Below are 109,976 nucleotides of genomic sequence, written 5' to 3' on the forward strand. Positions count from 1 at the left end.
CACCCCCTGTATCCACCCCTCCCCCATACACACACTCTCCTCCCACATCCACCCTGCGTACACACCCTGCTCCTACATCCACCCCCTCTTCCCATATCCACCCCCCATGCCCCCTGCATACCACCTGTGTACACAGCCTACTCCCACATCCACCCCAATCCACCTCCCTCCTTGTACTCCCCCCTCCCCCGCATCCACCCAACCTACACCCAGCCTGTACAGCCCCTCACCCCACATTCACTCCTCCCCCATAAAACCCCCCCAAATCCCCCACCAACCCACCCCCTCCCTGTACACACCCTTCCCCCTGCATCCACACCCCCCCATGTACTACACACCCCTCCCCCTATCCTCCCACATCCACCTGTCCTGTACACCCCCCTGCCTGCCTACACACACCTCAACACGGTTCCTGCCCCCCCATACATTCTTTCTGCACCTACATTGCAACATCCCTTGCCCCCCTCCTTCCACCTGCAGGCTCCTCCTCTCTGCCCCCCCCCCCACGCCAGGCTGATGCTGCCAGCTCAGACCCAGCCCAGGGACAGACCCTGACTGGCCCCAGGAGAAGGGTGATGGGAACACACCCTGTGTGGCTGAGAGGGGGTTAAGGGCTGTAGGTGCAGTCGGGTGTGTGGATGGGGTGAGTGTGCAGGGCACCCAAGGGGGCTGGGTGCAAAGGCCAGTGCTGGTGCCCGGGGCCGTGGGCAGAGAGATGTAGCTGCAGCTGGGTGTGTGTGTGCCGGGGGCGGCTGTGTACACAGCTGGATGCAGTGACGCTGTACCACCCTGTCCGGGCACGCAGGCTGCCGGGCCACTTCCCAGCCCTCTGGCCCTGGGGGCAGCCCAGCCCTCGGCCTCAGGCCAAGCCGAGCCCAGCCTGGGGAGCAGCACTAATGCAAGGAGCTTGGCTGGTATCAGAGCAGCTGGGGAACATGCTGTCCCAGCCAAGAGAGCACCCCCATACTAGGACCAGCAGTGACCCAGAGACAAGAGCCCCCCCTGAGCCCATCCCATCCCTCTGAGCTCGTACCCTCTACCCAGCCATTGCTCCTATCAGAGGGCTGCCTGCACCCCAACTCCCGGCTCTGAGCCAGTGTCCTAGTCTCCCTGGCCCCCTTAGACTGTTCAGCCCCAAGGAAGGCCAGCTCAAAGGGGCAGGAAATGGGGCCCAGGGGATGAAATCACAGGCAAATCCCAGCTCATCTCCTCCAGGCCCAGCTCTGGCTGGTGTGTGTGTGTGGGGGGGGAAACAGATGTGCCTGGTTCATCCATCTCTCCCAGCAGGGCCGCTGCCAACAGTGTCTGGGGGGACCAGGGCAAGGTGCCCCCATACCATGTCCCAGGGCTGGCTGCAGCCCCTAATACCAGCTGTCAGAGGGAAGGGATGGGGGTGGCAGGACTCCTGGGTCCCCCCGGGGTAGTCAGAGCTCTGTGGGGCAGGGAGCAGCTTGAGGATGGCGTCTTGGTGAGCAGATGGCACCCCCTGCTGGCACAGCACCAACCTGGCCAGCCACAGCCTGAATGAGGCCTGGGCAGATGGGGTGTGGAGGCTGGACATGCCTGTTGAGTCTCTTCCCCCAGCATCAGGAGGCTGGGTTTAAGGTGGGGGGGGAATAGATGAGCTGTGCCCAGCTCCTGCTATAAGCTATGCTTAATCCCCTGCCCCCACCCCAACACTCCTCAATGCCCCATCCAGCTGCCCCCACCATGCTGGATCCCAGCCCCCTCACCCAAGAACCTGGCAACACTGAGCCAGGACCCTCTGGGACCAGCAATCCCTGCTCCTTCCAGCCTGGGGGCAGCTGTGCTGCAATGAAGGGAGGGAGGCCAGCCAAGAGCCTTCAGGGGGTCTCCCCCGAGCAGAGAATCCCAGGCCCTGCAAGTGGCTCCCCCCCAGAGCAGGCTGACCCTGATGTTCTGGGAGCCTCCCCAGAGCTGGCTGCACACCAAGGAGCAAGCAAGATGCAGCCGACAGCACCACCTAGTGGTGTGAGGTGCCATAGCCTGGGGTCCATCACAGGTTGGACTTATCCACAGGGGACAGCATCAGGGCTTGTTGGGCAACGCTCGGGAGCTGGATGGGGACCCCCCTGCCCCCAGCAGGGTCACCCAGACTCTGCCCAACCCCCACCAAATTAAGGATCAGACACAAACCGGCTCCTTTTCAAACAAACTCTTACTTTAGTCACAAACTTCTTGCATTTCCCCCCCCCCCAAATATCCCCTTCCAATGGGGGGGGGGGGGGGGGCGGCACCTTCACAGTAGACCAGATTCTCCACCAGCTGCCCCGAGCTCAGTGCTGCTTGGCAAAGTATTCCTTGCTGTCCTTCACCGTGGGCTTGATGGTATCGCTCCCGGGTTGCCAGCCTGCTGGGCACACTGGAGACAGCAGAGGAGGGGAGTTAGGAGACCAGAGGAGGGAGCAAGACATCCCTGCTTTGCATTCCCTCCCACCCCACTTAGTTTCCCCATCTGCAAAGTGAGGCAGAGCAAGGAAAACCTTGGTTTGATGCCAAGTCCTAGGCTAGTGGTCTAACCGCTAGGTAGCACTTCCTCTCCAGCTTGGAGGTCTGCCCAGGGGTGCATGGAGGTGCAAGCACCGTAGGTCCATGCATGAGGCTCTTGCCCACCCCTCCTGCCCAGCGTGGGGTGGGGGAGGCATCTCTAACCCTTAGAGAGAAACTCCCCAGTATAAGCAGAGTCTGCAGCCAGCTTGAAACAGCTGGTGTGGAGAGCCCCTCACTTCCTCCCCCCTCCCTGGGGAACAAACTCAGACCTGCTGCCTCACCCCCCCCCAGCTGTGGGGCACTCACCCCATCTAGACACACTGCTGCAGCTGGGCCCTGCACTCCCCTAACCCAGCCTCAGCCTTCACCCCAGGGCCCTGCCTCACCTTCCCCATGCGTGTCTGTGTACTGGAACGCCTGCACCAGACGCAGCACCTCGTCCACCGAGCGCCCCACCGGCAGGTCGTTGACCGTGATCTGCCGCAGGATGCCCTTGTCATCAATGATAAACAGGCCCCTGAAGGGGAAGAGGGATCACACCCCAATTGAAGCCATGGATGGGGGAGCACAAGCCCCCCCACCCACATAACATCTCAGATCTGTCATGGTGGGGATCCAATGAGATCTGGGAGCCTGCAGCCTCCCCCTAATGGATGTGGGGCACCCCCACCTGGCACCTGCATGCTCAGTACTAAGCAACAGCCCCCCAGGAAGCAGGGACACTCCCCCCGCCTCACCAAATCTCTGGGTGCATGTTAGCACCAGAGATGGGAGATCTCTAGCCTCACTCAGAGCGAGACTGGCTCCAGGGTGGTGATACTCAAGTGACCCCCTGCCCCCAGCCTGGCATCCCATGGGGCTCCTTCCATCTCTCCCTGACCCCCTCCCCCCATATACCCACCCTGGTGTTCACTGTTTTCACACACTCCCCCGGCTCCCCGATCAGCGTCCCGCTTGCCGGATGCACCCACCCTTCACTGGCCATGGGGGGTCGTTCGACATTAGTGGCACTGCTGTGAAGTTGGGGAGCAGAACTCCAGTGGGGCCCCGAAACCACCACAGTGAGACCAGAGCAGGGCCTCAGCACAAGAACTGCCTCCCACCCCACCCAGAGCAGACCCCAGCAGCTCACCCCACAAGGGCTACCAGTCACCCCCACACACCTGTAGGTGAGTCCCTCATCCTCCTTCAGCACCCCATAATCGGCGGCCATGCTGTGGGTCAGATCCGACAGCAGAGGGATGTTTATGGTGCCCAGCCCCCCCTCCTTCCGCGGGGTGTTGACCCTACCGGGAGACAAGGGGGTTAGTCCCACACTGTGGTACACCCCCAATCCCAGCCATGGGGACCCCCAAAATCCAGATCTGCCCCCAGCGCTGGCTCCCCACTAGAGGCAGCCACAGGACTGGCCTCAGTGCGTCGGGCACCATTTCCCACTCGGGGCACATGGGGCAGAGCCCAGCCTGCAGCAGGTCGGTGGGCTCCAGCACCACCCCACCCTGTGCCAGACATTGCTGGCTCGCAGCATCAGGGGCTGAGGGGCAGCTGGTCCTGCCAGACTCTTCTCCTCCCAAACTACCAGATGACAGACATCCAGGTTAGATATTAAATCAAAGGATCTGAGACAGTGCTCAGACTGAGGGGGAGGAGGAGGAGCGGCACCAGGGTTTCTGGGGCCCTAGGCAGAATTCGGGGGGCAACATTTTGTGCCCTCCCCACGGGAGCTTCCGGTTCTGCTCCCATCGTGCCGCCGAAGGACCCTCCGCCGAAATGCCGCAGGCGACAGCAGCAGTCATTGAGCTGCTCAGTTGCCTGCTGCTGTTTTCCACAGCACGTTGGCAGAAGGTCCTTCTTCGGCGGCGCAACGGGAGCGAAACCGGAAGCTCCTGTGCACCCCGTGGGGAGCACACAAAATGCCACCCCCTGAATCCTGGCGCCCTAGGCAACCGCCTAGGGTCACCTAATGGAAGTGCTGGCCCTGGGGGGAGGGGTGTGTGTGTGCTGATGAGAGCCCTACTGCCCCATGCAGGGGGGGAGCACCCCCACTCTTGCAGACAAGTGTCAGATTAGCCTGCCACTCCCCACCCCCGTTACAGGCCTGTCTCTGGCTGGCCCTGGCCCCAGTGGCTAGGGGTGATAAGGCTGTTCTCACAGAGGGTGCCCCAGATAAAGCCAGTAGGGGCCCACCCCACCCCGCCCCACCCCTCTGGGCCAGCTGGTAACGTCTGCTGGATTCTAGTCACAGCCAGGAGGGATGGACCCCACCCTGGCCCCCCATCTGACCAGGAAGCATGGGGCTTTTTGATGCTCAGGAGACATCTGAATTGGTCTGTGGGGCGATTTCAACCCCTGGCACCCAGGGGCTCTGACCCCTCTGGCTTTTCCCCATCCCTAGGGGCCCAGTGCCAGCTCCAGCCGGGTTCAGGGACTGGACAGGCAGTTCCCCCCCACACTCCAGCCAGCGGTGCCAGGCACCTGTTGTGCCGGGCTGGTGAGATCTTGACCTTATGCTCATCGTGGGCCAAGAGGAGAGGGGGTGTCTAGGGGGCATTTCGGTCACCAACCTGGGACTCTTTGGAAGGAGACAGAGACCCATAGCACATGACAGAGGGAAACCATGTTTCCTGATGTATTAGCCTGGGTCACGCTCATAGCCAGCCCCTCCAGCCCCATCATGTCTCATTCCCTGCCCCCCCCGTGCCCCCCAGGGCCAGATCAGAGATGGGCCCCCCAACCCTGCCAGTCCCCCAGCCCAGGGAGCGGGGAGACCTTGCCCCACGCACCAGGCCAGGTGGGTGAAGTGCGAGTCCACAGAGGCCCCCAGGACCTCGCAGTGCAGCTTGCGGAAATCCTCGGCGCGCTCGCTGAAGGCGATGATCTCGGTGGGGCAGACGAAGGTGAAATCCAGGGGGTAGAAGAACAGCACCACGTACTTGCCTGGGGTGGGGCAGGGGGACAACAGGTCAGCAGGGGGCGCTGTGACAGGAGGGGCTGTCAGGCAGTGGTGCCATTGGCAGAGACCTCGTGCTTGGCTCCGCCCTCCGCCCCCAGGACCCAATCACATTGCTGGAGACCTTGTTCGCAAGCCAGCTGATCTGGATACAGGTCTCACCCAGAAGGTGCTGGGATTGGTCCCCCTCAAACCCAGGCTCAGCCAATCACAAGCCAGCTGGATTATACACAGGGTCCCCCTCCCTGATTTCTCTTTTAAAGAGACAGCGCTGCACACTTGCCTGCCCAGAGGCAGGATGGCAAAACTGCAAGGTCCCCCCTCTCCACAGGAGGTTCATTCTGCCCCCCACCCCCGCTTAGGGTAGGGGTGGGCAAACTTTGTGGCCTGAGGGCCACATCTGGGTATGGAAATTGTATGGCAAGCCATGAAGGCTGACAAAATTGGGGGTTGCAGGGTGGGAGAGGGTGAGGGCTCTGGAGTGGGGCCAGAAATGAGTTCAGGGTGTGGGAGGGGGCTCCAGACTGGGGGGTGAGGGCTCCAGCTGGGGTGCATACTGTGGGGCTGGGGATAAGGGGTTGGGGTGCAGGACTGTGCTCTGGCTGGGACCAAGGGGCTCAGAGGACAGGAGGGGGATCAGGGCAGGGGGTTGGGAAGCAGGAGGGGGTTAGGGTGCAGGATCTGGGTGGCGCTTACCTCAAGCAGCTCCCAGAAGCTGCAGCGTGCTGCTTGGTCCACAGGTGCCGCCTCTGTGGCTCCCATTGGCTGCAGTTCTGGCCAATGGGTGCTGCAGAGCTGGCGCTTGGGGCGGGGCCAGCATACAGAGCCCCCAGCTGCCCCTATGCATAGGAGCTGGAGGGGGGACATTCCGTTGCTTCTGGGAGTCACGCAGCACCACAGCATGTGCTGAACTGCAGATTAAAATGTCTGAAGGGCCAGATGTGGCCCCCGGGCTGTAGTTTGCCCACCCCTGCCCTAGAGGCGGTGACCTGTTCCCCATCACCATGCAGGCAGGGAGAGTCTGGCAGAATCCCCTGTAGAGTGCCCCAAGATTCATGGATGCACAGAATGTCCTGCTAATACAGTAGCAGCAGGGGGTGCTGTGAGGAGCAGGGCAAGAGCATGGGCTGTTGGAGGGCACTCCCACTCCCAGTGCCTCATCCGGGGAGCTGCAGGGCCCTCCCTGTTAGCAGGGGCTCAGGGCAGAGCCTTCAGCATGCCTCTCTCACCTTTGTAGTCGGAGAGTTTGATCTCTTTGAAGGCTCCATCCACCACGGCCGTGGCGTGGAAGCCTGGGGCTGGTTTGCCAATGTGAGCCTTACCGGAAGCCATAACCTGCAAGAGAAGCCGGGGCTCAGGACGGGTGGCACTGGTTAGTGGGCCTCGCCAGCAACCGTGAGGAGATTCTCCTATTCTCTGCAGCAATGGGGGTAGCCTGGAGATGGACCAGAGGGGCCCTGACTTCCAGGAGGGCTCACAGCACCAGCCCCTGGATTTCTGAGCCAATACCAGCTCCGAGACCAGTCCCAATATCCACTCCCTCTCCCAGTCCACCCCAATCATCTCCCTCCCAGCTCCAATCTGGGTGATCGGACAATCCCAGCTCCAAGCCCCCAGTCACATGAGAGTCACTCACATCCCATGGCTCAGAGCACACCAGCTCTTCTGGGTTGGCACTGAGAATGGTAGACCCAGCAGGCATCTCCCCCACCCTAGCACAGGTATAACCCAGATACTGCCGAGCTCATGTAAGGCAGAGATCTTTTGGAGGAGGGCAGAAGGATAGTGGCATCGCCTCTCCAGGTGCAGACAGGCACAGCTGTGACTGTGTGAACCCACCCAGCCCACCACTATCACAATTAACCAGCTCACCCCTCAGCCTCCTGTATGCAAGCAGCACTTTATACAAACAAAGCACTTTTCACCCCCCAAAGTCGTGCAAATCAATGACACTAATTAGTGATTTGGCAAACTGGGTCAGTACAAAGCTAGGGATAGACAGCCCAGGAGTTCTGACTCCTAGCCCACCAAGCACTAAGCCCCCCTCTCCTACCCTCCCCTAGCTGGGGAATCGAACCCAGGAGTCCTGCCTCCCAGCACTCCACACTGACAGCATCAAAAGCGACAGTCCTGCTCTCAGTCCATTCTCTTTGAGCGGACAGAGAACAGGATGCCCCCAAGCTCCCATTATTTTGAACAGGACCTTGGTTAATTTCAGCTCAGAGACCTGGAAATTTATGGCTTCGCTGCGGGATGAGGCCAGCTAAGCCAGCGGGGAAGAGATACGGGCTGGCAAGAATTTTACTGGGTTTTCCTTCTGTGGCCGTACAGCACCAAGCCCGGGGTGGGGGGGGGGGGAAAGCTTTTCGCTACCGTGAGCGAGCAGATATCACAAGCAAGAGCGCAGAGCCATCACAGGACACATAGCTCTGCTTGGGGGTCTTTTCGGACAAGAGCCGCCCTACTTGAGGTGGACAGAATTCCCCCAAAGGACTCCAAGCAAAAGGGAGTTTTGCCCCAGTGTCACTGAGGGAAAAGCGCTTTCTCCCTCCATTGTTAGCCTCCACCCCAGAGGCAGCTGCATCCCAAGGCAGTTTGCCCAGCACCCAGGATTCGCCATCATGGTGCAAGCTAACAGTTGGCAAGCGAGTCTTCGGAACTGAAAGCAGGTTGGGTTCTAAGGACCTGGGTTCTGTCCCCGGCTGGCCCCCGTGAGGTACCTTTGGCGAGTCACTTTCAGCTTCATGCCTCAGTTCTGGCTCCTGCCCGTTGTCCTGTAAACACCGCAGGGCAGGGACCACGTCTCACTAGGTGTCTGTGGAGCACCTGACACTACAGGGTCTCTGCTTCCAGCATGGGGATCTTACACTCTGCTCAGCTGTGACGAGGCCACCTTGGCAGGAGCGGGGCCACCTCTCAGCAAAGGGGCAAGTAAAGATGCTATGCCTCCAGCTGCAATTTTTTACTAGCCACCTGAAGTCGCTTGGTTTCCCACCCCCTTAAAAGTTGTGCTAAACTGGCTTCTCTCAACAGCACCAAAGCAGGACATGGAGGAAACTCACTGGACAAACCCCCAAGCACAAATTAAGACCCACAAGCCAAATCGCCTCTATGCTACTGTCTGGAAAGTCCTAAACAGGACAAAGCAAATGTAAAATGCTCCCAGCACAGGAAGGCGGCTGTTCACAGCAGGGCACATACCAGGACAGCAAGGAATTAGACAGCAGCTTAAAATTCACCTTGCTAGGGCCTCGCTGATGGCTCAGCCTCTCAATTGTTTCCAGGGGTGCAAGCTGGAGATACTCCCCTCATAACCGTTTTTCCCCCTATCCAGCCACTTGGGAAAGTTACATCCCCCCAGGGCTCAAAGTTAACCCACTGGCACCACCCAGGAAAACCCTGAGGCACCATTACAGGGGCTGGCACCTGCAGGGGCGGCTCCAGGCCCCAGCACACCAAGCGGGAGGTCCACCGGAGCCGCGGGACCGGTGAGCCGCCGAGCGCCCCCCGCGGCATGCCACCGTGCTTGGGGCGGCGAAATGTCTGGAGCCGCCCCTGGGCACCTGCTGGAAAAAGTCAGGCGCTGGCCCAGAAGTTAATGCAAGAGAGAGGCGCCCAGGACGAGTCAGGATCCACCCCCGCCCCCGCCCCGGTGCTTTCCAAACCACAGAGGATGGAGCCGCTAGGAGCAGCGAGGCAGCGAAGCATCGAGGCTGCAGCCTAGCTGGGGGCCCACCAAGAACAGCAGCAGCTTTGAAAGCCAAAATAAGCAGCAGAGACGGGGGGGATGGGCAAAAGGCCCCGTTGGCATTGCCAGGCCCTGGCACGAAACACCCCCCCGCTTGGCTCCTCCTGCAAGGCCCGCGGGGTTTGCAAGAGGGTAAAGCAGCCCCCGCAGGCAGGGCAGCACGTAACCTTCCCCACCCCAGGTCTGCTTCAGAGCAGCCACTTTGCAAGAGAGCAGCTGCAGGCCCGGGGGTGAGAAGCGCCCCCCGGGGCCCTGAGCCCCCCAAGCGGACCCGGCCCTGCAGGGCACGGCCAGGAGCGCGCAGCCCAAACGCACCCACCTTCTCGCTGCACGAACCCACAACAAACCCTGCCTCTCGCTCCGCAACGCGTGCACAGCTCCCCTGCAGCGGGTCTTATAGCCGCCCCCTCCCCCCTGGGCTGGTCCACTTGGAGCAGAGAGAGGGGGGAGGTAAAGACTAGATAAAGCCCAGTATGTGGGGTGGGGACTAGACCTCCAAAGCGAGTGCCTGCATTGCACGTGGGGGGCGAGATTCTGGGGGGGACCCCAGCATTGCACGGGGGGGCAGGGCTACGGGCCCCCCCTTCATTGCACAGAGGGGGGCGGGGTTATGGGCTCTCCTTGCATTGCACAGAGGAGGGACAGTCAGGGCCATGTATGGGGCCCCCTGTGTTGCAGATGGGGGTGGGCTAGGGGCCCTCCAGCATTGCACAGAAGGGGATGGGGCCAACAGTCGCGTGCTACAGTGCAAGCGAGGTGGGGGTTGCAAGGCTGCCCTGGAGGAACCCCACAGCCCATGTCGGGGAGGCTCCCTAGGAGACTGGGGCCAAGCTCTGGCCTGAGCTGGGTTTATTTATCACTCATGACTCTGCTGAGTCAGTTTATGTTTACTCCCTTGCCCTTCGCGGTGGGGAGTTTCACCCCAGCCCCACGTGCCTCAGTTTCCCCACTGGTGCAATGATCCCGGGCCTCTGAGGCTTCCGGAGGGTCGGCTGAGCTGGGAAATTAGGGCTGTTCCTTAGGGTTTGTTTATGGCTTTATGAATGGCCTTGTGAACTGTACTGGATTTTACCCATGGACATGCCCCTGAGCCCACAGAGCCGCCATCAAAGGCCCCCTAACCACCCCAAACAGCCCTCTGCTTCACTCCTAAATGCTACCCTGTGCCATGCACAACCACAGGTGGGGGATGTGGAAATGGGAAGGACATGAGTGGGGCCTTTCCTCTCCAAGGGACATGGGCTCAGATCCAATCCCAGGGCCTTCAGAGCCTGGCTCTTAGACGTTTCTAATCGGATCTGTGGAGCTCGCAGGAGATCAGTGGCTGCTCTTCAAAAGAAGCAATGAATGACTAATTCCAAGGTGATGCAATGAATCTGGTATAAATGGACCCAGGAGTCCTAACACTCACACCCCCCTCCCCACCCTCAGCCAAGGATAGAACCCAGGAGTCCTGCCCCCCAGACCCCCCCCTGCTCTAACCACTAGACCCCACTCCCCTCCCAGAGCTGGGATAGAAGCCAGGAGTTCTGACCTCTGACCTCCAACCCCAGACGTTGGGTTCCCCTCCCTTAGAACTACAACTCCCAGGCGTCAGTGCGAGGCCGGCCCCGCCCCTGGGCAGGGCTCGGGGTCTCCGCGCGCGGAACATGGAGCTGGGGGTGTTCGAGCGGGACAACGGGGGCAGCTGCCGCCTGAGCTCTCCTGTGCCCGAGCTGTGCAGGGCCGGGCCCTGCTGCCTGGGCATCGATGAGGCCGGCAGGGGGCCTGTGCTGGGTACGCGGGGGGACCCCCGCATTGCACGGGGAGGCCCCCAGCATTGCACGGGGGGCTGGGCAGGGGGACCCCCAGCATTGCACGGGGAGGCCCCCAGCATTGCACGGGGGGCTGGGCAGGGGGACCCCCAGCATTGCACGGGGAGAGCCCCCAGCATTGCATGGAGCAGGGACCTCCCAGCGTTGCATAGAGTGGGGATAGGGGACCCCCATTAATGAGTGATAGGGGAGGGGCCCTCCCTCTCTGTGCTTCCGAAGGGGGAGCTCCCGGTACAGTGAGGAGGGGTGCTGGGTGGGGGGGCACAAGGCATCTCACAGAATTCCCCCCCCAACTCCCTGCTGGGGGAATGGGTCCACCTGCCCTGGGGGAGAAGAGCTTGGAGCCCCATAACTGGCAAGGGGGTTAGATGGGCCCTGTACAGTTACCTCTCTGCATAGCGTGGGCAGGGCTGATCCCCCCCCGCCAGTGCTGTGGGTGGGAGTTGCAGAGGAGGAGGCTCTTGCACCAGCTGGATCGGGCTAGGCTGCCCCCCCCATCTGTGCCTCTGTTTCCCCTCCCAGGTCCCATGGTCTATGCTGTTTGCTACTGCTCATTGGCCAAGCAGGAGGAGCTGGGAGCTCTGAAGATGGCGGGTAAGGACAAGGGCATCGTGGGGGTGGGGGGGCTGAATTTGCACCCTGGCCTCCTGTGATTCCCCCCCAGGGGAGGGGCCCAGGGATCTCAGTGGGGGGAGCACTGACAGCGCAAGGGGGGTGTCTGGAGAGCTGAGGCTTGGGGGATGGAGCTGCAATGGGTTGGAGGGGGGCAGGGGGAATATGGATCTGAATGGGGGCAGGGGATGGGGACAGCAGGGGTGTAAAGGCCCCATAGAGAGAATGTTGGATCATGAGGGTCCCCGTCCCCCTCCAAGATCTCATGGAAGCCCGAGGCTTCCTCTAGTAGCTGACCCTAGTGTCCCCCCTCCTTCCCCGCTCCCAGACTCGAAGACACTGACGGAGGCCGAGCGGGAGCAGCTGTTTGGGACGCTGGACCGGGCCAGGGACTTCGTCGGCTGGGCCCTGCACATCCTCTCGCCCAACCTCATCAGCACCAGCATGCAGCAGCGGTGAGAGCCCCGGGTCACTGGTGCCCCCTAGTGGGGAAAGGCCCGTGTCCCATTTCCCCCCTGAGCCAGCCAGGCCCCCCAGCCTGGGGCCGAATCAGCCAGTGCCCCCTAGAGGGGAAAGGCTCTGTGTCCCCCTTCCCCGCTCCTATTAACCTTAGGAGCCGGATCCCTGGGTGGATGAGGCAGCTGGAGAGTCTCGAGGAGGTTGCTCTGTGTCTGTGCAGCGCCTGGCACAGTGGGGCCTGGGTCTCTGGCTGGTAAATACTAAACCCTCTCCTCTCCCGGCCAGGGCAAAATACAACCTCAACGCCCTGTCCCACGACACGGCCATCGGGCTGATACAGCACGTGTTGGATGCGGGAGTGCAGGTGGCAGAGGTGAGTCGGCCGCAGTCTTTTTTTACCCCCCGGCCTCAGTTTCCCCATGGGGCAGATTTCTGTCTGCAGGGTGCCCTGATCACAGGCTCGGTCAGGGTTGGCAAAGGGGACCGTTGTGGGCATAGCGCTGACATGCACCCACCAGCCTCCCCGTGTCTCAGTTTCTTTACAGCAACAGGGCAGCCGCCTACCCACGTGGTGCCCTGATCCCAGCACAAAGTTTAGCAGGTGGGGAGGGAGGGGACCTGACAGCACCGCCCTCACACCTCTTGCGGGGTCTCCCCATCCCTGGCAGGTCTTTGTGGACACCGTGGGGCCGGCGGAGAAGTACCAGGAGAAGCTGAAGCGGCACTTTCCGGAGCTCGAGGTGACCGTGAGGCCGAAGGCTGATTCCCTCTTCCCCATCGTCAGCGCGGCCAGCATCTGTGCCAAGGTGAGGCTTTGGGGTCCCCCCTCTTCATGGGGCCCGGTGGGGGATGGGCTGGATCTTTCTGTGGGCTGAGGAGTCACCAGGCCCCCTGCCCTTCTCGGAGCAGTGGACCTGGGCGGGTCTGCGGAATATGGAGACACCCCAGCTCCACTTACCGGGGTGTTATTGGGATCTGCTGGGCGAATTAATGAGGATGTTCCATTGGGCCTCCCTCAATTGGCTCCACACTGGGGGATTCGTCCTCACTTCCTGTCCCAAATGCTGCAGGGCAGTTCAACAGCCATTGTGCCCCTCCCCAGAGGCAGCTGCACCTCAGCGCCAGGCGACGGATCCCTGCAGAAACAGCCTGGCGCTAGGGGGCGATGTTCCTAGCGGCGCCGCCCTGAGCTGACTCCTGTCTGTGTTGGCAGGTGGCGCGGGATCGTGCTGTGAAGAACTGGACGTTCCCGGAGGATCTGGGGGATGTGAGGATGGAGTATGGGTCTGGGTACCCCAATGGTAAATGACACCCCCCCACACACAGCCCCGTGTGAAATCTCAGGGTCAGTGATAGGTCTGACCACAAGGTGGAGCTATTAGCTTATATAGGAGCGGATGATAAATGGATGCTGCCCCGTGCGCCCATTTAGCCCGGTATCCTGCCCCCTTCTGAGATTACACCAGCGCCTACTGTTGTGTTGTGTTGTGTTGTGTTCACCTCCACTCACCAGAGGGCACGTGTGACCTGGGTTCTGCTCCCGGCTTTCCCTGGATCCTCCCGTCCTGGATCTTGTATTGCCTAGGGGTTGGGGCTGCATGGCTCCGAGCACCCTCCCAGCCCCTTGGGCCTTGGCCTTCCTTTAACCCCCTCGGCTGCATCAGGCTGGATTTCTGATCTGCCTTCCAGAGACCGAGCCAGAAGCTAGGTGACATGCTGAGGTCATGGGGGACGGCAGTGGTGGAACTGAGGGTACAAGCCAGAAGTCCTGGCTCCCAGCCCCCCTGCTCTAACCACTAGACCACTCCCTCCCAGAGCCAGGATAGAACCCAGGAGTCCTGGCTCCCAGCCCCCCTGCTCTAACCATTAGACCCCCCTCCCAGAACCAGGGATAGAACCCAGGAGTCCTGAGTGATTGGAAAGTTGTCAGTAACCCCCATTTGCAGTCAGGGAGGTGGGGTGGGGAGTGTGTCCGTGGCTGGTGCATTTGCCCCCACCCCGACTGTCATCTCCCCCTCCACTCCCCATCCCCCAGATCCCAAGACCAAGGAGTGGCTGGCACAGTGCCTGGACCCTGTGTTCGGGTACCCACAGTTCGTGCGTTTCAGCTGGAGCACGGCCCAGACCATCCTGGAGAGCAAGGCCGTGCCTGTGCGCTGGTAGGTGATGGAGGGGCAGCGGGGGCGGGACTGAGGGTATCAATCAGGGGGGCCTGACCTCGGTCTGATCCCTCCCGGTTGGGTCCCTGCCCGCCACCTGACAGCGATGGGCTCTAATGAGCTCCCGGCCCGCGGGCACCGTCCATAGTGGCTCAGAGGACCTGGCTCCAATGCCAAGTGACAGCCCTGCCATCCCTGATTACACCCCTGCTGCCCCCTGGGCCCTGCCAGCACGCTGCTGTTGGGGGGCTTCCACTGCCCTCGTCCCTGTATGCGTGGAGGGTGCTGGGCGCAGCTCCCTTCCTGCTCTGGGGTCCCCTCACCATCCACCGGCTTGTCCTACATCCATGTGTGGGATAGGGGAACCCCAGGGGACTGCACTGGGGGCAGCCTGGTTCAGTGCCTCCCGTGCCTAGCGCCTCTCCTTCCCAGGCACGACTTCAGCAGCAACCTGGATGCCAGGACAGCTGGGTGTGGATCCCTCCCGAGGAGCGATGGCAGAAGAGATGGGGGTTATGGGACTTTGCACCCCCTCAGACTCAGCGTGGAGGGGACCTGCCCCATACTGTTCATTATCTTCCTGTGCAGGCTCACAGCCCCCACACCCCACCCCAGAGGTGGCTGCATCTCAGCACTGAGCAAGGGATCCCTGTATACACAGGACCAGAGTAGACACCAACTGAGCCCAGCACCCCTGGCCGGCTCTGCCCATCCCTCCCCTCCCAGCCCGGTCTGGCACCTGCCTCCACCCTGGCACGCTGTCTGTGTGTGTGGGAGAGCTGAGCTGCCAGGGCCCCGTTCATTTCTTATTCCCTCCCCAGGGATGACAGTGAGGACGACCCGGCGCAGAAGGGCACCCGCTCCGTCCTGTCCTTCTTTGCCCGCAAAGAGTCTTCCAAACGCCAGCCCCACCGCTTCTTCCATGAGTGCAAGCTGGAGACAGTGACTGGGCTGTAGCGGGCACCAGGGGGTGGAGGGCTGGCCCCATGCCTGCGCCCCCCAGCTGGCCCCGTGCCCACACCTCCCAGCTGGCCCCATGGCCCCCTCAAGTCAGCGAGAACTTTTGACGCGCAGCGTCTGGGATTGTATTTAATTGTGATGCCAGCAGATCTGAGCCACCCTCTCCAGGGGCTGGGAGGAGCTGGGCTGTAAAGGGGGATTTTAGGAACCAGTTCCCCCAGTCTCGCTGGCGCCTCCTTGCTGTGGATTCCCCAATTTTACCCACTTTGTTTTAGTTAATAAAACATTTTGAAAAGTCTCTGAGGTTTGTAACAAGTCTGCCCCCCATGGGGCATGTCCCAGTGTCCCTGAGCCCTGCAGCCACCTCTGGGGTGGGAGCTGATTATACAGGGACTCTTTGTCTGGTGCTGAGATGCAGCTACCTCTGGGGTGGGGCTAAAACAAATCCCGTGGACCAAATTTTAAAGGTTTTTATTTTCGTTTATTTCTTTCCACAATATCATCTGCTTTTTGAACAGCGTTTTTCCCTCGTAATCCCAAATGGGCACGGTAATGGGCGGGATGGCCCTGTGGGAACTGACGCTCAGAGCGAAGGGTTGAGTGCAGGCAGGGGACATTTCAGGGAGCTGCTTTGAGGGCGGCTGGCTTGAAAGACTGGCACGGTCTTCCCCCTACAGCTCTGATTCCCCTTCTCCCCTGGCCAGGGGGGCAGATCCTTGCTCAGAGTCCCAGGGCTCTTGCGGTGTGGAATCGGTGTCCAATGTTCACCCCGTTGATCTGCTTCCTGTGCTGCACAGCGCCCCCTACTGCCTTGCTGGGGCCCAGAGGAGAGCCCCCACCTTGCAGCCCTAGCGCTGGCCTGGGTGGGCATGCCATCACTCTGCACAGCTAAATTCCTGCCCCCCCCCCCGTGCCCGCTGGATGCAGCTGAGCATGGCAGGTTCTGTCTACACTAGCTTGTGAGGGGTTGCAACAAGCTTTAGCATGCAGGCGCCGTGCAAAGGCTGGAGCCTGGCCTGGGTTGAATGGACAGTGTGTCCCCGAGCCCGGCCTTGGGGTCAGCAGTGACCCATGGGGAGAGCACCCCCTGCTGCCCCGGTGGTGTCAGTGGGCTCTTTGTCACCCCCTGCTGGCTGACCCTCGTAGGGCAGTTTAGGAGTTGGCGCAGCATGAAGCAAATGGACATGACTTATCAGCTCCTCCTCTGTGTCAAGGGGTCGATCCCTATCGGTGGAGGGTACCAACCTGGCACCAGTGTGGGGGACCAAGGCTGCGCGGGGGTCAGCTGGCGCAGCATCCTCCCCTGCCCTGAGCCTTTGGCCAGCAGCCACTCGAGGTCCTGGCCTGCAGTGCCTCCAGGTGGCTTAGCCGGTGTCTGCAGGTGGGGCTCTTGCGGGGGCAGTATTGTCTAGTGGTTAGAGCAGGGAGGCAAGCTTCCTGGGTTCTGTCCCAGGCTGTGGGAACAGAGTGGGGTCTGGAGGCAGGACTCCTGGGTTCCATCCCCGGCTAGTAAGGTAAACTAATGGTTAGAGCAGGGGAGGATTTAGAGCCGAGCTACTGTACTACACTAAGCTTCTCTCAGGCAGTTCCTCTCTGTGCCTCAGTTTCCCCCTCTGCAGTATAGCAAGAGGATGACACAGCTGCATCCCTGCAGGCCTATGTGACTGGGGCAGGGGGGGAGCTGGTTGTGAGTGGGAACTCCCTGGGAAGCTGGGTGCTAGGGGAAGCGGAAGCTAACACCCCTTTGAGCTAGGCCTTATGGCTGTGGGAGGAGGAGGGCTGTGTGGGTCCCCTCCTCTGGTAGGTGGCTGGATGGGGTGCAGGAGGGGCCAGAGAAGCAGTCACGGTGTGCGTGGGGGGACGATCACAGGGCTGGGGGGTTTGCATAGATTACAAGCATTTCCCGCCCCCCTCCCCCGGCACCTGGGCGAGCAGTGCGGGAGGGACTCTCCTAGGGAGTGGGGGAGCTGGGGGGAGGGGCCAGCGGGTTTAGACCCCGCTCCCGCTCCCCTCCATGTCCTCCATGAAGACGGAACGCTTCCGCAGGCCGCGCCGGAGGAGGCTGCTGGCCGGACAGGGCCCCCCAGGGCTGCCGGCTTTGGTGGAGTCAGGCTCCTCCGAGCTGTCCCCGTCCTCGGGCAGCGGGTCGGCGTTGGAGCCTGTCAGGCTCAGGCACGGGCAGGGCTCCTGGGCGGCGATGAAGGAGTCGCCCCAGATGTTCTCGCAGAGCTCCCTGCCGTCCCAGTACATCTGGGGGTCAGAGAGAGGGGAGAGGTTAGGGGGTGAGGCCTGGGGCCTTTCCCCTCTAGGGAGTGCCAGCTTGGATGGGAATGGGACATGGGGCCCTTCCCCTCTAGTGGGCGCTGGATCCTATCCAGCCCTGGGGCAGGGGGACCGGCTGGTTTCGGGGTGGGGAGTGAGACTTGGGGCCTTTTCCCCCAGGGGGCGCTGGATCCGGTGGGGAATGGGATATGAGGCCCTTCCCCTCTAGGGGGCACCAGATCCTATCCAGCCCCGGGGCAGGGGGACCGGCTGGCTTGGGGGGTGGGACGTGGGGCCCTTCCCCCCAGGGGGCACTGGATCCTATCCAGCCCTGGGGCAGGGGGACCGGCTGGTTCAGGGGGTGGGGAATGGGACGTGGGGCCTTTCCCCCCAGGGGGCGCTGGATCCTATCCAGCCCCAGGGCAAGGGGACCGGCTGGCTTGGGGGGTGGGACGTGGGGCCCTTCCCCCCAGGGGGCACTGGATCCTATCCAGCCCCGGGGCAGGGGGAGATGACTGGGATATGGGGAGGAGAAGTTGAGTCCCAGCGCGAATCCCTGTGCCAGCCTCGGAGCACAGAGAGGGAGGGAAGCTCACCCTCCCTCCCCACGTACGGGCTGTGGGCCTGATGGGGGCTGCCAGGCAGGGGGCCCTGCCAGCATTTGCAGCTCCGCTGCCCACAGCAGGCACTGTTGGCTCAGTGTCTGGGAGCCGCACGTGGGCCAAGGCAGCAGCCTGGTGGGCTGAGTGCGGGGAGATCTGGCGATGGCTGGGGCAGTGCCAGCTCCCCCCCAGCCCCCTGACCTGGTGCCCAGGAGTGAGGATCTCTATCCCCCTCAATTCACCCAGCCCCCTCTATCCAGCCCGACGGGTTTATCCCTCTGAGCCAGCCAGCCCCCCGCCCTGGGGCTGGATCGGAGCTGGCACCCCCTAGAGCGGAAAGGCCCCGTGTCCCATTCCACCCCCACATGCCACGAGTTGGACAGGTCTCAGCCCAGCTCTGAGGTGCCTGTACCACAGAATCCGCCCATCCGGCTCAGCCGGAGCCTGAGTCCACCACTCCCCCCCCCTTGGCCTCCCCCCGGCAGGGCTGAGCCAACCCCCTCCCCCCGACAGCAGAGCCCCTTCACCTGGCTGTAGGGCACACAGTCCTGGCTGCAGTTGTTCCCCTGAGGACCCCACTGCCAGTCACTCACCCAGTTGCGGGCACAGGTCAGGTCATCCTTGCAGGCTTCATACCTGGGGGAGGGGTGAGAAAGAGGGACAGGCTGGGACTGAGACAGACTATGAGGCTGTTCAGCTGGGGTGTTACAGGGCCAATCTACCCCCATATTGCCCCACATCGGGCCCCTGGGTCCATCCAGCCCAGTAGCCCAGCTTTGCTGCTGCACTCCAGCTCCTTGCAGCAGGGAGTTCCACCAGTCCATCATGCTGCATCCCTGTCAGGTGGGAGAGACCCATCCTGGAGCTTGTCATGGGGACTGGATTCTCTTTCCCCCTTGGCCATTGCTGTCTGAAGTCACGGGTGAACTCGCGTCCTCCTTAGGAATAGCCTGGCTTACAGCACCCCTGCCCCCCTAACCACTAGCCCCTGCTTCCCTCCCAGAGCCAGGGATAGAACCCAGGAGTTCTGACTCCCCCTTCCCCTCTAACCACTGGACCCCACTCCCCTCTCAGAGCCAGGGATAGAACCCAGGAGTCCTGGCTTCCTCCTCCTCTCTAACCACTGGACCCCACTCCCCTCTCGGAGCCAGGGATAGAACCCAGGAGTCCTGACTCCCCCTCCCCTCTAACCACTGGACCCCACTCCCCTCCCAGAGCCAGGGATAGAACCCAGGAGCCCTGGCTCCCCTCTAACCACTGGACCCCACTCCCCTCTCAGAGCCAGGGATAGAACCTAAGAGTCCTGACTCCCCCCTAACCACTGGACCCCACTCCCCTCTCAGAGGCAGGGGTACAACCCAGGAGCCCTGGCTCCCAGCCTGCTGCTCTCACCCAGTCAGGAAGGAGGGGGAAGGCTCACTGACTCACCAGGCCTCACAGAAGCTCAGGCAGAGGGGCACCTCCAGGATGGCTGTGGGGCGCTGGGGGTGGGGCCAGCGGGCAGCACTGGGGGAGCAGCGGTAGAAGCATTCAACCCGCTGCAGGTAGTTCTCACACCTGGGATGGAGAATGGGGAGAGGGAGCATTAGAGTGGGGAGCCCCACAGGCCGCCTCTGGGGCACCGTGGCTGCACCTCGAGCCGTGCACTGGCAGGATGCTGCAGGGAGGGGGCAGGGGCTTAGCAGGGGGCACCATCCCCCAGCAGGCAGTTCTGACCCAAGGGCGGCACTAGGGGGCGCTCTGCTGCTGGTGGTCCCACCTGTTTAGGCTGGGATATAACTTAGGTCTTTGTGTAACCCTCAGCTTCTAAGCTAGAATTTCAAACTGAGAGTGTGACACCATCCACCAGCAGGGCACTGCTTTGGGGAAGCTCACAGCCGGGGTAGCCGGGTGCTAGCAGGGCACTGCTGCGGGGAAGCTCACAGCTGGGGTTTGCTGGGAGCTAGCAGGGCACTGCTGCAGGGAAGCTCACAGCCAGGGGTAGCTGGGTGCTAGCCAGGCACTGCTGCAGGGAAGCTCACAGCCGGGGGTAGCTGGGTGCTAGCCTGGCACTGCTGCAGGGAAGTTCACAGCCAGGGGTAGCTGGGTGCTAGCAGGGCACTGCTGCGGGGAAGCTCACAGCCGGGGGTAGCTGGGTGCTAGCCGGGCACTGCTGCGGGGAAGCTCACAGCCGGGGGTAGCTGGGTGCTAGCCGGGCACTGCTGTGGGGAAGCTCACAGCCAGGGGTAGCTGGGTGCTAGTAAGGCACTGCTGTGTGGAAGCTCACAGCCAGGGGTAGCTAGGTGCTAGCAGGGCACTGCTGCGGGGAAGCTCACAGCCGGGGGTAGCTGGTTGCTAGCAGGGCACTGCTGCAAGGAAGCTCACAGCCGGGGGTAGCTGGGTGCTAGCAGGGCACTGCTGCGGGGAAGCTCACAGCCGGGGGTAGCTAGGTGCTAGCAGGGCACTGCTGCGGGGAAGCTCACAGCCGGGGGTAGCTGGGTGCTAGCAGGGCACTGCTGCAAGGAAGCTCACAGCCGAGGCAGGCGGAGGGAGGGGTACCTGGGACTGAGGCTCCCGCAGCGATTCCAGTAGCTGTTGTTGACCTTGGTGAGTGGGGCGCTGGAGATCTCCTGGGCCACCTTGGGGGAGCAGCAGGCGTCTGGGAAGAATACCCGACCGTCCATCAGCACCACCCTTGACTCCCCACCCAGGGCCGGACCCCCACCACTGACCCCCAGCCTGTGCCCAGGGGCTCCCCGGGGCAGGGCCTGGCGTGTGAGGGGTGTTGGGCCCCTCTCGTTCTCCAAAGCACAGGGCTCCCCAGCAACACAGGGGCAAAGCCACTGCTCACAGGGTCTAGTGGGGGGGGCAGGGGCTGGGGAGTCAGGACTCCTGGGTTCTATCCCCAGCTCTGGGAGGGGAGTGGGGGTCTAGTGATTAGAGCAGGGGGGTGGAACTGGAGAAACCCCTTGAAATCACCTGCTCTGACCTAGTTTCGTCCTCCCGAAACCTCTGATTTTGTGCCTTCCCCGCTGCACGCCCCCCCATGCCCATCACTCACTGGCGGCGTAGAGCTGGCAAATGCCCAGCTGCCCCTCGGGGCTCGGCACCGCCTTGTGCTTTCCTCCAGCCAGGCAGCGGCTGTCCAGGCCCCCAGCGCCTCCACACAGCACGGCCAGCGCCCAGCCGATGGCCAGCGCCCACATGCTGCCCCCGCCACTCATGGCACCTGGGAACAGAACCAAGGGGGGGAGGGTTGGTCAGAAGGGAAAGGTTGAAGGCTCCCCCAGTCACCTGCCCTGGGGGTGGGGATGGGATGGGGAGCGGGGGAGGACAGTATGACTGGCTTTGGGAGTTGGGATGCCCCCACTCTGGGACCAGCTTGTCGTGGGGAAGGGCAGGGCTGATGCTGAGTCCAGGGAGCAGGGGGGCAGTGTATGGTGCCGTCCCTCTACCTCCCCCCCTGAGCTGGGTCTCTCTCTGACAGCCGAAGTCCCCGCTGGCATGGCTCCTTTGGTCATTATTCAGCTCCTGCAGAGCCGAAGATTGGCGCCTGTCAACACTCCTAAGGGAAGGTCGGTGGTTGACCCCCAGCCGCTTTGCCCCTCTGGCGTGGGGCTGGCTGGGAAGTGGCACAGTGGCCTTCCTGATCTCTGCAATGATCGGTGCCCTGGAGCACCACAGTGACTGACTCAGAATTTCCTCAGTAACCACAGACCTGCCCCAAGGCCAGGAAAAGATCCAACCCCTCAGTCCTCACATCCAAGCTCTCACTCGGGACTGGCTGCCCTGGTTCCATCTCCGCTACAATTCGCATCTTTCTGGGGTAGATTTGACTTCCAGCAGTGACTGTGTCAGCAGGGGAGCTGCGAGCCAGGACTCCTGGGTTCTAGCCTCAGAGCCTTCCTTGGTAGAGGGGCTCGTTCCCTGCGAGGAGCTGGGCGGCTCACATGCTGGGGAAGGTGCCTTGGTGGGGGGCTCAGTTCCTCTGATCTGTTCCCCCTAATTGGATTTGAATTAAGGACCTGGCTGTAAGTTGGACTTGGCAGCTTCTGCCCCCGGGGCCCAAGGTGACTCCTGCTTACAGAGCCAGATCTTGCCTTCCCCAGCGAATTAGGCCGATAGGCCGAAATTAGACACGGCAGGTGCATGTGTGTGGGAGGGTACACCTGGCTCTGGCAAAATCCTCCCTCTGGAAGATCAGATTTCCCCCAGTGCTGCTTGCCTAGGAGAAACCCAACTCCCTGCTCTCCTCAAGGGCAGCTGGAAAAAGTGCAGCTAGGGAGCAAACCCAGTCTCCCTCCTGCTCTAACCACTAGACACCACTCCCCTCCCAGAGCAGGGAATGGAAGCCAGGAGCCTGGGTCCCCCTCGCTCTAACCACTAGACACTGCTCCCTTCCTCCCAGAGCTGGGGAAAGAACCCAGGAGTCCTGGCTCTGCGTCACAGCGGAAAGGCCTGGTTCTCCTTCCCAGAAGGACAAATGCTTGCATGGGTGGGGGAGGGGTGCTGTGTTACCAGCCCCAGCAATGAGTCACCCCTGCCCCCCAAAAAAACCCACGAGAAATGTAAATAAAATGACTCCCTGTTTTTTCAGCCTGGGTGTGTGTTTGAGTCTTTAAGGAGTCACATTTTCCTGCTGTCCGTTGGCAGCTGGAGTCTGGCTTTTGGGGAAAACAAATGAACAGAGTCTGTCCCGTCCCATCCCGTGACCCCAGGAGCTGGGGCTTTAAGGAAGAGAACGAGGCTCTGAGTGCTGCTGCCCAATATCCTGGAGTCAGCGTCTCTTTCTGCCCCCATCTTGACTCCCGGAACTGCGGCTAATGGGAATTACTGACACACACATACACCTCGGGCGGCATTTTTTGTTTTGGTTTAACTGAAGCTGCTTTAAAAAAAACCAAACGGGTACAATTTCAGCTTCTCCAATAGGCTGGGTATGACACTGCAACCAAGGTCAGGGGCCCATTGTGGTGTGTGCAATATTAGCAGCATTACGGTAGCACCTGGAGACCGCCCCCCGGCCCCCCCAACCGAGATCAGGGCCCCATTGTGCCCGACGCGGCACAGACACCTCTGAGGCAGTCCCTGCCCCAAGCTGGTCTCATTCTAACTAGACCAAGGAAGGATCATTATCTCCATTGTCAGAGGGGGAAACTGAGGCACGTGGCAATCAAATGGTTGATCCCAGGAGCTGGGACATCTGGGTTCTATCCCCAGTTCTGGGTGGGGAGTGGTGTCTAGGGGTTAGAGCAAGGGGCGGCGGGGCTGTGAGTCAGGACTCCTTAGTTCCATCTCCAGCTCAGAGAGGGACAATAGTCTAGTGGTTACAGCAGGGGGGCTGGGGGCCAGGAGAGCACAGGAGATGTGCAAGAGCCAGCAGGTGCTATTGAGAACTAACAGCCTCCCTCCTTCCTGTCTCCCCAGTTCCTGCGAGGAGCCAGTGGGGGCCAGGTCTGTGTGGAGACAATTTCTTCACCTGGGGCTGGAGGGACCATCCCCCAAGGGCAGGTTACTCCAGGAACATCTACTAGGGCGTTTCTGGCACCTTCTTATGAAGCAGCTGAGTTGGGCCCTGCAGGAGCTAGGATAAAAGGCTGGATGGGCCGAGGGTCTGAGCTGAGGCAGGGATCCCAGGTAAGCCGGGGCTCATCTGAGCCCTCTGGGAGGAACCCCCTGGCCCAGGCTGCGTCATGTTCACACAGCTGCTCTCTCGGCCTCACTCGGCCCCAAGGACCATAGATCAAACCACCCAATCTAGAGCAGTCTTTGGGTAGGCCTCAGCGGCGGCTCGTGCCCCAGCTGCAGCAGGGTGCAAAGAACAGATGCCTGGGTTCTATCCCCATCTCTGTGACGGGAGTGGGGTCTGGTGGTTAGAGCAGGGGGGGCTGGGAGCCAGGACACCTGTGTTCTATCCCTGGCTCTGCAAGGGGAGTGGGCAGGGCCACCCAGAGGGGGGAGCAAGTGGGGCAGTTTGCCCCAGGTCCTGCAGGGGCCCCCAAGAATATAATATTCTATAGTTTTGCAACTATTTTTTATGGAAGGGCCGCCTGAAATTGCTTTTCCCCAGGCCCCCTGAATGCTCTGGGGGCCCTGGGAGTGGAGTCTGGTGGTTAGAGCAGGGGGTGCTGGGAGCCAGGATGCCTGGGTTCTATCCCCGGCTCTGTGAGGGGAGTGGGGTCTGGTGGGTTAGAGCAGGGGGGCTGGAAGCCAGGACGCCTGGGTTCTCTTCCTAGCTGTGCTGCGTGACTTCTGGGGAGTCACTTCCCTACTCTGTGTTCCCCCTTCCCCTTCTACAGCTCTCAAACTGCCCTACGCCAGCAGCCCTCAACCGTTCCAGACCCCCGGATGCCTTTCAGGAGGCTGATTTGTCCTGAGCACCCCCAGGTTTCACTTCACTTCAAAACCACTTGCTTACAGAATCAGACACAAAAATACCAGTGTCACAGCCACAGAAGTACTGAGCAGTGGCTGAATTTCTCCTCTGAACCTTGTTATAAAATCTGTCCACTGGGATGGACTCCTCAGACTTACCTTTCCCTGGATGATCTACAGAGCAGCAGAAACGAGTCGCTGTCTGTCTGAGTGTGAGTGTGCCCTGGCCTGGCAAGTGCTTTTCATGTGGCCTGTTGTAAAACAAGGCAAATCTCTTGGGGGGCTGATGTCCTCCCCGGAGCCCTGGCTGAGAACCGCTGCACTACCGGGGAGCTGAGTGGTGGTGGCGGGGTGTAGAAGAGGGAAACTGAGGCAGAGGGCAATTCAAGCGACTGGTCCGAGCTCCCAGGGGCAGCCGGTGGCAGAACAGGGCTCTGAACCCAGGAGTCCTGGCACCCCAGCCAATCCCTTAACTCCCCCCACCCCCGCAAAAAGTCACAATTTCCATGACCCTGAAATCACGCTTTTCTCCCCCCAGTAAAATCAAATAGCCGCCCCCCCTCCGTGGGGCAGGACCCTCGCCCCTGACCCCCCCCCCGCACTCACCCCAAACTCTCCTCGGCTTTTATTTACCCGGCTGCTCTTCTGCCAGGGCCGAGGTTTTCCTTCTCTTGCTCTGGACTCTCTGACTTTGACCCGGGTGCAGAGGGAGCCAGGCTGCGGGGGGCGGGGGGGGGAGGAGTGAATGGGGGGGCGGGCTGACTAGTTCTTCGGGTGATTTCAAACTAGCGCCCGACAAGAGGGACACAGTCTGGTTCGTTCTCTGTGTCGCTGATTTTCTCCCCCCTTCCCCCCCCAAGCCGTGGGGCCCCCCCAAGTTATAGGGGCGGCCTGCGCTAGCAGGGGGATGAACTCCGTGATCCAGGAGCCCCCCTTCCAGCCCCATGTTCTGATGTTATAACCCCCACCCCTCACAGCAGCCGCTGGGATTTCTATGGGGGGTGGGACGGAACCCCCCATCTCCACTTCCCAGCCCCCGCCCCCATACGGCCACGGGCGACTTTGGGGCAGAACCGAGCCCGCGGGGTTGGGGGCGTCGGGCTCCTCTGGGTGGATGTGTCACCGACAGGAGACGGTGGTGGGGGACCCCCCCGCACCCCCTTTTCCCTAGTGGCTGCCGGAGGGTGGAACTGGGCCGCCAGACACCCCCGCCCCCCCGCCTGCTGTAATTAACCAGGAGGGAAATCGCTCCCCCACGACCCTTATGTCTACCTGCGCAGGCTGCTGGAGGGGGGGTCTTGTCTGGGTGACTGGGGGGCGATCTCTCACCCGGCTGCCGCCGCTGGGCTCGGGAGCGGCACCTCAGTTCGCCTCCTGCTCCGCCTGCTGCAAAGCAAACCCCTCCCCGCCCTTCTCCCAGCCCACCCTGCAGCAGCCACTCGCCAGCCGGAGCGGCGCTGGGGTGAATCCGGAGTGGGCGGTGTCACCACTGGTGGGGGGGGGGCGCTCTGTCTGTCCCCCTCCTCCTCTCTCAGCCGATCCTCTGGGGCCTGATCTGGGCCTGCGTTTGGAGCTGGGACTGTGCATCTTGCATCGGTTCTTGCTGTGGGAGACACTTAAAACCGATGTCTTCTGCCCCCCCCGGTGGGAGACTGAGATGCAGCCACCTCTGGGGTGGGTGCAGGGGGTGTTTATACTGGGATCTGACCTGGCGCTGAGATGCAGCCACTGCTGGGTTAGGGCATGGGGGCTGCTTATATAGGGGTCTCTCAGCCAGTGCTGACATGCAGCTGCCTCTGAGGTGGGGCACAGGAGCAATTTAACAGCCGCATAGCACAACAATTTAATCCAAGGAGTGAAATGGCAGCCTGTGTCCAGCTGAACCAGCGGGCGAGGTGGGGGGGGTTAGGGAGGCATCTTGGAGATAGGCACCCAGGAAGGTAGTAGGGGTCCCTGAGTCACCATCTTCCTCCCCCACACACCGCATGGGGTGATCTCTGAGTTCCTTCTGCCCTTTTAATGGTGATCAACTTCTCCCTTGTCTTTCCAGGTCCCTCGGGGATCACTGGGGCGCTGCATGGAGCTGCCTTCCAGCCATGGGGTCCGATCTGCAAGGGGAATGTGTCTCCGGGGGGGGCGAGTCAGCAGGGATCAGGACAGACAGGGTGGGCCCGGAGCTGTGTAATTGACAAAGCCAGAACCTTCACCCTGCCACATGGGGCCTCCTGGCTCTGGGAGGCGTGTGGGGTCTAGTGGTTAGAGCGGGGTGGGGGGTGCTGGGATGGGAATCAGGACTCCTGGGTCCTGCTCCCAGCTCTGGCAGGGGCGTGGCTAAAGCCCTGTGTGGGGCTCACCTCCGAAAACCCGGTGCCAGAGTCTGAGCCAGCCATGACCCCAGTGGCCTTTCTGGGCGCTGCCTGGCAGTGGGGGGCCCTGGCTGTGGATCGCTGGTGCCACCTAGAGGGCTGCGTGCGCCTGTGGGTGCCAGGCTGTGGGGTGCCCATGGGGAGTGTGTTGTGTCCTACATGTGCCATGGTGGAACATTCCCGGCCTGCACTTCAGGGGTCCCGAGGGCAGCGCTGGGGACAACCAGCAGGAGCTGCATCCCCCCACGTTGTGGGTCGGTTGAATGGCTCTAGTGTTGGGAGTGGGAATGGGGCCCAAGAACACATGGGACTGGGAGACAGGACTGCTGGAGTCTGCTCTAAGTGGGGAGCGGGAGTCAGGTCTCCTGGGTTCAATTATCAGATCAGATAAGGGAAGGGAGTCTATTGGTTAGAGCGGGGGGGCTAGGGGTCAGGACTCCTGGGTTCTGTGCTGAGCTCTGGGAGGGGAGTGGAGTCTAGTGATTAGAGCAGGGAGGGTAGGAGTCAGGACTTCTGGGTTCTGTGCTGAGCTCTGGGAGGGGAGTGGGGTCTAATGGTTAGAGCGGGGGGGTGGGGCTAGGGGTCAGGACTCCCGGGTTCTGTACTGAGCTCTGGGAGGGGAGTGAGGTCTAGTGGTACAGGCAGAGGAACACAAAACCAGGTTTCCAGGTTCTCTTTAAGGCCTGAGTCACAGTAAGGCTGTGTCTCATGCCCTTGCTCCGTACCTCAGTTTCCCCCAATGAGGTCCATAGCTGGGCAGGGCTAGCAAAGTGCATGGTATTACCAGGGCTTTGCCGATGGCTGTTTGGCATCTGGTGGGGGTGGGGGGAATTGTTCCTTCTGTCCCCCTTGCCCGCAGGGTTGGCCCGTGTCTTGGGGACCGGGGCACTGCCTGGCTTAATCCGAACAGGTGTCATCCCTGCTTTGACCTCAGTGCTTCCGGCATGGACGTGGCCTCCGCTAAGCGCCGGATGGGATTAGGGGCCACTGCAAGAAGGGGAATTGGAACAGCTTCTGCCATCTGGCTGGGGCCAGCACCCGTGGGCGCGGGGCCAGCACCCGTGGGCGTGGGCCCAAGGCGAGCGCTGGCCCCGGGTCCTTCATCTGCTCTGGATTGTCGGTGACCAGGCAAAAGCTGGGTTCATGGGTGGCCCAGCCACTCCCCTGCTTCAAGCCACTAGACCCCCCCATCTCCTCCTCCCAGAGCCAGAAATAGAACCTAGGAGTCCGGCCGCCCTCTCCGCCCCCCGCGCTCGCCGTGGGGACTGAACTAAAGCCCTCGAAGGAGGAGGGTCAAAGAGCCCTGGGGCCCCCAGGTTGTAGTACAGGGTCTGGCCACCAGAGAGCGACAGAGCCACGCGGCATTTCTGTGGGGCCCACCAATAGTGCACGTTTCCCCAGCGATGATTCTTAAAGTGCTTTGTCTGGAAGGGGCCCAGCAGGGGCGGGGGGAGGTTCGGGCTCTGAGCGGCTCTGCTGTTCGGACCCTCGAGTGGGGGGTGTTTCCACCCCGGCAGCCCGGGGGAGACGAGAGAACCCAGGAGTCCGGCCCCTGGAGAGCTCCCAGCCTCAATCCTTCAGCTCCAGCACCATGGACAGCGCAGGGTGCAGCGCTCGGCGTGTCCCGCGGCTGTGACCGGCTGCAGCTCTGCGTGTGTGTGTGTGTGGGGGGGGGGGTGTCTTACACGCCTCTCCCTCCTCTGCCTGCCCCAGGCCCTCCCCCTCCATCAGCCCATGGAGACTTCTGGGCTCTGCTCCTGCTCCCAGCCCGCTGGGTGGCGCCCTCCTTCCAAGCGAACCCTGGCACTGCCGGCGTCCGGGTGGGAACATGTATCACCCAGACACGCATGCCAGGCTCACCCACGGTCTGGTCTCTGCCCTATCCTGTAACCAGTCTTCTAGGCATGACCCCATTACTGAGCCGGGCACCGACGACCCAGGTGGTTCCGGGGCCAGGCCCATGGCCTCCAAGACTCTGAGATTGGGCCTTTGGCATGAATGACCACGTCTCTCTCTCTGTGGCTCCTTTTCACTGTACGTTAGCGCACACCCCAGCCACTCACTCATCACACACCAGTGAACACAAACACACAGACACACATCCAGGCACACACTCCCCACCACCAGCCAGACACCTGCCCCTGCAGGCAACCCACACACACGAGCCCTCCCCCTGCACAAACACACCCACAGCTGCCCTCCCCATTCCATTCCACACACACACACATACACACACACACACACACACACACCTTCAGGCCCTGAGTGTCTACTGGGCCCAGTCCTCACCATTGATTTCCTTTAACTGCTCCATTAGGCCGCAGATCGCCCTGGCCGCCCATCAAGCACATTTACAGCGCTGGCCCAACCCATCGACCCGATGCTGCCTGGCCGTCGGCGCTGAGGCTGGCGCAGGACCGGGAAGGGTGCTGGCCGAGGCCACGAACTGCCCTGGAGACCAGACACCACCCGTCACCCCTGACAGCCGCCTGCTCCAGTCACCCCGGAGACCAGCGACACCCCTGTGCTTGTGTCTCCCCAGAACTCAGGCACCCTTGTTCATGGATCTGCTTGGCGATGAGAGTCCCATGGTCTCCAACCCCCCTGGCAGCCACCTTTGCAAATCTCCCTGGCTTACAGACACTACCAGGGGATCATTATGGGCCAGGGCCTCCGCTTCCTTCAGCCCAGCGCCCCCTGCTGAGTCCCCCCTCCCTGCAGCCCAGCGTGCCCTAGAGCCCCCTGGGGCCAGCCCTGCCTGCCAGGGGAGAGCGCCCCCTGCTGAGCCCCCACTCTCTCCCTGCAGCCCAGTGCCCCCTAGCGCCCCCTGGAGCCAGCCCTGCCTGCCAGGGGAGAGCGCCCCCTGCTGAGCCCCCACCCTGCTCCTTGCTCCCCAGCACCCCCTAGCGCCCCCTGGAGCCAGCCCTGCCTGCCAGGGAAGATCGCCCCCTGCTGGCCCCCAGCCCTGCTCCCTGCAGCCCAGCGCCCCCTAGCGCCCCCTGGAGCCAGCCCTGCCTGCCAGGGGAGAGCGCCCCCTGCTGAGCCCCTCCTGAAGCAGCAGCCTCATCCGCAGTGTGCTTAGTAACTTCTGAGCATGGGGCGGGGGCAGAAGGGCAGATCAGAGCCAGACCCCCACTGAGTAGCCCCCCCTCCCCACCCCCGGGCCATGCGCCTCGGCCTCCCGTGGAGCAGCCCCCACCCCACCGCTCCGGCCTTTAATAATCCATCGGCCCCGTGAATATTTCAGCCCCGCTTGTTTCCCTGACGTGGCCGCGGACGCGGCTTCATTAGCTCAGGAGCCGGGATTTTTCTGGGCTGCAGAGGAGGTTTGGGGAGGGAGGGGGAATGGAGAAGGGCAGGGGGGGTTGTGCCCCCCTTCCCCACAGAAACTGACCCCTCTGGGCATCGCCGGAGCCCAAATTCTCCACTGCCAGATACCAAGGACTCGCCCCCCCAGCCCCTTATGCCAGCCCCCAATTGTCCAAGGCCGGGGACCCTCAGCCCCCTAGCCCAGCCCCCCAACTGCCCAATGCTGGGGATCCCCAGCCCCTTAGCCAATCCCCGCAAGTACCCAATGATGCGGAACCCCCAGCACCTTATTCCAGCCCCCAGTTGCCCAAGGCTGGGGATCCCCAGCCCCTTATCCCAGCCCCGCAACTGCCCAATTCTAGGCACCCCTCAGCCCCTTATCTCAGGCCCCCTCGAGCCTTCCCCCAGCTCAGTGGAAATTCCTGGTCGAGCCCCTGTTGCGGGAGTCGGGGGACAGAAGCAATAGCTTGGCAGCTCTTCTAAGAGCAACGACAGCCCCCCCGCCCCGCCCCGCCCGACCCCCCGGGACCAGACACTGCCTGATCAATAATGCATCTCGCTCTTAACATATGTCAGGGCTGGCGGGGGAGGGGAGAGACGGGCAGGCGGAAGGGGAGAGTGGAGGCAAGTGGAGAGGGGGAGAGAGGCCACGGGGGGGAGTGGGGAAGGCTGTAGGAGGGGGGAAGGGGAGGCCTCCTGGGGGAAGGGGGTAGAGGCAGGGGGAGGAGGCCAGAGTGGGGAGGGCTGCAGAGGAAGGGTGGGGGAAAGGTGCCGGGGGAGGGGGTCTGGGAAGCGTTATTGACTCCCTGGCTCTGTCTGCCCCCCTCCCCCTCCAAGTTCCCTGCGCTGTCAGCTGATGAAGCCAGCCCAGCTCAGGCCACCAGATGCTGTGGACTCCGGGAGGGAAAGGGTTAACAATTAATCCTGCCCTTAATCCAAAACCAATTAGCCCTGGGAGGGCCTGGCTCCCCACCCCCAGCCCCCTGGAGCTTCCTGGGGTCCTTTGGGGACCAATCCGGCACCAGGGGAGGAAGGGGCTGGGAGGACAGGACTCCTGGGTTCTATGCAGGGCACCACCACCGACTCCTTGGGTGAGCCTCTCAATCGCTCTGTGCCTCAGTTTCCCTTTCTGTATAGCAGGGATAATAATTCTTGCTTTGCCTACATGGATTATTGAGCTGTTCGAGGGAGGGTCTATCTCTCATGTGGGAGGGGTCTGTGCATTGCCCGGCACCAGAGGGCCCATATAGATTGGAAACTCCACAATACAAGTAACAATAACCTCGGGGTCCTCTAGCCCAGCTGGGCCCTAGCTAACACCCCCGGAGTGCTGTCTACACTAGTGCTTGCAACAGTGTCGAGGGAGGGATCCAGGCTGGTGTGGAGGGACAGGCCGCAGGGTTGCCAGCATGCCGGGAGGGGTGTGTGAAAATTGCATGGCTGCAAGGCCAGAGTTGAGGGGACTCTAGGGACAGGGTGTGAGAGAAGTGGGAGTGGGGGCAGTGGGGGCTATGGGAGGCAAACGGGCAGGGGGCAGTGAGGGCGGATAACAAGGGGGGGCAGTGGATGTGATGGAGGCTCATGGGTTTTGGGGACACCCGCAGAGGGAATGGTGGGACCATATGGGTGTGGGGGCAGTGGGGCATATTGCGGGTGTGGCTTGATGGGGCAATGGATGGCGGGGGGCACACGGGGTGGGGGCAGTGGATGGTGGGGGGCACACGGGGTGGAAGCAGCGGATCTTGGGGGGCACACGGGGTGGGGGCAGTGGGTGATGGGAGCACACAGGGTGGGGGCAGTGGTTCGTGGGGGGCACACGAGGTGGGGCAGTGGATGGTGGGGGGCACACAGGATGGGGGCAGTGGGTGATGGGGCAGCGAGGGCATATTGGGGGCACACGGGGTGAGAGCAGTGGGGGGGCACACAGGGTGGGGCAGTGGGTGATAGGAGCACACGGGGTGGGGGCAGTGGATCGTGGGGGGCACACGGGGTGGGGCAGTGGGTGATAGGAGCACACGGGGCGGGGGCAGTGGATCGTGGGGGGCACACGGGGTGGGGCAGGGGCGGAGCCGGACCCTGGGGTCTGCCGGCTGCGGGGCTGGAAGAGTTAAACCCTCGGCCCCCGGGGGGGGAGCGGTCCCGCGGTTGCCGCAGGAGCGGGGAGCCGGGCGGAGCAGCCCCCCGTCCCCGGGGGCCAGGGGCTGGCGAGGCCTGGCCGCCCAGCCGGGATCTCGCCCCCTCCCCCCAGCCGCGCGGGAGCGGAGCCGGCTACGCGCAGAGGCGGCTGCATCCCCGGAGCCGGGGGGGGGGGCAGGAGGCCCCGGGGCCCCAGGCCCCCCCAGCTGAAGCGGGGCCGGGCGGACGGGAGCAGGTGGCGGCGAGCGAGGATGGAGCCGGGCGCGCCTCTGGGCTGATCCCCGCGGGGGGCTGCGGGGCGTCTCGCGGAGCCTCCGGAGGGGCTGAGACCCCCAGGCGGGGTGGGGGGCGCACACACCTGAGCCGCCCCCAGCGCTGGGCAGCTGGGCCGGGCGCCGCCGCTGCCAGGGGCCTGGTGGCTGCCAAGTTCTGTGGCAGGAGACGCGAGTGAAGGATTCTCGCTCCCCCACCCGCCGCAACCACCCCCCCCCCCCCCGCAGCCACCACCCCTCCCTCGGCTCCATCACCGGCTCCGGGGCGCCCGGGGCCTGCTGGCTGGGGGGAGATGGACGACTCGGGGATTATCCGCAGGCGACGGCTCCAGGTAAAGGAGGTTGGGGGGGAGGGGGCTGAAACCCCGCGCCTGGCGTGGGTGGGGGGCTGTGGGTTTGTGGGTGTCTGGTCCCCCTCCCCTGCCAGCTCACGGACGGGGGAGGAGCCCTGCTGGATCCAGGGTGCCACTCCCTCCCCCCGCAGCACAGGCGTATGGGTCTGTCTGCCCCCCCATAGAGCCCCTCCCCGCCCCCCAGCTAAGATGGGGACATTGAGCCCCTGAACCACGTCTGGTGGGCGTCCTTGGGGGGAGGGGGCCGTTTGGGGGCGCCCCACTGATGCATCCCCTCCTGTGGCGCTGCAGTCACTGGGGCTCCCTCCATCCCGCTTTCCGGGTGTCCCCTGCTTAGAGAGACTCTCCCCCATCCATGGCCATGAACCCCCCTGTCCCCGGGAAGTTTCTAGGGTGCACAGAGGCTGTGGAGTATTGGGCGGGGGGGGCGTTGCGAATGGGGCACTGGGGGGTGGGCGGTGGGGATCCATTCTGCGGCTGGTGTTCTGATGCTGAGTCAGGTGTGTGTGGGGTGTTGGCATAGGACACCCAGATGGCAACATGTGCAAATGGTCTCAGTCTGGCCACTGAGAGGGGAATGGATCCTAGTGGTTAGAGCTAGGGGGTGGGGAGTCAGGACTCCTGAGTTCTATTCCCAGCTCTGCCACTGACACCCTTTCCCCTCCTCCGTGCCTCAGTTTCCCCCTCTGTACAGTGGGGATAATGACCCCTACACCCAGGGGTGAGGGAGAGTTGTGGAGCTGATCTGAGTGATGTCTGTAAAATGCATTGAGCTGGGTGGGGCCAGCGTACCCGCCATCTGTTATTATATATGTGGGGGCCACAGGCCCGTCCCCCTGCCCCCAGGCCCAATGTGCGACATCAGGATTCTTCCCACTCTGCTAGCACCTGTGATGGAAACCTCCCTCCCACCGCGGGGCTTGCAGGGCCCTCGGGACCAGCCTGCTGGCAGCTCCACCAAGGCTGTAAACATGTTTGTTTCATTTCAGTACCTGTGGATCCCGCCCTGGGCCGTGACACACAGCGGGGATCAGAACCACTGGCCCAGTAAAGATCCTCTGCAGTTGGGGGTGTGAGGCTTGAGCCCAATTCCAGAGCGGGGGAGGTCACTTGGGCTCCCCCAAATCCCCACCCCAGTGTGAGCTGGTATTCTTCACTTCCTGTCTAGAACTGTTAAAACAGCCCCCCACCCTGCCCCACTTTAGGCTCCCTCTTTGCATTCCCACAGTCCTGGATCATGTCCCATCCCCTAGTGCAATCCAGAGCAGCCTCAGGGCTGCTCTAATGTCTCCTCCCTGCTGCTGGGAGGCAGAGAAAAGCCAGAGCAGTGTCAGCTGGACTACAGGGCTGCCCGCTGGAGATACCCCCACTGCTTGGGGATGGTCCTTGGGGGGCATTCCCCCCACTTTCAGACTCCTTTGGGCTGCTGGAGCGGCCTAGAAAAGTATAAATGAGAACTGGGCCTGGAGGGGGAGTGAGACCCCACTTGCCTCTGGAATCCTCACACCCCCCAGAATCACCTCCCTGCCCCCTTCCCCCACCAGTGGACAGTGCTGATCCCTCTTGAGATCAGAACCCATAGGACCAACTGCACGGAGCTGAGCCCCAGAGGTGAATGGCAGGGGGTCCAGGACATCCTCGTCCCTCTTTCCCCAGGACTACAATCCCCAGAATGCCTCTGGGCTGAAACTGACCTGTGGGACTCACTGCCACTTGTGCAGCCATGCAAGGAGGAAAATGAAACAACCCCGCGTCTCCCCAACTTGCCATTTCTTCCCTGGTGGATTCAGACCCAGATATTTCCAAAAGCAGCCCCTGGTTTGTGGTTTCAGGGTCCCCCCAAAACAGCCAGCCCTGGAGAGGAGTAGTTGAGCCCAGGAACCCCAGGCCAGGTTAGAGGCTCAGGGTGTGAAGTGCATGGCAAACCAGTGGCAAATGAAACATAGGGCTGCTGGTAGGATCAGAGGAAGGTGTGAGACCCCTGCAGCAAGCGGGGTAATCTGTCCCCATGACCTCTCCTCCTGACCTCTGGTTGCTTTAAGCCCTGCAGCATGATGGTGACCAGCCCTCCTAAAATTGTCGTTACTGCCAATGGTGATCATTTCGCTCCTGTGGGATCATGTGGCCCTGCTGGATTTTTTAAAAAAAATCTCCCTTCGTAACCCATTCCCTCCCCCTCCCCGCCCTCTCCCCATGAGTTCACTTTGCTTTCCTCTGGGCCTCCTTCCAGTTCAACAATACTTGAACAAGGAGCGAGCCGTTAAAAGGGGTTCTGCCTTTTGAGATCAGGGCCCTGCTGTGCTTGGCATAACAATCTGGGGAAACCGAGGCACGGCATGGCAAAGTGCCTTGCCTAAGGCCATCCCAGGAACTGAACCCAGGAGTCCCAGTACTTTGCCTTGAGCACCAACTGATCTTAATGGGCCTCCAGAGTCTCCGAGTGCAAGGTGCAGCTGTGCTGGCCAAACGTGGGATGTTGGAAATTTGGATTCGTATTGTTTTTATGATTGTTAGGTGTATTACGGTAGTGCCGAGGAGCCCAGTCGTGGACCAGAACCACACTGTGCTTGGCCCTGCCCTGGGGAGACAAAGAACAGCAGGTGGATTCAGCCAGACGGGGGAGCCCCTGGGGAAAAGAATTCTCAGTGTTGCACCCGGGTTCCATCTCTGGTGGCAGAGCTCCTGGTGCCGGGCGAGATCCCAGATGCATGGCTGGCACTGTTCCATTTCGAGGGCTGCCTGCCTTCTGCTGGGGCCGGGTTGGGGGCCCGAGATGAGCAGCACCGGAAATGTGCAGCTGTTAATCTGGAGTGACAAGGCTCTGTAGGTCGGTGCCTCTGTCACCTTTTCGGAGCAGGGCTAAGCTGTGGGGGAGGAGGGGTCCTGCGCCAGTTGGCTGTGGACTGCCCTGCCCCATAGGGCAAGCAGGTCCAGGTTTGCAGCCCTGGGCCTGTGCTCTGGGGGGAAGTCTGAGGGGTCACCGCCTAAGCTGGGCCTGGCCCTGTTTGTTTTGTGGATGGGTCACACACACAGACGCACACGCACGCACGCGCTGTGGTTTTGGTGATGTAAATCCCTTGTCATTTTTTGTAAGAGAGCAGGGAGGTGTCAGCTCCAGGGTCCTGGCCAGATTGGAACAGGGCAATTTCTTGTCACGATTCCCCCAGTGGTGTGAAGGGTTTTAATACATTTCCCATGCTGAACGCCTGTCTTGTGAGGCTGTGAAAAAAAATGGCCACACCTCACCTCCAGAGGCGGCTGCATTTCTCCACCGGATGAGGGATCCCTGTATAAACAGCCCCTGCACCCTGCCCTGAAAGTGTCTGCTTCTCAGCACCAGATGATGGATCCCAGAATAAACAACTGCTGTGCCTCACCCCAGAAGTGGCTGCATCTCAGTACGGGGCAAGGGATCCCTGTATAACCAAACCTCAGCCCCTACCCCAGAGGTGGCTGGGTTTCGGTGCTGGGTGAAGGATCCCTATATAAACAGCCCCCGTGCTCCACCCCAGAGGCAACTACCTCTCAGCACTGAATGAGCAATACCTGGGTATGCATATGTATCTAGAGCCTGAGTAATAACACTTAGCTCTTAGCATGCATGGATCGCAACGTGCTCCACAAAGGACAGCTGTGTCATTATTTCCATTTAGTAGATGGGGAAACTGAGGCACAGGGTGGGGTGGGCCCAAGCCTCCCCCACTGCCCAGAGGCAGAGCTGGGGGTCAGTTACATGCCTGGGAAGTTGGAGTGGGGATGAGGGTGGCAGGACACAGAGTGCCTGGAAGAGGGATATGTAGGGGGGTGGGTCCATTGGGACATCAGGAGGTGTGAGCCCCATTGCTGGTGGCTGCGGGGGGGGGGGAACGGCAGCCCCATAAGTGGTGGCTTTGGGGACTGGGAGCCCCAAGGCTGCTGGCTGTTGGTGGCACAAGCCAGTTGTATGTAGTCACGGAGGCTGTGACTTCTGTGTCTCCCACATGTGCCATGGGGCCCCATGGGTCATTGTGCAGGGTATCTGGGGGGGTTGTGGGGGCATTTGTGGGTGCTGTGTGTTGTGTTTGGGAGCTGGGAGGCTGTGCCAGGCATTCTGGGGATGGGGGCAGGTGTGGCTGTGAGAGGGGGTTGTGGGGCATTTGAAGGGGAGTGGGGACTGTGCAGGACATGGGGGCTGTGGGGCATTTGGGGGTGTGTGGGGGGCTGTGCAGGATGTGGGGGGCTGTGGGGCATTTGAGGGGATGTGGGGGGCTGTGCAGGATGTAGGGGAGCTTTGGGACATTTGAGAGGTGTGAGGGGCTGTGAAGGACATGGGGGGCTGTGGGTCATTTGAGAGGGTGTGGGGTGATGTGCAGGACATGGGGGCTGTGGGTCATTTGAGGGGGTGTGTGGTGATGTGCAGGACATGGGGGCTGTGGGTCATTTGAGGGGGTGGGGGGGGCTGTGCAGGACATGGGGGCTGTGGAGCATTTGAGGGGGTTTGGGGGGCTGTGCAGGATGTGGGGGGCTGTAGGGCATTTGAGGAGGTTGTGGGGGTGATGTGAGATGTAGGGGGGCTGAGGGGTACTCGAGGTGTCTGGGGGTGCAGTGCGAGAGGTCTGGGGTGCTGGGCAGGGACATTTGGGGGGCATTATCTCATTGCTGGAGGGTGGGGAATCAGTGCAGCCCTATTCCCCAACCTGTGTCTCCCTCCCTGGGGGGAAGGATCCGGTGGCGGGGGGCTTGGGGGCTAGTTCCCGGCAGAGGGCGCGGTTTGGGGAACTTGTGGGCACAGCAGCTGCTGGTGCTGGAAGGACCCCTCCCTGCCTGACCCCTCCCTGCTCTGGAGTGGCAGGGGAGGGAGAAATCTGTCCCCACCCCTAGGAAGTCCTGGGGCTTCCAGCAGGGGGTGCTGTGAGGAGCAGGGCAGGAGCCCTGGCTGTGGTGGGGGGTGTCTCCTGGCTCCTCCAGTCCTGGCCTCTCCCGGCAGGGGGCGCTGTGGGGGGCTGGATTTAGGGCAGGGGCCCCATATTTTGTATAATGACCAGGTCCCAGCCATGCCCCTCCTCCATCTGTATGGCGGGGGGGGGCGACTGTCCCTTTAAGGCCTGCGTGCTCCACACACTGCGGGGGAGGGGAGCCCACTGGTGCTGCAATGCGACTGGAGGCTCCGGGTGGCAGCGCCGGGGGCCGATCCTGCAGGGGGCTGAGCATCTTCCTGAAGGCCTGGACCCCAGAGGGCGAATGTACCCCTGCAGTGCCACCTCGGGGTGCTGTGGCTGCTGGGCTCCTGGCCAGCCCTGGCCCCTGGGGATCAGCGGGGCGGGGGGTCAGAGACTCGGGTGGGGCATTTGTCTCCCAGCTGGAGTGGGCTGGTGGGAGGGAGCACCCCGAGGTGAGGGAGCGGTGCACACGTGCCTGCGGGTGTTGTACACCCGGAGGGATTTGTTCTACGCACAAACACAGAGAAATGTTACACACACAGAGAATTGTTCTACACACAGATACACTGAAATATCTCACACACCCAGACACGGAATTGTTCCAGGCACACACAGCTGCAGCAGTGGTCATACACACGATGTGCTGTGCTGCACACCCAGGGAAATGTTAAAAACACACACACACACACACACACACACACACACACACACACACACACACACACAATTGTTCTACACACAGATACACTGAAATATCTCACACACCTGGACATGGAATTGTTGCAGGCACACACAGCTGCAGCAGCGGTCACACACACGCTGAGCTGTGCTACACACCCAGGGAAATCTTACACACAAAGGGAAACACTGCACACACACCATCGGAAATATGACCCACCAAGCGTGAGAAAGGAAGGTATATGTGGAATTGTACACAGGACACACGTGCACACACACCAGGGAGTGTGCCCCACAGCCCACATGGGGTTGTGAGACAGATTTCACACTTCCACCTTGCACGTTCTCACGTGTGCACACTGTACACCCCCCGCCTCATACCGGCATATTCTCTCCTGCGCTTCCCCCAGGGGACTTGCACTAACACCACCACTTCCTCTTCTCATGCCCTCTCAGCCACACACCCCTCTCACACACCCGTGCCACTCACACTCTCTTGTGTTTAAACATCCTCACACCCTCATTCTCACACTCACACACATGGCCAAATGCACAACCCACCCTCTTTTTCACACTCACAGACATTATTACACTCACCAAGGCATCCACCCCCACACATGCACACCAACATGTAAACACACACATGAACACACACGTACACAGGCACGCCAACACACAAACCACACATGAACAGATACACATACACATGTGTGCACACACACAAATGCACACATGCACAGATACATGCACACCCACACAGCCACACACACAAACGCACACACGCACACACACAAGCACAAACACACGCACACAGAGTTATTTTCCATCTCCCTGGGGGGCAGAGTACAGGAAAAGGGCCTGGAGTGGGTCCATCCCCTCTGCCCCGCCCCAAGTGTCTCTTGCTGAGATTCCCTTTGGGGTCCCTGGCCCCCCAGCTGGCAGGCAGAGATGCCTCGGCCCTGCCCTTCCCAGAGCCGCACCAATGACAGGGCTTATGGCTGGAATGAGGTGAATGGTTGTGGGGAGGGTGTTACGGAAAGAGCTGTTCTTTCAAGTCTTGGCTTGGGGAGGGGAGTAGGGCCCAATGGTTAGAGTGTGGGGGCTGGGAGCTAGGACGCCTGGGTTCTATCCTCAGCTCTGGGAGGAGAGTGGGTGTAGTGGTTAGAGCAGAGTGCTGTGAGCCAGGACGCCTGGTTCCTACCAGCAGCTCTGGGAAGGGAGTAGGGGCTAGTGGTTAGGGCAGGGAGGGGCTCGGCATCCCGTCGCATCAGCCCCCTGCACATCTCTTGAGCGAGGTGTCCGTCAGCCTCTGATCACACTCTCAATTGAGGCTCTTTGAGAGATTTGATTATTTTTTTCCTGCTGGAGCTGAGTGTGAGACGCTTGGGCCCAGATCCTCCAAGGTGCTGCCCAGGGAGCGAGGTGCCGAGGTAGCTTTGAGGATCTGGGCCTTAACAGGTTTGGGGAGGGGGGCATGCGAAATTTGCATTGGGAGCCGGGGGGCAGGAGAACAGATTCCCAGATTCCTTCCAGGATGGGAGCATCCCAGAACGTGTCTTCTGCTGAGCCCCTGGCATGCCGGCTGCTCGGCTCCCAGGACAGACAGCCCGGGACTCAGACAGCCGGGCAGACAGACTCAGACAGACGGGGAGGGTCGCTGCGGCCTGCTAATGCAATCCGGGCCCTTCGCGGCCAGATGCCCCCCGGCCTGCTGCAGCAGTTGCTGGCCAAGCGGAGCCTGGGCTTGGAGGGGCGAGTCCAAGGGCGCAGGGCGGGAGGCTCAGCGGGGGGGCTCTCCTCTCTCTCCTGAGCTCAGGTTGGTGCTAGGGGAGGGGGCGCTGCAGGGAGCAGGATGTGGGGGTCAGCGGGTGGCACTTTCCCTCGCAGTCTGCCCAGGGCAGCACTAGGGGGCGCTGTGCTGCAGGGAGCTGGCTGGGGGGACTCAGTAGGGGGCACTCTCCCCTGCCGGGCAGTGCTGGCCCCCAGTGCCAGGCTAGGGGGCGCTGGGTGGCTGTGGCCTTGTGGTCCTGGGTTGGTTCTAACTGGGTTCACTCTTGCTTGTGTCCTACCCTGCACCCTGCTGGCACAAGAGGACACAGAGTTTTCTTTGTATAAACAGCCCCCTCGCCCCACCCCAGAGGCAGCTGCATCTCAGTACCAGGCCAAGGGTCCCTGTATAAACAGCCCCTGTACCTCACCCCAGAGGTGTCTGCATCTCAATGCTGGGTGAGGGATCCCTGTATAAACAGCAGCTGGGCCCCACCCCAGAGGTGGCTCCCTGTTGGTGCCAGGCGAGAGATCCCCATGTGTAGGCATTACTATTAATTATTTGTACTGTGGTGGCAGCTAGCAACCCCGGGTGTAGGCCAGGACCCCATTGTGCCTTGTGCTGCACAGATCAAAACACTTCAGGCTGTTCAGCCGAAAGGAGTCATAGAAAAGAGATCAGCCCCGGGACGCAAAATCCCCTCTATCCCCCAGGGGCTAACTTCCCACCCCCCATCTTGTTTTGCAGAAGGACCTGCCGTTGCAGCGGAAAAGCAGCAGGTGAGCCCCTTCCGCTGCGGTGTTTGTGTGTCCCGGGATTGGGGTGGTCACCCCCCTCATGGCCTGCGACAGTCGGTGTCCCGCTACAGACTTCGCATGGGACCGATCCAGGCGATTCCCACGCTGGCTGGCTGGGGCAGAGGGGAGCTACGACCCAGTCTCATGGGGATGCAGCCGGGGGGCAGGGGTTATTCTGCCCCTCCTGGGTCACGTTGCTGCTTTGCCCGGAGTCTGGCCTGGTACATCCTAGGGGCTGTGCTGGCCTCCAGACCCATCAGGCCTCTTCTGGTCTTTCCTCTTCGCCTGGGTTTTGGGGGTGGGGGGTTGGTTTGGGGGTGGGGTGGGTGAGGTCTGGGAATGCACACCAAGCCCTGCACACAACCAACCACACAGCCCCCCATGTGTGCAATCGTCCAAACATGCTGTGTGCACAATTACACCCTACACCCCAAGCTACACGGAGCCCATGTGCACCTCACACATAACCACCCCATGCATGTACCCAGACAAACAGTCCATGCAAAACCACCCCCCACGGACAAACTCAGTCACAGACACAACCCCATGTACCCACCCTCCCCACCCACAGATATAGCCCCATGTATATATACACACATCCCATATATACAACCATGCACCTAGCACCATATATATATATATAAACACACACATCCCATATATACAACCATGCACCCAGCCCCATATATATACACACATCCCATATATACAACCATGCACCCAGCCCCATATATATACACACGTCCCATATATACAACCATGCACCTAGCCCCATATATATATATATATACACATCTCATATATACAACCATGCACCTAGCCCCATATATATATATATACACATCTCATATGTACAACCATGCACCCAGCCCCATATATATATACACACATCCCATATGTACAACTGTGCACCCAGCCCCATATATATACACACATCCCATATATACAACCATGCACCCAGCCCCATATATATATACACACATCCCATATGTACAACTGTGCAGGGCCGGCTCTAGCAATTTCGCCGCCCCAAGCATGGCGGCACGCGTGGGGGTTGCTCTGCCACTCACCAGTCCCGCGGCTCTGCTGGACCTCCCGCAGGCGTGCCTGTGGATGCTCCACCAAAGCCGCGGGACCAGCGGACCCTCGGCGGGCACGCCTGAGGGAGGTCCACCGGAGTCGTCTGCCGCCCTCCTGGCAACCAGCAGAGCGCCCCCCGCGGCGTGCCACCCAAACCACGCGCTTGGCGCGCTGTGGCCTGGAGCCAGCCCTGCAACTGTGCACCCAGCCCCATATATAGACACACATCCCATATATACAGCCATGCACCCAGCCCCATATATATACCCTATATACACAAATATACACTCATACAAAATATGAACAGCACAACACACACATACACTATAGATAAACACTCTATGTTTTGGGGGAGAGGGGCCTATACACACACACACTGCAGTAACACAAAAGGTAACACCCACCAAAGAACATGTACTGTGTAACACACACACACATCATAAACACAGGCACGTCCACCATGTACCCACCCAAACAGAAACACACAGAGATACACTCTAGTGACACCCACACACGATCCAGGTACCACACACACAAATACAGACCCACCCACACCCACGTCCTCTCAGAGATCACAGCTTGGAAATTCATGCCAGCCGCAGATAGCAAAAGCTGTACTGCACCCAGAGGCCCCCTGTCTCCCTACACCCACTGCAGGGGCAGCCGGGGCTGTGTCTGTGTGTGGTGCCTGTGACGTGTGTGTGTCACAGCCTGGAGAATGCATGTGTGTGTGTGTTACTAGGGTGTATCTGTGTGCGTGTCTGTTTGGGGGGATTGCATTGGGTGCATGTGTGTTGTCTGGGGTGGGTATTGCTGGAGTGCTGTGTTCCTGGAGAGGTTGTGTGTATGTGTGTATGTGTGTTATGTGGGGTGTGTGTGTGTCTATCTCTGATCTCCCCCCACCCCAACCCCCCCAATGGTCCCTTTGCCTGAAACAGCATTTCCAGCTGCATCATCCCAGCGGCCCCGAGACCAGAGTCCCCTCCCCCGCCCCTGCCAGACACACACACAGCCCTTCCCGCCTGTTCCCAGGCCCCCCCCCGCGCAGACACCCCCCAGCCCAGCCCAGCCCCTCCCCGCCCCTAGCGCTCCCCACCCGCAGACATTCCCCCATCCCGGCCCCTCCCCGCTCCCAGCCCCCCTCTGCAGACATATCCCCATCCTGGCCCCTCCCCGCTCTCAGCCCCCCCCGTGCAGACATACCCCCATCCCGGCCCCTCCCCGCTCAGAGCCCCCCCCCCTGCAGACATATCCCCATCCCGGTCCCTCCCCGCTCCCAGCCCCCTCCTGCAGACCCAGACCCAGCCCGCCCCCCCGACACACCCCCAGCCCAGCCCCTCCCCGCTCCCAGCGCCGCCCCCCCGCTCCCCGCTCTGGCTTCTCTGCAGCCGCTCGCCGCGCTCCGCGCTGGGCTCGGCCCCATGGCGGCCCCGGGGGGCGATGTCTGAGCCCCGGCGCGCGGCCCCGGCCGAGCTCCCGCGGCCCCGGAGCCTGGACGGCAGCATGTTCCGCCGCACCAAGAGGTACCGGGGCCGGGACACCTCCCCCCATTATCCCTCTCCCCATCCTCAGCCCCCCATCATTCTCCATCCCCTCCTCCCCCTCCCTCCATCCCCCCATCCTCAGCCCCCCATCATTCTCCATCCCCTCCTCCGCCTCCCTCCATCCCCCCATCCTCAGCCCCCCATCATTCTCCATCCCCTCCTCCCCCTCCCTCCATCCCCCCATCCTCAGCCCCCCATCATTCTCCATCCCCTCCTCCTCCTCCCTCCATCCCCCCATCCTCAGCCCCCCATCATTCTCCATCCCCTCCTCCCCCTCCCTCCATCCCCCCATCCTCAGCCCCCCATCATTCTCCATCCCCTCCTCCTCCTCCCTCCATCCCCCATCCTCAGCCCCCCATCATTCTCCATCCCCTCCTCCCCCTCCCTCCACCCCCCCATCATCCCTCCCCCCATCCTCAGCCCCCCATCATTCTCCATCCCCTCCTCCCCCTCCCTCCCTCCCCCCATCCTCAGCCCCCATCATTCTCCATCCCCTCCTCCCCCTCCCTCCATCCCCCCATCCTCAGCCCCCCATCATTCTCCATCCCCTCCTCCCCCTCCCTCCATCCCCCCATCCTCAGCCCCCCATCATTCTCCATCCCCTCCTCCCCCTCCCTCCATCCCCCATCCTCAGCCCCCCATCATTCTCCATCCCCTCCTCCCCCTCCCTCCATCCCCCCATCCTCAGCCCCCCATCATTCTCCATCCCCTCCTCCCCCTCCCTCCATCCCCCCATTATCCCTCCCCCCATCCTCAGCCCCCCATCATTCTCCATCCCCTCCTCCTCCTCCCTCCATCCCCCCATTATCCCTCTCCCCATCCTCAGCCCCTCATCATCCTCCATCCCCTCCTCCCCCTCCCTCCATCCCCCATCCTCAGCCCCCCATCATCCTCCATCCCCTCCTCCCCCTCCCTCCATCCCCCATCCTCAGCCCCCCATCATTCTCCATCCCCTCCTCCTCCTCCCTCCATCCCCCCATTATACCTCTCCCCATCCTCAGCCCCTCATCATCCTCTATCCCCTCCTCCCCCTCCCTCCATCCCCCCATCCTCAGCCCCCCATCATCCTCCATCCCCTCCTCCCCCTCCCTCCATCCCCCCATCCTCAGCCCCCCATCATTCTCCATCCCCTCCTCCCCCTCCCTCCATCCCCCCATTATCCCTCCCCCCATCCTCAGCCCCCCATCATTCTCCATCCCCTCCTCCCCCTCCCTCCATCCCCCCATTATCCCTCCCCCCATCCTCAGCCCCCCATCATTCTCCATCCCCTCCTCCCCCCTCCCTCCATCCCCCCATCCTCAGCCCCCCATCATTCTCCATCCCCTCCTCCTCCTCCCTCCATCCCCCCATCCTCAGCCCCCCATCATTCTCCATCCCCTCCTCCCCCTCCCTCCATCCCCCCATCCTCAGCCCCCCATCATTCTCCATCCCCTCCTCCCCCTCCCTCCATCCCCCCATCCTCAGCCCCCCATCATTCTCCATCCCCTCCTCCCCCTCCCTCCATCCCCCCATCCTCAGCCCCCCATCATTCTCCATCCCCTCCTCCCCCTCCCTCCATCCCCCCATCCTCAGCCCCCCATCATTCTCCATCCCCTCCTCCCCCTCCCTCCATCCCCCCATCCTCAGCCCCCCATCATTCTCCATCCCCTCCTTCCCCTCCCTCCATCCCCCCATCCTCAGCCCCCCATCATTCTCCATCCCCTCCTCCCCCTCCCTCCATCCCCCCATCCTCAGCCCCCCATCATTCTCCATCCCCTCCTCCCCCTCCCTCCATCCCCCCATTATCCCTCCCCCCATCCTCAGCCCCCCATCATTCTCCATCCCCTCCTCCCCCTCCCTCCATCCCCCCATCCTCAGCCCCCCCATCATTCTCCATCCCCTCCTCCCCCTCCCTCCATCCCCCCATCCTCAGCCCCCCATCATTCTCCATCCCCTCCTCCCCCTCCCTCCATCCCCCCATCCTCAGCCCCCATCCTCCCCCCATCCCCCCATTATCCCTCCCCCATCCTCAGCCCCCCTCCCTCCATCCCCCCATCCTCAGCCCCCCATCCTCACTCCATTCCTCCATTATCCCTCCCCCCATCGGCCCCCATCATCCTCCATCCCCTCCTCCCATCCTCAACCCCCCATCATCCCTCCCCTTTCTCCCATCCTCAGCCCCTCATCATCCCTCCCCCTCCCCCCATCCTCAGCCCCCCATCATTCTCCATCCCCTCCTCCCCCTCCCTCCATCCCCCCATTATCCCTCCCCCCATCCTCAGCCCCCCATCATTCTCCATCCCCTCCTCCCCGTCCCTCCATCCCCCCATCCTCAGCCCCCCATCATTCTCCATCCCCTCCTCCCCCTCCCTCCATCCCCCCATTATCCCTCCCCCCATCCTCAGCCCCCCATCATTCTCCATCCCCTCCTCCCCCTCCCTCCATCCCCCCATCCTCAGCCCCCCATCATTCTCCATCCCCTCCTCCCCCTCCCTCCATCCCCCCATCCTCAGCCCCCCATCATTCTTCATCCCCTCCTCCCCCTCCCTCCATCCCCCCATCCTCAGCCCCCCATCATTCTCCATCCCCTCCTCCCCCTCCCTCCATCCCCCCATCCTCAGCCCCCCATCATTCTCCATCCCCTCCTCCCCCTCCCTCCATCCCCCCATCCTCAGCCCCCCATCATTCTCCATCCCCTCCTCCCCCTCCCTCCATCCCCCCATCCTCAGCCCCCCATCATTCTCCATCCCCTCCTCCCCCTCCCTCCATCCCCCCATCCTCAGCCCCCCATCATTCTCCATCCCCTCCTCCCCCTCCCTCCATCCCCCCATCCTCAGCCCCCCATCATTCTCCATCCCCTCCTCCCCCTCCCTCCATCCCCCCATTATCCCTCCCCCCATCCTCAGCCCCCCATCATTCTCCATCCCCTCCTCCCCCTCCCTCCATCCCCCCATTATCCCTCCCCCCCATCCTCAGCCCCCCATCATTCTCCATCCCCTCCTCCCCCTCCCTCCATCCCCCCATCCTCAGCCCCCCATCCTCAGCCCCCCATCATTCTCCATCCCCTCCTCCCCCTCCCTCCATCCCCCCATCCTCAGCCCCCCATCATTCTCCATCCCCTCCTCCCCCTCCCTCCATCCCCCATCCTCAGCCCCCCATCATTCTCCATCCCCTCCTCCCCCTCCCTCCATCCCCCCATCCTCAGCCCCCCATCATTCTCCATCCCCTCCTCCCCCTCCCTCCATCCCCCCATCATCCCTCCCCCATCCTCAGCCCCCCATCATTCTCCATCCCCTCCTCCCCCTCCCTCCATCCCCCCCTTATCCCTCCCCCCATCCTCAGCCCCCCATCATTCTCCATCCCCTCCTCCCCCTCCCTCCATCCCCCCATCCTCAGCCCCCCATCCTCCTCCCATCCCCCCATTATCCCTCCCCCATCCTCAGCCCCCCTCCCGCTATCCCCCCATCCTCAGCCCCCCATCCTCACTCCATCCCCCCATTATCCCTCCCCCCATCCTCAGCCCCCATCATCCTCCATCCCCTCCTCCCATCCTCAACCCCCCATCATCCCTCTCCTTTCTCCCATCCTCAGCCCCTCATCATCCCTCCCCCTCCCCTCCTCCCATCCTCAGCCCCCCATCATCCCTCCCCCTCCCCCTCCTCCCATCCTCAACCCCCCATCATCCCTCCCCCTCCTCCTCCTCCCATCCTCAACCCCCCATCATGCCTCCCCCTCCTCCCATCCTCAGCCCCCCATCATCCCTCCCCCTCCTCCTCCCATCCTCAACCCCCCATCATCCCTCCCCCTCCCCCTCCTCCCATCCTCAGCCCCCCATCATCCCTCCCCCTCCTCCTCCTCCCATCCTCAGCCCTCCTCCATCCCCCATCCTCAGCCCCCCATCCTCCCTCCATCCCCTCATTATCCCTCCCCCCATCCTCAGCCCCCCATCATCCTCCATCCCCTCCTCCCCCTCCCTACATCCCCCCATCCTCAGCCCCCCATCCTCAGCCCCCCATCATTCTCCATCCCCTCCTCCCCCTCCCTCCATCCCCCCATCCTCAGCCCCCCATCATTCTCCATCCCCTCCTCCCCCTCCCTCCATCCCCCATCCTCAGCCCCCCATCATTCTCCATCCCCTCCTCCCCCTCCCTCCATCCCCCCATCCTCAGCCCCCCATCATTCTCCATCCCCTCCTCCCCCTCCCTCCATCCCCCCATCATCCCTCCCCCATCCTCAGCCCCCCATCATTCTCCATCCCCTCCTCCCCCTCCCTCCATCCCCCCATTATCCCTCCCCCCATCCTCAGCCCCCCATCATTCTCCATCCCCTCCTCCCCCTCCCTCCATCCCCCCATCCTCAGCCCCCCATCCTCCTCCCATCCCCCCATTATCCCTCCCCCATCCTCAGCCCCCCTCCCGCTATCCCCCCATCCTCAGCCCCCCATCCTCACTCCATCCCCCCATTATCCCTCCCCCCATCCTCAGCCCCCATCATCCTCCATCCCCTCCTCCCATCCTCAACCCCCCATCATCCCTCTCCTTTCTCCCATCCTCAGCCCCTCATCATCCCTCCCCCTCCCCTCCTCCCATCCTCAGCCCCCCATCATCCCTCCCCCTCCCCCTCCTCCCATCCTCAACCCCCCATCATCCCTCCCCCTCCTCCTCCTCCCATCCTCAACCCCCCATCATGCCTCCCCCTCCTCCCATCCTCAGCCCCCCATCATCCCTCCCCCTCCTCCTCCCATCCTCAACCCCCCATCATCCCTCCCCCTCCCCCTCCTCCCATCCTCAGCCCCCCATCATCCCTCCCCCTCCTCCTCCTCCCATCCTCAGCCCTCCTCCATCCCCCATCCTCAGCCCCCCATCCTCCCTCCATCCCCTCATTATCCCTCCCCCCATCCTCAGCCCCTCATCATCCTCCATTCCCTCCTCCCACTCCCTCCATCCCCCATCATCCCTTCCCCTCCTCCCATCCTCAGCCCTCCTCTGTCCCCCTCCCTCCATCCTCCCTCCATCCCCCCATCATCCCTCTGCCTCCTCTCATCCTCAGCCCCCTCCGTCCCCCTCCCTCCATCCCCCCATTCTCAGCCCCCCATCATCCCTCCCCCTCCCCCATCCTCAGCCCCCTCCATCCCCCCATCCTCCCTCCACCCCCTCCTCCATCCCCCCATCCTTCCTCCTTCCCCCATCATCCTCCATTCCCTCATCCTCCCTCCACCCCTTCCCCCTATCCTCAGCCCCCCATCCCCCCAATATCCTTCCATCCCCTCCCCCTATCCTCAGCCTCCCATCATCCTCCACCCCTCCCCATCCTCCTCCGTCCCCCTCCCCCCTTCCTCAGCCCCCCTCTATCCCCTCATCCCCATCAGTCCCCCTCCACCCCTTTCCCATCTTCCTCCACCCCCTCCCCCTCTTTCCTCAGCCCCCCATCATCCCTCCTTCCCCTCAGTCTTGATCCTTCCATCCCCATCCCCTCCCCCCTCCCCTCCCCTCCCTCCCCAAACTCTCCACCATCCTCCTCCTCCCCCAACATCCCTCCATCCCCATCCCCCCTCCGTTCTCACCTCTCCATCCGTGTCAGCCCCCTTCCTCCAGCCCCTCTGCCCCCCCTTCATCCCTCCACCTCCCTCTTCCTCGCTATCCCTCCATCTGCAGCCTCACTCCCCAATCTCCCTCCCTCCGTCCTGCCCCCTGGCCCTTTCCTCTGTCCCCCCCTGCCTGACTTCTCCACCTCTTTCTCAGTGTCTTGGGGGTATTTTCTTGGGGGGTGCTGGGGTCTCCCCCCAGTGACCAGCACTGATGGGGGGACAATGATGGGTTCAGAGCTGATGTGGGGATGGGGGGGATGTCTTTGGAGTCAGGGGACAGGGGCTGCTAGCTGGGGGGGGCATGTTCAGAGCTGGAGGGGGCAGATTTGCAGTGGGGGATTCAGAGCCCGGGGGGAGGGAGGTTTATGCTGGTGATGGGGGAGGGTCCCCTGACACACCTCTCCAACCCCAGACACACCCCTTCCTCCCCCTCCAACCCGACACACCCTCTCTCCAGCCCCATTCAAACCTCTTTCTCCCCCTCCCTCCCCAGACACAGCCTCCCTCCCCCCTTCATCCCCAGACACTCCCCTTCCTCCCCCTTTAACCCCAGACACACCCTCCCTCCATCCCCATACAAACCCCTCCTTCCCCCTCCCAGATACACCCTCCCTCCCCCTTCAACCCCAGACACACCCTCCCTCCAGCCCCATTCAAACCCCTTTCTCCCCTCCCTCTCAGACACACCCTCCCTCCCCCCTTCAACCCCAGACACTCCCTTCCTCCCCCCTTTAACCTCAGACACACCCTCCCTCCCTCCCCATACAAACCCCTCCCTCCCCCTCCCAGATACACCCTCCCTCCCCGTTCAACCCCAGACACACCCTCCCTCCATCCCCATTCAAACCCCTTCCTCCCCCTCCAACCCCAGATACACCCTCTCTCCCCATACGCATCTATCTATCTATCTATCCACACCCCCCCCTCTATCTATCTATCTATCTATCTATCCCCATACCCCCTATCTATCTATCTATCCCCATCCACCCCCTCTATCTATCTATCTGTCCCCATCCACCCCCTCTATCTATCTATCTATCCCCACACCCCCCTCTATCTATCTATCTATCTATCTATCCCCATACCCCCTATCTATCTATCCCCCTCTATCTATCTATCTATCTATCCCCACACACACCCTCTATCTATCTATCCCCATACCCCCATCTATCTATCTATCTATCTATCTATCTATCTATCTATCTATCTATCTATCTATCCCCATACCCTTCTCTATCTATCTATCTATCTATCCCCACACACACCCTCTATCTATCTATCTATCTATCTATCTATCTATCTATCTATCTATCTATCTATCTATCCCCATACCCTTCTCTATCTATCTATCTATCCCCACACACACCCTCTATCTATCTATCTATCTATCTATCTATCTATCCCCATCCACCCGCTCTATCTATCTATCCCCATCCACCCACTCTGTCTATCTATCTATCTATCTATCTATCTATCTATCTATCTATCTATCTATCTATCTATCTATCTATCTATCTATCTATCCCCACACACCCCCTCTATCTATCTATCTGTCCCCATCCACCCCCTCTATCTATCTATCTATCCATCCCCAGACACCCCCTCTATCTATCTATCTATCTATCTATCTATCTATCTATCTATCTATCTATCTATCTATCTATCTATCCCCATCCACACCCCCTCTAATCTCACATACTCGCCCCTTTCTCACTAGCAGCCCACATCCACCCATCTCCTTGGCCCTCCAAGCTCTGTGTCTCGCTGGGGTGGTGGGGCAGCTCTGGGGTCTGAGGGTTGTTCAGTGTTTCCAGCCCCTGCACCGTGGCGCCTCCTGTCTTAGGGGTCGAATAGTGTATGAGGGGAAGGGGCTAGAGACATATCTCGGACTGACAGCAAAGGAGAGCGGCCTTCCCCAGCCCCTCTAGCTCTCTGCCCTCCCGTCCCAGTCCTCTGCCCCCCAGCCACCTTCCTCACCCACCCACCCACCTGCCAAGTGCTGCCTGGCTGCTTGGAGGGGCTGGGGTGGGAGTGGGAGGCAGGGCCCTTTGGGATCAGTCTGGGGAGGGTGGGAGGAGAAGGGTGTGGAGCCGAGGTGGGCACCTTTGGGGGAATTACACCGTGTGTGTGTGTGTGTGTGTGTGTGCGCGCGTGCGCGTGCAAGAGAGGAACAGCTACTGGTCCCTGGAGAGAGTGTGTGCTACTCCATGTGTGTGTTGTTGTGCAGTATAATTAGTGTTTGTGTGATAGTGTGTGTGGTGGGAGAAGGGCTGATACATGGCTGCGCATTCACTAACACATATGCACACACTGATGCACATCCTGGCACGTTCACACATGCACTGACACACACTGACACATGTGCACACACTGACGTTCACACACACATGCTGACACACACTGACACATGTGCACACACTGACATGTTCACATACACACTGACACACACTGACACTCACACACACTGACACACATGCACATGCTGACACATTTGCACACCACTGACACGCACTGGTATGCTTGCACATGCACTGACACGGCCTTTCCTAGCAGGGGCCTGCTGCAATTGAGAACAACCGCCCGGGTCCCACCCATTGCTGGGTTTAATGAGCTGCTTGACCGGCTGCATCGCCATGGAGACAGGAGACAGACAGACAGGGCGTCTCCATGGAGACAGGAGACAGACAGACAGGATGTCTCCATGGAGACAGGGCTTGGAGACAGGCAGACACCAGCTGCACAGGAGACAATACACACACAGGACACACACACATCCTGAACCACACTCAGAGCCAGACCTGACCCGGACACAACACACACAGCCACCCACACTCCCCCCCCCCGCCTGACGCCAACCCCCCAGCAGCGAATGTGCACCACTGTGAATCCCATTGTGGATAAGGAGGCTGCTGCTAACCCACCACACAACGGTAGCTGATGGTTGTTTCGAGATGGCTGCGCAGGCCCCGGTCCTGGGGGCTCTGTGTCCAGGTCGCCCCCCTTGGTCCCATGCTGGCACCAGAGTAACTAGCCATGGGTGCCCTTCCTAGGGGGTGGGTCTGTCTGCTCAAGCCCAAGCTGCAGGTGGTGGGAGAAGCAGGGCACAGGGACCAAGGGGGCTGAGGCCAGAGTGCTTAGGGGATGGGACAGTTGAGGGTCTGGCAGTTGCCGCATCATGGCATAGACATGGCTCCCCCATCCAGAGCTGGGGGTGGGGTGGGGGAATCGCCCCTGCAAAGAGCAGTGTAGGGTGTATGACACGTGGCTGAGAATGCTTGTCCCAACCTGGCTGTGTCACAGCAGAGGGGAGCAGCGAGCATTCCCATAATCCCCTGCTCTCCCTGGCTCGCTCTGCCCCCTTTCCCTGTCATGGGTTCCTGACTCTGAACCCTACTGATAGCCCGTTACATGTCAGCGCCGTGAAGTGTGACACAGTCTGCGTATGGGCCGGGATCTGCTACCAGAGCCCAGCAGCTAATAAATAATCCTCGACAAGGCAGATACATTAACCCAGCAGAGGCAGCGGCTAGAAGCCAAAGCTGAGGGTGCGCGAGAAAACTGCCAGTGAGAGATTGGTACAGCCACAGCTCTGCCGATGCTCCTCACTCCCGACCCGCAGCCCCTGCTAGCCCAGCCCTGCCCTCCCCCACCACTGCCGGTGCCCCTCACTCCTGACACTTCTCTTCTCTATGTTTGTTTATTGCACCTCCATCCTGATTTATCTCTGGGGTTTTTTGAGGGGGGAGGAGGTCAGGACTCCTGGGTTCCATTCCCAGCTCTGTCACTGACTCCCTGTGTGACTTTGGGCAAGTTACCTCGTTCGCCACCTCGGCCACAAGCCAGCTCTGGGGTGGAGCCTGGCAGCTGGGTAGGAGCCCAGAGCAGTGGAATGTGGGTGATGGGGCTGGGAGAGGGGGAATGTCAGGGCTGGATAATTTAGGCAGGACCCTGGGGTCAGCTTGTGAGAGACATCCTGGAATCTGTTCCTAAAAACACAGCACAATAGTGAGGAATAGAACCCAGGAGTCCTGGCTCCCAGTCCCCCCCAACCATTAGGCCCCACTCCCCTCGCAGACTGGGCATGGATGTTGTCACACCCTTCCTGAAGTTGAAGTGAAGGTTATAAGTCTATGGGGAGCCTGGCCCTGGGAGGAAAGTGTAGTGGTTAGAGTAGGGAGGGCCTGGGAGCCCTTGTCCTGGGGCTGGGCACTGGTGCCAGGTGGGGAGAATTCGGGAGGAGGGCAGCACAGATGTCGTCACCTGGCGTCTGTCCCTGTCACTGCCCCGCCCCCAGCTGGTCTCAATCCATTTTGTCCATTCCCGCACTGGAAATAGCGCAGAACAAACTCCAGAGCCCAGACGAAATAGAGATGGGAATGGCTGGGAGGGGCCCTACTGCTTAGTGTGGGGGCGGGGGGCTGAGAGCCAGGACTCCTGGGTTCTATCCCCGGTGCTGGGAGGGAAGTGGGGTCTAGTGGTTAGAGCAGGGAGGGGCTGGGAGCCTGGACTCCTGGGTTCTATCCCCGGTGCTGGGAGCGGAGCAGAGCTCAGGCTTTCTAGTCCTGGGCCAGAGGGGGTAGAGACGACCCCGAAGGGGAGCTGTCTCTTGAAAGTCCCTTGATGACATGCTGCCTTTGGGACTGGGGTCAGACCCCATTGCCCCCGAGTCTGCCCACTGAGTCCTGTCCCCTCTTCTCTTGTTCCTTCCCTTCTCTGCAGCTGCCGAACCAGTAACAGGAAGAGCCTGATCCTGACCAGCACGTCCCCGACGCTGCCGCGGCCCCACTCCCCCCTCCCGGGTCACATTGGTGAGTTCCCCCAGCCCGGGACTCCATCCATCCAGCGTCGTCCCAGCCATGCTGCTTCGCAGCCAGCAGGGGGAGCGCTTGCCCGAGGCATCACAACGGGTCCCCACCAGGGGCAGTTCCCTTCCCTCGCTGAGCCAGCCCTGCCGGAGCCCAGCTGGGCCCGGGGCCGGTACCATCACCCAACGGCTGCTCAGCTCTTCGTCTGGCTCCACCCTGGAGCCTTGTGTGTGTCTGCCCGTCTGTCCATCCGCCCGTCTGTCTGTTCATTTATCACAGCATCCGTCTATCCATTCATCAGTCTAGCCATTCGTCCTTTCCTGAGTCCTCCATCAATCTATCCAACAATCCATCCATCCATCCATCTCTTTCAATCCATCCCTCCATCCATCTCTTTCAATCCATCCATCCAACCAACCATCCATCTCAATCCATCCATCCTTCCATCTCTTTCAATCCATCCATCCATCTCTTTTAATCCATCCATCCATCCAACCATCCATCCACTTCAATCTGTCCCTCTCTTTCAATCCATCCCTCCATCCATCTCTTTCAATCCATCCATCCATCCAACCATCCATCCATTTCAATCCATCCATCCGTCCATCCATCCATCCATCATTTAAGCATTGTAGCTATCCTTTTGTCCATCCACTCATCCATCTGTCTACCAATCCATCTCTCCATCCATCCATCCACTGTCCACCTCGCTACAGTCCATCCATCCATTCTTCTGTCTTTCAGATCATCCATCCATCCATCCATCCATCTTCAATCCATCTCTCCATCTAGCCTTCTGCCCATCTATCTACCAGTCTATTCATCTGTCCATTCTTCTGTCAGTCCATCCATCCATCCGTTTATCTATCTGCTAATACAGCTGTCTGGCCACAGACAGATTCTCCATCCATCCATCTCTTTCTCATGCCCCCATCACCACTTTCTCCAATTGCCAACAACTTTGCCTGGCATTAGGGGAGGGATAGCTCAGTGGTTTGAGCATTGGCCTGCTAAACCCAGGGTTGTGAGTTCAATCCTTGAGGGGGCCATTTAAGTATATAGGGCAAAAATCTGTCTGGGGATTGGCCCTGCTTTGAGCAGGGGGTTGGACTAGATGCCTCCTGAGGTTCCTTCCAATCCTGATACTCTATGACATGCTGTAATTAATTTAGGGTTACAAAATGTCTATTAAAGCTTACAGAAGTATTAGTGCCTTCTACCCCATTGGCTGCTCTTGGGAGAAAGTGGGAACGGCAGCCTATAATGATGTAGTCCACCCCTTGTGGCTCTGCCCTCTATGGGGGAAGCATGCGCTGTTGGTGGCAGTGGTGGGATGCTATCTGTGGAGGGATCCTAACATGCTCTGTGTCTGTCTGTCATCCCCTGCTCCCTCTCCCTCGCAGGCAGCAGCCCCCTGGACAGCCCGAGGAACTTCTCACCCAATGCACCTGCCCACTTCTCCTTCACCTCCTCGCGCAGGTAAGGGCTGCGCCGCCCCCTTGGTGCCAGTCTCTGGGGAGTGGAACGAGTTTACCAGACCTCAGTCCAGTTCTTAGGTGTCTTCACAATAAACAACCTTCTCCCTCCACAGCTAACAGGCACTCTCCCACCTCGCCAGCAGCCTCAGCACAGAGATCGGGACCTGAACCGGCTCTAGAGCTGGGAAGAGAACCCAGGAGTCCTGACTCCCATCCGATCCCCTGGCCCACGCAGGAGGCTGCAGCTGCTGCTCCCTGCTCTGATTACAGCCATGGCCACCCACACCAGCCCCTGCCAAGAGCCTGGGGAGAAATGGCGCCGTCTCCTCCTGGAGCAGCTGGGCCCCATGGGGCTCACCCAGCTGGCGGGTCCTGGCATCCCTCGGCTGAACCGATTGGTGGGAAGTGCCGTTCCCTTCCCCACTCTGGCCCATGGGGTGCAAGGGCTCTGTCCCTCCGCATGGCGCCTTCCCCATGCTCCCTGGACTGGGGATGGGGCGAGGGCCTGGGGGAACCTGCCTGGGCCAAATCCGGGAAGGGAGTGTGAGCAGGACAGGGCCTGGGAGCCAGGACTGCTGGGTTCTCTCCCTCGCTCTGGGAGGGGAGTTAATTAACACCCCCATCGTTCCCACTGGCCCCATGTGTGACCCCCGAGCCCTTAGAGGTCCCCATGTAGCTGTTCCGGTGGGGCACTGCCTGGCACCTCTGCTCAGCCCCATTCGCCCACATGCCAGGCAGCAGCTCCAAGCCCCTGGCATGGGGGTGGCTGGGCTGGACGAGGCTGAGGCTTTCGGGAGACTGGATCCCCTCACGCTCCGCTCTTTGGTCCCCTCAGGGCAGACGGGCGTCGGTGGTCTCTGGCTTCTCTTCCCTCATCCGGATATGGAACCAACACGCCCAGCTCCACCGTGTCGGTGAGTGTCGTCCCCCCAGACGGGCGGGTAGGGCCGGCCGGAGTGTCCACACAGCGCTGGCCCCTGGCGGTCAGTGCTGGGCCCCGTGCGGCACTCTGGGGCCTGGGCTGCAGGGAGCAGGGCGGGGTGTCACCAGGGGGTGCTCTCCTCACTCTGCCAGGGCTGGTTTCGGCGCAGCACTAGGGGGCGCTGTGCTGCAGTTATAATAGGGCGTGGGAGTCTCCTTCACTTCCTCTCCCAAGCGGCGGTTAATTACCTGACACGCCCCACCCCAGAGGTGGCTGCACCTCAGCGTCGGGTCCCTGGCTAACCCTCCTCTTTCTCTCCCTCCCTAGTCGTCCTGCTCGTCCCAGGAGCGGCTGCACCAGCTGCCCTACCAGCCCACCATGGACGAGCTGCATTTCCTCTCCAAGCACTTCGGCAGCACCGAGAGCATCACGGATGACGATGGGGGGCGCCGCTCCCCTGCCGTGCGCCCCCGGTCCCGGAGCCTCAGGTACTGCAGGAGCAGAGGGGACGCCCACATCTCCTCCGGACTCCCCCTCCCCCAGCATCTGTTCCCTTCCCCTGGGGCGGGGATCACATTGGAAGCTTGCAATGGAAATCTGTCCGCAGCCGGGGCAGGGGGCGCCGTCCCCTGGCAGTCGGTGCTGGTCCCAGCAAGGTGCTAGCGCAGGGGTTGGCAACCTACGGCACGTGTGCCAATTTTTACTGGCACGTTGCTGCCAGCCGGGGTCCTGGCCGCCAGCCCTGCTCAGTCTGCTGCTGGTGTAGCGTTGTGGCCACCGGCCCCTTGCCAGCCGGGGTCCTGGCTGCCGGCCTCGCTCAGCCTGCTGCCGGCCTGAGTGAATGGAACCCCAGGTGGGCTGAGCGGGGCCGCCGGCCGGGACCCCGTCTGGCAGGGGTTGGCTCAGCCCGCTGCTGATCTGAAGTTCTGGCTACCGGCCCCTTGCCAGTCGGGGTCTTGGCCCCGTTCACCCCACTGCTGGTGTGGGGTTCTGTCGGGGGGCCCCTGTAAATGGAAAATGTATTACTGGCACGCGAAACCTTACATTACTGAAGACTTGGCACACCGCTTCTCAGAGATTGCCGACCCCTGTGCTAGCGGGTGCTGTGACGTGGGAAGTTGGGGCTCAGGAGGGGGTGCTCTCCTCTCCAAGCCAGTGCTGAGCCCAGTTCCCCAGCAGGGTGATCGGGAGAGGGATCAGGGGCTTAGCAGGAGGTGCTCTCCCTTGTGCAAAGCCTTTCTGGTGTAACATCTACCAGGTCTCCACCCCAGAGGTGGCTGCATCTTAGCTGCTGGATAAATGACCCCTGTATAAACAACTCCCGTGCCCCACTCCAGAGGTGGCTGCATCTCAGAGCCGGGTGGCGGGTTTCTGGGAGGCGGGAGGCACTGGGGGGAAACACAGGGGAGCGCGGAGATGTAACACCATGTGATTCCTCTCTCCCTCCCTGCCCTGCAGCCCGGGCCGCTCCCCCTCCTCCTACGACAATGAGATAGTGATGATGAACCATGTGTACAAGGAACGGTTCCCCAAGGTATGCTGGGGGGGGGGAAGGGAACAGGCCCTGAGGGCACTGCAGGAGACAAGGGCCCAGGGAGCAGGGGTGGGGGTCCAGGGGCCTGGCAGAGTCCAGCAGGTGGGGGCCCAGGGGTGCAGCAGGATGGGGGCTGGGGGGCCTGGCAGAGTCCAGCGGGTGGGGGCCCAGAGAGCAGGGATGGGGGCCCAGAAGCCAGGCAGAGTCCAGCGAGTGGGGGCCCAAGGGTGCAGCAGGGTGAGGGCCTAGGGGTCTGGCACAGTCTAGTGGGTAGGGGCCGGGGGTCCTGGCAGAGTCCAGCGAGCGGGGGCCCAGGGAGCAGGGAAGCCCTGTGCCCTGCTGTGGGATTCGCCAGCGAAGAGCTGACAGGCCCTGGCCGGGGAGAGGCCTCCGAGGTCCCAGCAGCGCCTGTGGGAAAGGTCCTGGCTGTGAGTCTCTGGGCGAGGGGGATCGGGCAGGACGGGCTGAGCAGGACCCCAGCCCCCCACCCCCCCAGCTGAACCCTCTGGGGGTTCCTTTGGGAAGGGAGCCCTCTGGTGGCGAAACGTTGTATAACCACTGCCTGCTCCCTCCGGGGATTCCAGGGGGGATCCCGGGGAGGTCGGAGGGGGAACCCCGCCCCCCATTCCCTCAGTCTCTCATTCACCCCTGGGACCAAGAGACAGAGGTCTGGGGGGTCTAGCCAAGGTTGGGTTGAGACTGGCCAGGTGACGCCTTCCAGACTCCTGGGTTCCATCTTGGCTCGGGGAAGGGGGGAGTGGGGTGTAGTGGTTAGAGCACGGGGCTGGAGGCCAGGACTCCTGTGTTCTGCCCTGGCTGAGGGAGGGCACTGGGATTCCTGCTCAGAGCCGCATCATCTCTGGGCTAAACTCCCCCGGGCTCAGTAGAGTCTCCCCATCCCCTAACCCGGGCAGGCCACGGCGCAGATGGAGGAGAAGCTGCAGGATTTCGTCACGGCCTTCGAGCCCGACAGCGTGCTGCCCCTGGCCGACGGGGCACTCAGCTTCATCCACCACCAGGTGATCGAGCTGGCCCGGGACTGCCTGGCCAAGGCCCGCGAGGGGCTTATCACCAGCATCTACTTCTACGAGCTGCAGGAGAACATGGAAAAGCTGCTGCAGGACGTGAGTGGGGGGAGGCGCTGCCAGGGGGGTGACGAGGCTGTGACAGGGGATCACAGGGCTGCGATGGGAACAGGAGGGTGCTGGGGGAACATGATGAGGGTCCTGGGGGTGATGCGAGTGGTGTAGGGGGGTGGGGCAGAAGGGCAGGCCCAGGACCTAGGGCCGGCATGGGCTGCCTCTTATCTCTGCCCCCCCCACCCCCCCAGGCCTACGAGCGCTCGGAGAGCCTGGAAGTCGCCTTCGTGACCCAGCTGGTGAAGAAGCTGCTGATCATCATCTCCCGCCCGGCGCGGCTCTTGGAGTGCCTGGTGAGGGCGGGCGGGAGCATGGAACGGGTAGCTGCCCCCCACTCTGCTGTGCCCCACGCTAGGGGCTGGGGCTTTCCTCTGGGACACCCAGCTCCCAGCCCTGCTGCCCGTCAGAACAACATGCTGCTAGCATCCCTGCACTAACCCTAAACCCTATGCCAAGGCCCCGCTCTAACCACTAGCCCCCACTCCCCTCCTAGAGCTGAGGAGAGAATCCAGGAGTCCTGGCTCCCAGCCCCCTACTCTAACTACTAGCCCCCACTCCCCTCCTAGAGCTGGGGAGAGAACCCAGGAGTCCTGGCTTCCAGCCCCCCTGCTTTAACCCACTAACCCCCGCTCTCCTCCCAGAGCTGGAGAGAGAACGCAGGAGCCCTGGCTCCCACCCCCCTGCTCTAACCACTAGCCCCCGCTTCCCTCCTACAGCCAGGAGAGAACCAAGGAGTCCTGGCTCCCACCCCCCCTGCTCTAACCACCAGCCCTCACTCCCCTCCTAGAGCCAGGGAGAGAACCCAGGAGTCCTGGCTCCCAGCCCCCCTGATCTAACCACCAGCCCTCACTCCCCTCCTAGAGCCAGGGAGAGAACCCAGGAGTCCTGGCTCCCAGCCCCCCTGCTCTAACCACCAGCCCTCACTCCCCTCCTAGTGCCAGGGAGAGAACCCAGGAGTCCTGGCTCCCAGCCCCCCTGCTTTAACCCACTAACCCCTGCTCTCCTCCCAGAGCCGGGGAGAGAACCCAGGAGTCCTGGCTCCCAGCCCCCCTGCTTTAACCCACTAACCCCTGCTCTCCTCCCAGAGCCGGGGAGAGAACCCAGGAATCCTGGCTCCCAGCCCCCTGCTCTAACCACTAGCCCTCGCTCCCCTCCTACAGCCGGGGAGAGAACCAGGAGTCTTGGTTCCCAGCCCCCCCTGCTTTAACCCACTAACCCCTGCTCCCCTCCCAGAGCTAGGAGAGAACCCAGGAGTCCTGGCTCCCAGCCCCCTGCTCTAGCCCCCCTCACTAGCCCCTGCTCCCCTCCTAGAGCCGGGAAGAGAACCCAGGAGTCCTGGCTCCTAGCCCCACCCCTGCTGTACTCACCTCTCTGACTCCATTGTGTGCCTGTCCCCATCCCCCCTGTGCCTGCCCCCCAGCTCCCCCACTCACACCCCCAGCCTGCCCCTACCTCTCTATGTTCCCCCCATAGCCATCCCCAAATCTGGCAGCTTGGACCACCCATGCCAGCCAATCCGATGGCACCCAGCTGGTCGCCCTGACAACAGCTGTGCTGGTCAGTGATTGGGCTGCTGCCTTGGCCCAATGGTGAGCAAGCTGGCAGCAGGGGGCGGTGTGGCATTGGCCAAGATAGGTTGCTGATGCGGCCTGTTGCTGTGGCAACAGCCATCGCTGCCCAGTTGCTAGAGGGCCGTCATGGCAACAGAGACAGGCAGAGGCATCCTCCAGCTGGGATCTCCCCCCCTGCTATGGAGTTGTGATGCTGGGAATAGGAGTGGGCATGTAGGCAGCCCCTCTGCCCTGCACCCCGAGAGCCCCAGCCATCTGACTCGCCAATCAGTGTGTGAACTCCCCTTCGCCCAGGGACGTGGGACGGGGCGACCTGGGCGGAGGGTCTGGCAGCTTCTGAGACGGTGACAAAGGACACATCTGTGTGTGTGTGTGTGTGTGTGTGTGTGTGTGTGTGTGTGTGTGTGTGAGAGAGAGAGAGAGAGAGAGAGAGAGAGTCCCCTTACAAGCACCCAAAATACATGCACCAACAAAGGCATCTGAAACACAACCACACACCCCCCCCCACAACATCCAACACACACAAGGAGAGCTCTGTGTAGCTCGAAAGCTTGTCTCTCTCACCAGGAAAAGTTGGTCCAGTAAAGGATATTTCCTCACCCACTTTGTCATGCTACACACCCCCAACACACATACACACCTGAAACACAAATACACCCCCACACACTTGACACCCACTCCCACACACCTGAAACAGACACATACACCAACACATGTCCAAATCCCTGAAACACAAATGCACCTCCCCTACACGCACACCTGGAACAGACACGCGCAAATACCTGAAATGGACATATAGACACACCAACACCCCCCCACCAACACAAATGTGCACAGATGCCTGCAAGGCCTGACCTGACAAGCACACCCCTGAAACACACAAAGGCATAAACACCTGATACACGCACAGAAATGCCTGATGCACACTCACTGACACACACAGCCCTGATACACTCGTACAGGCTGATGCAAACACTGGCACCAAACCCGCTGTGCCCCCTGCTGGCAGTCCCTGGTATGCCAGCAGGAACGGGTGGGTAGACAGAGCCCAGTGTCCTGCTCCCACCCTGCTCGCTGACCCAGGATGCCCTAGTAACCGCCCGCCCTGTCTGCAGATCTGTAGTTGGGGCACCCATCCCCAGTGCCTGCTTTCAGACACAAGGGGAGCCCTGGGGTGTCTTCCCAGCCCGCAGGGTCTCTGTAAGGGGGTGTGCCCCCTGCCTGCCCGTTAGTGACGGGGCTGGGTGGCCATGCTGGCATCTTGCAGGAGTTTAACCCCGAGGAGTTTTACCACCTGCTGGAGGAGGCTGAGGATCACGCCAAGGAGGGACACCTGATGAAGACGGACATTCCCCGCTACATCATCAGCCAGCTGGGCCTCACCCGCGACCCCTTCACAGGTAACCCTGGCAAGGGAGAGGGGCACCGGGACCAGTGCCCTCTGTGGCCAGGCCTGTGCCAGCGAGCATGGGTGGCTGTGACTGCATGCATGTTGCCACTGCACAAGTATGTGTGGTGGCATGTCGGTGTTCGCGTGTGTCTTAGTATGCACGTGTGCGTGATTGCAGGTGAGTGTGTGACTGCATGTGTTAGCATTCATGTGTGTGTTATTGAATGTGTGTGTGTGTGTGTGTTGCACATTGGGGTCTGACTGCACGTGTTAGCATGCACATGTGGGTGCGTGACTATGCATGTGTTAGTATTCATGTGTGTAAGATTGCATGTGGCTGTGTGACTGCCTGTGTGTTAGCATGCACATGTTTGGGTAATTGCACATTGGTGTGTTATTGTGTGTTATCATTCATGTGTGTTAGCATATACATGTGTGTGTGTGTGTGTGATTGCATGTGGGTGTGACTGTGCAATAGCAGGCATGGGTCTGTGCTTTCATTTCTATGACTGCATGTGTGTTAGCATTCACATGGCTGTCTGAAAACATGCATGTATTTGCAACTCTGTGGTATGTCTGTATGCATATGTGTGACTGCATATGTGTATGTATGACTGCATGTGTATTTGCAGCTGCATGTGTGTGCCTGTATGACTGCATGCATGTATCTCTGTGGGACTACATGTGACTACATTCATGTTAACATGCACACGTGTGTACGCGCCTGCCTTGTCTGGGACCGAATGTCTGTGTCTATCCCTGTGCGTATGTCCATGGGTGTGTGTGTGTGTGGCTGCCCGTGTCACCCTTCCTTCATTCCCTGGGGGCTCCAGTGACCACTCTCCTCAGTCCATGTTTCCCCCCAGACATGGTGCATCTGGAGGAACACGACAGCGGTGGCTCCAACACGCCTGAGACAGACGAGTTCACGGAGGTAAATGCCCGCCCCTAGGTGTACGGACGGCACAGGGCCATCAGGGGTCCGAGCCATGGGGGGTGAGGGCTGGGTCTGGTGCCCCACGGCTCTGGATCTGTATTGATGGGGCCATAATAATGTGGGGGACTCACCGTTCCACTGCCCCCTGGTGGAGGGGATTGGAACAGCCCTTGTGTGTGTCAGAACCACCCCAGTGCCCTGGGAGAGCCCTCTCCCGAGGTGCTGAAATGGGGCGCAATCCTGCTGGGTCGCACAGGGTGGCAGTATGGCACAGGGCTTGGGGTAGGGCCCTGCTGCCCCAGCTGGGGCATTTTGTTAACGCACAAATACATTTGCCCACCCAGAGATACAGACGCACAACAGAGGCAGCACAACCGCATGCCCACACAGCCACACAACGCCCAGACACCTGCACGCTCCCGTACACGTGTACAGAGAAACACACACAGACTGGTGTGCAACACAATCACACACACCTAGAGGGACACAACCCCTGAAACAACATACACAGCTCACCCAAGAGACACACACACACCTGTCCTTGTCACACCCCCTCCGAGAGCCAACCCTCAAAACAACACAGTCCACCCCAGACACACACAGTCCAGCATGCAGCACAGTCACACAAACCTAGAGGGACACAACCCCAGAATCAACCCAGACAACCTGTGAGACACACACACTCACCACTGTCACGCAGCTCCAGAGAAATGACCCCCAAAACAACACCCCTCCTGAGACACACAACTCCAGAAACACACTCCCCACGGACACACATACCACAGCCCCAGAAACAAATAACACGCAAACGCTGCCAGCGGTCATACACCTCAGAAGGACACAGCCTGAAAAACAACATCCTCCCATGCAGAGACTCACACTTTCCGCAGAGACACACAACCCCAGGAACAATACAACCCACCCCAGAGACGCACAAACACACTCACACTCCCTGCAGAGCCACCTTCCTCCCAGACACATAACATCTGAAACACCACGCTCCCCACACAGCCATCCCCTGCCCCCAATCACACACCCCTACAGGGACACAACTTGGAAATAACACACACACACAGACACACACACACACATACACAACCCCAGAAGCAACACAGACACAGAGTGGACACAGACACGCACACACACAGACCCAGAAACAACACACCCCATAGACCCACTCCACCCAGCCCCACAGCTACACACACAAATGCAACTCCCAGCCCCCTGAGCCTGGGCGCTGGGCCGAGGCTGCCCCATCTGGCTTTAGCCCAGCATGGGAAAACCAGGCACCCTGTGCTTTAGGAGGAAGTGGGGTCTAGTGGTTAGAGCAGGGGGGCTGGGCGCTGGTGGGGCCCGAGGGCTGACATGGGGGCTGGATCTGGGGGGTAGGGGCTCCCTCTTTCCCACCCCTACCCTCAGTGATGTGTGTGATTTATTCCAGGGCCGGGGAGCTGCCCTGAAACACAAGAAACCACCCGGAGAAGGGGACTTTGAAACCATCAAACTTATTAGCAACGGAGCCTATGGGTGAGAGAGTGTTGGGGGAGGGGTTGACCCGGGGCCCATGACCCGGGGCCCCTCCTACAGCCATGGCCTGCACCCCTTGAGGGTCCGGGGGAGGCAAGAGAGATTTGGCTTCTCCCCTCACAGCCCCTCTGCTCTGTGGAAGGGATCAGCACCTCCAAACTCACCCCCAGCCTCATAGAGAATTTGATGGGGGGAAGGGAGAGCCCTGCACTCCTGGGTTCTGTCCCAGCTCCGAGGCAGCAGTGAGGTTGAGTGGTTAGAGTGGGGGAGGACTGGGTGTCAGGCCAGGTTCTCATGCCAGCCCTGGGAGGGGAGTGGTTAGAGTTGGGGGGTTGGCGCCAGGACTCCTGGGTTCTCGTGCCAGGCCTGGGAGGGGAGTGGTTAGAGTTGAGGGGTGCTGGGAGGTTGGCGCCAGGACTCCTGGGTTCTCGCGCCAGCCCTGGGAGGGGAGTGGTTAGAGTTGGGGGGTGCTGGGAGGTTGGCGCCAGGACTCCCGGGTTCTCGTGCCAGCCCTGGGAGGGGAGTGGTTAGAGTTGGGGGGTTGGCGCCAGGACTCCTGGGTTCTCGTGCCAGCCCTGGGAGGGGAGTGGTTAGAGTTGAGGGGTGCTGGGAGGTTGGCGCCAGGACTCCTGGGTTCTCATGCCAGCCCTGGGAGGGGAGTGGTTAGAGTTGGGGGGTTGGCTGCAGGACTCCTGGGTTCTCGCGCCAGCCCTGGGAGGGGAGTGGTTAGAGTTGGGGGGTTGGCTGCAGGACTCCTGGGTTCTCGTGCCAGCCCTGGGAGGGGAGTGGTTAGAGTTGGGGTGTGCTGGGAGATTGGCGCCAGGACTCCTGGGTTCTCGTGCCAGCCCTGGGAGGGGAGTGGTTAGAGTTGGGGGGTTGGCGCCAGGACTCCCGGGTTCTCGTGCCAGCCCTGGGAGGGGAGTGGTTAGAGTTGGGGGGTTGGCGCCAGGACTCCCGGGTTCTCGTGCCAGCCCTGGGAGGGGAGTGGTTAGAGTTGAGGGGTGCTGGGAGGTTGGTGCCAGGACTCCTGGGTTCTCGTGCCAGCCCTGGGAGGGGAGTGGTTAAAGTTGGGGGGTGGGAAGTTGGCGCCATGACTCCTGGGTCCTCACCTGGCCCCAGTGCCTGGGGCTGTGGCCGGAGCCGAGCCTGTGCTGGGTTTCAGGGCTGTGTACTTGGTGCGGCACAAGGAGACCCGGCAGCGCTTTGCCATGAAGAGGATCAACAAGCAGAACTTGATCCTGCGGAACCAGATCCAGCAGGCCTTCGTGGAGCGGGACATCCTCACCTTCGCCGAGAACCCCTTCGTCGTCAGCATGTTCTGCTCCTTCGAGACCAAGCGGCACCTCTGCATGGTCATGGAGTACGTGGAAGGTATGGTGGGCATGCCTGGGGCTGGGGGGGACAGGGGGGGCAGGCCTGGGGCTGGGGGAGTGGGGGGGCACGCCTGGGGCTGGGGGAGGCACCTTCGGAGCTAAGGGATGAAGAGGGCATGCCTCGGGTGGGGGGGCATTTCTGGTGCTGGGGGTGGGGGAGGGTGGGCATGCCCAGGGGTGGGGGACCACAGCCCGGGAGGCCTGGGGAGGGGACACCACCAGCAGCCCTGAAACTGGCTCCGCTGCCCACTATGTTGGACTATGGTGGGGCTGGCTAGCTGTGTGTTGCGTCACAACATGGTGACTTTGCATTGTGATGTGGTGTGGCTGCCTAGCAGTGTCATGTCACAACATGGGAGTGTTGTGTTGTGATGTGGTGTGGCTGCCTAGCAGTGTCATGTCACAACATGGGAGTGTTGTGTTGTGATGTGGTGTGGCTGCCTAGCAGTGTCATGTCACAACATGGGGGTGTTGTGGTGTGGTGTGGTGGGGCTGCCTAGCAGTGTGTTGTATCACAACATGGTGTTGTCGCGACGTGGCGGAGCAGTGTGTCATGTCACAACATGGTGGTGTTGTTATGATGTGGTGGAGCTGCCTAGCAGTGCGTTGTGACGTGATGCTGTAGGGTGTTGTTGTTGTCACAACGCGGCGGTGTCGTGACATGGTGGAGCTTCCTAGCAGTATGTCGTGTCACCGGTGGTGTTATGTCGTGATGTGCCCCTTCTGCGTAGCAGTGTGACACGTCCTGGCACGGTGGTGTCATCTTGTGACCTGCCTTCTCTGCGCAATGATGTGGCCACGCCAGGGCGGTGGTGTGTCGTGCCGGGCTGTCTCTGCAGGGTGGTGCGGCGTGACACGGTGGTGCAGCATGATGTGCTGATGGCACAGGGGGTGATGCCATGTCATGGCGGCACTATGCTGTGCTGACACTGAACTGACACGGGGGGATGTGGGTCATGCATGAGGGATAGGTGTTGGTACAGGTTGACATTGGGAAATGACGGAGCAGGGTCAGCGTGGCATCTCGACTGGGTGGAGTTGTATTGCAACGAGGGGATGTGATGGGGAGATGTTGCATCATGATCGGGCCAGGGAACACTCGCAGCAGGACATGGCATCGCTGTGTCACGACAGGGCCGTGTTCTGTCCCTAACAGCACCGTGGTTTAGAGTAGCAGGGTGGCGTTGTGGGACAGTGTCATGTCCCCACGGGGTGGATTTGTGTGGTATCGTGACGGGTCAGCACTGTGGTGTGCCAGGGTGCCGTTGTCTTGGGACAGGGCGGTGGTGGGTTGTGACAGTGCCGTGTTGCATTTCACCGGGGCCAAGCTGCGTGTGTATGCCGAGCCTCACATCCTCCCAGCACAGGCGTCCCACGGCGAGATCCCCACATCACCGAGAGGCTGTTTTAACTGCTCCTGGGGAATCCTGCACCAAAAACTTAACATTCGGAGCCAAAAAATGAACATTCTGCACACCATATTTTAAAATTCTGCAGAAGTCTGCAGAACACAATATAATCATGCCAGTTTCAATTATTTTGGTAATTTATTTCAAAACACCTCTCAGCGTGTATGTCTGTAACAATACAGGTGACAGAAAAGCGTCAGGAAATGTTTTTTGACCCCATGTGTCTCTGTGCCCCCACTCAGCCCCCCCCTTCGCCCATATGGCCCTGCACCCCTTCCCCCTGGGTCTCCACTCTCATTCAGCCCCTGCCCCAGCCTGTCCTCCCCCACTAGCCCTTATGAGCTCCTATCTGTGACCTCCCAGCAGCCCCATGTGCCCCATGCTGTCTGTCTCCCCACATGCCCCGTCTCCGGCCCTGGCCCGACAGGCGCTGTGAAGAAGGCACTGCAGCCTCTTTCTCTTCCCTCTTGCTGGCTGGGAGCGGCTGCTTTGTCCTGCCCCCACAGCACCCTCTGGTGGGCAACTGCAGCAACTTTCCAGCAGAAGTTATTTTCTGCGGAAAAAAACAAAAGTATGCACGGCACAGGAATTGTGTTCCCGCGCAGTGGCGCAGAATTCCCCCAGGGGTATCTCAGTACATTGGGGCTGGAAGCTGAGATTCCTGGAGAGGGTCTGGGGCTCCATGCATCCCACCATCATCAGGGCTCGAGAATGGGGAGCTCCCTGCTCTAGGGGAATGAGGGGAACCCTCCTCCCAGGATAAACAGGGTCCCTCTGGCTCCCTGGGCAGGTGGGGACTGTGCCACGCTGCTGAAGAACATTGGGGCCCTGCCCGTGGAGCTGGCGCGAATGTACTTCGCCGAGACTGTGCTGGCCCTGGAGTATCTGCACAACTATGGCATTGTCCACCGCGACCTCAAACCCGACAAGTATGGAGCCAGTGGGGAGGGGAGCAGAACGCCTGGGTGCTCTGCCCAGCGCTGGGAAGGGAATGTGGGCTAGTGGTTAGAGCAGGGGCTGGGAGCCAGGACTCCTGGGTTCTATCCCAGCTCTGGGAGGGGAGTGGGGCCTAGTGGTTAGATTTGGGGACTGGGAGGCAGGACTCGGGTTCTAGCCCAGCTCTGGGAGGGGAGTGGCGCCTAGTGGTTAGAGCAGGGGGCTGGGAGGCAGGATCTTGGCTTCTATCCCAGCTCTGGGAGGGGAGTGGGGCCTAGTGGTTGGGGCTGGGAGGCAGGACTCTTGGGTTCTATCCCAGCTCTGGGAGGGGAGTGGGGTCTGGTGGTTAGAGCAAGGGGGCTGGGAGGTAGGACTCCTAGGCTCTATTCCCAAAAGGAAGCAGCTTCTTCCATTGTGCTTTCATCTCCATCCCCCGGCCCCATCTGGGCCCCCCAGCTCCCCCCAAGGATGGGGGTGGGCCATGCGATGTGGTGATTTGGGGCCCAGGAGGGAGGTGGGGGTGCCTCAGAATCCCCCCTCCCCAGCCCCCACTCTCAGGAGCTCCCTGTCACTGTCCCACCAGCCTGCTCATCACCTCCATGGGGCACATCAAGCTGACGGACTTTGGCCTCTCCAAGATGGGGCTGATGAGCCTCACGACCAACCTGTACGAGGGCCACATCGAGAAGGACGCCCGCGAGTTCCTGGACAAGCAGGTGAGGCCACGGGGCAGGGGATGGGGGGCCATGGGGTGGAGCTACAGGGGCCCCTGCTGGGGGGATCAGGCAGGGGATGGGCATTAGGCCATGGCTGATGGGGCTCAGTGTATATAGAGGGTAGGGGCCACTAGCCAGGGGCTAATGGGGTGGGGGGCTGAGCTGGGGGCATTAGCGGGGCCAATGGGGTGGGGGGCTCAGCGGGGGCTGGGGGCACTGGCCGAGGACTGACGGGTCGGGGGCTCAGCAGGGACTGGCTGAGGATTGATGGGGTGGGGGGGTCAGCAGGGAATGGGGGCACTGGCTGAGGACTGACAGGGTGGGGGGCTCAGTGGGGGCTGGGGGCACTGGCTGAGGATTGATGGGGTGGGGGCTCAGCAGGGAACAGGGGCACTGGCCGAGGACTGACAGGGTGGGGGGCTCAGCGGGGGTGGGGGGTCAGCAGGGAATGGGGGCACTGGCCGAGGACTGACGGCCCCCCTCCCGGGCAGGTGTGTGGGACCCCCGAGTACATCGCGCCAGAGGTGATCTTGCGGCAGGGCTATGGGAAGCCGGTGGACTGGTGGGCCATGGGCATCATCCTGTACGAGTTCCTGGTGGGCTGCGTCCCCTTCTTCGGGGACACCCCCGAGGAGCTCTTCGGGCAGGTCATCAGCGGTAGGTGGGGGCGTGGGGGGGAGGGGGGCCTGGGCATCCCCGGGGGGGGTGAAGTTTGAGGGCAGGTTCATGGAGGGGACAGTGTCAATTTCATGGGAAGGATCTGGGGTGGGGCTGAGCTGGGGGAAGGGTTGGGAAGGGGCTGAGCTGGGGGGAAGGGTCAGGGGAGGGGCTGAGCTGGGGGAGGGACTGAGCTGAGGGGGGAGGGGCTGAGTTTGGGGGGGAAGGGTCGGGGAGGGGCTAAGTTGGGGTCCAGCTCTGCCCCCATCTAACCTCCCCTACCCCCCCGCTCCCAGATGACATCCTGTGGCCGGACGGGGAGGAGGCCCTGCCCGCGGATGCCCAGCACCTCGTCTCCTGCCTGCTGCAGACCGACCCGCTCATCCGCCTGGGGGCCGGTAAGACGCTTCCCCCCGCCGCAGGGCCCAGCTGGGGATGGGCACTCGGGCATGGGGCTGTGACTATCACACCATGGACCTGCTGCAGCCATGGGCCCCGCTCAGCTCGTGCCCCAGTGTAACCCCCCAGCCTGGTGCCCCCTACATCTGACATCCCAGAGCCCCCCTGTCCCCTTCCTGGTGCCCGCAGCTGATTCCAGTGCCCCCTTTGATGGCAGCCTTTGGCCATTGTAGCCGTGTGGTGCCCAGCACCTGTGGGCCCGGGCAGCTCTGGCTGCTCCAAGTGAAGGGCCCTGCCCCCCGGCCTCCCCCTGCCTGCCCCCCAGCAAAGGGCCCTGCCCTTGGCCCCCCCCTGCCTGCCCCCCAGCGAAGGGCCTTGCCCCCCGGCCTCCCCTCCCTGACGCCCCGGCGGGGGTCGGTCTCCGCAGGTGGCGCGTTCGAGGTGAAGCAGCACAACTTCTTCAAGGAGCTCGACTGGGCGGGGCTGCTGCGCCACAAAGCCGAGTTTGTCCCCCACCTGGAGTCGGAGGAGGACACCAGCTACTTTGATAGCAAGTGCCACCCCCCCGTGCCCCCTGCTCCTGCCGCCCCCTCCCCGCCATGGGCACGGCCCGGGCAGCCCACCATGGCCGAAGCATGAGCCAGCCTGGGCTCCAGAGCTCAGGGAATGGGGACTCTAGAGACTCGTGTATCCAGAACCATGGGTCTGGGGGCTCAGGTTCTATCCCGGCTCTGGGAGGGGCATGGTGTCTAGTGGCTAGAGCAGGGGGGGCTGGGAGCCAGGACTCCTGGGTTCTATGCCCAGCTCTGGGAGGGGAGTGGGGCCTAGTGGTTAGAGCAGGGGGCTGGGAGGCAGGACTCTTGGGTTCTGTCCCAGCTCTGGGAGGGGAGTGGGATCTAGTGGCTAGAGCGGGGGGGGACTGGGAGCCAGGACTCCTGGGTTCTATGCCCGGCTCTGGTGGAGAGTTCAATCCTCCATGCTGCCACCAGGGGCTGTTGCATCCCCTTTCTTTTAAAGGAGGTTTGGGTCTGATGTTCTCGTCCCCGTCAGTGGCCAGCAAGCTGCCCACGCACCATGCCCACGGGCAGCATCTCTGGCCGGGGGCAGATGGAACCTCAGTCTCCATGCCCTGTTCAGTCCCTCGTCCCTCTGGGGTCCCATTGACACCATTCGGGGGAGGGGATTGTGTGCCATGGGTGCCCGGCCTGCTGGGAGTCGTGCTGAGAGCCTGCAAACTCGTTGTGCCCGGGGGGGCCACTTGAGCAGCTGGGAATGAATGGCAGGATCAGGGACCCCTCGTCCAACACTGAGATGCAGCCACCTCTGGGGTGGGGCGCAGGGGCTGTTTATTACTATCTCCCTTCCCCCTCCAGCTCGTTCGGACAAGTACCACCACATCAACTCCTATGACGAGGACGACACGACGGAGGACGAGCCGGTGGAAATCCGGCAGTTCTCTTCCTGCTCCCCCAGATTCAGCAAGGTGGGACCCCGTAACACCGAGGGCAAAGGGCTGCCCTGTCTGGGGCACCTGGGGCAGTGGTTGTGCATATGTGTGAGTGTGTGTGGTGTGTGTGATGCATGGGACCCTTGTGAGCTATTGGACTTGGATACATGGGTGCTGTGTCTGTGGGCTGGTGATCTGTGGGGCGGGGGTCATGTGATCCGTGGGTGAATGTGTGTGATCCATGGGGCTGAGGGCGCACATATGATCCGTGGGGCCAGGGGCGTGTGTGCGAGCTGTGGATCTGGGGGCACGTATAAGATCTGTGGGGCTGTGTGTGTGTGTGCGATCCGTGGGGCTGCGGGCATGTGTGCGATCCGTGGGGCTGGGGGTGCATGTGCTATCCGTGGGGCTGGGGGCGTGTATGATCTGGGGGTGTGTGCGAGCTGTGGGGCTGGAAAGGTGTGTGCGAGCCATGGGGCTGGGGGCATGTGTGCGAGCCATGGGGCTGGGGGCGTGTGTGCGAGCTGTGGGGCTGGAAGAGCATGTGCGAGCCGTAGGATTGGAAGCATGTGCTAGCCGTGGGGCTGGGGGCATGTGCGAGCCGTGGGGCTGGGAGGGTGAGCCATGGGGCTGGGGGTATGTGCGAGCCGTGGGGCTGGGGGTGTTTGTGATCCATGGGGCTGGGGCGTGTGCGAGCCATGGGGCTGGTGGTGTGTGCGATCCGTGGGGCTGGGGCGAGTGCAATTCGTGGGGCTGGGGACGCGTTTGCAGGCTGTGGGGCTGGAGCATGTGCGATCCGTGGGGCTGGGAGTAAGTGTGCGATCCGTGGGGCTGGGGGCATGTGAGAGCCGTGGGGCTGGCGGCGCCCCCCTGACCCTGACCCTGACCCCCCAGGTGTACAGCAGCATGGAGCACCTCTCCCAGCACGAGCCCAAGGGCCCGGGCGTCACCAAGCGGGACCAGAGCAACAAGCACAAGGACGAGACGCTCGGCAAACGCGAGAGCCTGGGCAGCTTCACCCTGCGGGACAAGAGCTGGCGCAGCGGCTCCCCAGAGCTGTGAGTGGGGGGGGTGCTCCCAGAGGGGTGACTGGGGGGGTCCCCGGAGCTGTGGGGGGTTCCCCGAGGGGTGATTGGGGGGCTCCCTGGAGCTGGGGGGGGGCTTCCCAGAGAGGTGACTGAGGGGGCTCCCAGGAGGTGTGAAGGAGGGCAGGTGCGGGCTGGGCAGGCTCCCCCAGAAACCCCAGTTCATCCCAGCCTGCAGCGCCCCTCTGTTGGGCCAGTCCAGGAGACCTTCTGACAGAGGCTGGCTCTGGGAGGGCAGTGGGGTCTAGTGGTTAGAGCAGGAGGGGCTGGGAGTTAGGAATCCTGGGTTCTCTCCCAGCTCTGGGAAGGCAGTGGGGTCTAGTGGTTAGAGGAGGGGGGCTGGGAGCCAGGACTCCTGGGTTCTCTCCGAGCTCTGGGAGGACACTTGGGTCTAGTGGTTAAAGCAGGGGGAGCTGGGAGCCAGGACTCCTGGGTTCTCTCTGAGCTCTGGGAGGACACTTGGGTCTAGTGGTTAGAGCAGGGGGAGCTGGGAGCCAGGACTCCTGGGTTCTCTCCCGGCTCTGGGAGGTCCTTTGGGGCCTCACCCGCCCGCCCCGCGTCTGTGCCACAGGAAGCGCCTCTCGGCCTCGGAGTACACCTACCCGGAGAGTGAGTCGAGCCCCCCGCTGGGCGCCCGGCGCCGCTTCTCGGCGCTCATGGACACCAGCCGCTTCACCGCGCCGCTGGAGGACGACGATGAGCCCCGGGCCAGGGGCCCCGCCAGGGAGAACGGGGGCCCCACAGCTGCCCCCCAGGCCGAGGGAAAGGAAGGGAGCGTGGTGGCAGCTGGGGACCGTGCTACCCCTAAGACCGCCGAGGCTGGTGGGTAGGACCCGGGGCTCCTGGCAAGGAGGGAGGGGAGCCAGGCAGAGCGTTAAAGGTGGCATCCTCCCCCCCCCCCGGGGGAACTCCCCCTCCTCCTGGGAAATTGCCCCTGCTCATTGGCCCCACTAGGCAGAGCATGGGGAGGTGCATTCTGGGTAACAGGCTGGAAAGCTTTGCGGGGGGGGGGCAGTGTATTGTGGGTACCAGCCCTACATAATGGGGGGGCAGAGAGAGGTGCACTCTGGGAAAGGGCCCGGAAATCTCTGCGGAGGGCGCAGTGAATGCTGGGTAATGGTGCGACCATTGTGTGGGGTGGAGAGGTGCAAGGGTGCCAGGCAGGAGGCTAAGACCCTTACGTACCCCCCCCCCCGTTGCTCTGTCTCTCCACCCAGGCGATAGAGTGAAAGGGGGCGATGCCCAGGCCCCGAAGGACGCGGACCCCCAGACCCCCAAAGCCACTAGCGACCTGGTGCTGCGGCGTGCCCGGCACCAGCAGCTGTCCGGGGAGTCGGCAGGCGAGAGGCGCAGCGCCCGGGTGGGGGGCAAGGTCATCAAGTCTGCCTCGGCCACCGCCCTGTCCGTCATGATCCCCACAGGTACCGCCCGGACCCCCCGCCTGTTCATCATGATCCCCACAGGTACCCCCCTGGCCCCTTGCCTGTCCATCACGATCCCCACAGGTACCCTTCGGACCCCCATGCCTGTCCGTCATGATCCCCACAGGTACCCTCCGGACCCCCCCGCCTGTCTGTCCTGATCCCCACAGGTACCCCCCGGACCCCGCCTGTCCATCACGATCCCCACAGGTACCCTCCGGACCCCCCCGCCTGTCTGTCCTGATCCCCACAGGTAACCCCCGGACCCCGCCTGTCCATCACGATCTCCACAGGTATCTTCTGGACCCCTATGCCTGTCCGTCATGATCCCCACAGGTACCCCCTGGCCCCTCGCCTGTCCGTCATGATCTCCACAGGTACTGCCCAGCCCCCCCCACCTGTTCGTCACAATCCCCAGAGGTACCCCTCGGACCCCCATGCCTGTCCGTCACGATCCCCAGAGGTACCCCCCGCCCTGTCCATCACAATCCCCACAGGTACTCTCCCGACCCCCCCGCCTGTCCGTCATTCCCACAGGTATCCGCCGGACCTCCATGCCTGTCTGTCACAATTCCCACATGTACCCTCTGGACCCCCATGCCTGTCCATCATGATCCCCACAGGTACTCCCTGGACCTCCCCGCCTGTCCTGATCCCCACAGGTACCTCCCGGACCCCGCCTGTCCATCACGATCCCCACAGGTACCCTCTGGACCCCTATGCCTGTCCGTCATGATCCCCACAGGTACCCCCTGGCCCCTCGCCTGTCCGTCATGATCTCCACAGGTACCGCCCAGCCCCCCCCGCCTGTCTGTCCTGATCCCCACAGGTACCCCCTAGGCCCCACCTGTCAATCACGATCCCCACAGGTACCCTCTGGACCCCCATGCCTGTCCGTCATGATCCCCGCAGGTAGCCCCTGGACCCCGCCTGTCCATCACGATCCCCACAGGTACCGCCCAGCCCCCCCCCGCCTGTCCGTCACTATCCCCAGAGGTACCCCTCGGACCCCCATGCCTGTCCGTCACGATCCCCAGAGGTACCCCTCGGACCCCCATGCCTGTCCGTCACGATCCCCAGAGGTACCCCACCCTGTCCATCACAATCCCCACAGGTACTCTCCCGACCCCCCACCTGTCCGTCATTCCCACAGGTACCCCCCGGACCTCCCCACCTGTCCATCACGATCCCCACAGGTCCCCCCCACTGATACCTCCTAACCCCACTGAGCTGCCTGTCGTGATCCCCACAGGTACTGCGCCCTGGAGAGCAGGACTCCTGGGTTCTCTCCCCGGCTCTCGAAGGGGAGTGGGGTCTATTGGTTAGAGCAGGGAGGCTGGAGCTCAGGACTCCTGGGTTCTCCCAGGGGGGCCGTGCTGGTCTCACATGCCCCCATCTCTCTGCAGTGGAGCAGCACAGCAGCTCCCCCCTGGCCAGCCCCATGTCGCCCCGCTCCCTCTCCTCGAACCCATCCTCGCGGGACTCCTCCCCGAGCCGCGACTACTCGCCCGCCGTCACCGCCCTGCGCTCGCCCATCACCATCCAGCGCTCCGGCAAGAAGTACGGCTTCACGCTGCGCGCCATCCGCGTCTACATGGGCGACAGCGACATCTACAGCGTGCACCACATCGTCTGGGTACGCCCGGCGGGGCGAGGGGCCTCGTTCCCCATGGGGGGGCAGAGCAGGCTGGGCGGGGGACCCCGTGCCCCATGGGGGGCAATGCAGACTGGGCATTGGGGGGGCCTTGAGCCCTCTGGTGTCAGTGCATGCTGGGAAATCCCTGGGGTAGTGCATGCTGGGAAGCAATCTTGCACCACACAGGGGAGCAGGAGATACTGGGAGAGGGTCTTGTGCCCACTTAGGGCCAGGGCATGCTGGGTAAGGGACCTCACACCTACCTGCGTGTGCAGTGCATGCTGGGGGCAGTGCATTCTGGGTACCGCCCTCACACCATCATTGGGCGGGGGAGGTGCATTGTGGGTAAAGGCGCTACAGTGCTAGGTGGAGCATTGCATTCTGGGAGGGGCCCTGCGCCTTTGGTTGGGGCGTTGCATTGTGGGTAAGCAGCATGGGCCAGCCCTGACACCTGCCCCCTGCCTGGCAGCACGTGGAGGAGGGGGGCCCAGCCCATGAGGCGGGTCTCTGCGCCGGGGATCTCATCACCCACGTCAACGGGGAGCCTGTGCACGGGCTGGTGCACACAGAGGTGGTAGAGCTCATCCTGAAGGTAAGTGTCAGGGAGTGGTGCATGCTGGGAAAGGGGTCTGGGGAGCAGTGCATGTTGGGAGAAGGGCCTGGGGAGCAGTGATTGCTGGAAAAGGGGCCCTGCACCCCATCGGGGAGTGGTGCATGCTGGGAAAGTTTCCTCACACCCCACTGGGGAGCAGTGCATGCTGGGACGGGCTTCGTGCTCTGCCGGGGAGCAGTGCATGCTGGGACAGGGGCCTCATGCTCTGCTGGGGTGCAGTGCATGCTGGGAAAGGGGCCTCGCACCTCACCAGGGAGCAGTGCATGCTGGGAGAGGGGCCTCACACCCTGCTGGCTTGCAGTGCATACTGGGAAAGGGGCCTCGCACCTCACCAGGAAGCAGTGCATGCTGGGACAGGGGCCTCGTGCCCTGCCGGGGTGTGGTGCATGCTGGGAGAGGGGCCTCACACCCTGCTGGCTTGCAGTGCATGCTGGGAAAGGGGCCTCGCACCTCACCAGGGAGCAGTGCATGCTGGGAAAGGGGCCTCGCACCTCACCAGGGAGCAGTGCATGCTGGGAGAGGGGCCTCACACCCTGCTGGCTTGCAGTGCATGCTGGGACAGGGGCCTCGTGCCTTGCCGGGGTGCAGTGCATGCTGGGAAAGGGGCCTCGCACCTTACCAGGGAGCAGTGCATGCTGGGACAGGGGACTGATGCCAAGCCCCTGTCCCACCCTGGCACATGGAGTCCAGCAGTGTCCCCAGGCGCCACCCACATGGCCCCGGGCCAGTGGCAGGCCTTGGCTAATGGGGATGGAGGGGTGTTTCCTGCCCCCTCATGTGGCCTGTCTCTCATGGCAGAGTGGGAACAAGGTGATGGTGACCACAACGCCCTTCGAGAACACGTCCATCCGCATCGGCCCAGCCCGCAAGAGCAGCTACAAATCCAAGATGGCCCGGAGGAACAAGAGGAGCGTCAGCAAGGAAGGGCAGGAGAGGTATGGGGGAAGAGGGGGAGGGGAACGGGGGCATGAGGTGGGGCAGGAGGGGGACAGGGCAGGAGGAGGTGCAGAGTGGGGGGAAAGGAGGGGGTGCTGGGCTAGGGAGGACAGGATGAGTGCTGGGGCAGGGGAAGGAAGGCGTGCCGGGGCGGCGGGGGGGACAGGAGGGGTGCCAGGGCCGGGGGAAGGAAGGCATGCTGAGCTGGGGGGGACAGGAGGGGTGCCAGGGTGGGGAACAGGAAGGGGTGCTGGGGGTGGGTGCCGGGACAGGGGGTGAGGGGTGCTGGGGCGGTGGGGCAGGAAGGAGTGCCGGGATGGGGGGGCCATGAGGGGGATTCCCCCCCAGCAACGACCCTCTCCCCCGCAGCAAGAAACGCAGCTCGCTGTTCCGGAAGATCACCAAACAAGCCAACCTGCTCCACACCAGCCGCAGCCTCTCCTCGCTCAGCCGCTCGCTCTCCTCCAGCGACAGCCTGCCCGGCTCGCCCACCCACAGCCTGAGCGCCCGCTCGCCCACCCAGAGCCTGCGCACCACCCCTGACTCTGCCTACCTCGGTACTGGGCGCAGGGCACCACGGGAGTACTGGGGGGCAGAGGGTGTGGGGGCAGGGGGCACCACTGGGCGGGGCAGGGGACACCCTGGGATGGCTGGAGGTTGGGCACTATGGGATGAGCAGGGAGCATGGCTGAGGGGGCACAGCAGGTGGGGGCTGGGGGCACAGCGGGAGGGCACCGGCAAGGGATCACCGGAAGGGAGTCGGGGGGACAGGGACATGGGCGGGGATCTCTGTTACCTCCTCATCCCTGCCCCCCGTGCCAAAAGGCATGGTGCAGGTGAGTTGGGGGGCTTCAGAGCCACCTTCCTGCGTCTGTGAGTCAGGTTGTGCCCCACTGCCAGGGGCGGAGGGAGCAGGTGTGGGGCTGGACTTAGGGATGGCGGAACCTCTGGGATGTCCTTGGGCTGCAGGGGCTGCTCCTTCCACCAGGTGGCGCCCCAGCCCTGTTCAAGCCCCCCCACATCCTGGGTCTGTCAGGGGGCTTGACTGTGCCCCCACGTCAGCCAGTGCCCCTGGGCAGGGGGGCAGGAGGGCGAGGGGGATCCAGGCCCAAAGCACCAGCAACCAGAGATATGGGGTGAGCTGAGTGCTCCAAGAGAACTGGGGGGGGAGCCGCCCCATCCCACTTGTCTGTCTGTCCATCCATCAAGGGGGCTGCCCCATCCCACTCATCTGTCCATCCATCCCTCCACTGGGGGGGGGGCCACCCCATCCCGCTCATCTGCCATCCCACCTGTCTATCCAACCATCCATCAGGGGAGGAGCCCCTCCCACTCCTCTCGCTGTCCATCCATCAGGGGGGCCGCCCCATACCACTCATCTGTCTGTCCAACCATCCTTCCATCGGGGAGGGGGCATCCACATCCTACTTGTCTGTCCATCCAGCAATGAGGTGGGCAGGGAGAGCGCTCTCCACTTCCGCTGATCCAGAGCAGGCTGAAACACAGCCCGTATGCCATGGGGGGGCTCCTCCAGGACTGCCCCCCCCCCAGGATGTAGGGGGATCAGGCTGTGGGAGGGGGGCTGTGTGATGGGTCTCCCCCTGGACTGCCCCCTTGGGGTGCTCAGAGGCCCTGGTCTCCAGGGGTCCGAGCCACCCCTCTCCGGGATCTCACCCCCCTCCTGGTCTCCTCTCTCTGCAGGCGCCTCGTCCCAGAGCAGCTCCCCCGCCTCCAGCACCCCCAACTCCCCGGCCACCTCCTCCCACCACATCCGGCCCAGCACCCTGCACGGCCTGTCGCCCAAGCTGCACCGCCAGTACCGCTCGGCCCGCTGCAAGTCGGCTGGCAACATCCCGCTCTCACCCCTGGCCCACACCCCCTCGCCCACCCAGTCCTCGCCCCCCCCGCTGCCCGGCCACACAGTGGGCAGCTCCCACACCACCCAGAGCTTCCCCGCCAAGCTGCACTCCTCCCCCCCCGTGGGCCGGCCCCGGCCCAAAAGCGCCGAGCCGCCCCGCTCGCCCCTGCTTAAGCGGGTGCAGTCGGCGGAGAAGCTGGGCTCACCCCTGGGCTCGGAGAAGAAGGGGGCCGTGCGCAAACACAGCCTGGAGGTGACTCACGCCGAGTACCGCAAGGACTTCCATCCCGAGGCCGGGCTGCAGAGCCTGGCCGAGTCGGACGGCGAGAGCCTGGGGGCCGGCGATGGAGCCGGCAGGCAGGTGGCCGCCCGGCGGCTGGGCCGGCAGGAGTCGGCCCTCAGCTTTGGAGCCGGGGAGGCGACGGGCCCAGCCGACGGGGGCCAGATGAGCGCCAAGGAAGGGCCAGCCTGCGCCGAGGCGGCCAGCAGTCCCCGTGACCCGGCGGGGGGCATCAGGAGACACCAGGGGGTTCAGACCGAAGAAGCCTTTGCCGCTCCTGCCCGGCCCCCGGCCAAAGCTTTGAGCCCGGTGCAGGAGTATGAGCAGGGCAGGCGGGGCGAGGCAGAGGGGGCACCGCGTGGGCCCGTGCCCCTGGTGGTGGAGCCCCAGGAGAGCACTGACGGGCAGGGGCTGTGGGAGAGGAACGCCACGGGGGGCCAGGGCCGACAGCCCCCCAAGTGCCCCCAGAACCAGGCTGGCTCCCCCAGGGAGAAGTTGATCCTGGAGGTGGTGGAGGAGCATACTACCCTGGGGCCCCGAACCAAGCCCTCCTCCCCCAAAGGCCCCTGCCCTCAGGGTGCTAAAAATGGGCTGGCCCCTCCCAGGAAGGGCCTGGCTGAGGCGAAGACACTGGGAGTGATCCTGCCAGCTGGGAGGGGCCCTGCCCCCCAAGTCTCGCCCCCTGCCGTTGTGGAGAAAAATGCAGCGGGGCACTGAGAACAGCGGGGGGGAGGGGAGGGTGCCCCCCCCGAAGTGTACATGCCGCAGGGAAACAGGGACGTCCCTGAATTTTGGAGACACGGTAAGGAACCCCTCTGCCATCCCCCCAAAAGGAATCTTGTCTGGTTTTGTGCAGAGGGTGGCATGGGGTTACACAAAGCCCCCACCCCCACCCCTACCCTGGTCACAGCTGCTTCCATCAGTGGGGTGAGGGGCACCGAGCCAGGAGGAACCCCCTCCCCCTCAGCCTGGTTTCTAAGCTCCATGGAGACGGGGGAGTGGAGGCAGCGCCCCATTGTAAGGCCCCCCAGTGAATGGCATGTCCTGTGTAAAGTATCTATACAGATCTATATATATATAATATATACGCGCAAGAATACCACGTACCCTGAAGGGTTAATACTGTGATTCCCCCAGTTCCTTGCCATGGCCCTGTCAGGGAAGGGTTAATGTGTCCCCAGATTCCCTGGGGAGGTGGGGGCAGCTTGCTCTGGATCCTTCCAGGGCTGGGACATTTCAGTGCCCCCCCGGCCATCCCACTCTGGGGCCTGGCTCGCTGATGTCACAGCAGCAGCTGCTGCATCATCAGGTGGGCCTCCTGGGTGTTTGTGATGTCATCAGACCAGCCCTGTCTGTGTGATGTCATCACAGCAGGGCTATGGCAGTGCACCGCCCCCCCCCCGTGCTGATGCTGCCCCAATCCCCCCCCATGTGCCCTGGTGGGGGCATCCCCCATGGGCACGGTTCTCGCTATGCAAATACCTGGTGCTGCCCTGGGAGCAAATTGAGCTACTGGGGGGCCCGACACAGCCCATGGAGGGGCATCTCTGTCTCACCCCCCCCCCAAGAATTCCCCACCAACCAAGCCTTAATGGACCCTGCATGCAGTGGGCACCCTGCTCACACACTCACATGCCCCTCCCCGCCCCCATAGCCTGTGCAAACCTCCCCCCCCCCGGCCTTCTGCAGAGGGACCAGCAGGGTCATATTTCCCAGTGGGAGACAACTCCCTCCCACCCAGGCCCTGGGGGGGGGGGTCTCCTCACAGAACAGGGTCCCTGGGCCTCTCCCCAGCCTGTGGGTCAGACAGGAGAATGAGAGTGGGGGGGGGGGAGGGGGAACAGACCCCCAGGAACAGTACTGCCCCAGGCTGATCAAGTGATAACCAAGGAGCGGTATGGTTTGGGGGTGGAAATAATCCCTTATCCCCCCACCACCACCCAAGAAAGGTGCTATAACCCCGGTTCACACTGGCTATGAGGGGAGATTCCCACCCCCCTTCCTGCTCCACAGCCCCCAGGTATATGAGAGGACCCCACAGGTTTGTCTGTGGAGCGGGGGACACTGTCCAGCCCTCACCTGGGTCCTAAAGCAACCATGTGCTCATGTAATAAATAAATACTGTACAGCACATATCAACCCCCCAGGTGTGGTGTGTCATTGGGCGGGGGGGAAACAGGAGGGCGTGTCTATATAGTCAGCCTTTCCACTGCTGCATTATCTGGGGTCGATCCCCCCCGCTGTATCTTTTGCAGCATTGGAGGAGGGGCTCATGTCCCCCATGACCCTCCTCACTGCATGACTGGGGGGGGCAGCCCAAACCTGCTGCCCCCCCACCAACTGCTGCAGTGACTGGATGGGGATCAGCCTGTCTCCCCCATGCACCCCCCATAACATTGAATGGGGGGGGGTCAGTGCCCAGGCTGAGGCCTGGTGCCCCAGCACCTACAGCCATACCCCACTTGAGACCCCCCCATAATTCCACCGCCCCCCCAAGTGAGCCTCACTTTTCAGGTGCTTCATTCCCACCCACCCAGGGCAGTCGGCTCTTCCGTGCAGGCAGCCGGTGGAGGGTGTCACGGGCATTGGATGGTGACCGGGTGGGGGAACCCATCATCCTGTCTGGGTGAAATCACAGGACACCCCAGCACACACACATCCCCAAAGACGGCATTAATGACTACTACAAGATCAGAGAGGCAGGGGCCACTTCTGAGTACCCCCTCCTCCTCCAGATCAGACCCTCCCCCAGCCACCTGGCTCTCATGCCCTGTTGACTCCTGGTTCTGCTCCAGTCCCACGCCAGGCCTGGCCCCGATCCAGCCGCCTGTGGGGCTGGGCGTTGCCTATTGTGTACCGGCTGGTGTGACCAGCTGCGTTTATGTGAGGCTGGGCTCACACGGGCCAGGCCGCAGGAATGGGCCAAAGGTGTCATGGCGGAGTCACCCCCACCCTCCCATGGGGCAGCGGCCGCAGGGTTCTGATCCGCCACCCGGCCTGGCCCGGGGGTTCTGGTTCAGCCATGACACACAGGCACCCAACGTCATGGGGTTCGGGCCTTTGGGTCGGTCCGAGCAGGAGACAGGCTGGAGCGGGGGTGGGCTGGGGCCAGATGGGTATAGTGGGGATAGGTCAGGGGTCTGGTTTGGCCCATTTGAGGCCAGAGGTGTGATAGTCTGGATCCAGCTGTAGGCTCCCCATCTCCATCTGTCACCCCCTCAATCTCCCAAATCCCCCCAACTGAGCCCCCCCTCTTGCTGCCCCAAACTCCCCTATCTGAGAACCCCGCTGAGATGGCCCAAAGAGGCGCCCCAGGCCAGCCTCCTGGCACCAGTAGGACCCCCCCCCAACAAGCTCCACTGTGGGGCTGCCCCAGACCTTGGGCCCCTTTGCAGGTCAGGGTGGGCATTGCTCTGGGGTGGCTGGTGAGCTTGGCAAGGGCCTTCTGGCACAAATCCCACAGCCTCTCCCTCTCTGCCCGCCCCAGGACAAACCTGCCATGGGGCAGAGGGACCAGGACTGGGCACTCGTGTGGCCCATGAACCAGCATCTCCCTCCAATGCCTGACTCTGGGGCAGGCGTCCAGCCCCATTGCCTCCCCTGGGCCTCGGGGCGGGGGCCCCCAATCTATCCCCCCACTCCCTCCCCAGAACCTGGATTAGATACCAGGAGTCCTGACTCCCAGCCTGTCGTCGCCCGCAACACACACACACGCTCTAACCACTAGTCTCCCCTGTCCTCTCATACAATATCTGTGGGGCAGCAGGTTGGAGGCACATTTCCCTCTTCAGCCCTAGCGCAGAAGTGGCAGCTCTGCTCCCACCCTGGTGCTGAGGGAAGCCCCCATCCCCCTCTGAGCCCAGGAGTCAAGGTCAAACAGAGCGGGGTCAGGACTCCTGGGTTCTAGCCCCAGATCTAGAAGGGCAGTGGAGTCTAGTAGTTAGAGGAGGGAGGCAGGGGTAGGGGTTGGAGTCAGGATTCCTGGGTTCCAGCTCGGCTCATGGAGGGGAGTGGGGTCCAGTGAGCCCAGTTGCCCCTCCCCTGCACGCCTGACCCTCCCCCCACCCCCAATATGGCAGCCCCTGTCCCGCCAATGGCTAGGGAGCTCAGAACCAACAGTCCCAGCCAGGGATGCCGGGGGTGGGGGCAAGTGGGGCAATTTGCCCTAGGCCCCGGGCCCCACAGGAGTCCCCACAAGAATATAGTATTCTATAGCATTGCAACTTTTTTTTAATGGAAGGGGCCCTCAAAATTGCTTCGCCCCAGACCCCCTGAATCCTCTGGGCAGCCCTGGTCCCGGCAGCTGCGGGAGGCCAGGAGCACCTGGGAGCCTCTCAGGGTGCACTGGGGCACCAGAGCTCAGAGGGGGATTATGGTTGTCCCCCCATATGCCACCACTCCCCACCTTGCAGCGTCACAGGGGGCCCCCTGCCCCCTATAGCATCCCATGGGGCCCTAGCTCCCCCCCAGTGTCATAGGGGATCCCTGCTCTGCACCCCAGAATCACAGTCCCCCTATAGCCTTCCATGGGACCCCGGTGCCCCATCTCCCACCGCAGCATCACGCCCCCTGCACCCCAACCTCACAGTCCCAGCCCTGTAGCGTGGGCTCCCTCCCCATCACTGATCCTGCCCCCCGTCTCTCCATCCCCCACTGCTGAGCCCCCCACCATGAAGCCTCCCTCCCAGTGGCTAGGATGCAAAGGGACTGCCATGGCAACAGGACGGGCACTGGTGGTGCCAAGTGGGAGCCCAGCCGCTGGGGGAGGGGGCAGCTCATGACCTACTTTCCCTGGCGCTTTCTTCCTGTCCATGTTAATCGGGGATTATCCTGTCCTGACTTGGAGGGTGGCGGGGGGAACTCGGCTCTTACAGGGCAGGAGCAATGTGGGGGAGACAGACAGCTCAGAGCTGTGTTCTCTGGTGGGGGCGTCCAGGAGCAGGACTCCTGGGTTCTATCCCCAGCTCTGGGAGGGGAGCACTTATCTCCTGGACCCCTTGGGCTGCCCCCTAACCCCACCAGTTCTTATGTGTGTGGGGCTGGGCCGGGAAGCCAGATTGGGCCCTGGCCTGGCCCTGTGCCCTAGACTCAGTCCAGTGGGATTGGGGTTCTCCTACTCCCCAGCTGACTTCCCAGAGTGAGCAGGATTCAGCACACGATGTCCCTGTTGTGGTGGTGGGTGCTCCCCAGGGCTGTCTCTGACCCACAGCATACCCACCTCCTCCAAGAGCTGCAGAGGGGGTATGGGTGCTGCGTGTCTCTGTGCCGCTCTGTTGTTGCTTTGTCTGTGTGTCATGGGGGGGGTTGTGTGTTACGTTGTGTGCACTGCATGCATACGGGTGTGTGTGTGTGCGCGTGCGTGCATCTGCATGGGTTGTTTCACATGAATGTGTTTCATGTGCATTGTTTTTGTCTTTGTGCTGTGTGTGTGTGTGAATTATTTTGTGTCAGCATGTATTTTTTTCATGAGCACGTGTGTTGTTTGCAGAGTGTGTTATTTTGTTTGTGGGGTGTGTGCATGTCTGTATTTTGCATACAGTGTGTTGTTTTGTGTGTGTGTGTGTGTGTGTTTGTTGTGCCTTTGTGTTGTCTATTTGCCAGTACTGTTTTACATGAGTGTGCCTGGTGTTTGGTGCTTTTGTGTGTTGGTGTGTGTGTTTGTACATGGTGTTTTGTCTCTATGCTGTTGTGTGTAGGGGGTTGTTGGGTCTGTGCTGTCTGTGTGATATTTTGTTTATGTTGTGGGGGATGTATCCCTCCGCCTATCCCCAGGTCCTCACCACACCTCCTTCCCCTCGAGAGTTGGGATGCTCCCTTGACCCACACAGGCTCCCCCCCCACCCCCCATGGCCTGCAACGGACGCTCCCTCCCCCGCGCTGTCAATTACGGCTGCTGACGTGGGTGCCCTCGGGGTGCTGGTGGTGCCCTACTTTAGCTGCCCGACCTACTAACGCTGCGATGCCAGCCAGGCCCGGTGCTGGCCCAGACAGTAACTCCAGTACTGGGGGAGCAGCGGCAGGGAGAGATGCCCTCTACCTGCCCCCCCCTCACACCACACAGTGCCCCCTGCCAGCACCCCACCTCCGCCACCTGCTGAGGCTGCCATGGGGGGGGACTCCTGGCTCTGGGAGGGGAGTGGGGTCTAGTGTTTAGAGCAGAAGGGGGAGCTGGGAGCCAGGACTTCTGGGTTCTGCTTCCTGAGCCAGGGATAGAACCCAGGAGTCCTGGCTTTTTGGGCTGCACTCAGACCATTAGGCAGCACTGCCCTGCTTCCTCCCATGTCTCCTGGTTACACCCTTCCCGCTGCAGTTGGTGTCTGAGTCCCAGGGCATGGCTCCGTGCTGTCCCCTGGGTATTGGGGTATACCCCAAGGTACAGTTGCTCTAACCCCCCCCCTTCCTGTCAGCAGGGGTTCAGGCTGCAGAGCTCCTGGGTTCTTAACATGGGGGCCACTGTGGATCTGAGCCCCCAAAAGGGGGTGGGAAGCAAAAAACGCAGGCCCAGACCTCCTCTTCTGAAAACGGGGAGGCCTGGTGTCTGAGACCCACCTCCTATAGACCAGCTGCAATCTGCAAGCACAGCGCCTCCTCCTGGCTGCACCACAACCCCTCCAGCAACCAAGGGTGTGCAGCCTGTACCCCTCCTCCCCTATGTAAGCATCCATCCATGCCCCCCCACACCCATCCCCATTCACGTCCTTCGCTCTATCCCCATGCACCCCCTCCAATCTATCCATCCAATGCTGTGCACACCTACTGCTCCATCCATCCCTCCATTCCCTGACATAGCTGTCATCCAGCCATCCACCCCCTCTATCTATCCCCGTACACTAGGGTGACCAGATGTCCCGATTTTATAGGGACAGTCCCGATTTTGGGGTCTTTTTCTTATATAAGGTCCTATTACCCCCCACCCCCATCCAGATTTTTTACATTTGCTCTCTGGTCACCCTACCATACACCCCCTCTATCTATCTATCCTCATCCACCTTTCTCTATCTATCTATCACCCCCCCCATCTATCTATTTTCCACCCACCATACACATCCATCCATCCAACTTTCCTTCCTTCTCTCATTCCACACCCTCCCTCCATAGCGGCTCCCCGGCGCTTTGGAAAATCCTTTTGGGACATTTATCTGGATTTTTTTTAAAGATACAATTTTATTTTCATCAAATGTTTCCTGACTCAGAAAATCCCCCCAACCCCCAGCCCACAAGTCCGGCTGGTGGCGTTGTTGGTGAGACAGTCCCGGCATGAAGGAGGCTGTTGGTCCCAGGTCCTGGCTGCACCCTGCTGTCACCATCCTGGGGGCTCCAAAGCCAAAGGGGGTGGGGAGATCCCCCTTGGTTCTCTCCGTAAAGCCAGCCCCACCCAGCACGTGGGGCTCAGATGTTGGCTTGGTGGGAACCATCCAACAGCTCCCAGATCTGTAAGCCCAGCCAAGCAGAACCTGCTGCTCTCTGGATCCCCAGGCCCAGCAGGATGGGGATTTTGCTGCTCACTGGATCCCAGCTCGACAGATCCCCAGGCCAGCAGGATGGGAATCTTGTTGCTCATCAGAACCCAGCTGGGCAGATTGTCAGGCCCACCAGGACAGGGACCTCTCTGCTCACCAGATCCCAGATAGGCAGATTCCCAGGCCCAGCAGGACAGGTATCTCTATGTTCACTCAATACCAGCTGGGCAGATCTCCAGGCCCAGCAGGACAGGGATCTCTCTGCTCACTGGATCCCAGCCGGGCAGATCCCCAGGCCCAGCAGGACAAGGATCTCTCTGCTCACTGGATCCCAGCCAGGCAGGCCCGCAGGCCCAGCAGGACAGGGACCTCTCTGCTCACTGGATCTCAGCCGGGCAGATCCCCAGGCCCAGCAGGACAGGGATCTCTCTGCTCACTGGATCCCAGCTGGGCAGGTCCCCAGGGGCAGCATGACAGTCAGTGCTGGCTTTGTCCACATCCCCTGCCCAGGCAGCAGCTGTTCAAGGTCCGTGCCCTGCTCGGGGGCAATGCTCATATGGGCCTGGTGCCCTCATTGTGGCAACTTCCTCTCCACCCTCCAGCGAAGTCCTCAGGCTCGGGCCTGTTTGAGGGGGGTGGGAGGCTGCAGTAGAGGAGGCTGTCCAGGGCGCCAGCAGCGGGGGGGTGCCCGTTGAGGAGCAGCGCCTGCCGCACCAGGGCCGCCATCTCTTCGTGCCTCTCGCTCTCCCAGTCGGCTGGCGCCTCCTGCTGGCAGCCAGTGGCGCCAGGCTCAGGGCCCAGGTCCTGGCCACCGCTGCTGTGGGCCCGGCATTTGAGGCGCAGCTTGTGGGGCAGGGCGGCCAGCTTGACGTCCGGAGCGGGCGGGTAGGGGGCGGGCGGGCACCCCCAGCCGGGCTCCTCCCCACTCTCCTCACTGGAGTAACCCGCAAAGGGGGAACTTGGCTCGACCGCCATCTCCATGGGCTCCGGCCTGGCCTCCCGCGCCTCCTCCTCCCCAAGGAAGCCAGCAGGGGCGCCGTAGCCCTCAGCCCGTGGGCAGCCATACGCCTCGGGGGGACCCTGCAGCTCCCCCTGCTGGCAATAGGCCTCACAGTCGCCATGGCGACCCCCGGGAATCTGCTGGGCATAGCTCCCCAGGGCCTTCTCCTCTTCTTCCTCCTCTGGCCTGTCCCCCCTCCCCTGCGCCTCCCAGGCTTGGGGTGGCTCCACCGCGGTGAAGCCGTTGGCGCTGAAGAGGATGACGCCCCGGGAGGCCGGGGCCTGGGGATTGGGGGGGCACAGCGCCACGTCATCCCCCCGGGCCCTGCTCACAGCCTGCGCCTCCCCCGGCGTCCGTGGCAGCGGGCTGTCCCTAGAGGAGCCGTCGGACATGTCGGAGAGGGAGCCCCGCGGCGAGTATTTGGCCCCGGCAGCGTCCCGGCCGGACTGCTCCGTCTCGGACGAGTCCTCCGAGTGCTGGGCCCGGGAGGAGGCGCTGGAGTAGCCGCTGCTGCCCCCACCGCACTCCCGGCTGGCGGCGCTCAGCTGGTGGCTCTTCTCCACGAAGGCGGCGGTGCTGATCAGCCCGAAGCGCAGCTTGAGCTGGAGCAGCTCCGTCTTGAGGCGCAGGTTCTCCTCGTTGAGCGCCAGCACCCGGCTCTCCAGCACCAGGTCGTTGAAGCGCCGCTTCTCCCGCGAGCGCTTGGCCGCCTCGTTGTTCTTCCGGCGCTTCTCCCAGTAGCTGGCATCCTTCTTCTCGTCCGAGATGAACTCCCGCTTACGCCGGAAGCTGGCGCTGGCTTTGCCCTTCAGCGCCCGGGCCCGCTGCATCACGCCCTCCGGGGGGACGCCCCCTGCCACGCACTGGCCAGGCGAGCTGAGACCCTCCATCGCAGGCCAGAAATAGAACCCAGGTCACCCCGGCTCTGACCCCCGATATTCCTTCGGCGCCTTCAGAGCGCCCAGGATAGTCGCCGGGGAAGGGTCGAGATGCTGAGGTTAGAGATGGCTCAAGAACTCACCCGTGGGTCTCTGCCACGGGCATAATGCGCCCCAGATCTCTGCCACGGGGATAGCACGCCCCAGATCTCTGTCACGGGGATATGGGTCCACAGACGTCTGCCACCGGGACACTGCACCCTGGATCTCTGCCACGGGGATAACGTGCCCCAGTTCTCTGCCACGGGGATATGGGTCCACAGATGTCTGCCACTGGGACACTGCACCCTGGCTCTCTGCCACGGGTATAACGCGTCCCAGATCTCTGCCACAGGAATAGCACGCACCAGATTTCTGCCACCAGGATATGGGCCCACGGACGTCTGCCACTGGGATACTGCACCCTGGATCTCTGCCACTGGGACACTGCACCCCGGATCTCTGCCAGGGGGATAATGCACCCCAGATCTCTGCCACTGGAACGGACGATTCTCACTAGCTCCTCAGCCCAAGCAGTTAACAATCCCGGTAGCCGGGCAAGCTGCTGCCATGAGTGGCCCTCCGGCTGCGACCAACAAGCCGCGATGGGCACCCTCAGGCACCGGCAGGTACATTGGGCACCTGTGGACCATCTTCTGGGTACCTGGAGGAGCTGCCCTTCTGCTAGGGGCTGTGGGATTCCGGCGGGCAGTTCAGGCTCAGCTGGGTCCGTTCCGTGCCTGCCAGGCGCTCTGCGAAGCTCTGGTACCCGTGTCCCGCGCCGGAAGGCTGGCTGCGGCGACGCGGCTGGGCTGCGGATGTTGTGGGATGTGAGGCGGGAGGCGGGCGGGAGCCGTGTCAGGTCCAGGAGGAGGAGGAGGGAACACCTAGGAGGAAGGACACGGAGGGCGGTTGGACCGCGGCCCAGCACGTCACACCCCTCTCTGCTGCTTACATAAGCCACAGGCGAGCAGGTCTGGGCAGGGCGGGAGAGGCCTCCGGGCCCAGCAGGCAGCATGCCCCACATTCCGCCCCGCTACGGCGACGCGTGTGCCACGGCCTGCTGGGTGCCAGGGCTGCCCCAGCTACACACCACACAGACACTACAGACCATGCACCATGCACACACACACACACACTGTGCAGCAGGCACACACCACACAGCTAGAGACACACACACACACTACACACCATGCACACACCACACAGCTACAGACACCACGTATACACTACAGACCATGCACCAGGCACACACACACACACACCACACACCGTGCAGCAGGCACACACCACACAGCTAGAGACACACACACACACACTACACACCATGCACCAGGCACACACCACACAGCTACAGACACCACGCATACACTACAGACCATGCACCAGGCACACACACACACACACCACACACCGTGCAGCAGGCACACACCACACAGCTAGAGACACCACGCATACACTACAGACCATGCACCAGGCACACACACACACACACACACACCACACACCGTGCACCAGGCACACACCACACAGCTACAGACACACACACACACACACACTCTACACACCATGCACCAGGCACACACCACACAGCTACAGACACCACAAATACACTACAGACCGCGCACCAGGCACACACGCACACACATACATTACACACCGCACACCAGGCACACACACTACACAGTTTTACACTGCGCACACTGCGCACCACACAGCTACACACTGCACCAACAATCACCAGACAGATACACACTGTGCACCATGTGCACACACATCACACAGCTACACAGCTACACTCTGCACCAGCACACACCACACAGCTGCACACACACTACACACCACACAGCTACACATCGCACACCAGACACACACACACTGCACACCTCACTACCGTAGTCTGTAGTGTGTGTGTGTGGTATGCACTGTGTGTGCATGGTGTATAGTGTGTGTCTGCACACACACACACACATACTATACACCATGTACACACACTACACACTGCATACACATATAGTGCACACCACACACACGACACTAAACACTGCACACCACAGCAGCACACACCGCACACCACACAGCTACACACAGTGCATTGCACACACACACTACACACTGCATATGCACACACCATGCACACTGCACACAGCTACACACTGTGCACCACACATGCAGTGTGTACCCCAAGCTCACACACACACACACTGCACACTGTATGAACACACACCATGCATGCCACACACTGCCCACAGATACACACTGCAAACTGCCTGCCAACAACTATACAACACACATGCCACATCACACACCACACACTGTACATGCTGCACCCCCCCACACACATCACACACTGCACACCACACACTGCACACATACACCATGCAGGCACATACTGCACCCTACACAGACACTGCACAACACACAATACACACTGAACACCATGCACATGTCACATATCTGACACTATACTGCACACACACAAACACTGCACACTACACAATTACACACTGCACCCCACACAGACCTGACACAAACGCTACCCAATACCCACACTGTCCCATACACATCGCACACACCGTACAACTACACACACCACACACCCACACTACAGACTGCACACTACACACTGCACACTTACCATTACATCCCCCCCAACAGACACCACACATGGCACAACACACATTGCACACCACGCACGCATCAGACACTGCACAATGACACAATTACACCTTGCCCCCCACCCCAGACACCACACACAGCCCAATACAGCTAGCACCACAGTACACACCAACCATCAGACATGGCACCCCCACCACAGTACCCCATGCACACAACACAGTGCAACACACACCACACCCCCACCTTGCCAGCGCCCCTGCTTGGACTGCCAGGGCGGCTGCAGTGTGGCACGTACGGGCAGTGGCAGGGCAATCGGCCCGGGCGCGTCCACCCTGGGCAGAGGGGAGCAGACGAAAAGAGAGAGGCGGCTTCCCACTCTCCCCTGGGCTGGTTCTTTCCCAGAAGGAGGCCAGTGGGGCTGGAGCAGGGAGGTGGTTGCATAAGGCAGGATGCCCAGTGGGTCACAAGAACCTGTTGTGCAACTGACCTAGTCCCGGGGAGGAACGTATGCACGCCCTCGCACGAGCCGGGGGGGGGGGTGCGGAGCAGCACACTTGGCCTGGACGCCCCCGCCCGCCCGGCAGATGTGAGCACTAGGAATATAGGTCAGTAAACATTGAATATTTATCAGCCCAGGCAGTCAAAACAGGTCCGCTGCTGGCATATTGCACAACGCCACTGCTGAGGCCCGGGCGCGTCGCCAGCAACCTACTAGCCTAGAAAGAGGCTCTGTGTGAAAGTCAGAGGAACAATGGGGCTACGGGGCTATGGGGCAGGGAGAAGCGGGGGGACTGGAAGCAGCAAAGGGGACTGGGCTGCTTAGCTCCGCGCTGCCGGGATCCGATGCCGCCCAGAGAGATGATCTAAGCAGGAGCTGAGCCAGGAGGGGAGAGAAACAGGGGGTGGGGGGTGGAAGCTGTGTCCTGAGAGATCTGGGGCGAGGACCGAGATCACCAAAGGGGTATAGGCACCTTTGGGTCCAATGGGAGTTAGGTATCTCAGGCCCCCAGAAGACCGGGGCCAGATTTTTAAGAGCTTATTTAGGGCCCAGTTTGCAAAAGTGTCTGCCCCTCACCGAGCTGCCCAGTTGCACCATCCAGCCTGCTGCCCCTTATATCGCTCTGGGCCTCAGTTTCCCCATCTGTAAACAGGGGGATACTCCTCCTTCCTTTACTTTCATTTATTAGGTGTATTATGGTGGCACCAAAATGCTCCAGTCACGGAGCTGCACCAGAGAGAGTCCCTGCCACACGGAGTTTACAATCTACACAGACACAGGGTAGCAGAGGAAACTGAGTCAGACAGAGGCAGGGACACCAGGTCCCACAGCAGGCCAGTAACAGAGCTGGGAAGAGAACCCAGGTGTCCGGTGCCTTATCCACAAGGCCCCCATGCTGAGTCCCCATCCTGCTCCGTGCAGCACAGCGCCCCCTACTGAGCTGCCTGCAGCCTGGCATTCTCTGCTGAGTCTCTCACGGCACTTCTCACCATCTCCTGTTTTCTTCTCTTTCTAGGTCAAGGCTGTATGAGAATTTCCACCAACAAGCCCCCGCCCCTCCCAGGGAGGATCCGCCCCAGGCACTGGCCCCGTGTCCTCATGGCACGTGGAGCGGCTGGTGGGCAGGGCCGGGTGTGTGCACCAGGTGAGGGCAAGTCTGGGCATCGCCTGAATGCGCTGGTATGAAGGGTGCTGCTGACCTACTTCCCAGCTCCGTGTCATTGCCCCGGGCTACTGGGTTACCCAAAGGCAGAGACCAGCGCCCTCCGGCAAAGGGCGGCTCCCTGGGAGTCCGTCTGAGCTACTTGGTCAGTCTGTCTGTTCATTCACCCTTCCTTCCCCATACACCACATTGTCATCCATCCATTCCCATCCACCACATCATCATCCATCCCTATCCATCTATACACATCCATTCATCCCCATCCACCACATCATCATCCATCCACCCCCATCCATCTATCCATCCATCCACATCCATCCATCCCCATCCACCACATCATCATCCATCCCCATCCATCTATCCATCCATCCCCATCCACCACATCATCATCCATCCATCCATCCCTGTACACCACATCATCATCCATCCATCCATCCTCATCCACCACATCATCATCCATCCCCATCCATCTATCCATCCATCCACATCCATCCATCCCCATACACCACATCATCATCCATCCTCATCCCCCCATCCCCATCCCCCCATCCCCATCCACCACATCGTCATCCATCCATCCCCATCCACCACATCATCATCCATCCATCCCCATCCATCTATCCATCCATCCCCATCCATCCATCCTCATCCACCACATCATCATCCATCCCCATCCATCTATCCATCCATCCCTGTACACCATATCATCATCCATCCCCATCCCCCCATCCCCATCCACCACATCGTCATCCATCCCCATCCCCCCATCCCCATACACCACATCATCATCCATCCATCCCCATCCACCACATCATCATCCATCCCCATCCATCTATCCATCCATCCCCATCCATCCATCCTCATCCACCACATCATCATCCATCCCCATCCATCTATCCATCCATCCCTGTACACTACATCATCATCCATCCTCATCCCCATCCCCATCCCCCCATCCCCATCCACCACATCGTCATCCATCACATCATCATCCATCCCCATCCATCTATCCATCCATCCGCATCCATCCATCCCCATACACCACATCATCCTTCCTCATCCCCCCATCCCCATCCCCCACATCATCGTCCATCCCCATCCCCCAATCCCCATCCACCACATCATCATCCATCCATCCCCATCCACCACATCATCATCCATCCATCCCCATCCCATCCCCATACACCACATCATCATCCATACCCATCCTCATCCATCCATCCATCCCCATACACCACATCATCCATCCATCCCCACCCCCCCATCCCCATACACCACATCATCCATCCATCCCCATTCCCATCCATCTATCCATCCATCCACATCCCCCCATCCCCATCCCCCACATCATCATCCATCCCCATCCCCCATCCCCATACACCACATCATCAATCCATCCCCATCCCCATCCCCCACATCATCCATCCTCATCCATCCATCCCCATACACCACATCATCAATCCATCCCCATCCCCATCCCCCACATCATCCATCCCCATCCATCCATCCCCATTGATCCCCATCCACCACATCATCATCCATCCTCATCCCCATCCACCCATCTCCATCCATCCCCATCCCCATCCATCCTTCCCCATACACCACATCATCATCCATCCCCGTCCATCTATTCATCCATCCACATCCATCCTTCCCCATCCCCCACATCATCATGCATCCCCATCCCCGACATCATCATCCACCCATCCCCATCCATCCATCCACATCATCATCCATCCATCCACATCCATCCATCCACATTCCCACCCATCCCCATCCACCACATCATCATCCATCCCCATCCATCTATCCATCCATCCACCCATCCCCATCCACCACATCATCATCCATCCATCCACATCCATCCATCCCCATTCCCACCCATCCCCATCCACCACATCATCATCCATCCCCATCCATCTATCCATCCATCCCCATGCACATCATCCATCCCCATCCCCCCATCCCCATCCACCACATCATCATCCATCCCCATCCCCCCATCCCCATCCCCCCATCTCCATCCACCACATCATCATCCATCCCCATCCCCATCCACCACATCATCATCCATCCCCATCCCCACCCCCATTCCCATCCACCCACATCCATCCCCATCCCCATCCACCCATCCATCCATCCACATCCATTCCCATCCCCATCCACTCATCCATCCATCCACATCCATTCCCATCCCCATCCATCCATCCACATCCACCACATCATCATCCATCCTCATCCCCCCATCCCCATACACCACATCCTCATCCATCCCCATCCTCATCCATCCATCCTCATCCCCATCCATCCATCCACATCCATTCCCATCCCCATCCACCCATCCATCCATCCACATCCATTCCCATCCCCATCCATCCATCCACATCCACCACATCATCATCCATCCTCATCCCCCCATCCCCATACACCACATCCTCATCCATCCCCATCCTCATCCATCCATCCTCATCCCCATCCACCCATCCCCATCCATCCATCCACATCCATCCACCCACATCCCCCACATCATCATGCATCCCCATCCCCATATCCCCATCCCCATCCACCACATCATCATCCATCCCCATCCCCATATCCCCATCCATATCCACCCATCCCCATCCATCCATCCCCATCCCCCACATCATCATCCATCCCCATATCCCCATCCCCATCCACCACATCATCATCCCCATCCATATCCACCCATCCCCATCCACCACATCATCCATCCCCATCCGCCACATCATCATCCATCCCCATCCTCATCCACCTATCCCCCCATCCCCATCCCCCACATCATCCATCCCCACCCCACATCCCCCACGTCATCATCCATCCCCATCCTCATCCACCTATCCATCCATCCACATCCATCCTTCCCCATCCACCTCATCATCATCCATCCCCCCATCCTCGTCCCCATCCCCATCCATCTATCCATCCATCCACATCCTCATCCATCCTCATCCCTCCACATCCATCCCCATACACCACATCATCATCCATCCCCATTCCCATCCATATCCGTCCCTCCACATCCTTCCATCCATCCCCATCCCCCACATCCTCCATCCCCATCCATCTATCCATCCATTCCCATCCATCCACCCTCATCCTCCACATCATCATCCATCCCCATCCATCTATCCATCCATCCACATCCTCATCCATCCTCATCCCCATCCGCATCCCTCCACATCCATCCCCATACACATCATCATCCATCCCCATTCCCATCCATATCCGTCCCTCCACATCCATCCTCATCCCCCACATCATCCATCCCCATCCATCTATCCATCCATCCCTCCTCGTCCACCACATCATCATCCATCCCCTTCCATCTATCCATCCATCCCTGTACACCACATCCTCATCCATCCTCATCCCCCCATCCCCATCCACCACATCATCATCCATCCCCATCCCCATCCCCCCATCCCGATACACCACATCATCATCCATCCCCATCCACCCCCATCCCCATCCACCCATCCACATGCATCCATCCATCCCCATACACATTCATCCATCCCTAGCACAATGGGGTTCAGGGCGCTACCATAATACACCTAATACAAAATGTGCAGCATCAGCACACGGAGTCTTCGTTCACCATATTACACCTAATAAACATCAGTCCACCTTTACCAAAATGTAAACAAAAACTGAGGTCCTCATATGTCACATGACTCCAGGAGCTGGTGCTTTGGAAAAACACACACCATATTTTGGGTGAGCTGGTGACAGGTCCACCTGTCTCCCTACCCTCTCAGGTCCCTTCTCGGTGCCTCTCTTTGCCCCCAGGTACCTCTCAGGAGGTTAGCTGAGTGCAGTCCACCCACCCACCGCTGTGTTCTATTCAGGCTCAGCCCTCGGAGCGGCTCTGCCCTACTAACCCACTAAACCAGAACCAAGGAAGCAACTCAACATCCGCGTTGGCCAACCGGGGTGTTCCCACGGCAGCCAGCACGGGTTGGGGGTTACATCACCCAAGCTATAGAAGGCGAGGGAGCGGATGAGGAATTGGGGCGGATCTCCACTTGCCAAGGCCCCAGCCACAGGTTTGAGAAGGAACTATCCACAGCCCGGGTCTGACTCCGGAGTGACTCTCCCGAGGTCAAGGAGGGCAAACCACAGGAGAATCAAATCCCAGGCTAGGAGAGACGTGTGTGGGGTCACAGCAACTGCCCTCCCAGGATCAAATCAGTCCTCTCCAGAGCTAGGAGCCCACACAGCCACAGCTTGAGCGACACCTCAATGCCTGCTACATGGAACCTGCAGTGCGTGGGGTTGGGGGGTTGCGATTGCGGCAGTGTTAGGGGGTGTTAAACCCACACACAGAGACCCCAGTGTGGGGACCTAAAGGCAACAGTGCAGGGCTGGCAGGGGACAAGCAGACTGTGTGCAGAGGGGGCGGCGAGGGGAAAAGCCCCCTGCGAACCCCTCCCCAGCCTGCTGCTAACAAGGAGGGGCTTTTTAGTACACAGGGACAGATCCTCAGCTGGTATAATGCAATCTAGGCATATAGGACTCCTGACTCCCAAACCACCTGTGCTCTAACCACTAGACACCACTCCCCTCCCCGAGCTGGGAGCAGAACCCAGGTGTCCTGGCCCTGAGCTCCCCATTCTAGCACTAGACCCCACTCCTTTCTCCGAGCTGGGAACAGAACCCAGGGGTCCTAGCCCCCAGCTCCCCACACTAACTGCTAGATCCCCCCCCTTCCCTCCCAGAGCTGGGGATAGAAACCAGGAGTCCTGGCCCCCAGCTCTAACCACTAGACCCCACCCACCTCCCAGAGCTCGGGATAAAATCCAGGAGTCTGGATTCCCAGCCACACCCCACTCTCTTGACTCAGAATCCTTCTCCACAGTCCATGTCCTCTCCCCCTGCGCCCCCACTGCAGGGACCTTGCACCTCCCCAGCTCTGGGACCCCTGGGCAAGTCCCTCGGGAGACATGGCCGTGGCTGGATCCATCTGGTCACCTGGAGTTCAATCCTGCCTGCCAGCCCACAGCTGGGCTCAGGCCTCCCAGCACCAGCCCCCAGGAGCACAGCCCTCACCCCCGGCTCCCAGCACCTCATGAAGTAACTTTATATAATGTCCCACGTTGCCAGGCAGAATGTTCTGTCCCTGACAGGGCTGGAGCAGAGCCATCGCTTCCTATGGCACCATCCCCCTGGTTGGCGAGGCCTCCGGGCCAGCCCTGGTGCCTCACCCCGCGCCAGGACCTGGACCCAGCCGAGCAACAGGCCAATACTGCCTATATCTGCCCGACCCTCCCTGTGCCTGGGATCAGGATCAGGCCCATGAGCCCATCTAGCCCTGTATGCTCACCCCCCCCCGCCCTAGCCCACCAGGCCCCACTCCTCTCACAGCCCAGGAGAGAACCCAGGAGTCCTGGCTCCCAGGCCCCCGCTCTAACCACCAGTCTCCACTGCCCTCCCAGAGCCAGCAGTGCTAGGTCACTTTCCCAGCCATGAAATGCTCTGAACCCTTTGATTCCAACCTTGGGGCCTCCCTGCCTGCCCTTATCAGCCCCACGTCCAGCCTGTCCCCTGCTCTGCGGACAGCACAGAGCACGAGCCACACGTCCCGGCTGGGATCCCGCCACCCCCACCTCCCACAGCGCTGAGCTATCTTCACTCCATGGGATGGGGGAGGAGAGGCCAGGGTGTTCATCCCATGAGACAATGGCGAGGGGAAGCCTTCAGTGCTGGCTGTATGGGAGCTAGGACTCCTGGGTTCTGTTCCCAGCTCAGGGAGGGGAGTGGGGTCAAGTGGTTAGAGCCAGGGGCTGGGAATTAGGACTTCTGGGTTCTGTTTCAGCTTGGGGGAGAGCAGGAGTGGGGTCTGCTGCTTAAAGCAGGAAAGGATGGGGGGGGTCAGGACTCCTGGGTTCTGTTCCCAGCTCTGGGAGGGGAGTGGGGTCAAGTGGTTAGAGCAGGAGAGGACAGGGGGATCAGGACTCCTGGGTTCTGTTCCCAACTCCGGGAGGGCAGTGGGGTCCAGTGGTTAGAGTGGGGTGGGCATGGGTTGCCTACAGGCCTCAGGAAGAGGATATCCAATTTACCTGTCCCTTCATCTGCCCAGAAACCACAGTGATGGGCGCTCCCTAGCACCACAGGAAGATCAGACTCAATTCAACCCCAGCACTGGCCTTTGAGCCGAGCTGATCTGGTGGTGGGGAGTTCCACTGGTCAATCATCCCCTAACCAGCTACCGGGAGACTTCCCAACCCCATCTCCCCCTCAGCAGCATTTGGCGCATGGAGACGACACCTGAGATAAAGCTGCGATCCCTGCATGGCCCGTGGGACCCGTTGCTGTAAATCTGGGGCCCCCATGAGTGTATAGGCTCATGCCCCCCTCCCATACACAGCCTGGGGCTCACCTTTCACCTTGGTGGAGTATGAGCCCAGCTGGCTAACGTAATGCCACCGTACAGTAGCCAGGATCGGGGCCCCTCAGCCAGAGGCTGCCCCGAAGGGCTTGGCCCAGCCAGGTGGGGAGAGTCGAGGTGGGTCACTCCCCTAGTGGGAATCAGCAGCTCCTTGGTTTGACTCTGTGAGGGGAGAGGAGGAAGGAGCAGGACTGGGGGGCAGATTGGACACCCCCCCATCTCCCTCTGCTCCTACATCAGCCCTGGCCCCTATGCCCACCCCCAACACAACAGAGCCCCCAGTTCCATCTGCCCCACAACCCTGCCCCTCACTACCCCATCCACCCCAGCTAGCTAGGATCGGAGCAGGGAGAGAGAGCCACCATGTCAATCTGGGGAGAGGGGTGTAATATGGAGAGTGGGTGTGGGTGTGTACTGGAGGATGTCTGTGGGTGTGTAGATGGGGTGTGGGGGGATGTTTGTACCAGAGGATGTGTGTGTGTGTGTGTGTGTGTGTGTGTGTGTGTGTGTGTGTAGATGGGGGGTTGAGGGTGTGGGTGTACTGGCGGAATGTCGGTGTGTGTGTAGGTGGGGGGTGTGATGGTGTGTTTGTATGGAGGATGTCTGTGTATGCGTAGATGGGGTGTGTGTGCATATGCCGTGTGTGTGTAGGAAAGAGGGAGGGTCTGTGTATGTATAAAGAGTGTGTGTGTGTGTGCGCGCGCACACACATATTATTTACAAGCTTCCCTCCACTTTCCAGACAGCGTTCCCATGGTTTGAGATTCCAGGACCCCAACTTTGCTGCTTCACAATACACCCTCGCTCCCCAAATCTGTGTGTGTCCCCCCAAAGGGCCAAATTCACCCTCAACATAGAGTACTAAAACCTTCTCCCTCCCACTCACCCCACACACACACACACAAATGCCCGCCCTGCCTTCTTTTGGTTTGGCTGTGCCTGCTACACACGCCCTGCAAAAGTAGGTCAGGATTGAGGGGAGTGACTGGGAATGTTCAGGCAGAGAGAGAGAGAGAGAGTGTGTGTGTGCGTGTGTGTTGTCAGGGCTTTGATACGGAAGAGTTTGGGGAGTGTTGTGGGAAGGATACTCCAGGGACACACACATGTGCCACAAATAGATGTGCACACACACACACACACACACACACACACACACACACAATTACAGCACAGAGAACATGTGCACACAGTATATCCAGACACAATGCACAATAGATACACACACAACAGAACCCCAGTGAATCAGACCTACAAGCACACATGTAACACACTATACATATACACAATGCACACACACTGCTTTACATTACATACATGCAACATAGACACATGACAAACAATACAAGAGGAATACACACAGCCACAACACACAGTTATGTAACCACACAAGACAAACAACATATACACAGAACAGGATATGTATACACTACATACACACACCACATACACAATGCACCCCTCAAACATACACAACACATCATGCATACACCCACGACACAAATGTACACAAAGCACAATACATACACACCTCCAACCACATAAAACACATCATATATACCCACACTACATAGACAACATGCTTATGCCCAGAACACAAAACACAGGACATACACAATATACAGACAACATGTAATACACACAGCAGAATACATACATCACACCCACTTCCTAAAAACATACAAAACACATCATACAAACACAACATGCTTAGAGTGACAACACATTATGCACACAACATACAATACACACAAAATACAATACATAACACTGAACACACAACACACACACCCCTAAACATACAAAACACATCATCCAAACCCGCTTAGACACACACCAGAGTGCCCACAACATGCAACCCACACAAGACATACACACCGTACACAGAAGACACACAACACCCCCTGCAAACACACAAAACACATTACCCAAACACAACACCCCGAGACGCGCACAGAGTATGCAACACACACACACGCCGCAATACAATACACACGGCCCACAGAAGACACACAATGCACACACCCGAAATACACAAAACATGACAGCCTTACCCGCGCAACACACACACACACTGCACTCTTAGCCACACAACACACTTCACGCGCACAACACCCCTGCAAACACACGCGCCCCCCGCGGTAACCGACCCCCCCAGCGCCCCGCGGGCGGGGCTCGGTACCTCTCGGGCCGGGCCGGGCCCCGCGGGCGGTGGCGGTGGCGGCCGGTCCCTGCAGCCGGCGCACGGAATGTGTGTTACTGGGTCACCCGGTTGCATAACAGCCGCTTAGCGCCTCAGTCACGTTCTGCTTCGCAACACACAAACGGGGCGGGGAGGGGGGGCCGGGCCGGGAGCCAACGGGGGGGGGGCGGAGAGATTTAATCCCCCAGCAGCGATCGGAGCCCAGCCCAGAGGCTGGGCAGCGGGGATGGGCGCTAGGGAGGCGGGGGTCTGTCCGGCTCCGCCCCTGGCAGGGATGGGAGGGGCGTGGGGGGCATCTGTCCCGCCCCCCCCCGAAGAGATGGGCTAAGGATGGGGGTTGTCTAGAGGCTCCCCCTGGCAGGGATGGGTGTGTGTGTGCGGGGTGGGGGTGCCTGGATACCCCCACGGAAGAGATGGGGGTGGGAGTTGTCTAGAGGCTCCCCAGGGCAGAGATGGGTGGGGGGGTGTCTGGATTCCCTCCACGGAAGAGATGGGGGTGGGGTTGTCTAGAGGCTCCCCCTGGCAGGGATGGGTGTGTGTGGGGGGGTGCCTGGATTCCCCCCACGGAAGAAATGGGGGTGGGGGTCTGTGGGGATCCACCTCCCCTTCCCTTGATCTTTCGTTTTCCTTCTCTTGCTAGCTCACCGCCAACCCCCACCCCAGGCATAAATGGGGAGTGACTGTTGCAGTAGGAGTGGGAGGGGGGCTCTGGTCACCCCCTTCTGTCTCTGCCACTTCCCTGCCTTCTCCACCCCCCAGGATTTGACTTGGGATGGAGCCATCATTACCGGGGACCGAGCTGGGGTGGGAGATGCGGACCGGAGAAGAGATCTGCGAGCATCTGATGCCAGGTCAGGAGGTCTCTGTGCCCGTGGAACCAGCCCCCACCCCTCCAGCCCAGGCTTTAAACTGACCCTAGATGCAATACCCCACCCCAGAGACAGCTGCACCTCAGCGCCAGGTGAGGGATCCTTGTATAAGCAGCCCCCATGCCCCACCCTAGAGGTGGCTGCACCCAGCGCCAGGCTAGGGGATCCCTGTATAAACAGCCCCCAAGCCTCACCCCAGAGGTGGCTGCACCTCAGCGCCGGGCTAGGGATCTCTATATAAACAGCCCCCATGCCCCACCCCAGAAGTGGCTGCACCTCAGCACCAGGCTATGGATCCCTGTATAAACTGCCCCATTTAAGCCGGGGAGTTACAAATACTGGAAAGGGGGCAGAGGGCCAGAGCCCTTTCACAGGCCTTTAGGCTCCACAGATCCCACAGCCCTTTACCAAGGAGGGGTGGCGATGGTTGTTGTTATGAAGTGACTGACTTGCCTTGGGACCATTCCCCAGGGGCGGCAGAAGGGTCACGTCTGCTCCTGGGACAAAGCTGGAGCCCGGAGCCGGAGGAGGACGAGGGCCCAAGAGGCGACAAGGAGGCAGAATAAGAGCTGGGTTTTTGCCGCCCGCTGGGATGCACAAGGGCAGCGCGGACCAGAGCCGAGGTGGTTTCCACAGCGGCATGGCCGGGGGGAGCCAGGCTGGACTTTGTCTTGTGCTAACTTAAGGACTTTCCGCTGCCGTGTTCCAGCTGACTAATAAACCCCGCTCAGCTTTGTGACGCCTGGTGGGTGTCGCTGCAAATCCTGGCTGTGGTGCACGGATCCCTGAAGAGGACACAAAGTCTTGAGCCAGGAGTGCGTCTCCGTTAGACTCACTGGGCAGCGCTGATAGAGCGAAGCAGTTCTGAGCCCAGAGGCCCAGGCTCAGAGGTGGGGAGGCTGCGTGGCCTGCCATGGAGGAAGCGCGGGACCCCGTGGGGGCTAGGCACACTGAAGGGGTTCCTCCAAGGGGCTGTTTAAAAGCTGAGGGGGTTGCCCCAACCCCGTGGATCTGTGACTGCAGGTCAGAATCAGCCTATAGATGGGGAAACTGAGGCACAGGGCCACGTGGCGACTCACTCCAGGTCAACCAGCTGGCCAGTAGCAGAACCAGGAACAGAACTCGCATCTCCCAAATCCCACTCTGGTGCTCTGCCTACTAGGCCACGCTGTTTCCTTTTTGCGCAGCTGGGGGGAACATTCCAAAGGAGGAACATCATAGACTGTCCAAGGGCATTAACATTTGTCCGCCCCCAGCCCCAGAGAGATTCACTGCACGGAGCTGAGCGATGCCATCGATAAGACAGATGTTACATGAGCCAGATGTGGAAGAACTCAGTGTGGGAGCAGGACAGTGCCCCCCGGTGTTAGAGGTGATGGGGAACTGAAGGACGCGAGAAGGTTTCAGAGGGAAAAAGGACAGCCAGGCTCAGAAGCAAGGTGGCTGGATAACGGCCAGTTCCCATTTCCTCAGTGTTTGATCAAAAGAAGCACCCAGGAAACGGGAGCTGGTGGCCCTTGGCTGTTTGAAAGGTGACAGGCCCCAGCCAGGAATAAGATCTCTGAGGTCTATAAAATCATGACTGGTGTGGAGAACGCGAATAAGGGAGTGCTATTTACTCCTTCTCATAACACAAGAACTAGGGGTCACTCAATGGAATTAATAGGCAGCAGGTATAAAACGACCACAAGGAAGTATTTCTTCACACAACGCACAGGCAACCTGTGGAACTCCTCGCCAGAGGATGCTCTGAAGGCCAAGACCATAACAGAGTTCAAAAAAGAACTAGATACGTTCATGGAGGATAGACCCATCAACGGCTTTTAGCCAGGACAGGCAAAGAGGGCGTCTCTAGCCTGTTTGCCAGAAGCTGGGAATGGGCGACAGGGGATGGATCACTTGATGATTCCCTGTTCTGTTCATTCCCTCTGGGGCACCTGGCATTGGCCACTGTGGGCAGACAGGATACTGGGCTGGATGGACCATTGGTCTGGCCCAGTGCGGCCATTCTTATGTTCTTAACGATTTGTTCAGACTTGCATGGGGAGTTCGTTCTCCCAGCCCGTCCCCGGCTCTCTGTGCGATGCTCCGCTGGCTCCCCCTTGTCTCGCACCACCAACAGAAGCGGCTGGTGCTGTCGCACGTTGCCATCTCAGAGGGAAACGCCAGCACGCGGAGGAAAAGGAAGACAAACTTAACAGCAACATCTGTGCCCCAAGCCAATTGCAAGGGACAAGTAAAAGGAAGTTGTTCTTCGCACAGGGCACAGTCAACCTGTGGAACTCCTTGCCTGAGGAGGTTGTGAAGATTAGGACTATAACAGGGTTTAAAAGGGAGCTGGATAAATTCATGGAGGTTAAGTTCATAAATGGCTATTAGCCAGGCTGGGCAAGGAATGGTGTCCCTAGCCTCTGTTTGTCACAGGGTGGAGATGGATGGCAGGAGAGAGATCACTTGATCATTGACTGTTAGGTTCACTCCCCCTGGGGCACCTGGTATTGGCCACTGTCGGCAGACAGGACACTGGGCTGGATGGGCCTTTGGTCTGACCCAGTACAGCCGTTTTTATGTTCTTATGTTCTTCTTATGAACAAAACAGGTCTCCCCCTCTCCTGACAATTCCAAATACACCAAGCAGCTCTGCACACCCCAGTGAAAACGACCCTGCCGCTGCGTCCTGTGATGGTGCAGTGGTGCCGTTACCACGTTGGTCCCAGGATATTAGAGACCACAAGGCCTGTGGGGTAATATCCTGGATGGGTGAAAGAGACAAGCTGGAAAGCTTGTGTTTCCCACCCACAGAAGTTGGTCCAAGATATTTCCTCCCCCACCTTGTTTCTGCAACGGGTACGCCAATTTCAAGCAGTATCCTTCAAAGACCTTCCTGTATTAAATGTACAGATTCTTGTAGGCCGGGATCACATGAAGAGATGTGAGACCTGGGAGCTCAGAAGACTATCTTGAAAATATGCCAGACGAGCATGGGGTTTTGGGGCCAAGAAGCAAATTTCCTGAGGAATCTCTAGGGGGAGGCAAATGCAAATTCCCCAACTCCAGTTATGCAAAACCCCAGCCTTTGGAAGCTACGCTCTGGAGAGAGGAATCTTTGTCTGGTGATCACTTCTACAGAAGGCCAAGATAAAAGGCCTAAGATGTATAACGAAATGATGGCTCGATGAACTTGTAACCATGGGGAAAAAACCCAGTTGTGAGATTTTAAGGACTGGAATCTACCAGGGCCCTAGACTGGAGATGTGGGTGAGCCCCGGTAAGCTATTTACCATGCACATAGGTTCTTCGATTGTTTTAACACTAATAAACGGGCTGGCTTAGAAGAAGCTCCATGGTAACTTATAACTAAGCTTGGAAGGATTAGATTTCGATCGGTGAGTGTTGAGAAACCGATTTTGCAGTACACGCAAATGGACGAAAAGTTATTTCCACTGATAATCATCGAAATGTGCAGACAAGCAAAGGAAGCAAAATGCTGCGCAAGAACGTACTCAAGCTGGATTTCGAGCTAAACGTTGGACAGGTGATTTGATCTGACGTATGATTTGTGGTTTTAGTGGTTATAAAGTTTTAACTCTTTGCTCTTCAGCGGCTACTGTCATTAAATCATTACTGTTGGCCTCCTCCATCCCATTGTCTGAGGCCCCCTCACAATTTCTCACAACTGTGAACATTTAAATCCATCAAAATAATGATAAAAAAAATAAGCTTAAACCCCAGAATTTCACCCAACCGTGAACATTTACAGAGATACAAAGAGACAAAAAGGCTTAAAAATAAACCTCAGTTTTATCCACTGAAATGATACAAAAACGAACCTACAAAAAGTCCTGTGGCACCTTATAGACTAACAGATGTAAAATTACCCTAGTATTCTGCCGAGCCTGCTTACAAGGGCAGGCAACACCCTGGCCACAGCCGCTGGAGAGAAAGCAAAGAATACACTGTTGTTTATGTAGGGCCTACAGGAAGTGCTACTCCCCAGGCTCAGGTTCAGCTCTGACTGGCTGGGTAGGGGGTGGCTGGGCCATATATGAGGATATCCAGAGGGCCAGGCAGGGGTGATGCAGGAATTACACTCTGGCTTGCTGGCGATATTACGGTGTAATGCAGGGAGCTGGGCAGCCTCAAAACCCTGGTCAGGAGGGAATGGGCCGCGGGTCTGTGCCCACTAGAGGTGACGGCCGGATGGTGCCCTCGGTGGACCATGGAGTGGGAACACAGGGGCAGCTACCCTGAAGCTGTGACATGCCCTATCACGGCCCTTTACGGCTTCTCCCCGCCTGATCGTCTCTCACTGGCTATTGAAATCTCCACTCCGGTCTCCGATGATGCCTTCCAGCGCCCACGTGGTACATTTCAAACCAGCCCCTTGGCGCCTTCTCCCAGAGCCAACGGGGTAGAAAATGAGAGGGAGGGTGAGCGGGGGCAGACAGACACTTTTAGATTCCACAACAAACACTTTGTCCAAACCATGGGAACAACCCTGGGGTCTAGGGTGGCTCCCCAATAAGCCAACATCTTCCAGGGCCACCTTGAGGAAGAATTGCTGGATAAATGGACCACAAAACCCACGATATACAGTGAGGATCTTTTCCTCCTCTGGACGGACAACCTAAACTCCCTCACGGATTTCCACCACAACTTCACCCACCACTGCTCCATCCATCAATCTCTCTCTGGAACACACCTGCACCAGCATCAACCTCCGGGACACCACCATCAGCTCCAGCAACGGAACCGTACAGACAACTGTCTGCAAGAAACCCGCAGCTCATAACCACACCTACCTCCACAGAGCCAGTAACCACCCCAGACACACCCAGAACTCTGCTACCTACCGCCTGGCCCTCAGGTACCACAGAACACATTCCAAGGAGAAAGGCCTTGACACATGTAAAACCTCCTTTGCCAAACAAGGACACTCCACCAGAGAAGTAGATCACACCATGGAATGGGCCACCCAACTACCCCGAGAGAACGTGCTTTAATATAGAAATAATCGCCCCTCTGACCACTTGCCCCTAGTTGTCACCAACCACCCCACACTGGTACCCATACGGAGTATCATTCAGCAATTACAACCCAGACTTGATGGGGACCACATCCTGAAAGCAAGCTTTCCTGAACCTCCTCTTCTAGCCTTCAAACAACCCTCCAACTTGCCAAATTTATCATCAGAAGCCAGCTCCCCCAGAGACCAGAACCCACCAACTCAAAGCGACGTCAGACCCTGCCAGAACAACAGATGCAAAACCTGCAGACATATCTCGACACAACACACCTTTCGAGACCCGTGGGGACCACCACATGCCTATCGCAACGTGCACTGGACTTCAGCCAGTGCACCAAACACCCCAAGAGCAGCCATGTGGGTGAAACCAGACCATCGCGGCGCTCGTGAACGGACTGCAGGGCCAAAAGACAAAAGCACCCTGTCACCTGTGGGCAGGCACTTTTCACAAAGTGATCACTCTATATCTGAACTCTCCGTCCTCGTCCTCAAAGAAAACCTGCGCAACCCTTTCGCAAGCTGAGCCTGGGAGCTTAAATGGACAACTTTAGTAAAACACCAAAAACCGTGGGCTTAATAAGGACACTGGATTTATGGCTATTCCAACAATCTGCAACCCACTTAGGGTGACCGGACAGCAAATGTGAAAAATAGGGACGGGGGGGGGGGGGGGCAATAGGAGCCTATATAAGAAAAAGACCCAAAAATCGGGACTGTCCCTGTAAAATCGGGACATCTGGTCACCCTAAACCAGCTAACCACCCTTTTTTGGCCTATGACTGCAGGGGTGTTAAGAAGCCACTTCCCCCAATGGGTCCCTTAGAAAATGTCCAACCTCCTTATGCTAAACAATCTGCCCCCCGTTGTATTTGGCTGTGAGGTTCGGAGCACCTTTCCCAGGCCTGGAGAAGAAGCTCGAACACTCTCACCAGGAGAGGCCTGCAGGAACGGTAGGTCTGATCTCGCCCACTTTCGTGCTCACGCAGATGGGGGCGGCATATGGGGGGAGAGAGAGAGAGTGTGTCAAGGTGACGGGAACTTGAATCTGTGTCACAATCGATAACCACGTCTGCAGCGCCGCCTGTGGGCCGGGCTGCATGTGACAGCCGTTCAGACCCACCCTACCGCTAAAGGAGGGTACCGGTGACAACACAGGTCACCGAGTATTTACAGTGGATGCAGTGCTGGGGCACGGGCAGGCTTGGCAGCCTCCTGGGATGGGGGTCTCTGTGTCTCCCCAGGGTGGGACAAAGCCCCCAACACACAGCTCCCACCAATGGCATGCCCCCAGCACAAACACCCCAAAGGGCTTTCCTCTCCCCAGAGGTGAGGGCCCTCCCACACTCTCTGCCCCATCAGCAGGCACCTGTGCCACTCACCACACTGTTGTTTACATAGGACCTACAGGAAGTGCTGCTCCTCAGAGACAGGTTCAGCTCTGACAGGATCTATATGGGATAGCCTGCACCAAGGGGGCTGACCAGATCAAGCTATAGGGTCAGGAGAGCATGGGGCAGGATTTCAGCCCAGTTGTGTGTCTGGGGCATTACAGCTCTGACTGGCCTCCCAGTCCCTCCTCTTCACACAGGGAGAAAGCAAGGGACGTGGTGTTCCTGAGGTCACACACTGAATCAGTGGGTGAGTCAGCCATAGAACCCAGGAGTCCTGGCGCCCAGCCCCTTGCTCTAACCTTCCCATCTCCTAACCACTAGACCCCACTCAGACCCCAGAACTCAGGATAGAAGGGAGAAGTCCTGGTGTCCAGCGCCCCCCCGCCAACCACAATCACTAGACCCCATTCCCACCCCACCGCTGGGAACAGAAGGCATCTTCAGGTATCTTCACTCAATTCCCACTGCAATGACAAGCCAACCCTGGCATCCTGGCCGAGTGCCAGCCCTGAGGATTGCACCCAGCATCCTTAACTCCCAGTGCAACTTTCATGGGGATCTGGGAGTCCCTGCCACTTCTGGCCCCAAACAACTGCCACAATCCACACCAGAGGTGGCTGCATGACAGGGTACAGGGACCCTCCGGGAAAATTCAGCTCCATTACCAAGAGCATCCTGGGAAATATAGTTTTTAAGGTCCCAGAGCATCCTGGGAGGTGTAGTTTTGTGGCCTCAGTGCATCCTGGGAAATGTAGTTTGGGGAGGCCCAGTGCACCCTTGCTGCGTTAGTTTGCACAGGGGAGCAGTCAGGAGGTGTCAGCTCAGCCCCCCCCCACACCTAAAGAGCTGACATTCTGGACAGCAGGATACCTTGGGGTGCGAGGGGGAGGGGACCAGTTGTGTTTTGTTCTTCCCCCCTCCCCCCAAGCCCAGGGCCCTTCCCGCACCTTCAAGTAGGGCCCCTTCCCTCATGTGAGCTGCAACTGCAGAGGCCTGTCCTCCTGGGGCCCCCCAGCAAGGCTCCCTCCCAGGGGCTCCCTCTTCCCCCACCCGCGCAAGTAACCAGACAGCAAGTGTGAAAAATCGGGACGGGGTGGGGGGTAATAGGAGCCTATATAAGAAAAATACCCCAAAAT

At 60.8% G+C, this 109,976-nt stretch overlaps 5 protein-coding genes across 11 annotated transcripts; 2 read left to right on the forward strand and 3 right to left on the reverse strand.

Moving 5' to 3' along the window:
* Window positions 1–2,161: 2,161 nt before the first annotated feature.
* On the reverse strand, window positions 2,162–9,640 carry PRDX2 (peroxiredoxin 2). The gene is made up of 6 exons (XM_050925121.1): window positions 9,529–9,640; window positions 6,691–6,796; window positions 5,295–5,448; window positions 3,675–3,797; window positions 2,898–3,028; window positions 2,162–2,383 (listed from the first exon to the last, which is right to left on the reverse strand). The coding sequence occupies exons 2-6, from the start codon at window positions 6,791–6,793 to the stop codon at window positions 2,298–2,300; spliced, it is 597 nt and encodes a 198-aa protein (XP_050781078.1). The 5' UTR covers window positions 6,794–6,796; window positions 9,529–9,640; the 3' UTR covers window positions 2,162–2,297.
* Window positions 9,641–10,819: 1,179 nt separating this feature from the next.
* On the forward strand, window positions 10,820–15,511 carry RNASEH2A (ribonuclease H2 subunit A). Of its 2 annotated transcripts, XM_050925118.1 has the most exons (8): window positions 10,820–10,985; window positions 11,546–11,617; window positions 11,964–12,090; window positions 12,380–12,467; window positions 12,763–12,900; window positions 13,308–13,395; window positions 14,130–14,253; window positions 15,075–15,511. In XM_050925118.1, the coding sequence occupies exons 1-8, from the start codon at window positions 10,859–10,861 to the stop codon at window positions 15,208–15,210; spliced, it is 900 nt and encodes a 299-aa protein (XP_050781075.1). In that variant the 5' UTR covers window positions 10,820–10,858; the 3' UTR covers window positions 15,211–15,511. The 2 variants fall into 2 exon arrangements, with proteins under 2 accessions (XP_050781075.1, XP_050781074.1); XM_050925117.1 differs by lacking the exon at window positions 10,820–10,985 and having other exon boundaries at window positions 11,191–11,617.
* Window positions 15,512–15,668: 157 nt separating this feature from the next.
* RTBDN (retbindin) lies at window positions 15,669–29,228 on the reverse strand. Of its 2 annotated transcripts, none has more exons than XM_050925120.1 (6): window positions 29,087–29,228; window positions 21,118–21,285; window positions 20,616–20,715; window positions 19,506–19,634; window positions 18,671–18,713; window positions 15,669–17,463 (listed from the first exon to the last, which is right to left on the reverse strand). In XM_050925120.1, the coding sequence occupies exons 1-6, from the start codon at window positions 29,109–29,111 to the stop codon at window positions 17,203–17,205; spliced, it is 726 nt and encodes a 241-aa protein (XP_050781077.1). In that variant the 5' UTR covers window positions 29,112–29,228; the 3' UTR covers window positions 15,669–17,202. The 2 variants fall into 2 exon arrangements, with proteins under 2 accessions (XP_050781077.1, XP_050781076.1); XM_050925119.1 differs by having other exon boundaries at window positions 18,605–18,713; window positions 29,087–29,223.
* Window positions 29,229–32,754: 3,526 nt separating this feature from the next.
* Window positions 32,755–81,427, forward strand: MAST1 (microtubule associated serine/threonine kinase 1). 2 transcript variants are annotated; one of them, XM_050925069.1, is made up of 27 exons: window positions 32,755–32,846; window positions 40,980–41,011; window positions 53,939–54,027; window positions 55,428–55,503; window positions 56,338–56,416; window positions 56,752–56,912; window positions 57,883–57,958; window positions 58,873–59,082; window positions 59,289–59,390; window positions 61,936–62,068; window positions 62,925–62,992; window positions 64,437–64,522; window positions 65,685–65,893; window positions 68,095–68,233; window positions 68,824–68,956; window positions 69,448–69,613; window positions 69,910–70,011; window positions 70,440–70,562; window positions 71,386–71,495; window positions 72,354–72,517; window positions 73,116–73,366; window positions 73,762–73,965; window positions 75,372–75,601; window positions 76,071–76,193; window positions 77,013–77,149; window positions 77,520–77,707; window positions 78,852–81,427. In XM_050925069.1, exons 1-27 carry the CDS (start codon window positions 32,808–32,810, stop codon window positions 80,003–80,005), a joined length of 4,584 nt encoding a protein of 1,527 aa, XP_050781026.1. In that variant the 5' UTR covers window positions 32,755–32,807; the 3' UTR covers window positions 80,006–81,427. The 2 variants fall into 2 exon arrangements, with proteins under 2 accessions (XP_050781026.1, XP_050781027.1); XM_050925070.1 differs by lacking the exons at window positions 32,755–32,846; window positions 40,980–41,011 and adding an exon at window positions 43,560–43,632.
* A 5,013-nt stretch (window positions 81,428–86,440) lies between these two features.
* LOC127035348 (nuclear factor interleukin-3-regulated protein-like) lies at window positions 86,441–101,668 on the reverse strand. 4 transcript variants are annotated; one of them, XR_007769722.1, is made up of 3 exons: window positions 91,528–91,717; window positions 87,118–89,552; window positions 86,441–87,005 (listed from the first exon to the last, which is right to left on the reverse strand). XR_007769722.1 is itself a non-coding variant. In XM_050925110.1 (2 exons), exon 2 carries the CDS (start codon window positions 88,636–88,638, stop codon window positions 87,301–87,303), a length of 1,338 nt encoding a protein of 445 aa, XP_050781067.1. In that variant the 5' UTR covers window positions 88,639–89,552; window positions 101,534–101,668; the 3' UTR covers window positions 86,441–87,300. The 4 variants fall into 4 exon arrangements, 3 of the variants coding, with proteins under 3 accessions (XP_050781067.1, XP_050781068.1, XP_050781066.1); XM_050925110.1 differs by lacking the exon at window positions 91,528–91,717 and adding an exon at window positions 101,534–101,668 and having other exon boundaries at window positions 86,441–89,552; XM_050925111.1 differs by having other exon boundaries at window positions 86,441–89,552; window positions 91,580–91,717.
* Between the last annotated feature and the right edge of the window lie 8,308 nt (window positions 101,669–109,976).

Source organism: Gopherus flavomarginatus, chromosome 16 (genome assembly GCF_025201925.1).
Source record: "Gopherus flavomarginatus isolate rGopFla2 chromosome 16, rGopFla2.mat.asm, whole genome shotgun sequence".
Classification (NCBI taxonomy): domain Eukaryota; kingdom Metazoa; phylum Chordata; order Testudines; family Testudinidae; genus Gopherus; species Gopherus flavomarginatus.

Coding starts and splice junctions, on each gene's coding strand:
- RNASEH2A (XM_050925117.1), top strand. CDS start 11,392: ATGGGCCCTGTACAGTTACCTCTCTGCATAGCGTGGGCAGGGCTGATC. Junction 11,618..11,963: donor GGGAGCTCTGAAGATGGCGG/GTAAGGACAAGG, acceptor CCCCGCTCCCAG/ACTCGAAGACACTGACGGAG. Junction 14,254..15,074: donor AAGGCCGTGCCTGTGCGCTG/GTAGGTGATGGA, acceptor TTCCCTCCCCAG/GGATGACAGTGAGGACGACC.
- RTBDN (XM_050925119.1), bottom strand. CDS start 29,111: ATGGAGCAGTTAAAGGAAATCAATG. Junction 21,286..29,086: donor GCAGTTAAAGGAAATCAATG/GTGAGGACTGGG, acceptor TTCTGTTCCCAG/GTGCCATGAGTGGCGGGGGC. Junction 19,635..20,615: donor TGCGGGAGCCTCAGTCCCAG/GTACCCCTCCCT, acceptor TCTCCATCCCAG/GTGTGAGAACTACCTGCAGC.
- PRDX2 (XM_050925121.1), bottom strand. CDS start 6,793: ATGGCTTCCGGTAAGGCTCACATTGGCAAACCAGCCCCAGGCTTCCAC. Junction 3,029..3,674: donor GATGAGGGACTCACCTACAG/GTGTGTGGGGGT, acceptor CTTCCCCTTCAG/GGGCCTGTTTATCATTGATG. Junction 2,384..2,897: donor CACAGACACGCATGGGGAAG/GTGAGGCAGGGC, acceptor TGCTGTCTCCAG/TGTGCCCAGCAGGCTGGCAA.
- MAST1 (XM_050925069.1), top strand. CDS start 32,808: ATGGACGACTCGGGGATTATCCGCAGGCGACGGCTCCAG. Junction 57,959..58,872: donor ACAAGGAACGGTTCCCCAAG/GTATGCTGGGGG, acceptor TAACCCGGGCAG/GCCACGGCGCAGATGGAGGA. Junction 75,602..76,070: donor GCGTGCACCACATCGTCTGG/GTACGCCCGGCG, acceptor CCTGCCTGGCAG/CACGTGGAGGAGGGGGGCCC.
- LOC127035348 (XM_050925110.1), bottom strand. CDS start 88,638: ATGGAGGGTCTCAGCTCGCCTGGCCAGTGCGTGGCAGGGGGCGTCCCC.